Below are 144,060 nucleotides of genomic sequence, written 5' to 3' on the forward strand. Positions count from 1 at the left end.
GGTTTGTTACTGAGAATGTTTGAGAGACCAACTAATACAGCCAAATTTTATTAGTTAAAGAAAGCAGTACAAAAAAAAAAAAAAAAAGGAAAGACTTGATACATTACCAATCTTTCTTAGAAGCAGTTTTCTCACAGCATTCAGATCACCTTACGCAGAAGGTGTACTCGGAAGTATGCATTCAAACTAGCCATTTTCATAGTATGGCTGTTTACAGGCTGAAAACACTCTACACATCACTCAGGACTAAAATTCACCCATCAGCTTTTTACCTTGTTTTTCTTATTCCATGATGTATCTTTCTTATCTTTTGATTTGGATTCCACATTCCAAACCAGTTGGGCCATGGAGGTACCACCCAACCTGTACCAGGACAAAGAATGAATGCATCTGGTCTCTGACAGGTTTTATATTCAACTGTGCAAGATGCTGAATTTGCTGTTGCAAAGTACTGTGGGATATATATCTTGGCGTAAATGAACAGAACTGTAGGGAAAACATAACACAAATTCAGTTAGCATAATTTGCCACATGCTTTGCACAATATGAATGTGGTATACACTACACCTAACATATATGTACGTGCTAACAAAGCTCATAGAGAAACTAGCAAAAGGACAGCTACAAGCTCATCTAATTGAAGCTAGTGTTCTAGACCCAGCACAGTCTGGAGTCAGGCCAGGACCTGGAACCGAAACTGCATTACTGGCATTGATGGATGATTTCCTTCTGTCAGTGGATAGAGGGCAGACATCCATTCTCATCCTCCTAGACCTCTCTGCAGCATTTGACACTGTCAGTCATCAAATACTACTCTCTCATCTGAGAGAGGTGGCAGTAGTCCAGAATAATGTGCTGAAATGGTTTGAATCATTCCTGGAGAGTTGCACCCTCCGAGTAGTGATGGGAAACTGCACCTCAGGAGTGCAAGTAGGGCACTACCCTCCAGTACGCAGTATCAGCAAGAGATTTTTAGTGGGTACGGGGTACCAGAAAGACTTGGGGCTAGCCCCCACTCTGGCGGGGGCTGTGCTCTGCTCCTTAAAGGAGCAGAACACAGCTAGGGAGGGCATTCATTCTTTAAATGGCTTTAACAGCATAATACTTTTGCTAGCAAACTTAAACAAAGGCTTTGTTTAAGTTTGTTAGCATATGTATTCTGCTGTTAGGTTGGTCAGGAGTCCTCAAGAGGGGAAAGGTGGTGGGGGACGAAAGGTGTTTAAACAGTGTTTTAGATTCTGTTTCTCTCCATTGGTCTGAATTATCCATGACATTCATACAGCATCACATCAAGTCCAAATCATTAGAGGAATGTCTCTGCTTGCACTGACCAGAGGATGTTTGGATTTGGATGTCAGCCCAGTTCTGCAGCCTTACAGGAATCAGGTGTTGTCCTCAGTGTACACAGAATTCTTCTTTGCAGCCAAATTAGTCTAACATGCATTTTGTTAACTGGAACTGGAGCAGCAAAACAAAGAAAACAAATGCCTCATTTTCCAGCTTTGTGGGTGAGAGAACTATAAGTGAAGATTATAATGCTGGACACTGACGGCCTTAAACCAGCTGCCTCAGGAATCTGCCAAGAACTTTGCTGAAAATATGTTCCTCATCTTAGCAACGGTACTAAGACTTATCACACATCTGCCCACCTTTATTCGAATGAAGCTCCTTCTGATCTGACAGCTCAGGCATTGTCAGTTTCATCCAGAACAATTTACAAACTTGGAACCTAATCCTGTAAATCCTTAATCATTTGATCAATCCCACTGAAGACAATTGGACTATTTGCATGATTATGGACCACTTTTGTGGACTGGTAAGAGTTTCAGGAGTCTGTTCCTATAAAGGAAGTTGAATCCCCCATTGAAATGCAATGTTTAGGTACAATACCATAAAGCAGTTTAGGATACAGTTCTATTTAAAATTTGACTTTTAATAAGTCATATATATGCTGAAATGGCTCCTCACCCAACTTCTATATTCCATATAAACAGACCAAATACTAAATATTTGGGGGGGAAATTGAGTAGTTAAGCATGTTGATGTTTGTATTGTGGCAAGACATATTCTCGGTCTCACCAGCCTCAGCTGTTTTTAGCCTTGGCGAGACGGGCTTGGGTAAAACAGTCCCTCTTGGCTGCACAGGGGCAGTCCGTTCCTTCTGTTAGCCAGTCTTTTGGGCTTGTTTTTCTCCCTTATGGGAGGGAATGCAGCCTCCCCTCCTGGTGAGGCTCGCTGTCTTCCTGCTCCTAACCTACTTGCAGCTTGACTCCTTCTCTCTCCCCCGCCACTTCTCCCAACAGGGGAGGGTTTAAAAAGGTCTCAGGCAGCCCTTAGTTGGAATCAGCTGATCCTAATTGACCCTCAGGTAACCCCCTCCCAGCTGATCCTAATTGATCTCAGGTGAACCTGATTGACCTGTAGTCACCCCTCCTCAGTTGATAGGGAGGAGGGCCTTTTAACCTTCTGCGACTGTTTTCTACTCCCTCCTTGCAGCTGTCTGTCCTGAGTTTATCAGAGTATATACAAAGTAACGTGTCAGAGGGGATGGCGAGAGCATAGGGGCCCTGGGCTGGCATGGAGGAGTCACATGGAGGGTCATGTGCGGTCATAGTGTCCCTCCCATGAATGCAGTACCGGCAAGAAATGATTTCTGCTTTCACCACTGCTGCACCTCCACCACTAGACTCCCCCCACTTGCAGAGTCTCACAAGGATCAGTTCTCTCTCTGGTCCTTTCCAGCGTCTATATGCAGCCACTTGATAAACTGGTCAGACAACAGACTCAAGTGCCAGCAATAAACAACGGACACAGCGCTCTACCTATCCTTCACCACATACAATTACCACCAAGACAGGCTAGTGTTTGGATAAGATCGGCTCATGGATAAAGAACAATTGGCTGAAGTTGAATCTGAGGAAGACAGAGGTGATGTTGGTGGGCAGAGGACAGCATTTGAAGAGTTCTCAGGTATGGTGCAGTCTCCTTTGATCAAAGAAACACACTGTGATCGATCAGTTCAGTCCATAGTTTAGGCATGCTCCTGGATGCCTCATCAGTGCTAAACTTGCACATACTAGCATCCATGAGTAACGGTTTCGACCATCTCCAGTTGCTAAGAATCTCCATCTCATCCTGGTGGATGATGACCTGGCCTCAGTTATTCACATCTTCGTCACCTCTCAGATGGACTATGGCAATATGATATACCTGGGCATGAAGCCTTCAGCCCTTAGGAAATTCCAACTAGAATAAAACACCGCAACACGTTTCCTCAGCAACAATGGCTACTGTGAATGCATGGAAAATGTCCTCCACTCTTTATGCTGACTTCCTATACAATATCAAATGGAGTTCAAGGTCTTTCCTCAAGGTGTTCTAGGGCCTGAGCCCAGCTTTACCTAAAATATTCTCTAAAGCTCTGGGATGAAGACTGTGGTCAACAAACTTCGCTTCTCTGGCTCAATGGAACTCCCTATAATAAGATTAAAGCTTGTGCAGGAGACAGTATTTTCTCAGGGGGCAATCTGAGAATGTGGAATGAACTCCCCCCAGGAACTAAGGACCATCACAAACCTCAGCACTTACTGCTCCAAGTGCAAGGCACATTTCTTTGACCTTGCTTTCTCTACCATAAATACATAGCAACATGTATATTAAAAAACCCACTGCCAAAACAAGACACCCTACCACATATACTCCTTCCCCCAGGGAGAGGATGAGAGAACAAACTTGTGACAGATATTAGTCACGTTGTTTAAGGCGCTACTGGAAGGAGCTGATATACCATGGTGATGAGCATGGTGTAAGAACCTGTGCAGAATAGAACAGAACAACTGATTACATTAAAGCACTGTCAAAACACTGCAATGATTATATGTGTCTTCTATTAAAATAGAAAAGTAGCAAAGAAAATTTGTTTTTTGAATGAAGTTAGTATTAGCAGTGTTGAAAATAAGAGGAAATGAGTAAAAGAACAGCCCCCACTTCTCTGATAAAAAAAAGAGGAAGAGCTTTTCTCTCTCTCTCTGGGTTGGGACAACTCACCTCCCCAGCGCTCCCCCTCTTTACTGGCTAATGAAATGAGCTTGCACCATATTGGAGAATTGGAGGTGGGATCAATAGAGAAGCTGATTCCTGACTGTGCAGTTTCTTGGGCTCCCAACCTTCCCACCAGCAGGTGGAGCAGCAGCAGAACTTCATGGGAAAAGACGTGTCCCCTTATTTGGCTCTTCCACCTTGCAGTCTGGCCTCTTACAAGATTCCCCTTCCCACCTTGGAGAGATTGGAAGAAGGAGACCCTTCACCACCAGGTAAGAGGAGAGGCAGGCAGAAGCAGAGACAATCCTCTCTCCTACCAGATCTCCTTCAATTCAAGATGGAGAAAGAGCCCATGGCAGAAAAATGGTCTTGTTAGCCCTCTGTCCTCTGAATAAAGGTGAGGTTAATGCAGTAGTTCTCAAACTTTTGGACTGGTGATCCCTTTCACACAGAAAGCCTCTGAGTGTGACCCCCCCCCCTTTACAAATTAAAAACACATTTTTAAATATTTAACACTATTATAAATCCTGGAGTTGATGTGGTGTTTGGGGTGACAGCTCATGACCCCCATGTAATAACCTCCCTGTTTGAGAATCCCTGGATTAATAGAAGGCAACGGAGTCATACAGCATGAATGGGGAAGGACATTAAGGAGAGAAAAAGAAAGGAAGTGGAGGGAGGCCAATGGAGAGCATGTGGTCTCCCATCTATATCCATCCATCACAGTACAGCTGAAATATGTTGATGAAGTCCAAGTATAGGAGTACAGTGCAGTTAAATGGGGTATAGCAAATGCTCTCTATACTCCTATGATAGGGGGATGACGCTTACTGTCCACCTTTGGTGCAGGAAGTAGTACAACTGCTGTCTTTGATTTTGGGAGCTGTGATAGAATACAAATTAGGCTGTGCAGAAAGGTGAGAGGGACAAGAGGATGGCATCCATTTCAGAGAAACATATTAAAACATCCGTTTTAGTAACGTACAGGACATGCCTCCCATCCTCTCAAAAAGTTCAATCAGAAGCAATACATCAGAATCTTTTCATTTTCACTAATGAATTAGGAGACCTGCTGTGGATTTCCAAATCATGCATATAAGCGAATATGCAAATAAGTATGATCATAACATTCAAGGCAACTCCACCACCAAATGGGTTCATTTATTTGGACTAGTGGAATTTAGTTTGGTTTATAATAAAATATAATTGTATTTTTATTAAATAAATTGCAGAACACTTACTAAAATAATACTTTAAAAAAATATACTGCAATTTTTAAAATATTCATTGGTTTAGTTCTTCTGACAACTCTACAACAACAAACCACTGTCTGGTGTCTGAAAAACCCCACACAAACTAGCATGCACAAATGTCTGGCAGCAGCCATGAGGCTGGGGTGTGTGTGTGTGTGTAAAGTATGGGAGAGTCCCCACCATCTAAAGTTAGTGAAAAATGGGGAGGTGAGAGGGTGCTGTGGAAAATTTCAATTTTTGAAAGAAATTTTAAAAGAAATATTTTGGCTAAACAACAACATATTTTAATTTGAAAGTGATGCTGCAGTGCCTCTTGGGAGTTGTAGTCCTATGGCTCAAGCTCCCATTCTCTTCTATAGGCCAGGCTTCCTGGTCAGATTAGGATGCTCCTTGGTCTTTCCTCTTTGATAGTGGGGGTGATGCATCATGGGAGTCCACAGCCATGGTTCATGGGAGATTTAGTCTAGCCAGCTAGCCCAGTCCAGAGAGGAGAAGAGGGCCTTGAGGCAACCGAACTACAACTCCCATATGGCACCAAATTAAAATATTTCAGAGTTCTGATGACAGTTTTGGGCTGAAATATTTCAGTGAGTCTGTGTTCGGTTTTTCAATGAAAAAAAATCAAAATTCTGTGGGAAGATAATTTTTCACCACAAAAATTAATGTAGTTGAGACCCCAATTTTCCATCAAACAATTTGATGGAAAATTGTCTAACAGTCCAACCATCCTCAAAGCATCCAAGAGGCTCTGGGATGGGAGAGGTGAGAGAAAGGATGTTCCTTCTCCATTCCAGCAGTCAGGTGGGAGAATTCAAAAACTTATCAGTCACCTACTAGCTGATGCTGACGTGAAAAGTGGCAGCACATAGGACAGCCTCTGGTAGGAATTCTGTTCCTTTCCCTGTAGCCGTCTTGGAGTGGTGGGGTTGACTGGTCTCACTTGGGCATTCCCTCTGAAAAGGGGCTCCCCCTCATCATTCATCTCTATTTGGATCTCATGGGTTTAGTCCTCTGGCTCATAGGTATTTGGTAAAATTTCCAGACCCATGGATGTTGGTGTGGGTAGGTGGGAGAGATAAAAGAAAGACTGGGGTAAGTTAGAAAAGAGATATGTGGTATGGAGAGAACGTCTGGAGTTCACTGGGAGAGGAAAGCTATGACATAAAATATGTGGGAGTAGTTAGAAAAATCAAGAGTGCTAACATCTTACACATTTTTGTCGAGGAGGTGGAGGGAAAGGAAACGGGATATTTTCAGGGCTTTCAGGGAGAAAGAATAAGGTAGGTCACACGTAAAAAAAAAAAAAAAAGGCAGTTGTTTCCCCACCCCCACCCTTACAAAAGCTGAATGTACACAAGCACTTTCCTTTTGCTGGGAGCTCAGTTTTATAGCGGTGAACGAGCTGGTTGTTTCATTTCAGCTATTGGCACCTCTAATTTATGCAAAGTTGTTGGGATTTTTTTCCCCCCAGAGAGAACATGAGGAGTCAGAGGAAGATAAGGATGTTTTTAACCAAGCAGGAACAAGCATCAAACGAGGAATAATATTTTTGCCTCTGCTGCGTGCTGCACAAAGGTAGCAGCACCATATGGAGGTCTTGCTTTTTAATAAAAAAAAAAATACATGAGAGTATATTAATTTTTTTTAAAAGGAAATGCAGTTTGATATGGTTACCCCAGCTGTTCTATAGGGCAATGCAGAATCTACCAGTTTTGGTCTGCATGGTTTCAGAAACCCAGGGTTTGAGGTCTGCAAGAACCCACAAACTTAAAATGAAATTCACTTGAAACTGGGCAACCTGGAAATATTGATCGACAAAGGACATCTGGGGTGAAATCCTGGCCCTGTTGAAGTCAAAGGAAGTTTTGGTACTGACTTCCATGAGGCCAGAATGTCACCACTGGAGTTCTGTTAGTGACTGAAATTTATGGTGGTGGGTTATCTGATGGTTTTATTTTGAGTCATTGTATTTTGAACTTGTGGCAAAGATACCTAGAATTTGGGTCTATTAAAATAGAAATGCAAATAAAAAGAAAGAATACAAATGGCTGTATTTGCCAGAGAGATTATATGTGATCATGAAGGGGAGTGGAGAAGTGGTGTGGCTAAGGAAAAGAGATGCATTCACACGTGTAACTCCTCAATCCTGCCTGTCACTCAGGCCCATAACCTGGAGGTCATCTTAGACTTATACCTTTCTCTTGGGCCTCATACCCAGGCTATGTCTAAGTCTTGCCGATTCTGCATAATATCTCTAAGATACAACCTGTCCTATCCATCCACACAGTTATGCTCATCCAGGCTCTAAACATCTTGTACCCCGGTCAGGAGTCTGATTTGTCTTGTGTACCCCAAGTTTCACCTCTCTTAAAAACTTCTTGTTTACACAATCAGACATAAAATACAAAAGTGTCACAGTACATTATTACTGAAAAATTGCTTACTTTCTCATTTTTACCATAAATTAAATCAATTGGAATATAAATATTGTAATACATTTCAGTGTATAGTATTTAGAGCAGTATAAACAAGTCATCATCGATATGAAATTTTACTTTGTACTGACTGCTAGTGTTTTTAGGTAACCTGTTATAAAACTAGGCAAATATCTAACTGCGTTGATGTACCCCCTAGAAGATCTTTGAGTGCCTGCAGGGTACACGTACCCCGGTTGAGAACCACTGTCCTAGCCCATTGCTCTGATCAGGTCACTCCTCTCTTTGTATCTTTCCACTGGCTTCCTCTCTATTGTATCAAACATAAGTTACTTGTCTTCTCTTTGCAGCCCTTCATAGCCTATCCCCATCCTACATATCATCTTTCATTCAGTGTCAAAAAGGTCAGCTCCTCCCTCTGATTAGCCCATGATGCCATTGCCACCATCGCTTACTTGTTACATTGTCAAACAAGCTGCTTTGTAGCTTCTCCTATGCTGCCCCTCTCACTTGGAAGGAGCACCCCATAAACATCCCCAAAACCAGTGCATGATCCTCCTTCAAACTCTCCTTTGCTGTGATACCTCCAAAAACTTGACAATGGTTAAGCTGCTGGTGTGCAGACACCACTGCTTGTCATGCTGACCAACACAGACCATCAGGCTGCCTATAATCCATCTGTTATTTCTTGTTTTATATTTAGCTTATAAACTCTTTGGGGCAGGGGCTGTCTTTTTGTTCTGTGTTGTACATCACCTAGCGCAATGGGGTCCTGGTCCACGACTGAGGCTCCCAGGCACTGTGATAAAACAAATTATTAATAATAGAGCAACAGCAACTGAATATGCCAGTGTTTTTTGTTTTATGGGGGGTTTTGCATGACTTTTCACGGTTTGATTTTTTTTAATGTAACAGGGTTGTTTGATAAATAAACACTTTTCAGTTGCTAAGCGGGACTGTCATACTAGGGAAGCTTCAAAGTGATGTTCAAAGTACAAACAGGCCTCAACAACAGGAGAGTTGAGTGATTTTTTTTGCATTATTTTATGCACTATTTTGGAATATTTGAATGTTTGGGTTTTTTTAATAGTTCATTAGTTTAGGAGGCACCTTTATGGTGTGGGCAACTCTTTTCTTTGTTTTTGTGGCAAGATTTTTTATTAAAGATTTAAATATTGTCTTGCTCCTCCACCTATCTTCTCTTTCTACAGGAGCCTATAAGCCAGCAGTAAGAATAGAATACTGAATGTGTACAAAGGTGTTGATCTTGCGCACTCTGAAGTCAGTGGGAGTTTTACCCCATAGATCTGAATCCTTGTCCCATTCTTCTCTGACCTATATCTAGCCTTTTTTGGGAGGCACGATCAGGTGATTGGATGATAGAATAGAGACTGTTTCTCAGAGGCAGCATACTTACAAAGGACCAGATTTTTGTCATTTAGCCAGAATGTTTGGTAATTCCTCCACAGCCTTATTATTTGTTTACATTGTGCACTAAGTGTGCATAGCTTCTCCTCATGAGCACTCTTGCTGACATTCTCAGTGCCTGCCTCTCAGCTACCTCGTGTCGTTAGCTGACAAGACCATCAGATTCAGAAAGCTGCCTCATCCATGCTTAATATGGATACAAAAATCCGTGAGAGGGACAAAGAGTAAGCAGGGTCACAGCTGACATACTGGTTGAGAAAGATGCTGGTGAATTATGCTAATCCTCAATATGGGGGTGAGGAACTCAGCTGGCTAGTAGCCTAAAACCAAGAGCTGGTTCTCTGTATGTGAGCTTGTAGCCCAGTTTATAAAGCTGTGGGTGGAAAAGCTGGTCTATTGGCTAGATGTTGGTAGATTTTGTGAAAAAAAAAAAAATTGGTTTTAACAATATGTCTAATATCTCTCTCACAAAAGAGCCAGGGCACCAGGTCCCTGTATTTTACTAAAGGATCAAAATAAATCAAATTAATCTTAATTTATATGAACTGATTTTATTATTAATGAGTACATGTACAAACAACAATGCCCTGACATTCAAGGCATCTTTCTTTATCCATTAGGAAACATTTCATTTTAATATGCATCAGTCATCTAGCAAATGCCACTTAATTTCATTGAATATTATTGTTTTATATTAAACAGACAGATAGCTGTACTTTGAAGCAATATTAAATGCTAAATCCCTCACTTACACTCTCCATTTAAGACTTTGCACTTGCACAGATGTCATTTAGGGCAGAATTTGGCCCTAAGAGACTAATTTTTGCCCTCAATGATAATATAGTTGAGTTCTTTTGAAGCTACTTATTTTGTATACGTGATCCTCCATTAGGGATTCCACAGTCCTGGTTAATATTACATATTCCATGTTGGTTAAGTGATAATATTGTTATTCTTTTTTGACCTAGGTTACTCAGTTTTCAGGGTCTAGCAAGTTGTTTCCATTTGGAGGAGAAATTGATGGAGTCAGGTATTTCTGAGATGCAATAACTTTATTTACAAAAAATGTACAAAGTGTTGTTTCCCTGAACACAGGTCAAATCAACACCACAAGATAGTTTGTTTGCTCACAGTTCCAAGCCTCTTTCTGCCAGTATGCAGCCCAAATGCTCTCTCTCCTCTAGCTTTTTTGCTCAGGGTCATGCTACCAGGGCTTCTCTAGCTGTGTCTGGAGCCTCTTTAGTCCTTCTATATTTTTGCTTCTTCTCACACAAACTCACAGATTCACCAGTCAAAGCCACAGCCGCGTGTATTTGTTATATTAGTCTCCAAAGAAACCTGTTAGGCCACATGATTAGGTTTCTACTCAAACCTGCCCTGTTTTGAGTGGTGGCTCCTTTTGTTTCAGCTACCTAATACCATAAAGGAGCTTGATTATTTTTTTACATTTGTCCTAAATGAAGGGTGTCACTTATGCCCATCAGCTTCAAGGTGGTTTCACCCAGCATATTGGGAGAGTAAAAATGCGCAAATCCAGCTTATGCTGATGAAATATATATATATATAGTAGCATTATAGCATTATTTGGAGTGGATTGATCAGCCAAAAGAGAACCCCACATCCATAATGCATAGTCACAGGGACAGTTGAAGGTGTTGTGACACATTTGCTAATATATTCTTGTTTGGGTTCATGTTCATGGTGAAAAGTAAAACAGATTTTTAATTGTTTTTCTCTTTTAATGATGACGTCTGTTATTAGTAACATAGGTAACGAGGGTATATTTAGTTATTGGTTTAGTGCATTGATTTTAGTGTGACAATATCTTGTTACACTTATTTTTAAGATATTGAATGGCCCTATAGGCGTAGCTTTTTTCACATGAGTGGTCTCCTGAAGCCTATGAAATACTTATGTGAATAAAGTTACTCACATGCATAAGTGTTGGCAGGATCAGGCCTTTAACTTGCATTCATATGGTTTAATTTTGTTTGGACAGGAAATTCACTATTAAGCTTCTAAAGGATTACAGCAAACAGTGGGTCAAATTAATTTATTCAGTGAAGTTACACCAAAGATGAATTTGGCACAATCAACTATTTAAAAAAATAACACTGTAAAACATACCCTGAAAGTATCCTATTAAAACCCAAGCCTAGTGTTTTGTTAGAGGTGTGAAAAAGCATCTCAAGCTGGCAAAAAACGTCTGTCTCTCACTATAACTGGCCAACAAAATGTAAAGCAGATTTTGAAAAGAACCAAAAAAACCCTGCCAATTTTCATCCTGACTCATATTAGATCCCATCAGAAAGAGGGAATATAATTGTTCTTAACTACAGAGGTTCAGACAGGTACCTTATAACAGACAATGAGTGCAATGAATAGGCAATCTGATGACTGTAAAATGTTGCAATATGGTAAGTGTCTACCAGGACACATCTTGTCAGGCATTGGCTGATTAAATGGACAGGCTCAGGGGCAGTGCCCGAATTAGGTGTGGAGGCAGCCACTCCTCTTTGTCCTGAATCACAGAAGTAATTCAGGAAGAAAAACAGATGATTACAAAAAGAGTTCAGACACAGACAGCAGCTATTTACAGAGATGAGCACAACCAACTCCCCAACCACCCCTGAACTGTGGGAAAGAACAGATTCAAATGACAATCTGAATTTTGGGTCTCAGGCACAATCGTAAGTATTTGTTTTGCCAACATAAAACATTGTGCAACAAAAACATTCTGCTCTCTTAAATACCAGTGTTTTCCCTTAGATTAAGTACTAGTACAGTGAAGTGCAGATAGAATAGTCTATGTGTCCAGCTATTTTATGACGGACAGTAATGGAATAATTGGGAGCATAATCTAGTACACATCTTTACTGGAGAGAGAGTTTTAAATGCTGCACTGTCAAATTAAAAATTACAGGACAAATTATGCTTTCATTTATACTAGTGCTACAGATTCTGTAGCACTTGGGGCATTTCACCCATCATGGACAGTGACCCGATACTGTTTTGTGTTTCTGGTCACTTTCACTTTCTTGTTCTCCTGGACTAGCACCATGTGCAGTGTCTCAAAGAAGCATCTACATTAAAATATCTCTTTAGATGTATTGAATTTAGATCTCTGTAAAGGCTAATGCAGTTATAACCCTGCTAATGCAACATTGTCAGAGCAGCTGCTTCTGCAAGATAGCTCTAAGTGGTTTTGAGAGCAGTCTGTTACAAATTAACATGGTCAGAACAGCCTCTAATTCAACATATATTTTTTAAATCCAGCCAATAAGAAAAAGGTCAAAAGAAGCCCAACATTACTGTGACATGCAAATAAAATGCAGCTTGTATCTGTATGATAGCACATTTCAAAGTCCTAATGATGTGAAGAACAGAAAAACAAGCCAAAAAAAAATAAAATCTACAATATTTCCCCCACATTTAGAGGTGATTTTATGAAGTAATTTGTCTATTCAGATAAAACAATGAGCATCTGAGAGCTCCAAATCTTACTGTTTCAGTGGGAATTCAACAAGTTCACCTCGCAGAGTTCTGTCAGATCTTCACCTCCCAGAGGAAGATTGGTCTGACGTCATCATTAACGCCAAAGCAACATTAATTTAGTCATGTTAGCCACTGTCTTTGGGAGGGGAGAGTGACATGAGGACTGGCTTCTCTTCTCCAGCTCCCAACTTTACAAACAAACATTCTCTCCTCCCAGGCATTCCAGCTGGAAGAGCTATCACTGGGTAACTGGGAATGGGCACAATAAAGAAGAAGAGGTGGCACTTTTGCTCACTAATCCACATCTCCAGGTGAGAACCACTCAAGATGGGTTCTCTTAATTCCAAAAGAGAGGGGACAGTCCAGGCTCAGATCATTAAAAAGTCAGTCACCTACAAACTAGACCTCTTCTGTAAGCATTTTCATGAAAGCGATTGCAAACTATTCTGTAAAGAACAGCATCATGTATCTAGAACATTCTCCTGACACATCATCAGGCAGGCAGAGGCCCAGCTAACCATTTCATTGCCAGTATTGTTCTGGCCCAGATCTGTGCCAACCTTGAAGTGCTTAGAGTAACTTGAAATGTTTCCTTCAAACAGTTCCAAACTGCACCATGTCTCCTGCCCATTTCTATATAAATTTCTCACTGCTAGCTTGCCAGCTTTGATTTGGCAACAGTAACAGTCCACACTTGCTCTCTGGTCACATCCATTCTTCACACAAGCGTGCATAAACTGACAAATGGTCAGTTTCAATTTTAAGTGAGTTTCTCCTCTGAAAAGCAGCTCGGTAGTATCAGGAGGTTCCATGTCTGACACAAGATCAAATTCATTCAATGCACAGGTAAAGACTCCCACTGAGATTTTTGAAAAATCGGACCCAAAAGTACAGAAAATGAACTAGATGTAGAAAACAAACTGCTCATTTGCATTCACAAGTGACCCCTCCAGTATCGAGCAGAGCCACATAGGGCATTATAATGATTAAGAATTGAGGGGAAAGATGCTACAATTATGGGCACATTGAAAATGAAGATAGATGCACACTGGCAATTGCCAGTGTGTAAGTAATACCTGTTCTACGGATAATCAGGAGACCCCATTCTCCAAAGCTGGCCATTTTATATCTTTCGCCACAACTAAAGTCACCCACAAAGCCTTTGTCTCCTCTTCTTTTCCTCACTTGTTTTTCTATTCACCCCATTCCAGTAGGGGACAGCATTATTCCATAAACTGTCAAAACTGATTTTCCAATGAGTTTCTCAATCCTATTCTCTGCTTTCCTGAAGACAGCTCTGGCATGAGAAGCTTCTGATGGGTAGTACTCAATTGGAGTCTCACACAGACAATTAATTATCCTTAAAAAAGTGACTTAACAGAATGACACCGGCCAAAACCAGACAATTTTCCACTATCCAGCATGTTGCATATTTCCACTTGGACTCACCTTGAAAGAAAATCATTTTTGCATATTCTTTTGGTCTTCCTAATGTGCAGTTCTATTGTGAAAAAATGCTGCAACTGAGTTTTTGAAAACTATAGCTTCCAGCATATGGATCAAGTGCTGTAAACAAAATGTTCTTATTATTGTATAGAACAATTGACACTCACATCAGTGAGTATGCAGTTCTTACAAGACTTGACCGAATGAACGCCCATTCGCATGTCCAGTAGAAAGAGGACTGGAAAGTTATTTTTCCCTTTCAACCTCAGAGGATACTTCTGAAATTCCCATATGAGGAGGGTTTCCCTTTCCCAAATCTTATTGGAATAGTGTCCTCAGTTTAAATAGGATGTCCTGTAATGGGAATCATTTAAACTGAAGCATCAGTAGCTAATGTTCCACTTAGCTATATTTTTAATATTCGAGAAGTACATTCTTGAACTGTATATTTTTACAAAATAATATGCATATAGAGCCTGCTCGAAAGCCTATTGAAGTCACGGGGAATATTTCCATTGACTTTTGGATCAGGCCCATGGAGTGTTTCAAGGTTCTCCTTGTACATAAGAGTCCCTGGATTGGAGTTCAGGAGCAGAACAGCAAAACTCAGGTTTAGGTCTTCTAGCCCTAGGCCTAAGTACTCATAGACTCCTATTAATACAAACAGCAAAAGTATCAAAAGATTTTTTTAAATTTTAAAGCAATTAATGTAACTAATGGGAGATAGGTTACTTAGAGGATAAGCCCCTTGGAGCAGGGACCTTCTGTCTTGTTCTGTGTTTGTACAGCACCTAGCACAGTGGGGTCCTGGTCCATGATTGGGCCTCCTAGGCATCACTGCATTACACATAATAAATATGATTATTAATAATACCAGTTATTAACCATTCTAAAATTAGCAGACTTCTCATTTGTCCCCTTTCTGCCTAGTCTTCAACTTATTTGATAAGTGACTTTGTCTTTAAAACACTTATTCAGAAATTTTGAAAAAAGATTCTGACAGCAGTGATCAGTGTAACTATTGCTCTCTTTTACTCAGAGCAGTATTTGTTCTCTTGTCAGCATACTGGTTAGGCTCTAGGGTCTTGTAGCTTATCTGTTGGCCATGCGCTATCAGTATGTCTTGTAAAGAGCAGTACTTTTCTTAAATAAAATGAGTTACGTACAGGAACAGCGCTAGCCATTCTCCCAGCCAGGGCAGAAAACATTTTTGCCAGCGCCTCCCTCGCAAGCAACCAACAAACCCACAGCCAATCAGTGGAACAAAACATCCAGCCCATCCAGCAGTGTGGCACTGTAATGGGGTTTGGGTGGCTGAGCAGCCTAGGGGTTAGATTGCCAGGTACTCAGCCCCTCTCCAACAGGCCTCAGCCCGGGCCCTGTGTATGGCAACCCCTGAACAGGGGGGTTGGTGTCCCTCCCGGCAGGGAGTCAGAATCCACTGCCCTGGGCTACTTCCTACCAGTCCATTCAGTTTAGGGCATGTTCCCTCTAGTCCAATCTACCAGGTAGCTTGCTTTCCACAAGACTCCCTTTGGGGTCCAGACAGCACCTTGCTGCAGTCCCAGTCTCCCTCGGGTGAGGCAGCCACAAGCTGGTGAGGGCAAGCCCCATAATGTCTCTGGGGCTTGCTCAGTCAGGTACCTCCCATGCTGAGGGGTCCTTCATAGACTCCCTTGGCTAGGAAACCAGTGCTTACTTCCAGGTGGCTGCCCTGGCTGGCAGGCCAGTCCTCTGTCCCTTCAGGCAAGGAGACAGCTAGCTCCTGCCTCTCCACCAATCAGCCCTGAAGTGAGCCAGGCTCTCTTCTTTTATCCCCCCTCCAGACCTGGGATTGGCTGCAGGTATAGAGGGGTGGGGCTCGCCGGCCCAAAGGCTTTGTTTCACCCCTGCTGTGCTGGCTGGCAGTTTCTCTGCTTCACAACAGGCACCCTCTGGACGCTGGCACCCAGGTTGGCCGCCCTGCTTGCCCGCACCTAAAACTGGCCCTGGTTACATAGATGTGCATGGAACATTGATTTAATCACTAAGAATGCTAAGATTTAATCACGTAGAATAGATCTTACTATTATTTGCAACAGAAATTCAAAGTCCATTTCTCAGGGAAGGAGCTGTGATTGCCTAGCAAAAATATCTGAAACTTGTGCCTTTTCTTGTCTGATTCTTATGGGAAGTTAGCCCTGAAAATGAAATAAATCAGTTGTGTGATTCTTTAAATTACAGATAAACCAGCTAAAATCTATGCAAGTTTAACAAGGAAGCATTATTTCTTTATTTCTTTTCTACTCCATGATGCCACCTGCTGGCCATCATGTACTTTGATTCTGGGAAAATATCGTACCTTGAAAGAAAGAGAAAGTACCTTGAAAGAAAAGAGGCCTTCAGCTTCCTTTACTATGGGATGCTGGTTCCAGGAAGAAGATCTGCTGGAAAGAGATGGGGTCCACCTGACCCAGAAGGGGAAGAGAATCTTTGCATCTATTGAATCGCCAATCTAGTGAGGCGGGCTTTAGAGTAGGTTCAAAGGGAGCAGGTGACAAAAGCCCAATGTTAGGCAAGCATAAAAGAGATGTCCTTAACACAGGGCTAGATGTTGAGGGGGATGTGGAAAATTACAATAGGGTCATAGGAGCAGGGCAGGTGCTACCATTAAGGCGAACTAGGCGGTTGCCTAGGGCGCCAAGATTTGGGGGCACCAAAAAGCGGTGCCCCCAATTTTATTTTTACAGCATTCCTCCCCGAGCGCGCGGTCACTGCTCCATTTCTCCCGCCTCCCAGGCTTGCAGCGCCAATCAGCTGTTTGGTGCCACAAGCCTGGGAGGGGAATTAGAGCAGGGGCGGCGTGCTCGGGGAGGAGGCGGAGCAGAGGTGAGCTGGGATGGGGAGGTGCCGCACGGCTCCCCAGGCTGGGGAGGTGGGGAGCTGCCATGGGGATGCCTCAGGGCGGAGGGGGGAGCTGCAGCAGGGCTTCCCACCCCAGCTCACCTCTGCTCCACCCCCTCCCTGAGCACGCCGTCGCTGCTCCACTTCTCTCTCCTCCCAGGATTGTGGCACCAATTAGCTGTTTGGCGCCGCAAGCCTGGGAGGAGAATTAGAGCGGGGGCGGCGTGCTCGGGGAGGAGGGGGAGCAGAGGTGAGCTGGGGTGGGGAGCTGCCGCACGGCTCCCCAGGGGGGAGGGAGCTACCGCGGGGGGGCGCCTCAGGGCAGGGGGGAGGAGCTGCCGCGGGGGGGCGCCTCAGGGCAGGGGGGAGGAGCTGCCGCGGGGGAGCGCCTCAGGGCGGGGAGCTGCCGCAGGGCTGGGGGGGGGGCGCAAGGTGGAAGTTTCACCTAGGGCGCAAAACTTCCTTGCACCGGCCCTGCATAGGAGCAACGAGGGAAATCAGTGGAGGAATATGCAAGGAGTATGGGGAATAAATATGAAGAACTGGCACAGAGACCTGGTGGGATAAGTCTCATGGTTGGAATATTAGTGCAGCAGTGTATAGCTTGTTTGGGAAGGAGAGGCAGGATAAAAAGGGCGGAGGTGTTGCATTATACATGAGGAATATATACACTTGTTCAGAGATCCAGATGGAGGTGAGAGGCAGGCCAGATGAAAGTCTCTGGGTAAAGATAAAAGGGATTAAAAAAATAGAGGTGATGTCATGATAGGGATCTACTGTACCCCACCAGATCAGGAAGAGGAAGCATTTCTAGAACAACTAACAGAAATATCCAAAACACAAGAAGAGGTAGTAATGGGGGACTTAAACTACCCAGACATCTGTTGGAAAAGTCACATGGCAAAACACAACATTTTCAATAAGTTCTTGGAATATATTGGGGACAACTCTTTGTTTCAGAAAGTGGAGGAAGTAAGCAGGGGGACAGCCATTTTGGACTTGAATCAGACCAAAAGTGAAGAATTGGTAGCGAATGTGAAGGTGGCAGGCAATATGGGTGACAGTGATCATGAAATGATAGATTTCATGATCCTTAGGAAAGGAAGGCCTGAGAGTAGCAGAATAAGGGCATTGAACTTCAAAAAAGCAGACTTTAGCAAAGTAGGTAAGGTCCCCGGGAAGAAAATCTCAGGGGATAAAGGAGTGGAGGAGAGCTGGTGCTTTCTCAAGCAGACACTATTAAAGGCACAACTGCAAACTATCCCGATGTGAAGGAAAGATAGGAAGAATAGTAAGAGGCCAATATGGCTCCATCAGGAGCTCTTTAATGACCTGAAAATCAAAAAGGAATCCTACAAACAGTGGAAACATGAACACATTGCAAAGGAGGAGTACAAAAGAATAGCAAAACCATGTAGGGACAAAATCAGAGAGGCTAAGGTGCAAAATGAGTTATACCTAACAAGGTATCTAAAAGGAGAAAAGAGGAGTCTCTTTAAAGTATATTTAGATAAGATAGAGGTATTCAGGTCAACAGGGCCTGATGAAAATCATCCTAGGGTACTTCAGGACCTAGCTGAAGCAATCTCAGAACCATTAGCAATTATGTTTGAGAACTCCTGGAGGACAGGTGAGGTCCCAGAGGACTGGAGAAGGGCAAACATCATGTCTATCTTTAAAAAGGGGAACAAAGAGGACCCAGGGAATTATAGACCAGTCAGCCTCACTTAGATACTCAGAAAGATACTAGAACAAATTATTAAACAATCAATTTGTAAGTACTTAGGGTATAATAGGATTATAAGGAATAGCCAGCATGGATTTGTCAAGAACAAATCATGCCAAACCAACCTAATTACCTTTTTTGATAGGGTTACTGGCCTAGAGGATTGGGGTTGTGCTAGGGTGTCCACCCCACACAATGTCTGAACAGGTAAAATTGGCCAATTGGAGCAAAGCCAGGGACTGATAAGGCCTAATGGTTGATGAAACCTGCTTGGGGGAGGAGCTGGGATAGGCCTATAAAGAGAGGAAGTTGGTGGTTGGGGAAAAGGGTAGCTGGGAGCTCCACAATCACCCCCTAGGGTGGAGAGGATTTAGCCTGGTACAAGGAGGAGTTTTAGAGGGAGAGTAGGTTCTGGGATCCTGCCTTGGATTACAGACTGTGGTAAGAAGCCAAGAGGGGTGAACTAGCCCCAAGGAGCCAAGGAAGCTCCAGTGGTAAACCCAGAGGAGGGCTAGAAAATAAAGAAGAAGAGAGGTAAGGAAGAGCCCAGGGCAACAGCAACATGGTAGGAGCTTGAACAAATCATTGTTGCTGGGCATAGGGTCTCTGGGTTAAAACCTAGAGTAGTGGGCAGGCCCAGGTTCTCCTACCAGCTACTGAGAAAGTGGTACAGGACCTGGCCTTGGACTGGAAGACTGTCTGGCATGGCATGTGGAGAGCAGATCCATTCGCCATTTGAATACCTGGAAAGGGAGGTGACCTCAGAGGAGGGCTGAGTTATTTAGAGGGAATACTGTGAGCCCTGGAAAGCTAAGGGGGCTATGGCATGAGTAACTGTCAGAATATGTGTGTGGGGAATCTGGCCTGAAAGGAGCTAATCCCCAGGCATGGCCACAAGGAGGTGTCCCAACAATGAGTGAACCACATTACAAGAGGGAAGCAGTAGACGTGATATATCTTGATTTTTAATAAGGCTTTTGACAACATTCCAGACAATGTTCTCATAAGATAACTAGGGAAATGTGGTCTAGATGAAATTACCAGAAGGTGGGTGCACAACTGGTTGAAAGACCATACTCAAAGAGTAGTTATTAATAGTTTTCAATCAAACTGGGAGGGACATCTAGTGGGGTCCAACAGGAGCCGTTCTTGGGTCTGGTACTAGTCAATAATTTCATTAATGATTTGGATAATGGAGTGGAGAGAGTATGCCTATAAAATTTGCAGCTGACACCAAGCTGGGAGGGATTGCAAGCACTTTGGAGGACAGGATTAGAATTCAAAATAACTTTAACAAATTGGAAAACTGTTCTGAAATCAAGATAAAGAGAAGTGCAGAGTACTTCACTTACAAAGGAAAAATCTAATGCACAACTACAAAATGGGAAATAACTGGCTAGGCAGTAGTACTGCTAAAAAGGACGGGGAGTTATAGTGCATCACAAATTGAATATGAGACAACAATGTGATCGAGTTGTGGAAAAAGGCCAATATAATTCTGGGGTATTAACAGGATTGTCATATCTAAGACACAGGAGGTAACTGTCCCAGTCTACCTGCTCCGCAGCTGGAGCGCCGGAGTGGGGCAAACCCCAACCCCACTCCCCGGCGGAGCTGAGGGTCGGATTAAATGGTCTGACGGGCTGGATGTGACCCGTGGGCCGTAGTTTGTCTGCCCCTTGCACTAGAGGATGGCCCTGGCTCATGTGATGAGATGGAGACCTCCTGGAGTACAGTCAGAGGGCCTGGGTGGACCCTGTGGCATTCAGCCAGTGCATGGGGTTGCTGACCATGCATGCCCCTTGTTTGTTCTCCAGGAGGTGAGGGCAGCCTTGACCCCCTACGTCTCTTGAGCGTGTCCTGCAGGAGGATGCTTCGTGCCCTTGGCCCTCCAGAGCCTGTCATCAGAAGTCCCTGCCCCACAAACTTCCCTGCCTGCCCTTAACATGCCACCTGAGTGGGCTAAATACCATCCAGCTGGTCCATTTCCAAACCGCAAGTGTGCTTCTTACTATCCACTTCCACCCCCTCATGGCCCACCACACACCAAGTGGCAGGAGCTGCTGCCACCTGTGGATGGTGGGGAGTCCCAGTGGGCCAGCCTGTACTCCACTCTGGTTCCATGGACTGCTGGAGGCTCCTTCATGGAGGCATGAGCATGGGTGTGAATGTGGCACAGTCATGGAATCCCCCAATGCCTGTCCCTTCTGCGGCAAGAGCATAGCCCTGGCTCATGTCACCGGACTCTAAGACCTGGGTGGACCTTGTGGCACTCAGCCATCACGTCTGCATAGTGTGTGTCAGGTTACAGCCCTGCTTCCAACTCCTCCAGAACTTCTTACTGAGCTTCTGGCTGCACTTTCCCCCCTCCCTTGTTTATCCTTGCACACCCTATCCATGGCCCCATGAAGTCATGAGACCGCTTCATCAATGTCCTTCTAGCAATGGCCAAGAAGGCCATCCCCCAGACCTGGAGGAGGAAGCTCCAGGGTGAGGAGGGGTGAGGGAGCTCTGTCTGTGGAGGCTTATTGCCGATCATTTCTCCAGTCACACCTTGGGTAGAGTTCCTCTGGATGGTGTCCACTGACTCCTTACACACCTTTGAAGAGCAGTGGGCACGGTGAGGGGTCCTCTGCTCGATGTCCCCTTTTGGATCCCTGATTTTTAACCTTTGACCTTAACTCCTATTCCTTGTTGGTGGGTTCCGCCCCCTCCCCCCCATTCGTTGTCCCAAGTAGTCATTTGTGGCCTGGTGCTTCCTCCTCTGTAGTTGAACGTGCAGGCCTTTAGCTTTGGTTGGGCCTCGGCCTGCTGTTTCCAAGGCACCACAGTAGGTATAAACCTTCCAACTTCCTCAACAAACAAGGCAGGGGTCCTACACAATCCTGATTTGTCCCCACAGCAGATCTGCCCAGTGCACTGAATAAACCTGGGATCCTGCAGAAAAAATAGTATGTGGTCATGTAATTAAAGACTGTTTTATAAGGCATGTGCACATGGGAGACCAAGAGACTCTCTTGCCTTCAGGCAGCCGAGAGAGAGGGGAAGAGGAAAGGAAGAGAAAAATACCCTCCCTAGCTAGCACAGAGCATGGTGGTGGAGGGAGGAAATTGTATTAGATGGATTCAGCCAGCCACAAAATAACGAGATTACAATGGTCTGGCATTGGTGATTAATTTGTCTTTTCTGATGCCATTCACTGACTGAGCATCTCTTTAGCTCTTCAATCTTGTCCTATGGAAGGGGGAGTGGAAATCCAGCATTTAGTCTTGTCACCATCATCCACAGAACCGTAGTGGTCAATTTAGCAGCATGGAACAATCTCACTGGGTTTCTTTGGGTTTCTAATTTTCAGCCTAAAGACACTATCATCTTGTATTAACCCTGATTTTTCTTCTTTTACCAGTAGAGGATTTCTACTTCCCTCCCCCGCACACACACACCTTTTCCTCCTCCCTCCCCCACAAACCATTTGCTGAAGAAATTAATAGCAGGTTTCTGAGTCAAGCCAATCAAGATTTTCTGAGGACATGTTTTCTGATGTGGGAGAATACAGCAGCAGTTGATGCAGAGGAGGCTGGGTTGGTATAGATTCCAATCCTTTTCCATTGTACTGTGTATGAGAGTGGATGACAAACAAATGACTAATACAGCGTGAGACTGGGTGCTCAAAAAATGGTCCAGCTTTTTCACCAAAATAAATGGGAGACTTTGAAATTGTTCTTAGAACATGATCTCAAGGTGCTTTTTGTCCTCTGAAAGGTCAGACCAGTACTCTTCTGCACCCACTCATGGAGTTTTCAACAACGGTAGTGTATTGATGTGACAACTAAGCAGGAGGTCTGATCTGTGAAGTTCAAGTCCAAACATTGCTCACATTTAGGTGTGCTAGGAGCCAGGGTTCTTGTTCAGGCACCCCTCTAAAGGTAACACTCTTAATATTTACCACTGAGTGTCTAGAATGATGCAGTTCATCACTTTACCCAGCCTACCTCTCCTCTCCTACATAGAAACATGTGCCTATAGGCAGAACTGCCCTGCGCAACGTAAGCAAACCCACGTTAACCACCCAGACTTTGTGCATAGGCAACTGTCTCTCCTGCACTATGTTCTCCCCTGCGGGGCCAGGTAACTGAAACAAATAGTCATTCAGCGTGACACTTTGCTCCACACATGCAGGCCTGGATACAGAGTTAGAGAGAGGAAATAATCACTGCAGCCTTAGCATCCCTCAGCATTTCATGAGTCCAACCAGAGTGTTCATGAAGAGCAGCTATGGCCTGGAGCACAAGAGCAACCCAAGCTGGCTGAGTTGCTGGCTTGTCGATGAAGAAGAGCAGCACGGAGGGAGACTCAGCGGGGTTCAGTCCTTTACAACCGGTGGGTCCATGTTTCCATATTCAGTGTCCTAGCTGCTCCCCTGCAGCATCACCTATCTGCACTGAGGACGTGGTGCTGCTACTCAGTCCTGGCTGTTGCGCAAGCTTTCAAGTAAGTGTTCTCATCCCACTCACCTTTATATGCAAGGGAACTATACGGACCGCAGAAGTTAGAGATGGAGAACGCTAATAAGACCATCTTGTCCATTCTCCTGGCATGTAGCTGCAAAGGCCTGAGAAGCATCTCTAGTGACATTGCTCACAAATGAGTGAAGCGACTGAGCTTCCACTGTGGGAGGATGGCCTGGGAGAATCCTCCATACTTAGGGGAGGTGGGAAGGTGGGTTTGGCCCCCATCTCTCCTCCACTTCCCACTGCTTTCACCTGGGCACACAGATGACAACTCTTTTTCATATACCCGTTGAAGTCAGCTAACATACTCCTCAATTGGAGATGGTTATATTAGAGATAGGCCCAGGAAGAGGGGTTTTGCCTCCTCCACAAGCAAAGGCTGGGAAAATGTTGTCCACAGCAAACTTTCAATACAATAACATTTTAAAGTTTGGTATGACTCATGTTCTTCTTTCCTCCTTGCTTTGAACACAAAGGCTTTCCTACACTTCCAAAAATGTGCATATCTTTTTAAAAACAGAATTGGATAAAGAGGTGTGTATAATTTCCTTAGCACATGACGTTTCAGCCCAATGACAATCACTCTTAGTTATGTGCGTCCCTGGGCATCATTAGCTACTGAGCATACTGGGCCAGACTGGTGATCTCATTTACTCAGTGGAGTAATTCTGGTCAAGCCAGGTAGGGAATCATTCTGGACTTTCACCACTGTAACCAGCGTAATTACTGCTTTAACTGCAGTCAAGCAGTAAGTTTGAATTAAGTAGTGTACAAGTCTTGCATGGAGATTCACAGCACTGGAAGGAAAGATGACTGTACAGAATGTCCTCCTCCCCTTCATGAGCAAAAAGAAACGTTTCGCTTTGCAAAATGTGAAATACTTTACACTGTCTCTATGGGGGTTTCTTCTTTCACACACAACTGTGTGCACTACAGAGTGAATTAAGCAGCCACTAGATGGCAATATAATAAAACACACATAGGAGAAACTTGTCAGAAAAATGATTAACTGGAGCTATAAACATTCTCTCCTGTATATTTTCTGCTTGTTTTCAGTTACAAGGCAAGATGAATAAGAGTGTAGGTTCAAGGTTCACCTAAGTGACCCGTCAGTAGATGCATAGGGTCCATTATGAGCCCTCAAGGGGTAATTTTGTTTAGCCATGTTTATCTATAATTGCACTAAACTCCCATACTTGTGTTACTATGTGAGAAAAGGAAAAAATAGCTCAGTTTTTGTCCAAACAAATGCATTTGTTAGATTACATTAAAAAAAACCTTATAATGTCTTATTATAGAATAATTATAATAGACTTTCAAATGAAAAGAGAAATGCCAAAAAGGCAAAGCAAACCTACTCTAGGTTACAGCTATCATGCCACCAGCATCTTTGACCTCCTTGGTGCCTAAGGAATACTGCATGTATTGTACATATGACGCCAAGTTTGGCTCTCAAATACACACACGTAACCTCTTTGACTTGAGTGGAGTAGCACATGTGAACTGAAAACAGTATTTGTAAATTGGCCTTCTCTTAAAAGGACCCACAGGAATACAGGAACCTGCCTGAGGGGGAGAGGTCTTATTTGATTGTAATAGTCAAGAAAGAGATGCATAAAGAGGTATTTATCCACCTTCTTCTCTTGTATTGTTTACATCAGGGGACTGGGAATCAAGACACGTGGGCTCTATTCCCAACTGCAACCATTGAACCCCTGTGACCTTAGCAAGTTGCTTAAACAAAAATATGAAGCTTTTCCCCGCAGAAATACTGCTTCTGTTCTAGCCAGAGACACAACTGGATGGGCAAGGGGGTGAAAAACTGAGCAGTGGTGGTTGGAACCGTAGTGCCTACGTAAGGCAAAAGCACGAAAAAATGTTTCCAAGGTGCTGTAGGGGTATATTCAGAATAGGTACTACACCTTTTAAAAAAGATACAGCCTATACTCCCCATAGCATTGGTCTCCACAGTTTACCAAAGGAGCAGCAGTGGATCCATGGCCACTCCTCACCTCATTTGGCCATGTCCTTTAGGCATGATTAAGGACAGTGAACCGTAGAATGTTGGCGGTACGCTAGGTGAGAGTGGGTTCCCTGTGTCACCTGGGATGGCCACCATTTGGCCCTGAGTGCTCTATAAAGGAATTTCTAATTTGAACTTCATCTGTGGGCTAAACATGGCAGCCATATGATAATCTCTCAAAAGGAGGAATGAAGAATAACTTTTCTCTTGAAAAATCCTGTACAGTGAAGGGTAGTTTTTGTGGTCAGAACATAAAGATCACTAGCACCATTCGAGACTAAAACATGGACATATGTTGGAGTAGTCACCTCCGCTTGATTCTGGACTTTTCTCCATCTGTGACTCAGAGAAAAGAATGTTTCTATTTCTCAGTGTCCATCCTCACTTCATCACATTTCTTACTGAATCAGCCAGTTGGGCAAGAGGCCAAGTTCTTCAGCTCTGCATCACTGAAATCAAAACGTATTGATCTGAGTCAAGCCTTTAGGGAGGTGACTAATTATGAGTGGGGTTTAAGGACTAAAGAATTGCAGAATATATTACCCAGTTGCTGCAAACAAGCCCATTTTGATAATCCTACAGCTATGTGTGCTGAGTCTCATATTACATCTAAGGGAAAATATGTGGTGATTTCATTGCAGGGAGCATATGATTACAGCCAAAATTCTTAAACTGCAGTCCATGGACCACTGCTATCTCATGGAGCACTCCCAGGTGCTTCTCTAACTTGGGGAAAGCACACGTTGGTCTTCACCTAGTGCTGCTTCCTGCTGGATGTAGACTTGTTCAGGACTCTTTAAAAGGTTTCTGGAAAATATTTTGAGCAACTGAGGTAAATCAAACAAATCCAAGCAGCTCTCTGCATCCAGTACAGCTGATTTTGGGTCTTTTGGTGTAAATTCATCCCTGACCAAATGGGTGGATGGTGCAAAACTTGGAAAGGTGGCAAACACAGTGGAGGCTAGGACCAAGCAGCAAAATGACCTGGAGAGATTGGAGTAGTGGGAGCAGAAGGCAATGACAGATTTGGTAAAACCCTGCACCCAGGTAAAGGAAATTAAAAGCAGAAGATACGAAATAAGAGGATGTAACCAAACATCCTCACCCACTGTAATAAAGCCAGGTAGGGTTTTGTTTTGTTTCTTTAAATCTTATTTCCTTAATTCTGCCATCTAGTGACGTTCTCTATATAACCAAGCAGTATAGTTACCACAGAAGAAGTACAGGATTCAAGATTGGGTGTCCATGAGAGGATATATTAAGAAGTGATCCACAGCCACTGGATTAGATTATACTCTGGTAGTGTTATATATAATACAGGACCTCTGTCATTTTCAAGGTTAAGGGAGATGTGTAAGCTGTGAAAGTAAAATTCTAAAGGCTCTTCTCTTCCATTTAAATAATACCATCAGTGCTCAAGCAGCAAAGGGAAATGGAATGGAATACGTTGATTGTCCCTTGGAAATTGTTGGTTCCAAAAGCTAAGCAGAGATACTGTGCAAGTATGGAAGCACACAGGTATTTAAATATAACTTCAACAATAAACATTTTATTCACAAAAATAAATACAAAATTACTCTGCTATTGTTATAAAGCACTGTTTAAAGTTACATTCTGAGAAGCGAGAAATAATTACTTAAATAACTGAAAATATTCCAAAAGTGAAAGCCACATAAAAAATTTAATTCACAGCTTTGGCAAGGAAACCCCCCCTCCCAACATTCTATTGCATACATTCAAAGTCAAGGATAATTAGACAAAACAATGACTCAAACTGAACAGACTAATAAGCCACAAATATACAGAATACATGAAAAAGCAATTTCCTGTTACTTTAAACAATTATTGTTACTTATAACATCAATTGCAAGAAAAAAATAAAATGCACACCTAATCTTTAAGTGCAAATGACCCGTAACAGTAATAACACCACATTTGATTAATTAATATCTTTTTAACATAACTGGTCTATACTCTTGAATGCTATTCAAAATTAATTTGCAAGCCTTTAGTTCTAGAATTTATAGTTATTTACTTCAGAAGTCATATATGTTCCTCCTAGTTGTTTGCTAGGCAGTTTAAACTGATATGTTTTCCTGATGGATAAATAACCATACCACAAAAATCACTCTACAGAATTTGCAATCTTACTGGCAGTCTCAGCATTGGCAAATGAAGGGACTTAAAAGTGAATTATTCTTAGCAAAAGTTGAGGTATATTGATAGGAAAGTATTTTACTGCCAGTACCCATGCTGTACTTTTTCTGGGCCAAGTCATAGCCTATGGTACATCTATGGTATAGTGCCCTCAGGATCTCTGCAGCACACCTGTGCTCCACGGCCATGATTTTTCCACTCATCCTGAGGGGACTCTTTTTTACCTCCGAATATAGATGGCTGCCTAAGTGCTAAGCCATCTCTTTACTGGGGTGGAGTTCAGGAGTCCACTTACCCAAGATCCATATATGGTGACTGAGGGATACTATCATCCAGCGAATGAAGATGGAGGTTATCAAGTTGAAGAAGGCAGAAAAGAAGAACTCTTTCCCTCAGCCACCCTCCTTCCCGGTCCCATTCACCCAGTTCCCCACAGGATGATGGCTGGCTCCCTCTTCCTGACCACCTCTTTCTCCCCATCTTCCTATTATCCTTGGCCTGCAGTAACTTCCCTAGGCTAGAGGGGTCAGACTCCATGAAGTTCTGCTCAGGAGGAGAAATATGGAGCAGGAAACACATTTGCTATAGCATTTTGTCTCTTTTCCATGTCAGTCAGTTTTATGGCCCCTCACATCTGGGTGTGGACATATCCTCCCACTGATGGGTGATGTGATGAGTCTTCAAATATGTTAAGGGCTGTTATAAAGAGGATGGTGATCAATTGTTCTCCATGTCCACTGAAGTTAGGACAAGCAGTAATGGGGCTTAATCTGCAGCAAGGGAGATTTAGGTTAGATAGTAGGAAAAACTTCCTAATTATAAGGGTAGTTAAGAACTGGAATAGGCTTCCAAGGGAGGCTGTGGAATCCCTGTCATTGGAGGTTTATAGGAATAGGTTGGACAAACACCAGTCAGGGATGGTCTAAGTTTACTACGTCCTGCCTGAGTGCAGGGGGCTGGACTTGACTTCTTGAGGTCCCTTCCTGCCTTATATTTCTGTGATTCTGATTCTCTCCACCTCTCCTCATGGACTAGGCCACGGTTGGCTCAATACAGAGCCGTTTTATACTAGTCTGTGTGGCGTTACTTCAGCTACTCCTTAAACTTAAACATGGCGGGAGATTTGGCCCAATGCAACCAATACAGGATTTCAGTTTCCTATATGTCCCTATCCCAGCTGCTGAACCCATGTTAAGATATATGTATATTTGTAGGGTATTTAAGTTCCATTGTTGCACATGCAAATGAGATCCAGAAACACCCTCCCCCCTCAAAACAACCATGGTTGCAAATATGATTTCAACACAGCATTTAGAGTATGGGCCAACAGATGTGCACTTAGAAGATCAAGGTCCAAATTCACTACTGGCATAAGCAGGTGCAACTCCACTGTTCAGTGGAGTTGTGCTCACTTACAGAGGTGAATCTGGCCCCAAATCTCTGATGACCAAACGTCCACCCTGAGATCAAGAACAAATAGCTATTTGAAATTTACAATTGACCTCTAGATGGATTTACCAGTTGCCGATTCACAGTATGTGTGATCATGTGTGCTAAGTATGTGTGATCATTCAGCTGACTGGGCCAGAATTCCTGTACAGAGTGTAACACAGACAATCAAGCAAAAACAAACAAACAAACCATCAAAGAAAACAATAGCAGTAGGCTCTCCATTGAATTTCTATGCCATTCCCTTTACAGCTCTCTGAATTCTGAGCTAATGTGGTGAATCATCCTTCCAAAATTACTTTGTAACTGTATCTGCTTATGCATAAAATCTGCTTGTCCATCCTTATAATTAATAGACACTAATGATTTTGGTCACTCTTAAAATGAATACATTGCCAACTGCAGGCATGTTAAATGTTGTGAGGCTGTTGGTTAATGTAGAAAGGGTGAATTTAAAAACAATTATCTGAGGTGACATGCCAGATATCCAATTTCTGTTAAAGTACAACAGAATGAGGAAAGATTGAAGGAGACTCATTCAGAGTAATTTTAAGAAAAGAATTACATAACTGCTGCCAGCTCTTAATCCTCACTGTCAAAGAAAGAAATGGCACACCCCACTCGCCTTAGCAGCAATAATTACAGGGGATTAAAGGAGCACAGAGACAGAGGGGAGCAGATGGTGGATCCAGGATATGCAGGTGTTGCCTTTTTACAGAAGAGTGTAGAGATAAAGAGTGGGATTTAATGTTTTATACAGATGATGCTAAAGATGCCATGTAGTAAAATGGGATGGTAGAGATTTCTTCTGCCTTACTCCACAAGGTCAGGGAAAGAGTCACTTTTGAGCTACCAAAAATATAGGAATTTAGAGGTGGTTTGGAGGTTGTTTTAGCAAAAGAAGGGATTAAACATTCAACACACAAAATAAGGGATTAAAAATTGTATAAGTTGTACAGCGACTGCCCATACCAGCTCGCCTTTCCTCCCTTAATTAAACAGAGGCACCCTCAGAATTTGCAGTATTCCTTTCACTAGTCGTACAGAATTCTTGCAAATACTGAAGCAATTAGTTTTTAAAGGATGACCAGTTGTTATGCATGGTTGGGTAGGGGGAAGATGGCTGGGACCATAAAAAGGCACACCAGACTAAGGGCTGGATTTTCAGAGGCGCTAAGTATTTGAAACACCTAATGACTTCAACTGGAGCTGTGGGCGCTCTCCGCTTCTGAAAAATCAAGCCCCCCCAAATGCTTCCAAGCCTGCACTTCAATTTGAGCACACTGGCCATTGGATGGCAGGATTAGCCAAACAACGTATAAATGGTAAGGCACAGTGTTTCTGAGTTTAGAGGCATTGCAGGGAGGGAAATTAAGGAGGCTGTAGAGAGAAGGGCAAGATGGCACATGTGATGCTTCCACACTGGAACTTTTCATTGCAGTGACACTTAGACATGTTATTTCGTAGTGATCCAAACAAGATCAGTGGTAGACATCTCAGCCTCTTTGAAGTCAATGGGATTACTCACATGCGTAAAGCTACACCTGCGCTTAAGCGTTTTGCTGGATCAAGGCCTCATAGCAGTGATCAACATCAGGATTTGCAAAACTGCAGTGATCTCTTCATTTACTTCAAATGCTACCCACTAGTTTTGGTAATATGAAAATTTTGCACAATACCCAGAGTTTAAAACAAAATGAAACTCAATGAGATACCCCATCTTTTCAAATGTCTGTTATTTCAGTCTTCGTAATGAACTGAATCCCTTCTGCCTCCAGCACCAAGTCAGAGCAGCCCGGCTTGTGGCAGGGAATTCTTTTGGGGTGGGAAAGGATCCTTCCTCCATGCCATGGAGTGGGTGATACAGTTGCTCTGTAGCAGTTAATCCACTGCTGAGGGTGCAGCAGCTCAGAACATTTCGGCATCTCGATTAACAGGAAACAAAGGCTTGTGGCTCTGCCAGTCCTGCGACTGCTCCTCCCTTCCCTCATCCTCAAATCCTGCTGCACAGGTACACATAGGGAGTCCCCACAGAGCTGGGCTCCACCGTACTCTGGGATGCATGTAGAACCGATGCAGGGCTCCCTCTGCATAGCAATGCTCCCTCTCCATACCAATTTCACTGCCTGGGGCCTTCAGAAGTGATGAAGGAAGATCCAGGATTTCCAGGAATAGCAGTCAGAAGGGCTGCATTACAATACCAAGGTTTGCTTGCCACTCAAGTGATGGAATGCCATCCCTCTTGGAAAATTCTCCACACAAATTCCATGTGGTGAGATATTTGTGCAGGAAGGGATGAATTTCATTCTTCATGTGTTGTCTAACTGGGCAGCTGGCGATTGATATATTTACATGGATGTTAGTAACAGCTTTTAATTTATTTTACTAATGTTATCTTTAAATTCCAGTGTCTAACACCACATAGAAGATTCAATCCTTATGGCATGTCAATGAGCCAGACCAAAAGCCCACTGCAATCAATAGCAGTCTTTCCATTGACTTCAGTGGTCTTTGCAACAGGCCTTTGATTGCCTAAATTCTCAAGTGACTAGTGATTTTGGGTGCTCAATCTGAGATACTTGATTTTCAGAAAGCACAAAGCACCCCAACCTGTGAACATCAGAACCCTTTAAAGTGTCATGTCAGGCATCTAGAAATAGAAACCCCCAAAATCAGTAGTTACCTTTGAAAACGTAAAAAATTTGCTCAGAGCCCTTTTACTCTATAGCATTTCCTATTGTTCCTGGTTAAATAAAGTTCTACTACACAGCTCAAAGTTTTTGTTGTTGTTGTTTTTAAATCACTTATGTTGCTTTTGGGTAGATTAAATTTTGGAATACTATCTAAACTCAATACCCTTACATATCTGAATACTGCTCAGAAGTTCTTCAAAATAATTAATTGAAAAATTCTCAATATAAAAATAGTCATTATAGAATAGAAAATACATATTTGATTTAAGAATAGGTTTGGATTTTTATTTTGTTTTGTAATTTATCATAGAAAATTTAGGTGAGACGCAACATCCGGTTTCCTCAGAGACCCTACTTCTTACCCAGTTTTTCAGCTGGGTTCATTGAGACATAAAGAGGTGAAGTGACTTGCCTGAGCTCATACAGAGAATCTTAATCCCAATAGGATTAAAAATATAGGAAAGATCCTTTGGCTCCCAATCATTACCAGTTTGCCATTTGACCACACTAGCTTAACATTTTCTATAATGTGCTCTCATGAAATGGGACTGAAAAAATGGTACTTTATTGTGGTACCTTCACTACTAAAGCCTCATTTTCAAAAGGGGCCTCCAAAAATGTGCCCATTTTATTTCCGGGTGCACTATTTTGCCTAGGCAAAAACCCACAAAAATGGGGAGGCTATAAAGCCTTCCACAAGAAGTCTGACTCCTGTTATCTTACTGCACTAAATGTATATCTCTAGCTACTGATACATTCTCTTATTTTTGGCGATGCTTTACTACTTAACACACTTTCCCTTGATTGACAGATATAATTTCCCTGTAACTATCCACTCCCAGTAGTAGATGCCTTCATTTTTATTTAAAAGAGACAGTGTAAGGAGAGCTAGGCCTAACCCTCCCCCTATATTGATAAACATCTCACTTTCAAGGATTTACTTGAAGGATGCCAAGTACTTTTTTTTAAAGTAATCATTGTTACAAGCTCGGTCTTCTTTTTTACGTATTTAATTTAATGTAGATCCCACCTGAACGAACAGTGTATACTCACTGTTACCCATCATAATATGTTGGGGCTTTGTGTATGACACTACCTGGCACAAATGAGTTTAGCTAATGGATGCATTGGTTTCTATAGGAGCATTGTTTTATACATAAAGGTATTTAAACTGGAGAGGGAGCTCTCATCACATCAGCCTGAGATGAAGATAATCTCTCCTTATACTATATGCACATATATAAATGGGATGGGTGCTGCACTCCTAAGTGGTGAACGCTGTACAAACAGGTGTGCGTACACACAGGGCCAGTTCTAGAGGCGAGCAAACAGGGCAGTTGCACAAGCTGCTAACTGCCTGGGGGCATTGTACAGCTGGTGCTCCACCTTTTGTTTGTTTTAGGTGACTGATTCTCCGCTCCCCTCCCGCCCCCCCTTTTTTTTTTGCTTGGCTGCTCTGGGGGTCTGCGTATGTGCCGAAAACATTTTCCAGCAAGACGCCTCAGGCCATTACAGCGCACGCATGTGCACTCCTCCCCACTGTGAAATCCTGGCCATACCAGTTAGCTGAACAAGTGGCTTCTACTTTGGACAGACCATTGCTGTGCAGAACTGTCCTCAAGAGGACTTTTTCCACCTTTGCATTTAGGCACTACAGAGCTGCTCGTGCAATGGGGAGAGATCAGGCAGGCCATGCTCCCTATGTGCAGCCTGTTTTCATCTTCCCCCTCCAGCTGGGGAAGCATGGGCTACTCCAGCCCTAGGCCTGCAATAACCCTGAACCCTTCGCTGCTGCAGCAGGTGGAAGTTGGGGAAGAGAAAACACTGCCTCCTCAAAGAGCTTTTTTAGAGGTGTTTGGCCTCTGCCTGCATCCTTACCTCTACTGAGAGTTGTGGTTCCATTGCCAGATGGGTCCTTTGGCACTGTGTGCTGGGACTGCTGTCTGCTGCGGTGTGGTGTTGGGCAGGCACTTCTTCTTCAGTGCCATCACCCCGTTCCTCAGTTGCAATGGGCTCTCCTCTCCCAGAAAGGGAGGGGCTTGGTAGCCATGCACATTTGATGGAATCACCAGTGGTCCAGGACTGCTATAAAGCTGCCAAAAGCCTGTGCCAAGAAAGGCCTTAGACTAGGATCTGGCCTAACAATGATAAGTTTAAATAAAATGCCACCTTTGCAATCCTTGTCATAAGACCTTTCAAGACCAATTTTCTCATTTGAGTGTCTGCAACAGGACACGGTCAGAGAAACATGTAGAGTAGGCACCACAAATAGCTAATTAAGTACCAAATACTTGAAACAACGAAATGAGGAACTGAAAGCCCTAATCTGAGGTTTTTAAATTAGGCCAATACGTGGAATTCTGTGGAGCCAAAGTGCTGATTTATGTCAGTCAAATGTAGGAGCGGCATCCAACTTCAAAATGTGGGTATTACATGTTCACTATTCTTGAGAGTTTCCTGTGGGGTGGATGGGGAAGATATTGGCCCTTCTAAAAAAAATACTAACAGTATCAATCAGGTAGAAATATGGGACTATGCTGTGATGACTTAAGTTTTGGTCTCTGTTGTCTCTTGTAGTTTAATGGTGGTGGCCTGAAATTGTGGCATGTATGGTACAAAGGTTTTAACAGAGTTTTCATATTTAAGGCTATTTTTGATAAAGGGATTTAAATCGGAAGAAGTATCCTGAAGAAACCCCATGTCTTTGAATAAACCATTTGTGTGAAGATGACACATCACTCTAGAATTTTCTGTTAAAAAAATATCATTTTCATTTTTTTTAATTGATGTTAGCCCTAAGTAATAAAGGCTCCTCTCAGGACTGTCTCCATCACTGAAAGTGTCATCATGGTCTGAAGGTTCTGAAAAGCCCTCAGAAGAAACAACAGAAAGGGATATAGTTTTGCTAGCTTGGCTCGGATGTTGATCAGGTAATATTAGAAATGCCTGATTTCCCACCTCCCATGATCTAGAGAAAGGATCTGTAACTAAGGAATCTTCACCTAGGAAGCATCCATTAAATGAACCACTTAGATTCTTTTGCTCTTCATAAAGCCCACTTGATTTGCAGTTACTGATAATTGTAGCGTACTTAATATTGGACTGTCTCGTAATTCCTTCACTGACTTTGTCATCATGGGAACTCTCAAAAAGGCTGTTACTGAAATGGCTGCTAGAACAAGCCGAGTCATGCTCAGAGTCTTGAATCGTTGTGAACATTGAATCAACTGCTAATAAATCTTGCTTGTCTTCACTTTTCAATGCTTTAGCAACATTGATGTCTTCCAAAACTATTTCTGGCTCCAGAAGAAGAGGCCCAAATGATATTGCTTCAGGATGCTTGATAAAAAGATGCTCAAAAGTTTCAGGCTAGAAGAAAAGACATATTTTAATGCTCATCTATCATTGAATAGCTTTATTTCAATATGAAGTTACTGTACTTAAGAGCCACAGATGAAAACTAGCATATTTTAATATAAAAAGTACATTGATGAAAAACAAACAAAACCTAAGTCTGCTATGTGGCAGGGTATCGAAGGGGGGAATTGGGGATAAAGAAAGCAAGCACATGCCTGAGTCTTATGTGTGCAGGGAAGGGTTGATCCTGGAAGGTGCTGAGCATTCTGGCTTAATTCAGCAAACTCCATTAATTTCAATGGCACTATTCATGTCCTTAAAATTAAGCTAGTACTTTAGTGCTTTGCAGGATAAAGCCTTATATGCTACAGGATTTTTTGGCATTTTATTTCAATTGCATGAACAATTTGGCATATTAGAAATGAATCAAAATAATTTACAAAACTGAAATGACTATGCCTGTTATGATTATACTGTACTATCTAGAGTCAAATCCTACCATCCAATAATTTTTGTAGGCTCTTCACCTGTAAGTAAGGACTGCATGTTTGAAATTTACACACACACACTTATTTTAGGGAAATGCCTCCTATCCTACATCATAAAGGATGGGAAATATATATAAACATTTCAAATATACCGCAGTATAAATTGATAATAGGAAACTGGCTTTCCTATTTACTGCTAAGAAAAGTTCACTTTAAAGTGTATACCCACTGATGAGTTTAATTAAGACAAATAAAAAACAGTTAGTTAAAAACAACAGATTGTATTTATGTTAATAAACCATACAGATATTATATCACAGCAGGAAACCTTCCAAAGTAACGAGGAATATTTCATAATGCTTAGACCGGTGTACATTATAAGAAGGTATGGTACAATTTTATCTATCTTAGGCTAGTGGGTGTTTGTTTAACCTAGAATAGCCATCACCATAGCATTTAAGGCCCTGATTTAGCAAGGTATTTAAGCATGTTTTTAAACTACTCACATATTTAAATGTCAACACTTGCTTTGGTACCTTGCTGAATTGTAGCCTAAATGCTGATTTGGGATAGCTTCTGCATTGCTTGCATGCTCAGAACTCCCATGGACTTCAAAAGTACTGTGAATATGACATTTAAAATTAGCAAACTGATTACTGAAATGAGCTGCAGACAGTTGCTACAATGCATATACCAAGAAATGTCTTTAATTCATATTGAATGTCCCTTGCTGAAATTTATCCTTCCCTAAGGCAGATCACCTATGAATCCAGGTAGGAATGTAGGAACTGTTGTAATGAATCAGACCAATGGTCCATCTAGTCCAGTATTCTCTCATCAACAGTGGCCAGTATAAGATACTTCAGAGCAGAAACCCCACAGTAGGCAGCTGTGGACCTCTCGGCAAACACGTTTCTTACTGACCACCAATAACTAGAGGTTGACTTAGGCCCTGAAGCATGAGCATAACTCTGGATCTGAGTTCTACAAGATCACATTAAGAATACTGCCTATCACTTTTTATCAAATATCAAAAATTAAATGATCAAATACCACTTTTTAAAATAGATATTTCAATTAGTAAATGTCACTTTCTGCTGAATCAAACATGTCACTAAGTAAAATATATTAGATGAATATACAAATACAATGAATATACAATCTCCTGAGAAAGATGCAATACCATAATATAATGTAAATAATGACAGAGTAACATGTGTAAATATCACTGTAAAATATGTTCTCAACATGTGTGTCATATGATTTGTGCAAAAATATCTTATAGCAGTTAACATAATTCTATGAAACCAAAAGGGAATACTCATGGCCTCAAGTGGCACAGAGTAAAATTTAATTCACACTCATTTGCCAGACACAAGGAGACTACAAAATATGCTCCCCTCACAATCCTGCAGTCCTTAGGTCCTGCTTAACTTTACTCACTGGGAATAATAATTGAGGTCAATGGGACTACTCACACTATGTAAAGTTAAACATGTGCATACATCTTTTCAGGGATAGTGCCGTAGTCATTACTCAGCCATATCTCCCTTGGAAATCATTTGGAGCTTTAGATAAGTAAGGTCTGCAGGATTAGACCCTATGACCCAATCCTGCAAACACTTATTCACATCCTTATCCTTAAGTACAAGAGTCATTTCACTGGAAACTCAGTGGGATCACCCATGATCTTAACATTAAGCACATGTGTACATTTTGCAAGATTGCAGTACAGACGCAGGATTTACCCATCCTATGCCGTACTGCATTAATGGTTAAAAATGATAATATTTTGTTAAACTAATACTCCATAAATACAGCCTTGCAGTATCAATCACAGAACATACTATATTAAATACACACATTAGTAACCAATTATTGAATCTAGTTAATCTTGTATTCTGACAGACGTATCAAAAGAAAATAAGAGTTACACATGGCTTCAGACATAAGGACGTTAGAGGTTTCTAGTGCTGATATGTGGAAGTTTTATTCAGGCAGTGGGTATCAAAGCTAATGAGAGTTATAGTACAAGTTCTGCACTTCGTTTTTCCCACTGGAAATTGCATTCACATAAATGAGGAAAGAATCTAGCCCCAGCTGCATAAATTCCTTCTATTTTCAAAGGAGTATAGACCCTGGCCTTGGATGCACATGGAATCAGAGACGCACAACGGTGCTCATCAGTATGGTTACGTCTACACTGCAATAAAAATAACGAGTTTCAGAGTCTGGTGAATTGACTGGTTCACAGGGCATGGTCTGCAGGGCTAAAAGTTGCAGTGTAGACAGTCAGGCTCAGGCTGCATCCTGGGCTCTGAGACGCCCCTGCATTGCAAGGTTTCAGAGCCCGGGCTCCAGCCTTTGCCCAAATGCCTAAACTGCAATTTTTAGCCCCACAGCCCAAGCCCTGCAAGCCCAAGTGAGCTGACCCGGGCCAGCTGCAGCCATGCCATGGTCTTTTATTGCATTGTAGACATACCCAAGTGACCCATTTTTCACTGAGATTAATAAAGTGTACGAAGGAAGCATGCATTAAATATATAGACTGTATTGCAGTACAAGCTGTCAAAGGTCACATGACCCTTCAATTTCCCATTCAGCACAATACACTTTATATTCACATGCATAACTTCTTTCTCCTTAGCTAGGAACCCAACGGGACATAAGAATATGGAATAATGTCATAGGAGTATAAATCCTTTACTCTCCTTTGGCTGTTTGTAAATTAGTCTAACTTCACTGATCTTAATGGACTTACTCCTGATTTACACCAGCGTGAGAGGAGAATCAGGCCCACAGTCCCTGATCCAACATGCAAGTTATTGGGCCGGTGGTGATAAGTTTCCCTTTCTATATATAGCTAAGTTAATTAAGTAAATAAAAAGGTCTCTGTGCAACTCACACACTTCCTCCAGCAATGCACAAATCTTTGTTCAAAGCCCTACAGCCATATTTGATACTTTTCAAAACTGTAAAGCATTTTCTCCATTGCTGTCAGTATAGCAGCACTGTGGTGCTGGTCCACCACTCCATGTATCTAATGGAAAGAGTCCCACTGACTTCAGGGAGCTTTGGACCAGACCCTATATTATATATTTCAATGAACTTTGTTTAATATTAAATGATATTCTTTGCATTCTAACAATACAGCAACACTTTAAACAAAAAAGAAAGAAAAGACTTTAATATAATAAGTAATAGGTTAGCTACAAACAGGAAATGATGCTAAATGGAGATTACACTAAGCAGAAGTTGCCATACTAAGGGTAACAACAGATTTGTGTACACACACACACACACACACACACACACACACACACCCCTAATGTCAGACACTATTATTAAAGTGGCTGTGGGAATAGCTATGTATTTAAATGATAGTGAGTGAAGTACCTGTCTACACAACATAACATGGACAATGGTCCTTGTCAGAGAAAACTAAGGCATAATGAACACTCTAAATTATTTCTGCAAATTCTTTGGACTAAATTCTGCACTCAGATGCATGTGATCAGCTCCCATTGACCTTAATGGGGGTGCTGTGCACATCCAGAGGCTGGGTTTGGCCTCCTCAACATGCCTGAAGTCAGTGGAAATTCCCAAAGCTGTTCAGCATCAGAATCAGGCTAGTTCTTGGGTAAACAACCAATAACTCTGTTAAAAAACTATTTTAAGTTGATAACTGGGCAAGTCTTGCACTTAACTAGCTGAATCTCAGACCATTCTGATATTTCTGCTTCTATGGCTCCATCCTCATAGGTGCTGGGCATTCTCAACTCTTATTGAAGTCTAGGAGATGAAAGTGTTCAGCCCTTTGCAAGTCAGAGCCTTAATAAACAGGTCACTAAACAAAGGTTAAAAATGTGATTTAAAGCAAGATTTTTGCCTACATGTGTAGCAAACCCTGCTCTAGGTTGCAATATGGCAATTGTCCCTGATTTTGCATGGGCATCTTAAGTTTTGAACAAAACTATTTCCAGGACTATCTTTAAATCAATCATCATGTATTGTATCTGTGTTTCCTGTCTTCTGAATGTAAACAGAAAAATCTTGTAACAATTCTGTATATGAAGTCTGGGAGCTGGCACAATGGTTCAGCAGGAAGTGATCATGATTAGACTTCAAAGAATGTCCATTCTCTGTTTAAATGAAATGAAATAAAATAAAAGATGAGAAAAGAAAACTTCACTGGGAATGAAAATTAAATATTTGAAAAAAATCTAAACAGTCGTGGGTCCATTAGATGCATTTTCTTTTTGAAATAATAATCCTGAATTTTTAAGTTACTGTCTCAATGATTACAGAATAAGTGTCAAATTCTGGAACTGAGGGACAAATTCTCAGCTAGTCTGAACTGGTGCATGTCCATTTAAGTCTGTAAATTGGCACAGCACAACTGTAGCTGAGCCGGTTTGCACCAGCAAAGAATTTGGCCCTGGGTATGCACATGTGCCCTCCCCGCCCCCCAACATCAAAGGGTGTCATACAACTAATCATCTGGTGGCAGGATTTAGCTCTACTTCACACTAAGCCTGGACTTTGACTCAACTTTGAGTCCTAGCCCCCACTTCCATCCACACAAAAATCAGTTTGACTCAGGTCAGCAAACATACAGGACCTGTGTCCTGGCACGCTGCTGGAGGAGTGGGTCAGCGCCCAAGTCCTGCTCTGACTCGAGTCCAAGCCCTATCTTTTTGCAGTGTGGACGCAGCTCATGCCGCAGACCAGAGACAGAAGGTCCGCATAAAGCAGTGTGAATGCATTAACATGGCTGTGAGACCTGGGTCCAGCAACTGTAAGCCCAAGTTTACAATGCCGTGTGGATGCTCAAGTACAGGCTTGGAAACACTGGGTTACACAGAGTGTAAACATACCCTAAGATTGCCCATGAATTTCAAAATAGGTCTTGATCCGAGGTTCTAGCCCACATCCAACTGTCAGCTTTCTACAGCTGAAGAAAACTGCATTTTGCCACTCTCAGTGGCTTCAAGATCTTGTGTTTGATTATTTGGATAATTCTTAACAGTTTAACACTTTAAACTGAATGTAAGAGTGTGAAACACATAAACCATATTAAAAAAACGTATCACTATGGAAACCCCATACCTTTTGAAAATTAACTCCTTGTGCCCAGGAGCAGTTCTTGGGGTTTGGAACATCCTCCCAGAACAGTTTCTTCATTCTGAAATGTTTAGACAAAGTATTGATTTAGTGCTGAATATACACATTGTATATGGCAGTGCTCAAGACAGAAATATACAACTGCTCACTATCAGGGTAGCACAAGAACATAAGCAGAGACAGGGTAATGGCCTGATTTTCAAAGGTACTGAACATGGGCATCAGGGCCGGCTCCAGGCACCAGCTTAACAAGCAGGTGCTTGGGGCGGCCAAGGGAGAGGGGCAGCACCTGCGGCAATTCGGGGGCGGCAGGTCCCTCACTCCCTCTAGGAGCGAAGGACCTGCCGCTGAACTGCCGCCGCCGATCGTGGCTTTTTTTTTTTCCCCAATTGCCGCCGATCGCGATCGCAGCTTTTTCTTTTTTTTTTGCTTGGGGCGGCAGAAATGCTGGAGCCGGTCCTGATGGGCATTCAGAAATTTCTAGTTCCCAGTGTTGTGTTCAATCCACTAAACCAGAGGTTCTCAAATTGGGGGTTGTATTGGGGGGGGGAGGCATGAGGAGCTTTGGGGTGAGGGGGAAGCTTGCTGCGCTCATTTTACCCACAGCAGTGAATAACTAACAAAGCTGATTCCTCCAGACATATCAGTCCGCAGACGGGGCTGTGCATTTGACTCTTGATGGCGCTCTGCATTGTGACGGATTTCTGCTAAGCTTGCCTAGCAAATGTATACAAAGTCGTTGCCATCTGTACGTTAATCCGTTTGCTACGATGCGGCATGCACATTTAATTGTAAGCATCGACCACGATCGCAGTTTTGCTTTTGCTTTTATTACAATGGGTTACTGGCTCATTCGTGCAATTCATGGAATTGCTCTGCTTCAAAAAACAGGCACACCCATCACACTAGTAACAACGGTGTGATGCCAGTAAGCAGGATCTCACTTAAAGGTGACATTACTCTATACTTAAATGGCTCTGTTTGAATCAATGCCTTATAGTTTTTAATATGTAGTGAGAGTTGCATGTTGATTATTTTTTATCGGTATATCTACTTGTCTAGTGCGGGGGGATAAACTACTGCAGACACAAAGAAGGGGGGCGCAATCAAATACATTTGAGAACCATCACACTAGACTATGCTGTCTTTCAGATAATGTACATCTCAAATATATAAATGGTGCCAAAAGCTAACTAGGTATGAGTGTTTCTATAGGCACACACTTTTTAAGCTGCAGTATCTTCTTATAAGCACATTTAGGGAATCATATGTGAAAATAAACAACATGCCTTTGTTGCGAGATCAGCAAAGTTCCAAGCAACAAAACGAAGGATGAAATAACTATTGGTAGAATCACATAGAGGCCTGCATCATTCCGTTTTTCACTCCTATCTGAAAACGAAAGGAATCTGTTTCACACTATTTGCAATATTTTTCCAGTCATCGGTCCTAACTTTATTGCAATTAAAAATATCTATAAATAGAACCGTTTAGATAATGATCAGTATGCATACAAATCGGAAACAAATTACTCGACTGTACATTAGTAGGTTATACATGCCCTTAAGTAAGTTGTACTGTGTCATTCCTGACGTGTGGACAAATACATAGGAGGTGAAATTACTCTAAAAACTCAGGTTTCAGAGTAGCCGCCGTGTTAGTCTGTATCCGCAAAAAGAACAGGAGTACTTGTGGCACCTTAGAGACTAATAAATTTGTTAGTCTCTAAGGTGCCACAAGTACTCCTGTTCTTTTTTCTAAAAACTCAGTGGCTCCCATGTCTCTGTGGGATTGTCCATTGTTCCCCTGTTACTCAGAATCATCACCACGGCAAACAAAGCAAAGGGAGTAGCCCATACACAGAAGAACCATGGGAATATAGGACCTCAGAAACCCCTTGGGACTGTCCCAACATATGCCCCTTCCCTGCAGAACACTGTCCCTTTTGAAAACGTGGGTGAAATCTTGAAATGCATTATGGTATTAAATTAAATGTACAGACAGTGCCAGGAGAAGTTGGTGGGGGTACTCCACTGACTTCAACTAAGCTATGCCAATTTATACCAACTTGACTAGGGTCAGTTATACTTCAATCACTGTGTTTTCACCACTGTTTTCTTGATGTTTCTCATAAAAAACATGAGCAAGAGTCCATATCATATCCAAATGGAACTTTTACTAACCAGCTGCTGCTTAATAAAAAATAATTAAGATCATATTGGTCACCTTTGATGAATTCATCAGTCGTTTTGGGGTTGCCTACTCCTTCAGGGGATATTGGGTACAGGCTAAACTGGTACTTCTCAATAAGAATAAAATGATCTGGAAAGAAGAAATCAGGCTTTTGATTTAAATTCCAATTTAGTAAGACTATAAAATACTAGCCTCTAGAGAGGCTTTGATCTCATGCAACAGAGGCTCAAGGCAAGCCCACAGGAAAAAAACAACTATTTCCTCTAGTTTAAACCTTTTAATTTTGGATTCAAATGTAGACCCAACAATCTATTTTGGATAGATTAGCAATTTCTTCTTATGGAATTATTAGCTTTTGATGAAAAGGTTATAAATATTAAAGCCACAAAGCACATATAGTAAAGTCTGGATAAATAGTAAATATATGTAATATTTATATTTAACATACATTCAGCATATATTGGTGTTAGCATAACATATATAACTGAGCTTTCCTCTTTATCACTTCCTCACTAGCCAAATACAAACCCACACATATACAGGATGTAACAAAGATGAAGCATACTTTTTCCCAAGTTCAATATGGTAATGATGATCCTTAAATGGATGTAAATCAGGAGCAACTCCATTCAGATCAAGGCAGTTATATCAGCATAAAGCAGGTGCAAATGAAAGGAGGGTCAGGCCCAGAGTATACTATATGGAGATTTGCGCAGATCTGAACCGACTAGGCTGTAGTGCCTTTGTGTGCAGTGACTAAGGTGTGCATGGCCTTGCGGACCAATGCCTATGTGAAACAAGGTGATGCAGGACCAGGGCCTGGGTTTTTAACAGCAATAAGGACCAGTCAGCAATTCTGTATCAGCCCCGCTCATTAGCTCTATAGTTGACCCTCAACTGACAAGTAAGATCCAGTACAGCCAAGAACAATCTTTAACACTCAAACTATTCTTTCATTAAAAAAGAGAAGGATACAACAAAGAGGCTGGATTCATGTACCCAGAAAGTACAACCTTTCACCACACTGTAACACAGGTAAAAAATACCATGTGTGTTTATTTTAAAGTACAAACTCACCATAAATATAGTATTTGCTAATATTTGGAGCAACTTGTATCCATTTCATTTGTTCTTCCTCATTAAGGTTTTTCCATTCGATGACAAAAGACGTTATCACATACATTTGAGGTGAAAGTGTCCAGGTCAGAATTACACAACTGCTGTTTACTGGATAAGCACTGAGTGACTGCACGATATTCACTGATAAAACAGTAAAAAGCATGATTAAAATGAGATCAGCTATACCAAATCAGAGTTGGGTTACACGTGCTGCATCTCAGATCCCAAGAAAAAGACTATAATGGTTTAGGTTCTTTGTTGTTTATTTTTGCATCTCCACTTAAGTCAATGAAGTGACATTGTTTTACACCAGCACAGGACTTGTCTTCATGGTGGGGTAATGCGCTCTACAGAGGTGTGATTTCTAAAGCACACCAACATGTTGCACATTAATTGGTCCATTCAGATTCTGCCAGTGCACACTGAAGGTACCCTAGTGTGTTTTAACGTAGTTCTGTTTGAAACAGCACTACATTAAAGCACACCAGCAGCGTCTACATGGACCGATTAATGTGAAAATTGTTAGTGCACTTGAGAAATCACACCCCTGTAGAGCACATTAGCCCACCGTGTAGACAAGCCCTGAGTATCTGGCTCCAGGTGTTAAATGGATCAAATCTGTGGGTTGTGTTCCCACCACATTTCGCATCGAGTTCTCTCCTTAAGCAATATTCCTGTTTTGAGCAATATTCCTGGTTCTTACCTCGATCTTTCAAACCTTCACCCCTTAGTTGAGACATACCATAATAGCTAAAAACCATCAAAATGTAGCTAGCAAAACAGAGCATAAATCTATGGCTCAAGTGCTGTTACACTCTTCTATGGAACAGGGATAAGAACCTAGGTGGCCAATTTCCATCTCGAGCTCCCGCTGCTAGTTGCAGCCTTTCTGAGGTATGTTCATGCACACCATCAACCAGACTTTGACCCATAAAAAGCACATGCTTTTAACTACTATTTTACAAAATTTCAGCTCTGCCTATAGGTTGCAGTAATGCTTCCCACAACATTTAAATACAGACTACCGCCTAACAAGGCAGAGTCTGGGTGAATCAACAAAGAGGGTGCTCCTATGAAGTGTAAAGTCAATAATGAGTAAGTGAGCTGTCAGAAAATGCTGAGTCAATGGAAATCAAAATGTTCCACAGGAATACATTGATTTCATCAAAAGTCTTGACAGAAGAAGCAGGCCGGCCGGCGAGCCTGGTTTCCTGCCTGGTTTCCTGCCAGCCCACCTAGCTCCCTAGTTCTCCCACTGCTCATCTGCCGCGGGTTCTCAGAAAGCTGGGGCACGTCAAGCTGCTCAATTTCCTGGGATCTCCAGTTCCCCTGCAGTCCACAGGGTAGGCTGCCAGGCTATCCAGTTCTCTGGGTCCCCCACACTCACACAGCAGGCTGCCAGGGAAATGAATCCCCAGCTGGCGAGGTAGTTGGCAGCCAAGGGAGCCAAGCAGTCCCCGAGGTGAGCAGCCAGGGGTCCTGGGATGCATATTTCATTTCAGAACCACCAAAACGTTCCCGCAGTGGGAATGTTTTGGCATTGCTGAAACAAAATATTGGGAAATTTCAGTTCTGTTAAAAATGTGGCATTTCAAGCTTTTCATTCCTATAATAGCAGAGAAAGTCATCATAAGATGTACATTTTCCTTGTCAATAAAGATTTCTTTGTTAAAAGAAAACTGCCAAAAGGCACAGTAGGCATTCCGAATGTTAAACATCTTCTGAATGCATCAGTGTTATTACTAACCTGTTATTCTTACCTGTGCTCATTTGCTGTGACAGAGTTAAATTAAAATTCATTGAGGAAGCTCCAACTGAGTTAACAGCTAGAATTGTAATGGTGTCTGCATCCTCCGTCCATGGATATGTATAGGTAGTGCCATTGGTGACATATTCAGTCCAAGTGATGTTTTCTGAAGTGTGATGCTTTACAATATATCCGCACACACTGCATAATGAGTAATTCTTCATCAATGGCTGCAGGAAACATCAGTATATTTTAGCTGGCTGGGTTTGATTTTCACTGGGCAGTAGAGAACAGCCTTCTAGTTCTGAGAGAGCAGGACCCTAAATGATACCCATCAGTGAGACTACTTTCCTTATACCTAAAATATTGCTGTCCATTTAAACAGGCTAAAGTTTTTCCATAATCACTGACGCCTGACATCTCTACTTACCATAGCTCCTAAGACAAGTGTGACCGAGGAAATGCAAACCTTTAATTTGCTCTGGTAACTCATTGTTTTATCTTATTATTTTTAAAGGATGCAGAGCCAGAAGGAATTGCCATGATCCTAAATTGGGGACGTATTTTCTGTAAAGGAGGCTCAAGACCAGATGCAATAATGCATGCGAGGCTGCAGGCACAGTTACCATGACTACATGTGCAAATAAGGGTAGTCAGTCAATCACCTAACTAATCATTTGCATGTGCAATTACACAATTTGCATGTAGAGTCATAGCAATTGTACAGGGGATGGTTTACAGGTGCTAGAACAATTCTGCACACAGACCTTGGGCCTCCTTTTCTGAGAATCTGGCAAATGGAGACTAACATCTTTCAATATAACTTGCATTCATTGTTTTTAAAGACTCCAAGTCATAGAGTTTAAGGCCAGAAGGGCCTCACAACCAAAATAAGCCCAAAGGAGACTAGATTCTGTGCCACAGGCAAAGAATAGGAGGGACTGAGGTGCAACAATGCCCGAGGGTCCTGCAATGGCAGGGAAATGAATACGTGAGGTATACCCAGATAATCCTGGAAAGCGAACCACATGCTGCAGAGTAAGGTGAAAATCCCCAAGGTTACTGCCAATCTGACCTGGGGGAAATTCCTTCCTGATGCCACACATGGTGATCAGTTAGACTCTGAGCATATGAGCAAGAACCAGCCAGCCAAGCCTTGGAAAGAGAAAATTCTCAGTGTCATCTCAGAGCTCTGGCCTACCCTGTCCATGGTCCCATCTCCAACTGTGGCCATCTAGATGCTTCAGAGGAAGGAGACAAAATACATCACACCAGAATACATGGGGGTGGGGGGGAAATGAGGGGACTGGGGATCCCTTCCTGACCCCTGCAGGTAGCCAGCTGAAGCCTTTGTTTTTTTGGCACATGTAGCCAAGCATCAGACTCAAGTGCAATATTTACCAAAAAAAAAAAAAAAACTTTTTAAAATAAATGAACAGTACATCTTTGCAATTATATTTTATAGTGTATTGCCTGGTCAAGTCTTAAGACATCATGATTGGATTTATACATATGATATTGGAGCTTCTATTCCTCCAAACTGCTGCAATTCAGTGCAGCCCAGGTGGCAAGATTTGTCCCAACAGGAAGGCGGGTGAGTGCTTTACTCTCTGGATAAAATACTGTCCTTCCTATCCTGGGTGCTGAGAGGCTGGGAAGAGGAGCTGGCCATGCAGTGATTCTTTAGCAGAGCAAAAGGACTTGTTTGCTTTGAGAGGTGGGGATTATGTGCATATGGGCTGTGTGGGTGATGAACGAATACGAGCAGCACATACCCCATCCAGCCTGTGCTACTGATTGCCCCAGGTAACTGCGCTTAGGGTAGGGTCAGATCCTATTCACCCAAGATGGGCCTCTGGTGTGACAACCAGGGCAGTTAGCTGGGACACCACCAAGTGTTCTGTTGAACTGTAAATCTGGAATCCTGCCCTGCTGCTGAATGAAAACGGCTGCTGACTGACTGAGTGAACAGAGAGTCACTGTGACCTCATAACCATCCAGAGCAACCACACAGCAGAGGGAAGGATTCTGTCCTATTAATAGAATACTATGTCTTGTTGGTGAGTAGGGAAGAAAAACAGCTCTGCCAGCTCATGGTAGAAAAGATTTCAGTGTATAAGGAAAAGGGAGAGAGAACTGCAGACAGAAGTAAGGAGAAGAGAGAAAGATATGGGAGGAAAAGAGATAAGAACTGTAGTCTGATTATATTGCAGTATGGCCACCAATGTTTTTTAGGAACCCCTACTACCTGACAGCGCTGCTGAGTGAGAGGTGGTAAAATTAATGAAGCTGTGTCCTAACTATTCTGTCTATAAAAGGACCATGAATAATGAATGTTTGAGTCTGTCATTCAGGACCGCACGTGCTTGCTTGATGCCCACCTCCAATAACTCCACCAACACTTTTGAATCATGCATCCCACAAAGCCATCAAACTGTGGCATCATCCATATCATCCAAACAGAGACAGTGAGAGACAGAAGCTGAAATACAATTCTTCATACCTTCCAAACTAAAGTAACATTTTTCTGCTTCCTTATGGGATCTTCATTAATAACTCTCCAAAATTCAGGACCTCTCAGGGGAGCTGCAAAATTACATCCATTTTAAGAAGGAGAACAATGTCACACATGCATAAAACTATAATCTTCAGAGTGTATTTATAAACTACACGCACCTTGAATATCCTGTACAATGGTATACGCTGGTTTACTCCAATCACTCCAGTAACCTAATCCATCTAGTCCACTGCAGCGCACCTGAACAATATATACAACACAAAGGTCCAGTACCTTTATCATGACTGATCTTGTTGGTGCATTTGAAACCTCAAATATCTGCAAAAGAATTAAAAATACTTAGAATCGGAACACCACACAGTTTTCTAGGCATCTGATTGAGATCTTAACTTCTCGAACTGGTAAATTCAGACCTCCTGCCACTGAGTCCAATGAAAGACAGCTCACTAATATAATTTTGCCACAGAAAATAAATTCTAATGCAAACTAAAATACTTTATCATATAGAATGAATTCAACATACATTGGTTGATTGACATGGACTTTGCATGCACAAACACTGCAAGGATGAAAACATTATTTTGTATTAAGTATAATAGTACCTCCCATAATATTTCTTCCCTGTTCACAGAGTACCGAATCTGAAACTTAAGATCACTGTTCGGAAATGCTGGGTTTGTCCAGTTCACATTCAGCAGCCCAACATTCTTGGTGATTTCTGCCTTAACGTTAGAGGGAGGAAACGGCTTCACTAGAAAATTGAAGAGAAAAAGCCACTGAAATGTAGAGTCTGAAATTTCTAATTGAAGCCAATGGTGCTTAATATTCTATTTTTCCCCTCTACATTGGACCGCATCACGATCTTAGCTACAGCAATGCAAATTCTTCTCTGATATCAGGGGTTATTCCAGATTTTCTCTGGCTTATCAAATCAAAATCTTCTCAGTTTAACATCTAGTACACCATACAGGTTCGCTTACTCATTCACTACAGATGTAACTAAATTGTAATTGACAAATTGAATATCTGTCCCTGGGATATTGCCCCAAATCAGGACAAAAAGTTGAAATATCAAAACTTTCCACAGAATGAAAAATTCAGAAAAGTTTCAATTCAGAAATGTCAAAACATTTCATTTTGGTTTATCATTGTCTCATGTGGGGACAAGTCAACATTGGTGTCTGCATCCATTTCAGGTGCCATGCTACCTCCTGGAGACTCTACTACAGGGAGCTTGCAGTGGGGCATCATGGAAGATGAAGTAGGGCTAGGGACTGGGGGCCCAAAGGGGAAAATGGGGGCATGAGTAACCCAGAATTACAACTCCCATGATGCACTGCAGTGGCTCAGGCAGTAGCAGAAACTAATATGGAGTCAACTTGAAATTCAATGTTTTGATTTTCCAAATGGAAACCTCTGCCAAAATTGCTCTTTTCCTATGGAAAATTTCGATTTCAACAAAGCCCCATTTTGCAACAAGAGAATGTTTTGTTCAAAGTTCTTTGAGCAACCCTACTAAAAAGCAAGAAAAAAAGCTGAAGAAAACAACAGGGTAAGGAGAACTAGAATGACCACTTTGTTAGTAGTACGGTGCAGAGCGTGCTTCACTCACTGTAGCTCAACAGCTTTATCTTATCTCCACTGTGTTTAGAGTGATCAGTGTGTAACTCAGACTTTTAAAAACTCTTCAGGCCAAGTATATCTGAAAGCCTTCATTTGCCAGCACGCCTCAATGTACAATGTGTATACTAGAAGTACTCTCCTCTGCCTGAAAACTAATGGATATTTGATCTATTAGATCCCACTAAGAACTTACATTACTTTAGTAACTTGCAGCTGCTGCATTGGCAAGTGCAAGATTCTTTTGGCAGGCTGTATAGGCAATACAAGTACAGGACCAACACAGATGTGCAATGGTACATGCATATCTGAGAAAGAGCACCGAAGGCCAGGATTACAATATGTCAGTGTTGCTAACGTCAGCTTCAACAGAATCTGCAAACACATTTGTCAAAACAGGATGAAAAGAGTGAATCGTGTTTTTGAACCACAAAGGACCACCTCCTTGAACTGCACTCATTTAAATATGTTTGAATGCTCAAAACTATTTGTGAACTCCAAAAATGGCCACATTGTTAGCCCACACTGTCACTGTACTATCATTCGTTAACTCATTGCTCTCTGCAGTGCTTGGGAAAACTAAGTACAAAAAGCAAAATGTAAAACACATTTTTACGTCCCAAAACCCCTTAGGGAAGAGGTATGGCCATAATGCATTGGGGTTTTTCCTTGGGCAATTCCTTTGGTCATTGTTCCCTCCATTTAAATTTTAGCTCGCAATGGAAGATTTGGTTTAATTTATGCTGAAGTCTTACTATCTGTGTGGATTTGGTCTTCTGCTCCCGTAACATAATATTTTACTCTGTTCTATTCTTGCTGTGCGTTAGCAGTCTAGTTGGAAAAAAGAGAGAAGTGCTTGTTCCAAATATTGACTAGAGATGGGTGGGAAAATGCTAGTTCTGCTTTCATATACTGTGTGAAAAATATTTGGGCAGAAATTTTGTGAAGCACAAATTTGCCCCTGCAAAACTCTTTTTCTTTTGTCCTTTGGAAAACCTACATGGGGCTTAAGACTTAGATGAGTCCAAACTGTAAACCTCTTTGGACTTTGCAAGGCACCATTCCTGAAAACTCCTAGCAGACATTGGTTTGGCCTGTAGCCTCAAGACAAGTTTAAGCAAAGTATTCTGTTAGTGTTACAGAAGAAAGTTTGTTGAACCTAGGGTGACCAGACAGCAAATGTGCAAAATCAGGACGGGAGGTAATAGGAGCTTATATAAGAAAAAGACCCAAAAATTGGGACTGTCCCTATAAAATCAGGACATCTGGTCACCCTAGCTAAACCTGCAGTCTACACCTGTATCAAAAAAATCCACTTAAGAGATACCGCTTGCTGCAAAGCCGCTATGGGGAAACCTTAGGAAGGCCCTGAAATAGCAAAAGCACTTTAGTACATGAAGAATCCCATTGGTTTTAATGGGAACACACACATGCTTAAAGTTACATGTGTTTAAATGTTTTGCTGGATCAACAATCTAATTTACCAGGGAGTCTAGGACCTCAACTATACAATGAAATGTTCAAGGTAATAATATGGGCCACAAGGCCTTCACAGAAATGTTTATTCATTGGTGGGGGTTAATTTGCTGTTTTGGTGGTTTTTTTAATTCAAGGCTAGGAGAAATTTAAGGCACAGACTCTTTATGGTTCTTATGTCAGTCTGGCCGGGCAATCAGAAAGAAGTCAATCACAAAACATCGGTTTTCACTGCCAGTTTCTTCTCACATGCCAAAACTGGAGCCCCCAAAGCAGAACTGTCGAAAAGCTCAGTTCCCCAGTATCACTTTTGAGTGCAAACTTTTTTGGAGCATCTGAATTATTAACCTTCATAGCAAAGAATTAAGAGAAGATCTGAAAATATACAGATGCACAGCATAGATATTAAAACAGGAATAAAACCCTATTCAACAGGTAGTTTCAACAGGTATTTAGGGATAAATCAGTTGTTAAAGGAGTAGGTAGCACATAATTAGGGATGGGGGAAAAGGTTTGAGGTTTTATAAGCCTCTTGAGGCATTGTTTAGGGGCCTAATATAACTCCCAGTGACTTCAGAGGGATCTGGATCAGGCTCTGGCTTAGCAAAACTAGTTCTTGTGTGTGAAACTTTTATCCTTAAATTTAAACCCAAGTGTTTTGTAAGGGAAATTCACAATAAAAACAAGTTATTCTAGTGAATGGAACTCTGTGCTATGCAGGGATACATTCGTACTCTCCCCCAAAAGCTATACTGAGGTGAATGAGTGCCTCTGTGTATAGTATTTATAGTTTATTTTTCCAGTAGTCTCTCTCCTCTTTTCTATTTCTGCTCCTTTTTTAAAGCCTCTTCTAAGCAAACGTGAACCCTGTAACATTTGAGTGAAAGTCAAACTTTCAAATCCATGGGGCCCAGCTCACCCATGGTCCCTGAAGTCACTCCAACATGAGTTTACCACACCATTTCTAAGTGGATTTGTAATTATTCCCTCTCCTTAGTACTAATCCTGAAATATTAGTTGGGGTCTGTTTAGAAATATACATCAGAAGAAACACTGTGCAATGAACATCTTCAGCCTGTGAGTGAAACTAGGTGATCAATTCTCTTTCAGGTTAGCATTATTATTTTCGTTTGTACGGCGCCTAGAGGCCCCAGTCAGGATTTTAGTCCCACTGTGCTCGTCCTTCTACAAGCACAATAAGAGACAATCTCTGACTCCAAAAGCTTTCAGTGTAATTTGAGACAAGGTGCAACAAGTGAGTCTGACAAACAAAAGGAGGGAAGGAGAAATAAGAATTATAGTTACAGAAGTAATAGCCAACTGCTCGGTGATTCCTAGTGGCTCCAGCTAAACTTCATTTTCTTTGTATTTTTTTATTTTTATCTTTTTATTTATTTAAAGGACATCAGCTACCCCGGGCAGCCACAAAATGTAGACATCCGTGCCTGGGTAATTTCTTGTAAACATCACAGCAGAGGGGTGTCTGGAGGAGGGTTTGAAGTAGTCAATAACCTTTATGGACCAATTTAGGCAGGCAGTTCCATGCTTAAAGGCAGCATGGAAGAAAGTGCAGAGACATTTGTAGCAGAAGGTAACAGACAAACAAGACTGACATCACTGGCACAGCAGAGGATAGGGACAACACAATCAGATAAGAGCAAGCACACAGGGAGAGGCAGAGCTATGGAGGGACTTCAAGGTAAGGTCGGAGATGATTCCTTCCTTCCCGTACCACTAATAATTGAAAATGCACTTTTTTGTGTGCCATGAATTAAAACCCCCCCCACAAAAACAAAAACTAACAACCTTTTTTTAAATCCAACCTTTCTTGTAAATTTCTCTGCAATAGCCACAAATTGATAAACAAGTAAACACTGGTTCTTTCAGCTGAAAACGTATTGTGCGAAGATAAGGCCTAATCCAAAGCCCACTGAAGTCAATGGAAAGGGTCTCGTTGACTTCAGTGGTCTTACAATCAGGACCTTGCAGCTCCTTCCAGAATCTGAGCTATCCAAAAGGTCACGAAGAACACCGCCACCTACAGCATATAGACATTGCTGTCCAAGACCACTACTGGAAGAAAAAGATATTAAAGACATCTTTTGACATACCCACATCTGCTGGAATGACACAGGTTGGTGGGGATTCAAGTGTTCCTAGTTGGTGCTTTATCTCTATCCACAGGGTATATCCAGATAAAAGAAAAATAGGCTGAAATGTACACTCGTAATAATGATTCCTCTGTAAATGGCATTCTTTTGCCTCTGACTTCGGAGGAATACTTGGAAAGTCAGAACAATAGATACTATTCCTTAAAAAAGATGAAAACATTCAATTAATAATTTTCAACAAAGAGCTGTTTCTGTTATGAATAAAACTCCAAAGAAAAGTTAAGAAAACGCTGTCATGCTGAGGCTTAGAAATAATATTGATTGGAAATCTTGAACTTCTCATGCCATGTTTTAACCCAAAGTCATAACAACATTTCTTTATAAACTGCGCACTTCCCTTCCCCTCTCCAAAATTACAACAGAGGATCACCCTTTTCAAAGTAACATTGAAACATAAAAAGGAAATGATACTTTCAATTAAACACAGGAAAAAATATTTTATCCTCTTGGTGTTCTAGCCATGCTTACAAAATTAGAACTATTATAATCATTCTTAGCGTTTGAGGGTTTGCTTGGTTTAATTAAAATTGCACTGCATGGCTCAAGGCAATATGGTAATGAGATACCAAAGATTTTTCCTCTAGTTTACCACTTCCAACCCAGCCCACGCCTGACTGAAAGCAGTTATCCGATGGCTGATGTTGTGGCCTATGTAAAATAAGTTGCTGACCTAGAAGACAGGATTTTCACAGCACTTGATCACCTACACATTTGCCACTCATTAACTGGCAACTTTTTGGGTAGTGTGGGCAGAGAGGTAAAGGAGTTTGGGCCTGATCCAAGGCTCACTAAAGTCAATAGGAGTCCTTCCATTGAAGTCAGTGGGATTTGGATCAGGCCCTGAAAGGCCCCGTGGATAATGAATTACCTTCTGAGCTCCAGAAGTATTTCCTCCAGAGCACAGTTGAGAATGCTGGCAGTGTAGTGTTAGGAGTTTACACTTTTTTTTTTTTTAAACTTGATGTAGGGATTTATAGGACTCCCTCCTCCCATTTCTGTAGACTCTGACCACTTCCCATGTATTTAAAAACTGAAGCAGCATGAACAATCTCTTTCCTCCTTCCTTCCCAGCCTCCAGAAGAAATGGCATAGAGAGTTCCTGGGGGGGTGAGTGTGTGCGCACACGTGTGCTGGGAGGGGGCGGGAGAAGTGATGGAATTACTGAGATAAAGTTGAGTCAAAATAGGATTTGCACATTTAGTTCCGAGTGTGCATGGGCTCTCTCTCCTCCCGTGACAATGAACTTCATTGTCTAGTTCCAGCGCCTGTGGCAGTTCTGTTGCCTGCACTCAAGAGCCTCTCCCTAGTGAATGACAGTTTCATTGGGCCAGTGGAATGTAGCTGTGGTGGGAGGTCATGATCATAAAAAAAGAGCCAACCTCCTTAATAGCTAGGGCCAATCGCACAGAGAGCTTTGACTATCAATAGAGCCATACCAAATTCATGACCATGAAAAACACATCATGGACCGTGAAATCTGGTCTTCTCCCGTGAAATCTGGTCTTTTGTGTACTTTTATCATATAGTATACAGATTTCATGGGGGAGACCAGTGTTTCTCAAATTAGAGTTCTTGACCTAAAAGAGAGTTGCCGGGGGGGTCACAAGGTTATTTTAGGGGGGGGTGTCACAGTATTGCCACTATTACTTCTACACTGCCTTCAGAGCTGGGAGGCCAGAGAGCAGTGTCTGCTTGTTGTCACCCAGCTCTGAAGGCAGTGCCCTGCCAGCAGCAGCACAGAAGCAAGGGTGGCAATACTATACCATGCCTTCCTTACTTCTGCGCTGCTGCCTTCAGAGATAGGTGGCCAGAGAATGGCGGCTGCTGACTGAGGGCCCAGTTCTGCAGGCAGCAGTGCAGAAGTAAGGGTCGCAGTACCACATCCCTGCCACAATTCCTTTTTGGATCAGGACCCCTACAATTACAACACTGTGAAATTTCAGGTTTAAATAGCTGAAATCATGAAATTTACAATTTTTAAAATCCTATGACCATGAAATTGACCAAAATGGACTGTGAATTTGGTAGGGCCCTAGCTATCAGGACAAAACATCTTGACCTGGACTCTCTGTTGAATGGGGAAACAGTACAGAGAGCAACGACCTGTTCACAGAAACTAGTATTGCTAAGCATATAGGCAGCTGCATTTGATCCCACTGAGATCTTTTCTCAGGAGTGTGGCTTTTCTCCTAGATACGAGTTGGAATAATAAAGCCCAGAGATCACAAATGCATGGATCACCCTAGCCAAGTCTCTTTGGATACATGGAGGACTTCCGTTTCCAGAGCTATCAATTGAGCACTTTATAAGAACTTAACATTTGTTAAAATAAAGAAATAAAATAAGGGAGAGAGAGCTTCTCCAGCCAGTGTGGTGGTCAGTGCTTACTCAGTTATCGTTTTTCAGAATACAACCCCGTGATTCTGTGCCCCATTAGAGCCCTTCTACAGCCAACTGTCTTGTTGATTTCGGACACCAAGTATGTAAGACACGCTTATACAGAAGATTTCCTTCTATGTCCCAACTACCTGTTCAACTGTAGGAAGGGAAGTAAGTTCTTCTCCTACTCTAGTAAAGACAATCGAGAATATGGAGGTGAATTTAGGACATAGCAAAAGCACTAACTGGAATGGCCATTGGGACAATACAGAATATCAAAATATGGCTCTTCATTGCCATGTATAAGGTGCATTAGACCACACTATTCAACCTTTTGATGCTGCACGGTGGCTTAAAGACCCACAAAAAGTAGAATACTAACACCTGAAATGTCTGACAGAATTTTTCCCTCGTTGGTTCCCTCTTCCACACCCCTTGTGCCTTTACCCCTCCCTTCCTTCTTAGTTATGTCCTTTTCCTTTCCTTCTCCATCCATTTCCCCTTCCTCTAGACCCCTCCTAACTTTCCCATTCTCTTTCACTTCCTTACATCTCTGTATTTCCCTCATTCACTCCTTTTTAGATCTCTTGTCCTATACCTTCCCTTTCCCTCCTCTTCTGTACTTCCCATCTCTTTTCTCTTCCTGTCCCTTCTGCCCCTCCTGCCTGTGGTGCAAAAGTGTTGATCATGTAACTCCAATCCACCAGGTCCACTCCACTTCTTCTATTGGAGCCCTGTTCCCTCGGCCTGCAATACATAAAAGGAGTGGGGAATGGAGCAGAGGGGCTGTTGGGAGGGGGGAACCAAACAACCACCTCTCCCCACTGGAAGACCTCCTGGGGACATAGTGCAACAAGAGAAAACAGCTAAGGGCTTGTCTACATGGGGACACACAGAAAAGTTTATCCAAATTAACTACAGGTGTGAATTTAAAGTGGATTTGTTAAACTCCATTAAACCCATGTATGGACCTTCTCAGTCAGAATTAATGTAGCCTTAATTCGGTTGAGCTTAAAAGTTAAACAAGCCGTAAGAAAAGAGCCAGGAAGTGGACACGCTGATGGCAGAAAACTTGAGGAGTATGTGTTAGAGGTAAACATCCTGGTTCAGATCCTCAGCTGGTGCAAATGAATATAGTTCCATTGACTTCAATGAGCGTATGCTGATTTGTACCTGCTGAGGGTCTGGCTCCCAAAGGGCAGATTGATGTGTGATGGGCGATTCTGCCTAACTGGACACACATGGCTGGAGCTCCATGAGAATGAAATCCCCTTTAGAAACCTACCCGATAAGGTAGTGTTAAAATAAATCCTGACAGGCTGCCAGCATCCATACCTAGCAATCAGATTCAGATGAATCACAGAGTGGGAACTGGGTGTGGGGGTGGTGAAAAATGCTAATGTGGCTAATGAAAAAGAGGAATGTTTTCAAATTTTCCCTAAGATACTAGAATTTGGATCCAGGCCTGTGCAGCTCAGGCTTTTTGAACTACCCACCAGAGATGTAACTGGTTATTTAATTGGACTCTAAGAGGTACATTTAGTTATTTCTCCTGTTAATGTCAATAAAACGAATGCATATTAAATCGCTACATTCTGTTCTGAAGATTTACCCCATCATTCTGGATTTTTATTAGATGGTGTGTGCTGTTTTTGTTGGCGGTGCTGATTTGTAGAGGAAGGTGGAATAACAGCCCCATCAAACAGTGAAAGAGCAAAATATTGCATCATACTAGAGTGTAGAATGGGATTTTATTTGCCACATTTTAATTGCATCAGTGATTGTGAGGAAAATAGAAACTAGCACAACAGATTCATGCTTCTAGCAAAAAAACAGGAATGATGCAAATACAGCATGTTTAACTCTAACCTTTAGACTCCAATTTTCAGGATGGCCTCGTATACCCCCAAAAGGACACTGATAAGCACCACCTAGCCATTTCTATATATTAAATTATCTTCACAGTCTTTCTAATATCACCACCTTAGATTATTAAAACAGAAGGAATTTTTCAAATCAAAGTTTATTCTTAAATATTTATGGTGGCTGCTTAAACCTCGCATTTCATTCAGTTTGGGCAGTGAAAACAAAGTGGTCAATTTCACTTAGGTTTCTAGCTTATTGCTGGCCAGGTACATTGTGTGTTCTTGTTCACAATGTTGCAGGCAAATGTTGAAAATAACAAAGTTGTCTGTTGTTTTAAAGAACCTGGAAATATTGCCATTAGTCAGATTTTTTTAAAATTTATTTTCTATTTTAGTTATTCTCATACAAAATGTTTTCTTCTCATTTAGATTTATATTTTTTTAATAAAACCTCAACAGAATCAAAACAAAAACAAACAAACAAACAAACAAACAAACAAGAAAGCCGGCATGCACTTACACACCGTGTTAGTGTCAATGCCTGACCTACGCATCAACCTATAACGAGATTATAGATATTAGGAAACACCATTTCTCTCAGGCAAATTTATCAGACATGTTTGAGACCAACATGGAAAGATGAGAGAAAGAAAGGGGAAGAGCATGAAAAGGTATTTATTCCAACATAAGTGACTCTAGCAGGTAGTCAAGGCAACATTTAGCCCAGGAGTCAACTAGTCACAATATAGTCCCAGAAAAGGTTTCCATATGAAATCCTAAGGGTTTTGTTTATTGTTCCATCCATCAAAGGCTTCACTATAGTGCCCATCACTTAGTATTTATGGTCCAATCCTACAAATACTGTTGAGTTCAGTGGAACCACTCACACTTCACACTGTGGGGCCCAATTCAGGAAAGCTCTTCACTTAAATCCATCCCTATTCAAGAAAGCATTTAAGCTTTCCTGAATCGCGGCTTAAGTGTGTGCAGGACCGTAAGTGCTGATTTAAGCTTCTTTGCCAAAAGGATTCTCACATATCCCATCTAGTCCAGTAGGGAATAAATCCAATGATTTCTGCTCAGGGAGGTTTTGTTTTTCCATTTTATTTATCCAAGTACTAGCGCAGTTATAGGAATCTTTTGTGTTTAAAATTATTAGACGATGTGAGAGAGACCTTTTCATAGGGCACTCCTGGCACATAGGTATGAATGGTGCATCAACTATACCACACATTTTTCCCCTAGTAGTATTGCTACTCTGTCCAAAGGACAGACAAAAATGAAAGCTTTGGGGACCTAAGGAAGAGACAAAAACATGTGACGTTCTCTGAAATTATTTGGTACCAGGGGATGACAGGAAAAAGTAACCATGACTGCAGAGAAGAACCAATGGCTGGAGAAGCTGATGTAGGGGAAACGGTTTAGGATATACGAAGCATTGTTCTAACTTCTATGGTGAAATAGTCTCCACTTCTGCAAGTAGGAAACCCACCTTTTAGGCCCTACCTAGTGTGGATGGTCAGAATTGTTTTGAATTAGGAAATAAGGGGGAAACCGCAGGAACAAGAGGAAAACTGGGTCTGAACAGAACCTTGCTTCCCCAGCTCTGCAGCAGGGATTTGAATTCTATTGACCAAACATCTCTATGCAAGAGACCAAAGTTGTTACACCAAAGAACATCTATGAAGATTCCAGTATCTGGCTTCTTCACTGGCATAGCGGAGATCAGAATTTGGTCCTAAGCTTGCATGTACCTTCCAGTTCAAATATAAGCCTCAAGGGCCAGGCCAAACCTTCTGAAAATTAGACCATGAATATTAGTAGCAAACTGAAAACTGCTCCAGCCATTAAAGCTGTTAAAACTGTAAAGTAACAACCTCCTTCTGAACAAGATCTTTTTCTTTTGGAGTGAGCCAAATTCTGCCGTCATATATTTAATCACCATGTATGTGTAAAGTTGGGTGTAATTTAATATACATGAACAACTAGACTCAGTCATACAAATTATGATTCAAGTAAATTTTCCCATTGTGAAAAGCCATACAAATCAAAATCCATTGTGGCAAAGCAAGGTGGGCATTTGTATTGCAAAACCGGAACAGAGTTTGAAAGAAAACAGAAGGCTTAAAAGGTATATTCGTTTGCTCTGCCAGGACTCAGCCCTGCTGCCTGTGGAATCAAACCAAACTCTCATAGCACAGTTATTTAGTAATATTTTCTGCTTTAGTTTTGAACATGTTTTGTCCACATTTTCAAAGTTGGCCTCCAAAATTGTGTCCACAAGTTTTGCAGGTGCTGAATAATGTGCAAATACAACCCACACTGGGTACTTTGAGCTCTTATCACCTAATTTGTGCACACGTGTGAGATTTGCTGGAACCTGTGGGTTCCATTTTGGAAGCCAGCTGGAAGACTAGGTGAAAGTTTGATCCACAATGGCTCAGATTTTATATTCACTTCTGTGGAGCATCTATTACTGCATTAAAATTTCCAAAGTAACAGTTTCCAAACAAATATAATACATTAAAAACTATACACACCTGTAGTATTTTAACTGTAAAGAACTCCCCACAAGCAATGTATTTGTGTTTGCGGACCATCTGCAAGTCATTTTAGTTAAGTACCCATCAGTTTCACATGTGATATTGATATTGACATCTATTTAAAACACATTAAAAATATTAATACAAATAAAGATACAACTGTTAAGGAGACAAAACTACGCATTATAAATCACTGTTGTCTGCAAAAACCTTCTTGGAATCATAAACTGAAATGTTCTGACTTGAAAATATCAAGTATACTGAAGTTTATAAAAAAAGTGAAGTCATCCGGAATCTTACCTACTACATATAATTCAGCATATCGATGATGACATTCCCTGTTTTGATTACAACAGTACAATGCATTATAGAAGAATTTTCCTCTAGGTTTTGTTGCACTCAAGTTGAAAAGAGTAACTCTGCTAACACGATCATTCACAAGTGTATACTGTCTCTCTGGGATTTCTTCTGCTAAATTCAGCCACCAAACAATCTTCTTCGACAAAATCATCTTGTTTTTATCATTATAGAGGCAATGAAAGGAAACATTAGAACCAACACTCGTCAGTATCTTAGGAGGGAAGTACATGACATCTGTTATAGGGAAAGGGGGGAAAAAACAGAAAAAGAATCTTTAAGCGATATGAAACTTCACACAAAAAGGTAGCTTTACAAAATTATAGGACAATCAAAAATGCTTATTTCTATCAAAATCTTGCTCCTAAACACAGGAGTCCAACTCTTACAATTTAATGAGTGTTACATGGGTACAGGGACAGCAGCAGAAGAGACCCCCATGACTTATTTTATCATTATTTATATCTATTTGAACATTTATATCTGCATGGACTTTCACCTTTAATATCCTTACTCATGATGTAATAAATGAGATGGAACAAACGCAAGGTCACATAACATACTATATAATCTTACACATGGAGTACATTTTCAGGAGAGTGCACCTGTGTTGCATACACAAACATGCAGTTGTACAACTGGATGGGCAACTGTGTTGGCAAGTGAAAAGGAAACGCTGGGAAACCGCAAGCGGCATGAAGAGTTAGACATTATACTTCAGTGTGTTGATTTGAACATAAAAAGCCTCTGTCAATAGGCGTTCTTTCAAACTTTAGAAAAAACAGTAATAATTTCAGTGTTGTGACAAGAGTTTGCAATATAGAACAGGCCCATCTATAGAGCGCTTGTCACGCAAAAACACATACAAAATATATTGTACAATCACACACCACAAAAGGTGCATGTGCCCTCAGTTAACAATGCATACATCATGGTGAGAAGATTCATATTTTAAAGTTTATTTTGAAAAATCCATCCATTATTTGGACCAACGCAAAGAGCATATAATAAGCTGAAGACATGCATCAACTGAACAATTCTCCTTAGTATCTCAAGGAATAATTACACTCATAATGGACCAAGATGCTTCCAAAATACAGTCTCTAGAACAGTGGTGCAAAGCACTCTCTCTTTGTCGTCAGCATAGACTTTCCGATTAAATACAGATCAGAGCATAATGCTAATCAGTTGTATAAAAATATAACTGCCTGGTTTCAGCATTTTGTACTCCCAGTGTTAATGTGCTTGCATGAATGCAAAGCAGCCTCTTTGTTGCTACCAACTATCCTGCTGGTTTTACTGTTCTTCCATTGGTTAATGCTAACATTAGCCATTGGGAGAGTAGGCAAATTTGAGCTCCCTGCAGAGAAGAAATTACTTTCTTTAAGGTTGTCATCATGCTTATCGCAACATGATTTTTGGCCATTGAAATGTGTTTAATACAATTAATATCCTACAATAGAATATTAAATAGAGAGAATATCTACTGAATCTCAGTGTTTTCCATGAACAGTACATATTTGTATTTTTATCTGTGCATACAATCTCTCTGAAGGCATGTACATATGTACACACACACACACACACACACACCCCATGTATAGAGGTACAGTGTAAGTTTCCAAATGTGAGTGCCTAAAGTTAGCTACCTAATTCCATATTTACACACCTAAGTAACTGACCTAATAATCAGAAGATGCCAACTCTTTTTGAAGACCACTCCCTCTGAAAAAATCAGGTTAGCTATTTGGGTGCTTAATTTGAGGCACCCAGTTTAGAACATTTTGACCAGTGTTAGTGGAAAGCACACTAATGGGCCCACTCCACTGTCTCCTCTTTGGCCTGGGCTGCCTGGATCGCCTTCATTCATCTCTGGTGGGCCTGCTCCTCTGCCTCTTTGATGGCTTTCTTCTCTGGCATTCTGAGCTCTGCCATCTGCACCTGGTGCTCATACGCCTCCTTGTCTCTGCAGATCGGTAATTGGTCAGCTCTACCAGAGTGGCCCTCTCCTGTAGGGAAGTAAAGTCTGGCTGGTTTCCCAGCCCTGCGTCCTCTCTCTCCTTCTGCTCAAATTACGTCATGAGTGAGTTTTTCAGATCCTCCGCTGATTTCCCCTTGTGGGGTAAACCATATTTCTAACATAAGCTCCCAAGATGCTTTTTATCCATTGTGTCCAAGGATTCTAACTGGCTCATTTTCCCCTTTATTTGTTCTATTTCTCTTAACCCAAAATAAACAGAAGAAAATAATAAACTTGTACTTTGCTCCCTTGCTTTTGAGTCCGTTACAATCTGTTATTGCAAGTGGTTGGAGCGTGAACCTCCGTTCACAGATATTCGGACACCAGTAGCCAGCCAACAAAGATTAGGTCCCACCCTGGCTTCCACCAGCCTACTTAATTCTTGTAGGGTAACCTCAACAATCCCTTCTGGTCCCGAGTCCTCGCAGATCCGTCTCCCTGAGTTCTTAACTACCAGACACACAGACTTTCCCCCTCTGGTTCGTCACCCCTGAAGGGGTGAAACTTGCCCCCAATTATCAGTTCACTTTGGCACATACACTCCACACTGTGGCACAACAGAGACCTGCTTGAGGTAAAAATAAACAAAAACTTTATTTAATAGAAAAATCATAGATTCAAAGATAAAATAGTGAGGAAAAACAAACACATACAAGTTACACAGAAAACAAAGACGCAATCTCTGGCTTTACCCTTTTACATTAGCTCAATTCCCTTTTCTAACACAAGTTACCTATTGCCCCAGAACATTTTCCAAGTGTACCCTCTGTCCTAGAAGGGATCCAGTGCTTCACAGACAGCACCCTGCTTAGACTCTAGTCCTCTATTTCTGGATAGCCTGTACTCCAAATACCTTCCCTTTTAACTGCATTTGCAGGTTTGTTATTTCCCCCCCCTTGTTCTCAGACTATGGAAATTCCTGGTTATACAAAGCACGGTTTTCCCAGCCGTGGGTTTTCTTTTCAGTTTCAATATTTCCCGTTAACTTTAATGGTCTGCCATTGGCTCTTCCGGGCTGAACAATGCTAGGTGTTTGGAGCCGGTGTCCTGTAAATACCTGGCCTGGCCCTGCCAGTTTGCCTCACCACACTACAGGGAGGTGATGCTGTAGTTACTATCGTTACAATTACAATTTGCGACACATATATACATGCATGCATTCAGAACCAGAACCTGTATACAAATCTCCTAATGACTATCAAGTTCAAGACATTACAAGATTTCATAAAAGATCTTACTTGACATGTTTTGTATACACAAGAACATTGGCTACAACCATTTGATTCAAGTGCTTATTTTCTGGGTTTCAGACCCCTGTCTCCCCTTGGGGTGTCTGGACCTTGATTTTCTCTGTCTCTCTCTTTCCACACACATACACTTATATAATTCCTAGGAGGATAACTTTAGCAAAACAGGTTGAAATATCTCCTTTTAAAATAAGGGAAGAACGGGAAACACACTGCAAGAAAATTGTCAGCATCCCCAGACTGACCACACAGGACAATTTACAATACAGTGTTGCTAATTTCTGCCTTCATTCTTAAACAGTAAGTAAAGTTTCTGACCCTTCTGGCTGCAGAAAAAGCTTCAAAATGTAACCCCAATGCATCCTAAAGGCTCAAAAAGAAGAGGCAAATAAAAAGAACACCAAATCTATTATTTTTACATAATCTCAAGATTTTAAAGCTGATCTCATGATTTTTGGTGAGGCTGACTCATGATTTTTGAACATTTGAGTTTGGAAACACTGGCAACATAAATGAGCGATCAAGATGAATGGATAATGACTTGCCAAATAAATTCTCTCTCTCACTGTAGACTTTAACAACAGAATACAAGAGGCATTAAGGTATTTTCTTTCAGTGGAACCCCCTTTGATTCAACCCATCTGATTGGCCTCAGAGGAGCCACTACCATGCAACATGTCAGGAATCTGTGCTTTCATAACTCAAGTTACTCGCTTAATTGATGTGTGTAATAAACTTCTGTAATTTTGAATTTTACATGCAAGTTTGTGCCAGTTCTGAAACAGATTTACTTATACCGTCTGCTAAAAAATTGAGTTTAAATTGCATTACTTAAACTTAGTAAAGGCTCCTCACTGAAGACTGGGAGGCTCCTCTGAATACTCTGTTTTGGGTTGGCATAATGACAATGGAACCTTTAAGTGTAGCCAAATTTTGTTGCACTATTTATAGCATTTACTATGCACTTTTGTTGCCTACATGTGCTGTAGGATTTTGTAGTAGAATGCATATAGACACTTTATCCATGTGTAATACATATCAAATAATATATGCACACATTTATTTCCAGTCCTAACAATGGCTATTTAAATTATTGTAGAGGACATACCTTCTGTGTTTAAATTATAAGGTGTGCTCCAATCACTCCAGAATCCTGGACCATGAAGACTCTTGCACCGTACTTGAACTAAATATGAAGAACCAACCAGCATATTGCCTATGATGAGGGAGGTTTCTATGACAATCTCAACCACCTGTTAAATTAGATCAGAAGCCATTAACATTATTATTTTGCACCACTTCAGAAAAATGAGAGAAATCAAAGGAAAGAAGCTGTTTATTTTGAGGGTTAGTAAGACTGCTCAAAAGCATTCAACTTTATCACATCTAAATCAAGTAGGTTAGAAGTTACATACGCCAGCAGAAAACAGCTACAGTATTTTGTTGTGTGCTGTTAAATAGATGCTGCTTTTCACCCCCGAGATAGCTGCATTGTGACAGTGGGAAAAGTGATTCGTTAATAGAACTATATACCACACACACATAGAAATCCTAGCTCCACTGAAGCCAATGGGAGCTTTGTGATTGACTTCAATGGGACCAGGATTTACCTGTTGACAGGGTTTAGTGGTCTGTAGGTGAAACCCATACTATGAGGGGGGCGGGTCTTTGTCCCTTTCTCGTGGCTGCTCCATATATGGGTTTATGAGTCTGCTACTGCTTCCAGCTAAGCAACTTAGTCCTTTTGCTCATTCAGCAAAGGCTAATAATTTCAGTGCTGTAGATCCTGAATTCAAAGTCTGCTGTTGACCCAAGCAGGTTTGGCGAAATGAGCACTAATAGCTGCCCTGAGATTGATTCTTCCCTCAAGTTTTGAGTAGACCACGGCCACTGTGGAATCTAGACAGACAGTTGCAGCAGAGTCTCCTTAAATACAACATTAGAATGATTTCATCTTCAATAAAAATAAATAAATAAATAAAATAATACCAATAGAACAAGTACACTCACCTGCCAGGCGTTTTGAGTAGCGTTCCCAGAAAACTTCACTTCATATTGAAGCGGATATGGTGTTAGTACTGGGTTGGACCAACAGATCTTTAACTGTCCTTTGTCTGTCATTTCTAGTCGCAGGTTCAATGGAGGTTCAGGCTTTACTGTAAAAATATTAAAACCAAGCTTCTATTTTATGTTCCAGTTACCGTCAAGGATTGCTGGCTGAGATGTTTGTATTCACCACCATTCAATCAGTGACCTCTCTCTCTTTTAAGTCTTGTCCTTAAGCTTTATGTTTTTAGAAGTTACTCTACTCTGATTTAAATATACTTACAGAAAATAATAGAAGCCTAAATTACTCTTAAAACGGAATAGCCAGCAGTATTTTAGCAAACATGGTTAACTATTGGGTCATGTTGTTGCGGAGATGACTGGTGCCTGCTGGGGGGGGAGGCACAATTTAAAGGTTCAGCCCCCACCAGTTTGAGTCACACACACCCTTACCCTCAGTGGCCCCTCTCTGCAGCTCCAAGGTATTAGCTCCAGTGGACAGGCAGCTGCAAACAACTGCTTTAACTCTGTGGGGAGAGGCAGTAGCAAAAGCAGTGGCTGTTCCTGCAGCTCCCAGCTATTTGCCGCTGCCTCTCCTCACGACCGCAGCTTCCAACTTGCCGGCTCCAGCAGCTGCCATGCAGGGAGGGGACCTGGCAGCATCATGTGACCGAGTAGAGCCAGCAAACCCTGGCAAAAATCTGGGGGAAAGATGATCTGGGGGTCTCAGGGCTTGCCTGCTGGGGATCAGGGCTGAAGGCACAAGCCCCAGCAGACGTGCCCCAGCTCTCGAATTTCTGAAGATTGTCATATGCAGCTCAGAGGGTCAGTAAGTTCTGCCACTCCTGGTCTAGTAGTTGCCTTAAACCAGAATCAGCTTCTTGCTATCTAGGGTCCCAATTCTACAAAGCACTCAATCACACGCATAAATGTTTTGCTGAATGGGAGCCGGCTTGTAAAGTAGTCCCATCCATTCTATTATTACTAGGATTTTGGCTATGAAAGGTGGCCTTATAGGAGAGCTGAAATGAAGTGAAGGAAAATGAGGGCTTTGCAGGACTCTAACAGAGATAAAGAGGACATTCCAGAGGGAGGAAATGGACAACTACTTATGAATAATAATCATGCTGGGTAAAAAATCAAGAAGCTTGGATTCTACTTTTACCAGGTACTGAGTAAATTTATTTATCGCTGTTCAGTGATGACTGTGGTTGGCCTGTCTTTTTGGGTACATTTGTTAAGAAAACACTGAGGTTCTCTCACTCAGGATAAACACCTTTAATAAATGGTGTGGCATTATGCCCCATATTCTTTGTGGTAATATTATCATCATATGAGTATGGAATAATTATGATGTATTTGCGCAAGATAAGGCATGCGAGATATCATTGGAAAGGTTATGATTTACTGAATCTGATTATCCTACTTGTATGCATGTATCATTTTGGTATCTGAAGTTAGGAGTATTGTCTATGCATCTATTACAAATGTGTTTACCCCTGGGGAACAGCCCCTAGACAGAATGCAATCAGTCTAGATGGCTGGCTGGGAAGGGCCATTAGAGAAAACAATAGGTCATTGAAGATGCTAATCTCCCACCTGAAAGCCTTCCAAAGGATGCTACTAACAGCCTCCGAGTCATGGCTGCTATGGCCCTACAGAGACATATGACCAAGTCACTGAATACTGGACTTCATTTTGGAATACCAGTGTTTTCCCACTGACCGGGCATGGGAACAAACTGGGAGACAAAGGGTTCCCGCCACATGTAAAAGCTATTTAAGGCAGGGGAGTGACATAATCATTGTTTGTTCTTCACTGACTCCCCGCCCAAGAAAGAAGCCTGCTGGAAACACCTGAGAAACAAAAGACTGAACTAGGGGAGATGGGCTGAACTCAGGGTAGAGGGTTTTCTAGCCTGTAAAAGGAATATCTAGAGTTTTAAACTGCAAGTAAGAGCAGCTTGCTTTCAAGAATCTCTGCAATCTGCCTAAAACAAAATTTAGGGTGAGAATTTGTTATTTATATCCAATTTCTTTAGTACATTGATCTTAGATTGCGTGTTTGTTTTATTTGCTAGGTAATCTGCTTTGCTATCCCTTATAAGAACTTACAATCTATCTTTTGTAGTTAATAAACTTATTTTTGTTTTGTCTAAAACCAGTGTATGGAAATCATACTTGGGGCTGAAAGCTATGTATATTCCTCTTCACATTGAGGGAGGGGGGCAAATTTCATGAGCTTACGCTGTACAGATCTCTGTGCAGTGCAAGACAGTATAATTTTGGGCTTACCCTCTAGAGAGGGGGTGTGCACAGGGCAGTTCCTTAGCTGAGCCTTCCCATGCAGAGCTGATTTCAGCGTCTGGGTGTTTCTGCACCTGGGTGTGTCCCTACCTGTATGTGTGCTGGTAAAGTGCAGGCTGAAGCCTGGGGGAGGGCTTGGCAGGCTGCACAGCAGTACAGTATAAAGGGAACCCAGGCTGGTGGGTCAGGCGGGCTCAGTGGTACCTCAGTTTCAGGCGGCACATCGGAGGGAACCCATCACAAATGGTATTTTTCAGTTTAGAGTAAACAGCCAAGCCTGTGTCTGTAACCTGGAAATGAGGAACTTCTGAGTTTTGTAGTCAGTGCTTCAGAAGGCCATATTAAAGGCAATACTGCATCCTGCAATTCGATCTGCATGCGCAGACCCCCTGAGCCCACATGCAGCCTCTTTGATTTGAATGGAGCTCTGGTCAAAAACAGGAGTCCACCTGCATGCATCAGATTACAGACTTGGGTCCTTAAATACAAGGGGGTCATTTTCTGATCTGCTTATGCTACAAGTGGTCTCACTGAAATCAATAGGAGTATTCAAGGAGTAAGGAACTACTTAGCTTTGATGACATTATCAGTACCTAGCCCAAATGTATCAATATTTGAGTCAGTGTAAACTAAATAGTTAGGGCCAAATTTCGCGATCTGTGTGTGGCAGCTTTAATTCAATCCACACTTTGACTAGCTTCAGTGGAGACGGGCAAGAGTGAAGGATTCAGGATGTGGTCCATTGCTTTTAAAAACTTTATTCTGCCATTTTGATGACAATTTCTTTATGGTAGTACAGAAGCACTCTTTTTAAAAGACTGAACATTACCATATTGTAATCTAAGTGGCTGCATGGGTAGACAATGTTTTCTCATTTTGTTGCCATGTATTCTGTTGCTATGGCTTGTGTGTGCAAAGCAAACAACTCACTTAGCTAATATTCATCTTTTTATTTTAAAACTCATTATTCCTTTTATCAAGCTCACTAATGGCAGAACATATTATTATTAAAAATTATACATTTCAAAAATGACCTTCTGACCTTACTTATTGCTTAGAACAGATTTCATGAGTTATATCTGCGGTCACCTTTAATATTGGCAGATGCAGCTGTGAAACGTAAATTGATCCTACTGACATAATTCAAATGAAATCAGTATGTAATCATCAATAAATCACCTCATCTCCAAAAATATTAATTTCATTTGCAACTAAGATGAAGTGTTCATCCAAAAGGTTTTTAATTCTGCTTTCCAAAAAGTAACATTAATAAGAAAAAAACAAACAGTTTTTCATTATAGCTAAAAACGTCCCAACTAGTCAGAAAATATTTATCAACCATTAATTATGCAGACTGGATGGCAACAAAGTAACATCAAATGTATCTGTCATCTGATTTCACTGAGCTGATAGGCTGGTGAAATAGCAGAAATAAATCTTCCACTTTTAAAAATGCAGAAGTTGTACCTTTAATGAAGGAAGTGTCAAAATGAGAGTGAGAGAGTATATGCAAATACTGCTGATGAGAATTTGCAGGTTTATTTTTACAGCAAATAGCAAAAAGTTTATTTTCTGTTACAAATTAGATAATAATTATGAACCAGACCATTGTTCTCCACATATTGATCTACCTTCCTGCATTCAAAGTGAATGCTCAGGTGCCCCAAGACATTGTTCCTCCTTCTACATAGATTTGCACTGAAGAAGGGCAGAGACTAGGAAGGCTGGGGGTGGGGGGGAAGGGGGAGGGAGATACACATCAGCCTGCAGAAGTTACCCTGAAGAATTAACATAGCTACAGCTGAAGTCCTTGCAAAAACTGACTAGTCACAAAATAAGGACTTCCTGTTATTGCTTTCTATAAAAAAGGCGTACAATAAATTGAAAACTTACCAATATTTATGGGTCTGACTGACATTAAAGGTGACTGAAGAAGTGTTACCCCATTTATGATGTTTAACCATGTAATATAAGTGTAGTTGAGTTTCAGTGAAGGTATGTGACATTCGTACTTGTCAGACCCATTGCAGTTGCAGGGAGTAACCATGAAATTGCCTTTTAGAGAACCTGTAGACATGTCTTCCAATGACAACTCTGATCTATATTGGAAAAAAAATAGATCAATATTTAAAAAGCATCATGTCCTGGACAATCTTCTGCATATTCCATTAGATTCACCACTTTGGATTAAACAGTAGAAATAGTACTGAAAACAGCAAAGCACAAGAGACAGATCAGTCTGTGTACCTTTGGGGGCGGAGAAGGAGCCTAATGAAAGATATTTCTGAGGCCTGATCCAAGAACATCAGAATTGCCAGACTGGGTCAGACCATCTACTCCAGTATCCTGTCTCTGACAATGGCCAGAACCAGCTACATCAGAGGAAGGTTTAAGAAACCCTCCATTTGGCAGCTGTGGGATAATCTGTCACTCATGAAGGTCTCATCCCAATCCCTAATAGTCAGATGCTGATTAAACATGAATTTTTATATCTCTTCCAAAATTTATCGTTAAGTGTTATAATAATAAAAAAATCCTGAAGTTATTCAGGCAAAACCAGAATTTTGTGTGCGCAACAAGCTGCAGAATTTGGTCCATGCTTAGGATATGTTTCTAAATTACTTATCAACTACACTCGATTATAACTGATAAATATTGTATATACAAATCACAAAGAATGTACTCTAAAAATCTAACTTTACGTGATTACTTCCAAGATGATGAAGCATTGTTTACTTTGAAGGCATACCATGTTTATTTCGTAGATAATTTGACTTTTTCTTAGCAAAGCAAATCTCATTTAATCCCAGGCATTAATAGTACTATTGCTTTGGACTGGCTCGTGGAAAGTATTTAGTAACTAACTCTTTAGTATTCTGTTTTGTTTCTTTCTAAACTGAAGTGCAGCCCAAGAGACTACTTCTGGCTGAACTCTCCAGATTTGTTTTCATGAATTTTTCACATGTTGGAATACTTTCCTTTAGAGATTAGCATACAAATGAAGATAGTCTTATTACAAAAATATATGGTTTAATAAAACCTTCCAAAATTTTCAACAGAAAGCACTTGAACTGCTAACAAGAAATAAAGATGTTTATTTAACAAAAATAGTTGGATCAATTTTTCCAGTGTTGGAAGAATACATTTATGCTTTCAGAATTTTTTTTAAAGGAAACATATGCAATATTTAGGGCATATAGAAATATATCAGCTGTACAATATATTACTGTTGATATGAAGTCTTATGGTGCATACAAATGGAGATGTGTGCTGTCACACTGCAATTTAGGTCAAAACTCATTCAATTCTTACTAGTACCTGATTCAGACAGGCATTATATCACACTTCTAAAGCATATGTAACAATGTTCCTTGAGTCACTTTCAAGAAATGGCATCAAGACAACCCATTTTACAAACTTGAGAGGGCAGTCAATATATCTAATGTACACATCACTACACAGGCCCTCGATACATACATTTACATACACACACACACACACAAGTTGCACTTAAAACACCTAATTCTCCACTCCCTTGCATGTTACATTCATGTAACCCTAATAACTGCAATTTACACTAGTGTTACACAGGGGAAATCAGCCCAAAGGTTTCTTCCATTTTGAGCAATATCAGCAGTATTCCTATTTTAAGTGTAGGAAATCTCTCTGAAACAGAGTATCTTTTAAAATGGAAGAAACTTTACAAGTGAACCACTGCATACATTCAGTGGTAGACAGAATGCATGACTGTCTAGTACAATTATTTTAATGGCATGACGAGTAACAAAGCCACAGGTGAGTTATACAATTCACCACAAATGAGTGCCTTTCTATGACCTTGAGCATATCAGCAGTGAACACAGGGCCCTGAGAGAAAGGGTGAAGAAGTGATGTCTCTACACAAATGCGGTAAGTATGGGAATAAACAGGAAGAACTGGCAGTATTAGCCATAAACTAAATTCTGACTTATTTGACATCACTGCATGACCAGGATATTTGTATAGAGGAATATAACTTGTTCCGGAAAGACAGGGTAGGAAAAAAGGATGTGCTGTTGCCTTATACATCAAGAATATATACACTTGTTCTGAAGTCCAGAAAGAGGTGAGAGGCAGACCAGTTGAAAGTCCCTGGGTGAAAATAAAGGGGGAAAAAACAGGGGTGATGTCATGCTAAAGGTCTACTATAGAACACCAAATCAGGAGAGGAAGGTGGATGAGGCATTATTAGAACAGAAATATCCAAAACACAAGACATGGTTGTAATGGGGACACTTTTATTACTCAGATATCTGTTGGAAATTTCCTCCACCTTCTGAAACAAGACATTGTTCCCCAGTACATTCCAAGAACTAATTGAACATATTGAGTTTGCTATTTTACTTTTCCAAGGGGGCAGCTATTTTAGACCTGATTCTGAACAAGAGGGAGGAATTGGTTGTGAATCTGAAGGTTAATGGCAATGTGGGTGAAAGTGACCTTGAAATGATGATTTCTAAGGAAAAGGAAAGAGTCAGAGCAGTAGAAGAAGAACAACGAACTTCAAAAAAGCAGACCCTCAGAAACAGAGAACTAGTAGGTAAGATCCCATTGGAAGAAAATCCAAGGGAAAAGGGAGTTCAGGAGAGCTGGCAGTGTCTTGAGGAGACAACATTAAAGGCATAATAGCAAACTATCCTGATGTGAAGAAAAGATAGGAAGAATAGTAAGAGGCCATATGGCTCTATCGGAGTGCTTTAATTACCTGAAAATCAAAAATTAATTTTACAAAGAGTGGAAAAATCGACAAATTCATAAGGACAAGTACAAAAAGATAGCACAAGCATGTAGAGACAAAAACAGAAAGGGTAAGATACAAAATGAGTTCCACCTAGCAGGGGAAAGGCAATAAGAAGAGGTTCTATAAATATGTTAGGAGCAAGAGAAAGTACAGACCCACTACTCAGCAGGGAAGGAGAGCCAACCAGAGATGGCATCAAGAAGGCAGAGGCATTTAATGCCTATTTTGCTATAATCTCCACTAAAAAAGGTTAATTGTGACCAGATAGTTAACACAATAATATTAACATCAAGGAGGAAGAAACACAAGCCAGAATAGGGAAAAGAACAGATTAAAAAAATATTTAGAGAAATTAGATGTATTCAAGTCAGCAGAGCCTGAAGAAATTGATCCTAGGGTATTAAAGGAACTAGGCTGGTGCAATCTCAGAACCAGAAGCTGGGAATGGGCAACAGAGGATGGATCACTTGATGGTTACCTGTTCTGTTCATTCCCTCTGAAGCACCTGGCATTGGCCACTGTTGGAAGACAGGATACTAGGCTAGATGGACCTTTGGTCTGACCCAGTATGGCCGTTCTTATGTTCAGAGTGTTCAAAGAACAGCTATGGCCTGGAGCCAACAGCAGAGTAGAAACCCAAGTGCTGTGTTGCCGACTTGCTGATGAAGAGCAGCATGGAGGGAGACTAAGCAAGGTTCAGCCCTTTACAATCTGGATGACTTGGATAATGGTGCAGGAGAGAGTAAAATGCTTTACAAAATTTGTGGAGGACACCACCCTGGGAGAGATTGCAAAACAACCTTGACAAATTGGAGAATTGATCTGAATTCAACAAGATTAAATTTGATAAAGACAAGTGCAAAATACTTCACTTAGGAAATAAATATAAATAAATATATGGAGATATACCTATCTCATAGAACTGGAAGGGACCCTGTAAGGTCATCGAGTCCAGCCCCCTGCCTTCACTAGCAAGACCAAATACTGACTTTTTGCCCCAGATCCCTAAGTGGCCCCCTCAAGGATTTAACTCACAACCCTGGGTTTAGTAGGCTAATGCTCAAACCACTGAGCTATCCCTCCCTTTGAAAAGTCAAATGCACAACTACAAAATGGAGAATAACTGGCGAGGCGGAAGAGGATCTGGGAGTTATAGTGGATCATAAATCGAATGAGTCAACAATGCGATACATATGACACTCCTTTCATTATGTCCCAGAATATTAGTCTTTTTCGCAACTGTAAGACATGGGAGATAACTGTCCCGTTCTACTTGGCTCTGATGAGGCCTCACCTGGAGTACCTTGCCCAGTTCTGGGTTCCATTCTTTAGGAAAGATGTGGACAACTGGAGAAAGTTCAAAGGAGAACAACAAAATGATAAAAGATTTAGAAAAGTTGATCTCTGAGGAAAAATTTAAAAAACTGGGCATGTTTAGTCTTGGGAAAAGATGACTAAGGGGGAACCTGATTACATATTTGAAGACTGTTAAGAGGACGGTGATAATTTATTTTCCATATCCACAAAAAGTAATTGGCTCAATCCATAGCAAGGGAGATTTAGGTTAGATATTAAGGAAAAACTAACTATACGAAGAGTTAAAATCTGGAATAGGCTTCCAAGGGAGGTTGTGGAATCCCTATGATTGGATGTTTTCAAGAACAAGTTAGACAAACACCTGTCTGGGATAGTCTAGGTTTTCCTGGTCCTGCCTCAGCACAGGGGAGCTGGACTAGAGGACCGCTCAAGGTCACTTCCAGCCCTCCATTTTTAAGATTTTATGAAAGCTACAGGATTAAATAGGTCTCTCCTTCCAAGGAAGTTGTACCATAAAAGGCAGAGGCAGCTCTCTGACAATGATTTCATCTCCATCTTGGCAGCCCTCTTGTTACTAGCATCTTTTCTGAAGTATATTTTCAGAGTCCTATTTGACTGACGTCTATTCTTCAGACCTGCTCTGTAATGGACAGCATGACGCACTTTTTGTTAATGATGTCAGACCAAGCCTGTAATACTTGGGGGTGGGTGAATCAAAAATCCTTTTTTTAATGCTGAAACACTTGAGCTGTCAAAGGCCATATGTGAACCATTGAGGAGCCTATAACAAAACAAGGCCATTATTTTCATTGCTTGTATGGCCTAAATATGAGAATATTGGCACTTGTTTCTGAATTGAGGCCTCCCAGAGAGAAACAAATGCCATGAAAACATACTTTTAAAACTGGGACTGTTTTCAAACTATTCTGGCCTGCGTGCGAAAGGCAGTGAGCCAACAGGGGAAGCTACCCCTTTACCAAAACATGAAATAAACAAGTCAGTTATTCCTTCGGAACATCAGGCTTTGCTAAAGAAAACTATAATTGACCTTCACTCCTGGGAGAAAAAAAAATACTACCACCACATGAGGAATGTTAAATAAGTTTGCTCTATAATGGCAAAAACAATAGCAAAAATACTACTGATAGTCTTTGGAGAGGAGAATGAACGCATTAGCAGTAAGTAAGTCGATAATTTGGAGAAGATGTGTAAATCAACTTACTCAGGGAATCTGGAGTAGAAAGCTGACAAATTTCTTTCAGGGTAGGAATTACAGTAATTTTTTGACGTGCCAGAGAAAATGATACTGAAGAGAGCAGAGCATACAGAGACCTCGAACTTGGGTAATGGTGCAGCTCAAGGCAGTTGTTAACACACTGCTAAATTTCCCAGACAGGGAAGAGCTTCGTCTAGAAACTGGAATAAAACTTTAGATCCTTGCAAAATATCAGAAAATCCATGTTTTCCTGCACTGCAGGATGAATCTGCAAAAGGATGCAAAATGCTTTTGTACTTTGCAAAACTAAGAGGGGGAAAAAACAAAACACAGAAGTCTCATCTTTCTAGCCTCTCTCAAAGCTCCACAGGATACTCCATAGGCTGTCAGGTCTTCTTGGCCCCTTTGAGAGTTTCTTCTGCAGATTCCTCTGGCCTCCCCCCGCCCCAAAAAATCAGTTCATCAAGCACTTGAAGCCTTCTGAATTGCTCTTGGTTTTTCTGGGGTGCTCCAGTATGTGTCTCCTTGCTCCCACTGTGTCTTGATGTCTTTGCAGCTCTTCTCACCTCATTTTCTACCTCTTATATGACTCATCACTTTCACTAACAAGGTGTAAGAGAGTTGTTTATTTTTCTCCTCTTTCAGATGTGGAAGCACACCCCTATCACAAAGCAGTGCTGTGCCTGTGCACCCATTTCACGGATGATTTTTTTCAGAGAGGCACGGCTAGCAGAGAATTCTCGATTACTGGCAGAAATAGGACATTTCTTCTCAAAGATATAAGATGGTCTATCTGTAGACTACTACTACTGGCTGATCCCAGAATACTTCACAAGCTATTAGAATACACCACCACTGACATGCACCCATCTGTGGGTGGTAAGAGAGAGCCTAACAGCACACAGTATGCAACATGGCAGCAGCAGGAGACCAAATTTTAGCCATGAGCACCAGGGAAAACCTTCTATTCTTAAAAAGGGGACGGGAGTGTCATGAGGCCTTTTGTCATCCAGGGCCTCTGTTTTTAAGCTCTTATTTGAAAAATGCACAGAGTGAATTTATAGTTCTGAACATATCTGCCTTGGTGAGCCTTTTCAGCTCAGCTGGGATTTGAATCTGTGTTTCCAGGGGGGCTAGGCATGCCTAGTCTACTCAACTATCCCCATCAGCTAAGATTTTTCTATTTAGTGATGAACCCTGGTTGGAAAAGAACAAAAGTGGGAACTATTTTTAGATATAATGGTACTTGAGACACAGAAAGCATAGAGTCAAGTGTCAGAGGGGTAGCTGTGTTAGTCTGGATCTGTAAAAAGCGACAAAGAGTCCTGTGGCACCTTATAGACTAACAGACGTTTTGGAGCATAAGCTTTTGTGGGTCTATTTGATCTATTTATAATATAGTATCCATATGAGACCCAATTAAGAGTCAGATCCCGCTAGGATGTAATAAGAGACAGTCTCTACACCAAAGAGCTTACAATCGAAACAGATACAACAAGGGCTGGGAGGGAAGTGCTATTATCCCCATTTTACAGATGGGGAACTGAGGCACAGAGAGATTAAAGGATTTGCCCAACATCACATAGGAAGTCTGTGGTAGAGAAAGGAACTGAACCCAGAACTTCTGAGTCCAAGTCTATTAGCCACAAGACCATCCTTCCTCTCCATTGTTAGTGGAGACTCCCCTACCTCAAGGTAACATGGAGAGCAGAAGCAGGTGGACTTCCAGATGAGAACATGGTTCCTTACATGAGTACTAACTGTCTGAAAATATTAAATGAAAAGGGAACGGAGAAACTCAAAAGTGCATAAGAGATGTATGCCATTCAATCCAGCAGTAGCCTATAGAGATCAGTGTGCTCTTGAAGTGTAGCCTAACATTCACATTTAAATCACTGATTTATTCATTTAGTTTAAATATATTAAAAAGAGACACCAAAGCTCTAGGTGATGAACATATTTTACCCTCCAAAAGCATGTTTGGAACAGTGGTGACTTCTTTTGTGTCTGTAAGAGGGCTACAGAGTGGTTAACATCAAAAATTCTAGTTTTTATATTAGGTGTGGTATTAAAAATGACAAAGAAGAATAAATGTCTTAAGGAAAGAATATGATAAGAGGCAAAAACACAAGCAGGTAGAGCTAAAAATCAAGCATTCAACCTTAAAAAATTATGGGTCGCATATTGATTGAGGACGCCTTTGACTTAGTTAAAATAAAATAAGCAGTTTAATAAATATGAGAAAAGGACAGAAAGGACAGGAAATACCCTGTGTTAACCATTCAAGCCCTGAACATATACCTGACTGATATTTTTAGACCACATTTTGATAGGACTGTATGGAATTAAGAACAAATGGGCATGTAGTATATTATCCACTTGTACTGACTAATGCTATAACTGTGTTTCAGATCACAAATACTACTGTAAGACAACAAACCCATAGGACCTTTACTGGTGTTTTAGGATATCCTTATAAATGGGAAGCTTCCGATATATTTTACTTACAGAACATATAAAAGATTAATCTTAAATTCTCCATTCAAGTACGACTTCTTGTTAGACAATTTCAGGATACAAACGAACAGTTCTAGGTCTCCTTTAGTCCAACATTGAATGTTCCAGCTTAAATCTAAATTTAAAAAGGTAAACATTTTCTGAACCACATTGAAACCAAAGACATTTAAAGAAATAAAATAAAATTTACCAGTAAGTCTTAGAATCATAGAATATCAGGGTTGGAAGGGACCTCAGGAGGTCATCTAGTCCAACCCCCTGCTCAAAGCAGGACCAATCCCCAGACAGATTTTACCCCAGTTCCCTAAATGGTCCCCTCAAGGATTGAACTCACAACCCTGGGTTTAGCAGGCCAATGCTCAAACCACTGAGCTATCCCTAGTATGGAAAAAGATTTAGGCTCCTAAATCCAACGCCTAATGCAGATTTAAAACCCAGATTTTTAAAGGCATTTTGTGATCTGGTAGTCTCTTACTATAGAGAATGTGCAGCGCTGGACATAAAATTCATGTAAATTATAATCACACAGATTTGTTTAAATAATAAAATTTCTTACTCGTAATTAGTGACAATTTTTAGTGGAGGGAGTAGGGGGCAAATGGGGTGTGTTAAGTTTCTGATATTCTTTAATCTTTTTGCGACAGTTCATGACTACAACCTCTATGCAGCATTAGAAAGCAATACAATTATTCGGATTACTTCTTGAAAAGACCACCTGACATATGAGGCAGTGCTAGAAATACAGGGTAAAATCCTGACCATACTTAAGACAATGGGACTTTTGGCATGGCCTTCAGTAGGATCAGGATTTCACACAAAGATATTGACTTTTTTCCCCCACCAGGTACATTGTGCGCCGGGGGCGGGAGGAATAACCAACCACATTTCAAATGTCAGGATGCAAGATAAAGTCACTGTGGATGATGGAGGTGGGGACAAGCGTTGCTCTCTCAAGCTAAAAATCCATTAAAAATGTCTACATCCTTATCTACAATTTATATATTTTTTTCAACATTCCTCTGACGACCTAATTCTACCATGATGCTCACAAGGAGTTAGCTGACTAATAAGTGGTAAAGGTAAGGGGGAGGGGGCAACTGAGGATAGTTACCTATATGGCTAACAAAATGGATTTATATTATTATGATGTGGCCATTCACCACTTCTACCTCCTTATTTGCATGTTGTTCCCCTTTCCCTTACCTTTTGTCTGCCTTTCTACATGGCAAGCTCTCCAGGGCAGGAATTTTGCCTTCATTTATGTTTGTACAGTACCCCGCACAATCCAGGCACAAATGGAAACAAATAATAGTATTAGGAAAATATTTGAAAAACAAAGAAAACGTGATGTCCATTACTAAGTCACTTTAAATAACTACACTACAAACCTACCTGTTTGCTGAGGAGCTAAGCTACTTATTTCTGAGGACGTAAATTTTTTTGTTTCCATGCCTGCTGTGTACAAAGAACAATTTGCATGTGTTTCACCCCAAAGGCAACAGAGGAAACTCTCTTCAGCCACCAGCACCAGAGAGTTGGTTTCAGCAGTTCCATGCTCTCCGTGCAACCCAGGACCGCTCGCTACAACACCAGCAGTCAAAGGAATGACAGAAGTCTCATTCGGTGACATGCAAGGCAGCATAAAGCTCGATGCTGGAATCTGATGTACCATACAGTGAGCAACTGCCATTCGAATAAAATCTGGAAATACAAAGAAAGAATGAAGGAAATGAGTTACACTACTTGGAACAATGAAAACAGAGCAGATGCTGTTCTAAAGAAACAAGTGTGATCAGAAATATTGGACAAGTGCCAATCACAACCCCCTACCCCAACCCAGAGGCCCCCCCACACCCTGAACTCCTCATTTCTGGCCCCACCCCAGAGCCTGCACCCCAGCTGGAGCCCTCACCCTTCCCACACCCCAACCCCCTACCCCAGCCCAGAGGCCCCCCCACACCCTGAACCCCTCATTTCTGGCCCCACCCCAGAGCCTGCACCTCCAGCCAGAGCCCTCACCCCCTCCCGCACCCCAACTCTCTGCTCCAGCCTGGTGAAAGAGAGTGAGGGTGGGGAAAAGCGAGCGACGGGGGGGGGGTGGAGTGAGCAGGGCACAGGGCCTCAGGGAAGGGGCCTCAGGGCAGGGCTGTTCAGTTTTGTTCGATTAGAAAGTTGGCAACCCTACTAATTAATGTGTTTTACAATAATACATGGCCAGTTAGGTAAATAGGCCCAAAAGAAGCATTTTCTACAAAATGAGATCTAGTAAAAGGTGATATTTTCTATCAAACTTAGATGCCTTGAAAATAAAACCCTATACAATGTAGGAGCACACTTATTACACTACATGGCTACTGTTCATAGATCAGAGCTTGAAGTGGGCTAATAATACTTCTGATAATGATAAATAGGCCTCTTTGAATTAAAATAGCTTTAGTTATTGAAATGCACGTAACTGATTTGTATGTGTCCTTGTTTTTAGTGTAATGCCTAGAAAATGTATGAATATTTTAAACAGTTTATTACATACAAATTCATTCTTACTGAATGTCTTTCAAATGGACCCCACAATAACAAAAACAAGAGAGAGAATTTGTGTCTTTTGCCTTCACAGGCACAATCTGATTTCAATTTATGTAAATATTTTAGCATACTAAACCAATGCAAAGTGAAAAATAGGTTTCTAAGATGATTAAAAGTAAACTCATGTTATTACTTCTGTGTCTGAGATGTTCAATTTCTTTGGATATACACATTTTCTGATCAGCAGAACCCTCAATGGTATTTTCTCTTGTTTAACAAGGCAGAGTCTGTGCCTTGTTAAACATCAGTTTCATTAGGTTTCCTGGCTCCATGTAGAGGATTCAGTTGACTGAACAGAATATTAGTGCATAATCCATGATGAGAAAACAAAATGAGGGACATGACTCCTATGGGGCAGGACATATAGCTAATATGCTACCCATTTTACAGCTGGCACTGAAAGGGGATTTCAGTTTGTTTTATACATGCATAGCTTAATTTTGAAGGACAAATCACACTGCAGATTCTCACATGACAAACTAACCAAATCCCATAAGATCAGTGTGCCTGCCATTACTATAATATTTTTTTCATTAAAATGTAAATGAAATGAATAAGCTACAATAAAATTGCAATAATATTATTTAGCATAAGATTATATATTTTATATCCCTTAATAAACACATAATATTTTTTTATAAATCAGTAGGCTGCATTAAAAATATTCACTTGACATTGATATAGGAATTTATTTACAGAACAGGTACAACACAAATAGCAACAGTGAAAGCTGTTGTACACACAAACCTACTTAACAGTGACTAAAGACCAGGGTGGATAAAAATCAGTGATTTAAAAAATAATTGGATTTTTGTTTATTTAAATCAGGGGTTTTTTTTGATAAAATGCTTTTTGAGGAAAACACCTATCTAAAGATCGTTTTAATTAAGATATATTATATCTCATCAAGGAATAGGGATTATAAATTCTAATTCTATAGTGTGAGACAATATATTCATGTAATGTTTAAGAAAAGTTTTGTAAATGAGTTCCAATAGTTCATGGATTAGTGACCCAATTTTATGGGGTTCCACAGGCTTCTGTATAGATTATTTAGGATAATATTTCTATCTACCCAGTGGGGTTCAGTGCTCAGTCTAGAAGATACCATCAGAGATGCTTAGTTTTGCAGTTCTCAAACTGTGGATTTGTGTCTCCAGAGGTAACATGCTTGTTAACAGCAAAAATGTTTTTAAATAAATAAATAAATAAATAAATATATAGAGATGAGAAATAACAGACCTCAACTCTATTGTCCCTTTACAAATTTGTGTACACAGAGTCAATCCCTTACCTCTCTCTAAAAGTGCAAAGTTTCAAAAAGTTGAATGAATAGAAGATTGTTGGGGGCGGAATAGATCTGGACAAGGAGAAGAAGTCTGGAGATAAATGTGAGATGCGAGGGACATATGCTTGTTTTGTTAAAATATCATATGTTTGCTGTTGAAGAAAAAAATCCAGAATACATAACGTTGTTGCTTTAGTTAAATAAAACAATTTAAATATCTGTCTGGTGATTTTCTCCTCCTAAAACAGCATGGCAAGAAAATCCTCCAAATATTAATAATTAACCTGTTGAATAGGAGCTATTTATGAAGCCATTGGGAGGTGAACTATCTGCTTCAATTACCTTTGGTAAGTGAAATAACCAAACAATCATTCATTTTCTGATATAGCTGTAAAACTAATCTGAAAAGTTTTCAAAATAAATCACTTTAAAAATGTATAGTGTGTAGGTTTCATTTTTAGAAGGTACATCTATCTCTGAGTTGTGAAGAATATGTATTAAGGTTATAACAACCAACAAGAATGAACTTTTATGTAGAAAACCATGATGAAATTGAGTCTTCCTGACTAGTGATTTAAATTAATTTGATTTAAATCAAATCCACCCTGCTAAAGACAAACAGCTCTGTCTCCCAATGCAAGTCCCCTGAGCACTCCAGTTGCCCTGTTAAAAGATACTTCTGTAAATGCAGACAATTTTTAGGTTATATTAATTAAGTCTCAATAATGTAGTGACCCATTTGATATTGAATGAATAAAGACATGAAGAAATCCTAAGAAAATCTACAATTGCTGCAAAGATCTGAAAGATACAACCTTTGAAACTTAGATTAAAATATCTGGTTTATCTTTCATCAACATCTTTGGAAATTTAGAGGGACTTTTGCCAAATAAACAAAAATTACATAGAAAATACCAACATTAATGGGTCTGACAAAATTTATGCACGTCTGATTTAATCTACTCTGTTTATTTCTTCTATTTTAGAAAGGAAAACTGAAGTCCTCATATTTGAACTATTATATTTACCATGAATCGAGCACTCATTACAACAATGTTGTATATGAAGCAGGGGGATTGGTTTAGTGCAAAAACATACCTAATAAAATAAACACTTTGTGTAAAATCCTGGCTCCACTGAAGTGAATATGAGTTTTGTTATGACTTCAGTGTAGTCGGGATTTTACCCTCAGTTGTTGGTATTGTCCAGATTGCCCATAAAATTCTAACCTGTATGAATACTAGTTATACTGACTGCTCTAGCCTGCCTTGATTAACTACATTAACTAACTGTATTACAGTTGCAAGTTTACTATCAAACATTTTTTTAAAAAATGGCTGTGAACTAGATATTGATCAGCTATCACTTGCATCGGTTTTATCATCGGAAAGTTATTGTCCAGTCTGTAAGGTACGGTGCAGCCCACATTTTCATGAGAAATGAGGGCACTGAGCATCTTGCAGGATCAAGCTTTTACTTCGTCAAATCAATGGCTACAGAATTTTTTATTTTTTTTTTAAACAGTTTCAATATCATTGTCTCAGGCAACTTACCCAAGTGCAGAAACACAGTCAAAAGTTTATGCGAATACATCTTGTTCTGAACAGTGAATCTAAAAAACAACCAAAATTTAACAAATTAAGAACTGACTGAAGAGATCATTTCCATGTCAGAGGTACATGTCTATTATTCTACTTGGATCTTGGCATCTTCTAAAAGAGTATTCTTTAAAACTTCTGAACTTATGAAAATACATTGCCTGAAAACATCAGGAGTCTGTGTAATTCTTAAATTTAAAAAATAGTGCGCTTAATTTAAATAAATGTTTGCTCCTTTACAGGAAGGAAGACAGATCAGATAGCATCATAACAAAAAAGTAACACTGCTTAGAGTACTGATTAAATATCAAACAGCCAATCTCTAACCATTACAATTAGGAAGCGTTCTTCAGTCCTCATGTATTTTCTGACTCACATGGGGCTTATTTCCTGTTCTTCCTCTTCAAGGTATTGTGAATCCACACAGTTAAAATGACTGTGAGATAATAATTTCCAAAATACAGCCCACATTTGAGCACCATGATTTCTGCAATCCATTTTCACCCACGAAGTAGTAATTTGAACTTAGCTAAATACTACAATTAAAACATAATGGATTAGTATCTATGTAAGATAGCTGTAGTCTGGGATTTTTACCAAGCAGTCTCACAAATTCTACTAAAACCCAATTACAAAACACATTTATAATTATGATTGAGGTATCTACTATATTTGCATAGATATGGATTGTTCAACAGAGGTCTTGGGTTTTCAGTTTAAGACTCATACAACTTGATTGCATAGGCGCCAACTCTGTGGGTACTCCGGGGCTGGTGCACCCAAGGGGAAAAATTAGTGGGTGCTCAACACCCACCAGCAGCCAAGCTCCCCTCAGCCCCCGCCGCACTTCCTCCTCCCGGCCTGAGCGCGCCGCGTCCCCGCTCCTCCGCCTACCTCCCAGCGCTTCCCACCCGGCTGCTGCCAAACAGCTGTTTGGCAGCGTTAGCACGCTCCGTTAGAGAGGGGGAGGTTTTAATGTTTAACTAAATTCAAAATTCAAATGCTTGTTTTGTTAAAATATTATATGTTTCCTGTTGAAGAAAAAAAACCCAGAATACATAATGTTGTTGTTTTAGTTAAATAAAACAATTTAAATGTCTGTCTGGTGATTTTCTCCTCCTAATACAGCATGGCAAGAAAATCCTCCAAATATTAATGATTAACCTGTTGAATTGGATATATTTATGAAGTCATTAGGAGGTGAACTATCTGCTTCAATTACCTTTGGTAAGTAAAATAACCAAACAATCATTCATTTTCTGATATAGCCCTAAAACTAATCTGAAAAGTTTTCAAAATAAATCACTTTAAAAATGTATAGTGTGTACCTTCTAAAAATGAAACCTACATCTATCTCTGAGTTGTGAAGAATATGTATTAAGGTTATAACAACCAACAAGAATGCACTTTTATGTAGAAATCCATGATTAAATCGAGTCTTCCTGACTAGTAATTTAAATCAATTTGATTTAAATCAAATCCACCCTGGAACAAAGAACTTTATTATAATAAAGAAAACAGTATCATTGCTAACGCTAGCATCGGTCTTCTTTGGCCTCACTGTGGAAAGGTAAAGCTTTCTGCAGCCCCCACTGTTGCCTGGCTTCCTGCTACAGACTTAAGAGACAACAGACTCACACTTATCCTGTATAATCAACAATCAATCTTCAACAAGAGTTCAGTTCTATATCCTAAATTATAAATACAAATGAGTCACTGGCTTTATCAGCCATCCAGATCTGATCGTCTACTGACCTTGAGAAAAGTTTAGTTCAATTGATTCACTTGAAATATCAAATTCCCAAAAGAAGTAGACTCCGTAGGTTCAGAACACTTCAACAGGATTATCTCCCTTCATTAAGTCTGTGGTGCCAGTACTCTTCCCACTAGGGCCATTTCTTCTATACTGAGTACCTTGACTACATAGGATTTTGGTTTGCAGCTACATCTGTGACAAGAGCTGAAGATGTACAATTTAAAACTGGATGAAAGAAAAATCAGGGTACATTTTGGGCTGTATCCTAATGATCAAAGAAGAGAGCCCAAGATCTCTTAGATTGAGGCCTGGTCTACACTAACCCCCCAAGTTGAACTAAGGTACGCAACTTCAGCTACGTGAATAACGTAGCTGAAGTCGACATACCTTACTTCGAACTTACCGCGGTTCAGACGTGGTCCACACGCGGCAGGCAGGCTCCCCGTCGACTCCGCGGTACTCCTCTCGCCGAGCTGGAGTACCGCAGTCGACAGCGAGCACTTCCGGGATCGATTTATCGCATCCAGACCAGACGCGATAAATCGAACCTGGAAGTTCGATTTCCAGCCGTCGAACTAACCGTTAAGTATAAACCAGCCCTTAGTGTTTCACTGCCTCTACTTAGGATAAAGATTTACCATGCTTGTTGATAGCGTTGTTCTAATCTGTCAAACCATAAGCAGCTGAGCTGGGCTTTCTCTGGGGACTGATGTGGGATTTCGCCTATAGCTCTGCAGAGTTAATGTAGGGTCATATTAACATAGAATACTTATCTATCAGTACTTTTCCCTCCACTAGTCCATCCTCTAATAGGTGAACATGAATACTGGAAGTAATATACTAGCTACAGCTCTTTCTCCAAACGTGTCCAGAATTACCATAGACCTATAATGAAAATAATCATTCTTTTCTTTATTTCTAACAGATAGAAATAGGGGGGTGTTATGTTTTATATGATATAATCACTAACTACTAATATTTCTGTGTAAACTGGATCACAAAAGGGAAAGGGGGGGTTCCTCTTTCACAGATGCACCAGGAATTTGTGGTTAGTAGGCCAGCTTTTTCTCAGCGTGAGAAAACAGCCCCTGAAGCACAGAAAATATATTATGTTTGTTGTACAGTATCAGGAAATCAGACTTATATTGCACTGAAGTACATAATTATTGTTACTATCCATATTTTATAGGTATTATCACAATTGTGCTATAAAAGTATCTCATCTTGACGCTGGCACATCTTGATCTCCTGGTAGGAAATTCCACGGCCAAGAGAACAGGTCCTGACCCAAGTCCCTAGAGTTTCCTCATGAGGACTGTCAGTCACAGAGTTCCCATCAATAATAGCTGCCACAGAGAAGAGGCTGACACACAGATATCTGGGCCCTATGCCATTAAAGGGCTTAAAGATCAGTGCCACCTACTCTGGGTTGCATTCGATTCTCATGGTGCTACTTCAAAGTAGATCATGGAGCATCATTGAGATATGTGCTCTCATTTGTCCCTCTTAGTACATAGACCACAGCTTGATGAACTAGGTGCAGCTTCCATGTTGCTTTCACAGTAAAACCTAAGGAGGACACTAAGCAGGTTGACGGTGATCCCCACAACTAGATCCGTAACAAAGAAGAAAAGTCATACTTGTCTGGTTAGAGGAAGATGACAAAGGAATTTCTGGTCACTGTTTCCATTCTGGGTAACCAGTGATTAATCAAACAGGACTTTGAGACCAGGCACTAACATGACCACCAATGGACAGACGCCCTGGACAGAAAATGAAGTCACAGCTCCAGTCAGTTCCTTAAAATGTTTGCCTTTTCCAACTACCATCACATCCATCTAACTTGGATTTAGTTTGGGCAGCTGCTTTTTATCTTAGTTCCAATAACATTTAGAAACTGGGAAACAGCACTGTGCACATTTGTAAAGCAAACAGAGCTAGGGGTCATCTGCAGATTCACTGAACTCCTCCAGAGCTCTGATATAAGGGTTGGGTAAAAAAGGATGACAGGACTGAGCCCTGTGGGATTCCATAGAGGGGCGCACTTAGGGTAAGGTAGCAGCTGCTGCTCCTGTTGTGTTAGATTGGGCCCCGAGTTTAGTGCCTTTTCCCCCCTAGTGTGAACAATTACTTTTTTTTTTAAATGAAGAGGACTAAAAAGAGTTAAGGGGGGAAATGCAAATCTTCTAATAACAGTTACAGAAGATAGGGAGCAAAATATAAGCACTCTGAGATAAGCAGGTTTGTTACTTCCTTACTTGGAAATGAAGAGTAATTTTTAATGCCACAGACCTGAAGTTGGATCTTTTATTGTCTCTTACATAATTCTAACCACAATTAGTTAGCGGAGAGGAGCAGGGGGAAATCAAACAACTACGGCAACAACAAATGCTACAAGTCATGATCTCCAAGAGACAAAGCAGCACCAGATACTGCAGGAATACTACTGACTACTATCACAAAGGTGCTTTAAGTATTTCTAGTCTAGCCACCTGCTTTTCAGTCACTTTTCAAGCTGAAATTTTCCAGCCTTGGCCTCTGTCCAAATAAATTAGTTGGCACTCGGGCTTTATAAAGTGCAATGTTCTGTGGCTTGCCAGAGTAGAGAAACAGGCAGAATAATCAACTTTTCTAAGACCAGGTTCTTCAGGATCCGGGCTTTATTTTGCTAGTGATTTATTTAAACTGGCTAAAGATTGACCAAGCTGGGCTCAGAAGACCCAAGAATCTCTAAGGGCGGATCCCTGCAGAAACATAATTACCTGAATATCAAGTTTCAAGTTTCTCAGTTTTCTTGCATTTGCTTACAAAAAAAAATCTAACAGCTGCTAGTTAATGAGAAATGGGAACATAATACTGTGAGCACACAAGCAGCCCCTGCCTTCAAAAATAAAACTCTACCACAGCTGCTTTTAAATATTAAATAGACTTTAAAAAAAAAACCCAAAAAACATAGAACATCCTAGAAATAATGCTTATGCAAAGAGGCAGCAGGCTTGATTTTCAAAGGTGCTCAGTATGTGCAGCTCCCGTTGAGGACCCCCAGGTCTTGCTGAAGTCAGTCAGCACCTCTGAAAATCAAACCACTGGATTTTTATTAGATTTAGTCATTTTTGTATATGTTCTGAGTAAATGAAATACTTTGGAAAATAGTGGTGAAACTGATTTTTAGTGAAAGTTTTTCTTATGGATTATGCCAAAATTTTAATCATAAAGACCAAGGTCCTTCATTTCTCCATACACTAGGTACTATACAGTCAGCAACAGAGCAAGTACCCCATATCACTTCACCAAAGTGCCTCAGTTCTGAACCTCAAGAAACTAAAGGGCTACCCAGCCTACATGTTCATTCAATACTTAGCCTCTCTTCTAAGACTGCCAACAAGAGCTCCAACTAGTCCCAAACATGGTAGTGGGTTCTCTGAGGCCACCTATTTATTAGGCCACCGGCTCATTTCCTAAACATCTAAAGTGCTGTAACATAACTCTCATTTAACATTCCACTCCTTGGAATCCAGGCCAAAATTTGATAAAAGAATTTTTGCACTTTCTACTCTGCCTTAAATAAATATTCTCTATAATCGATAGTTTACATCGGCTTATGATGCAAATTCACTGAAGTGACTGCGGTTTCACAAATATTGGTTATTTTAAAGAACTACTAGAGAAAATTGTAACTATTGTTCTTTGCAGGCACAAAATGTTTCCTTCGGCACTTTATTCTGCACTATTGAATGCGTTCACTTTATTCCCTCTATGCAGAGCTGCTGTAACTATTTGACATTTGAAGCTTTCCTGTATAGCTGCACGTGGTAGTTAAGGATTTCTCAGTGTTTTCATTATAAGCGCTATTTATAACTTGTTTGTCAGTAATGAGTGGATTAAATTTCATGTTAAGTACTGTTTTGTCATTATGGACCCTAATGGCTCCTATAGTGTCAGTGATTCACAGATTAATGAACTGTCTACTGCATGTTCATTGAGACTTGTTTTCTGGTGACTTGGACATTAAACCTAACAGGAACCAGGGGGCGGGGGGAAGAGTCTGTGGCCTTCTGGACCGTGCTAGCCATAGACGCTAACTGTCTTCGTGGAAGACTGACATACTATCTAATGCAGAAACAGGTTTAAAAAAAAATCCACACGTATAAGTTGTAGTTCTCACTGGAATACTTACAGATATTTTTAATTTTATATCTCTAAACTGCATATGGGTCCTTTCCTACTTTCCCCAATACTTTTCCCATCAGTACTAAGGGAGAAAGAGGTCAATGGATCACATAAAGGGCTCTCTCTGGCCAATTCCTGTAATTGATTTGACAGGTCACTTTTAGATTACAATTTTGTTAAGAAATTTCTTCAGTGGCTAACTAACGAGCAAACAGCACTGAATGTGTACATCTTAAAAGAGCGGCACTACCTCCATTCCTCTTCCCTATAACCCAGACTAACTGTCAGTTACCTCTAAAAAGCAGGTGAGGAGCAGCGCAGCTCTATAATCAAGAACCAACATTTTCTAATTTGGGTGCCTACAATTAAGGGTCTAAATATGAATTTAGGCACCACAGTCAAGGTGGCCTGATTGTTCTAAGATGCTGAGGAGGCATAACTCCCATTGACTTTCTGGGAGATGTGGATGTTCACTACTGAAAAAAATCAAGTCACCTTTACGGATATGCCTAAATTAATAATTTAGCTGTATAACTTTAGGCAGCCAAGTTCAGACATTTTTGACAAATGTAAAAAGCCAGGGCACACTTATAGTGACTCCCAGCAGAGTAACTTCTGACCAAGCTATTTCTGAAGAAATATTTTTATATTTTTGTTTATAAATAATCACAGTCTATTTTCATAGAAGAAAGGTCTTTCTGTACAGATACCCATCCCCCCCCCCCCCCTTTTTTTTTTGTAGTGTGCAAGCCCCACATGATGCAAGAAGAGTTAGCCATAATACACTAGGGAACCAAAAAAACAAAAAACATCATGGAACAGGCCACCTGAATACCCTGAGAAAAATACAGAAAAAGAACACCCCACCAACCACAGTCCCCTACTTGTCACCTACCACCCCACAGTGGAACTCATACAGGGTCTCATCAAACAATTGCAATCCATATTTGATGGGGGCCTTATCCTGAAATTTTTTCCAAACCTCCTCTTCTGGCCTGCAAACAACCTCCCCCCAATCTCGTCATCAGAAGCATGCTCCCCACAGACCAGGACACAGAAACTCATAGAGGCACCAGACCTTGCCAGAACAACAGATGCAAAACCTGCGGACACATCTCTTATGCTACAGTGATCAATACCACCCCCCACACACACTCACACCTTTCAAAATCCATGGGTCCTACACATGCCTAGCACATGTGTACCACCTAATCCAGTGCATCAAATATTGCAACAAGTATATAGGAGAAACCAGACAAACCCCTACGCTCTTGAATGAGCTCACACAGAAACATGATAAAAGTCAAAGACACCCTATCACCCATGAGTGGATGCTTTTCACAGTGCAAATCACTCCATATCTGACCTATTAGTCCTCGTCCTCAAAGGAAATCAGCACAACGCCTTCAAAAGACCAACATAGGAATTTAAATTCATAACTCTGATAGATACTAAAAATCAAGGTCTCAGTAGAGGCACTGGTTCTATGGCTCATTACAACAATTTGTAACATACTAATGCTCTTTTTTCCTATGACTGCAGAGGTGTTAATTGCCCACTTAAAATTAAGTGGTTTCCTGCAACATGTGTTATTCCCTTATGTTTAACAATCTGTCCCACCTTGTAGTTAGCTGGTGACACTCTGGTTATTTTTTAAAACCTGAAGAAGAGCTCTGTTAAGCTCGAAAAATTTGTATCTTTATCTTCCACCAACAGAAGCTGGTTCAATAAGAGATATTAATTACCTCACCCACCTTGTCTCTCTCATATCTTGGGACCAACACAGCTACAACACTGCAAACAAAAAAGTAAATATGCAGATCTATTCACTTTCATTTCAAAAGTCCTACTTATACCCTTTTGAAATTATTTCAAAACTGTCATTTTATTGGCTGTGGTTTTTACAATATTAGCAACACATTACTTTTGCCTTAGATTGTTACTCAGAAAAAAAAAAATCAAAAACATAGCCTAATAGATTATAAATAGAAAATAAGATCATGGGCTCTATACATATATTTGTATTTTTAAGCCATATAAAAAGAAAGAGAGAGAGAGAGCCAACTTCAGACTTCAAATGTATCTCTTTGGTTAACGTCTGTTGCTGGGACTAATTCCAGGAGAACTCAACACATGTTGGCAAACATCTGGCTCCTTGTGGAATTAAACTCAATAGCAAAGTGGACCCTGACTGTTTTGTTAACATTTTACACACTCCAACGTTTAAGAAAGTATGAAAGAAAGTCTATAGCAAACTGGTCAAGAAGGTGCAATGCAGAATGTCTTTGTTCCACAAACACCAAGCTGCACTTTTCATTGCTATGAAGCTAAAACGAGGCAAGCTGAATTCACATTTGGTGAAACAAATAAAAATACAGTTCAGTTTTCCTCCTCCATCATTTCATTAATTGGCTGCTAAGAGAACTGGGGCTGAAGGCAGTTTGGAGGAGAACCATCACATACTACTGATAATATACCATTATAGTTTTTAAGACTATACACCAGGGTGCTGGAACAGTTTTTATAGTGGGGATGCTGAGAGCAATTAAACCAAACTGTAAACACTGTATATAACGGAAATCTCTTCAAGCCAGTGGGTGTTGCAGCATCCCTAGCTCCAACTCCTGTGATATACACATATTCCAGTAGTGCCAAAAAACAGACATAGAAGCTACTCTGTCTATAAACAAGAGCCACCCTTACCTGTGGTGCCCATAAATTATACTTTATCTATTGTAAACTCAGGGTTTGAACCTGGCTATATTTGCAGGGTATTTTCAGGTTAAGAAGTACAATATTACTTTCCATCAACTCTTTTGTAATCATAGTTCTTAGAATTTTTAAACAAGCCCAATCCTGACTTCAGTCTCAGGCTGGGCACGCTACCGCATGGCTGAAAGGACTGTGTCAAACTCCCTGACTACCTTTTCCCACACAGATAGTGGTGCAGACTTCTCTGAGAGAGGTAGAGAGTTTGCTAGAAGGCAGATCCTTAGTTGCACTTCTCACGAGTCCCATCTGTCATGAAGTATTCAATCACCTGGAGCTCCTGCCTGACAACGGTCCTACAGCTGGACAAAAGTTGCCCATCTCAGAAAGTGGGACTTGCAGGGGGGGTTGTTTTGCTAGAATATGGAGAAGTTAAGTAGGTCCTAAATCCTAGCTTCATTGACCAGGCGGATCCTCATTTGAGGAAGCAGCAGCACGCTTCTTTTAATGAATGGCTTCCCCCCACCTCGCTCTCGTCCGGCGAAGGGGCAGGGTCCCAGGTTGGGAAGCATCATGCAGACACCACGTTAAATGCACGGACTCCCCCTGACACGGCTGCTGCCCGCAGAACCGCTGCCGTGTGGGGCTCGCCCTCCCCAGCCCCACGTTCCCGCCAGGGCGCACAGCAAGCGGGGGCCAGCACGTACCTTTCCCAGGGCACTCAGCCGGGCTGGTGCCAAGTCAAGACTGCTTTGGGTCGGGCGCCTCAGCCCGGTGTTGCGGCCCCTTCCTCCGCCCGGACTCTCCACGCGTGTCACCCCGCGGGGACCATCTCTCCTGGGACGCCTCCTCCAGCCACCCGCCTGCTGCCGGGCGGAGCGAGCTGGCAAAGCCCCTTCAGTCCACGCTCTGCAGCAGGGCGTGGGTCCAGCCGCCGGGAGGAGGAGCAGGGAGGCGGCCCGCGGGGCCAGGCGGCGGCTGTTCTCCCCACCTGGGCAGCGGGAGCAGCTGCGGCTGCAGCTCCCACTGCCGCGGCGGGAGGAAGCGGCCGCTGGCCAAGCGCTGGAGGGAGCATCACGTGGCGCCCGGAGCGTGAACCCCCCGAGCCCGGGCCTGCTTCGGGGGGCCAGCGCGCACGCTGCCCCTTGCCGGTGGCGTCTGGGCTGGCTGCTGCCTCTGTGCGCCCCCGGCTTCAGGCTCAGACCCAGCAGCCGTGTCCCAGGGCTGCCCCGCTCGGACCACACCCGGCCCAGCCCCTGGACCAGCCAGAGTCACACCCAGCCCGGCTCTCTCCCCCGCAGCGTGCAGACTGCCCGCCCGGCTGGGCACGGCCCGGCTGGCACGCTGAGGTGGCTGAAGACAAGCACCTCATTTAACCCTGGGCCACCCCACTTCAGAGCGCTCCCTGGGCAGCTGTCAGGGCCTTTCCCACTCTGTTAAAGCGGGAACGAGGGAGCTTTTGTTTTAAACGGGAGATGTTAAATGTCTCCTTTCAGTACAGCAAAATCCCGCTCCCTGTGACTGGCATAGAACCTCCCAACTCAAACTCCATCTTCACCAGACCTCAGCCAGTGAGCTAACAGACTGGTGTTATTGATTGGTATTGGGGGAGCGGCTAGAGGCCCTTGCTAGAGCTGTGCAAATAACTGATCTTTCAGCTTGCTGGCAATTCTGGGGGAGAAATAGAAAAAAAATTGTTGGGGGTCAAATGAAACATTTAGTTTGAACCCCAATTAAGCTTTTCATTTTGAGCTTTTGGGTTTTTTTAATTTCAAACTAATGTTCAATTTCAATAAAACGATTAAAAGTTGCTTCAAATTGACAAATCGAAACGTTTCATGTCAAAACTGCAATAGCAAAAGGCTTTGATTTTTTTTTTGCTGACTTCATCTATCCAAGCCAATATCTATGAGCCACTGACTTGTGGTTTTTTAGTTTATCTAGCTGAGGCAGAGGCGTAGCGAGCGCCCTCCGACCGGAGGGGGCCCCGCAAGGAAGGGGGCCCCTAAAAGTGACAAAATAAACACCGCATTCCAGTTTCTGCATTGTAAGGGGCCCCGCCCGGACATATGTTCGGAGGCGGCCACGTTCGGAGGGGGCCACGTTCTTTGTTGCTACGGCCCTGAGCTGAGGTTAGAATTCACTTAATGTCTGTGAGGAAACCACACTTAAATTCAAATAAATGAAGTCAAGGTAATATTTTTGGGTTTTGAGGTTTCTGTTTTTATATTTATTTCCTTAAGGATTGATCACAAACAGTTGACTGCCAATAATAGATACTTTCAGAGTTGTTGAGGTGTAGTATGGTCTTAAGACATTAGGGATACAAGATAGGTGAGGTAATATCTTTTATTTGACCAACTTCTGTTGATGAAAGAGAGAAGCTTTTGAGCTACACGGAGCTCTTCTTCAGGTCTGGGAAAGGTACTCAGAATGATCAACACTAATATTTAAAATGTAAGCATTTGCTTAAGAGTGTCTGGTCAGTTAAGACACATGCTATTGATGCTGTTCCTCAGTCAGATGAGCACAGAAATGCTTGCACAGGGAAGCGTCCACAAATGTTTGTGTATTCATCTTTGAAATTCTCTTTCTTCAAACATTCATGACATTAATGCCGGACGGGGTGACTGGGCAGGGAGTAAGAGAGTAGAAGGAAGAGGGACAAAAAACCCACACAATGTGAGTTTGGCCAAAGCAAATTCATTTAAAAAAAGGGGAAAAAAAGAGTAAATATTCATAGATTATTTTTTTGCAGTATTTCCCTGTGTTAACCATGAATAAGGAAGCAAATGTATTGACAGTACTTATCTTTTTCCTAATGCAGAGTGGGTCTGTTTTACCTAAATTGAGAATCTGCTGGAAAGAATCAATGCTGTCTGAATCCATAGTAACATTTATAAAGAATTAAACTAATGATCTGTTTAAGTATTTTGGTTAATGATTTTAACCAGGCAGCATACACAAATATCCAATTACTAATGTAAAAAGAGATATGGACTAAAATCTGGGGCCTAGAACAGGTTTGATGTTCTTTAGAACGCCCTTGTAGCAGATTTCCAATTAGAACTAATCTCTGGACCACAGAAAATGTTTTAAAAATAAGAATAATGTTTAGCCTGTAACTCAGCCAATGAGCCATTAGGTTGAAAAATGTAGATAACTTTTTCCCATTAATTTCTAGAACACTCATTTCTATGAACTGTCTGGATGCTGAGTGACTTTTTTCATCTCTCCTTTTACGGCCTCTTAACTAATAACATTTGCTATAATATTGCAGACATTTGTGGAAACAATTCATACATTTCTTTTTCTTTTTACTTACAACTCTGCTTCAAATTGGTGAAACCCCACTGGTAGCAAAGAGAAAATTCAGTACCCAGAACTGAATTTAACTATGAATTTAACTTGAATGGTTATAGTAGGTTTTATAAATGCTCTAATTTGTAATGCCCACACCTTTTGCTGAAATTTAAAAGGGGGAGAAAACCTATAGATTATACAATATATAGTTCCTGGTTCTAAAATGAATGATGATACACTGTACTTTATCAAAATGACATGCCATATAGCTATATTTAGAAGTCACCTTCAATTAGTAACCCCAGCTCCGATATGTAAATGAAGATACCAAACAAAACAAAACAAAAAAAACCCAAACATAACTCTATTTTATTTTCTACCCATAAGATGTAGTCTTTACGTATAGTATCCTTTATAAATAGGTATTTATTCTATTAACCCATATATCATCAGAACATACATATGAATTGCCATACTGGATCAGGCCCAAGGGCCATCTAGTCCAATCATTCATCTAGTCCAGTATTCATTCATCTGGTCAGCACCAGATGTCTCAGAGGAAGGAGCAAGAAACCCCATAGAAGGCAAATAATAATAAAAAAATCAACAGTAGGCAGATATCACACAACGCAATTTTCATTGAGACAAATACTAAAGCCACTGTCTTGTATGGAAATTGTACTTGAGGGCTTTATGCTTATACATGTATTTTTTCCATTACATTAAACCTTTTCCACAACTTCCATGGAAAAATATCTGGAATCTGTTCAACTACTGCTAAAGTTCCTTCCTTGCCAATCACTCTTTCCATCTCACCTCTCTCTCTGAATCCAGTCACTACCCCTCCTTTTTCACCACATCATATTTATGCTTCTTGTCCTCACCTTACGTTTTTCACAACTTTGCCACCTCTATCCACTCTTGTCTGTTATCATGTCACCTCCTGCCAATGATACCAGCCTTTACTTCCCAGTTGTCCACTTTTCACATCTGTCTTCAATCCTTCTTCCTGTCACCAATATCATATTAAAAAACCCTCTCTGAACTAGACCACCCTTTCCTTCAAATTCCTCCTCAAGAGCCACTTCTCGCATAATGCATATCGCCATTCTTAGCGGGCTAATTTCTTGGGTAAGAGGTATGGTTGGGGATAGTGGGTTATATATTAGCCCTTTAAATTGTATATTTATTCATCTCCCCTACTTATTGCTTGTCTTCTTGGATTGTGAACTCTTTGGACCAGGAACTGTGTCTATGTGTATGCAAAGCAGCTACTAAGCATATTGTAAGTAGTACTACCTTAATACCAATCAAAAGTAATGGATACAATAATATCAAAGCACCAGAATTAAATAAAAGATTCAACACTGTTAGAAAAGCAACCTGTATTATTCCTGGGACATCAAAGTAATATGAACTTTAATGTTTGATGTTGCTTGTTCTTGTACTTTTTCTCTGCATAAACATAATGTAACAACTGTTAAGAGAAGCAGTAAATAGAGAGAAGCAAATCCGAGAGGTGAGCTGTGGAAAAATGTTTTGCTAAATTATTTTTGCTTTTATTTTTTAAAGTAATCTTGTTGAAAAGAAAAAGCAGTGTGCCAGGGGAAAGCACATTTTGTCCACCTACTGCAAGCTATTTTACAGCCTCCTCTTTGTGTATCTTTTCTTAGTAAGTGGGCTTGAACATAATATCACAGTGTCTCCGGACTGTACAAACAAGCCCACTTCAGTCATATAAACAAACAAACCTACTGGCTGATTTTAATTTGTTTATTGACTTTCCATAGTTCATGATCCATGTACACAGAGTAGTGTTATCTGACTCTGTACTCATTAAAATAGTCACCAACCGTCACTTAATAAAAATTCTATTTTAAAAGTATTCTTGAATTCTAGTATTTAATATGTTTTATTGTTATAGTTCCCCTTACATTATTGTTTTAACTAAAATAACTTTAATAGTATTTTCTATAAACATATTTATATCCCATTACCCTTTCTTTGAAACCTTTATCTTGCCATCCAGCATACACTGTACTGCCATGCCCTTAAATATTTTTATCTTCATCTTATGTGAAAACTAAGGGGAATTTTTAAGACTTATTCCCCTCCCTTAACAGAATATTTAACTTGTTGGGGCAAAGTCCCCCTAGCTCCCAGTCTCCACGTCTAACTAACAGATCATCAGTTGCACAGCAAAGAATTTATGGTTGTTGTAAAAATACAATCCAGAGCTTTTCACAAAAAGACAGGGCAGGGGGAATAAAGCAATGTAATAATATTTCCAAAAAAGAGTTGAAGCAAATTATAAAGAAAGAAGGCCTGAAACTTCTATATGAAAAGCTATGGCATCATTCCGCACGTAACACTGAGATAAAACAAGTTTTCTGAAAATATTTTTACCAGTTCTTCCTCAGCCTCCATGTTCAGTCTTGAACTCTCTCTCTTGAAAGATTAGATAAAATAGAACAAGCCTCAAGCAGCCTTTCAAATAGTTACACATCAAAGAATTCACTATGAAATACCAGATTCCAAGTGTTATTGCAAGGCAATTGAGAAGACTTCAATGGCTTACGCTTACACTTTACAAGGGATTGAGAACAAGAAATATCTGGCTCTAAGCAAAGGTTCACTAACAGAGCAAAGTCTCAGAGCACTTTATTCTATTTAACCTTGATGATATTTTTAATGATGTGACATACAAACAATCTCATACTTTACACCAATTCCTTTGGAAATCGGAGAGCATGGCTGTCTATCGTTGTATCTAAGCACTGCACAAAATTAAGCAGCAGAAGTTAAAGGCATGTTGTTCTCTCTGACCTTCTCAGGAAGAGCAGTATGAATATAGTTCTATATTCAGCGAAATATTATGTTAATGAAAACAACAAGGAGTCCGGTGGCACCTTAAAGACTAACAGATTAATTTGGGCATAAGCTTTCGTGGGTTTACCACAAAAGCTTATGCCCAAATAAATCTGTTAGTCTTTAAGGTGCCACCGGACTCCTTGTTGTTTTTGTGGATACAGACTAACACGGCTACCTCCTGATTAGGCTGAAGAGATAGCAAGTGTGAAAAATCGGGACGGGGGTGGGAGGTAATAGGCACCTATATAAGCAAAAGCCCCAAATATCGGGACTGTCCCTATAAAATCGGGACATCTGGTCACCCTACTCCTGATACTTGATATTATGTTAATGGTATGCTGTAGTAATATTTGCTGTGGAAATGTAGTGTCAGATTGTGCCATTCTTACTTATGTTGAATAGTATTTTTCACCATGAATAATTCCATTGAAGTAATTGTCCACTGCCACAAAACTGATTGCAAATAGCCTTGAGTGCAATTTCAGCACCCAGCAAGCCTAACTCCATGGCACACAAGAATACTTGAGGAAATATGCCCAACTAACATTCTGAGGTGCATAGCGAACAAGGGCCTTGAGAGGTTAAGACTAAGGGGGAATTCTAGCCTCCCAAATCAGTGCAGATTTATGTTGCCCCCGGCAGCAGGTGCAAACAGGCAGCATGACCAGACAGAAATTGGCACCTGCTGAAAGGAGCAATGAAGAGAACCCCTGACCTGAAATGCTCTGCTAATGTAAATCCTGCCTTGTGCTGTTACTATTCCTTGTGCAACAAATACACCAGACATGATCTCTACTCCCCCTCACTGCACAAGTAGTTGGGTACATAGGCAAGCCAGGTAATGCAATTCCACATGAAGAGGCCTGTGCTTCATCTCAAATCATTATGTTGTGCATCTGATACTGGATACCATCAATACTAGTGGATTTCAGTCAACTTATTGCAGTGGCAGTTGTAATTCCAAATCTCATTAGTTCTGTTTTACAACTGCAGTTAATTTACTGTATCAGTTAATAACTGCATATTTCTTTTGCACAAGTGTGCAGTGAAAAACAGTGGGTACTGCTTTGAAGATTTTTTTTTTTTTAAGTTTACCTGTATTGCATGAGTGGCTTCCAAACTGGGGATGAAACATTCTATTTAGAAAAAAAATCTGTTTAGTTCTGAAATGTTCATCTACATGATTTTGCTTCATGTTGGGTGGGATTTTCAAACCATCTAATGGATCCCCCTGAAACATCCATTTTCATTATATGATAAATGCAAAGAAGGGCACTTCCTACTATGGGCTATTTTAATTCAGTAGATAATTTTGATGCTATAAAAGTTTTTTGTACTCAGTGTGTGGCACCCAATTCTGCAGGGCTGGCCTTACCATGAGGCCAACTGAGGCGGCCGCCTCAGGTGCCAGACTCTGGGGGGGGGGGCGGCTCCACTAGGATCCAGAGTGTAGAAAATTGTGTCTGCTGCTGGTGCATATGTATTCTCTCTGCTCTAGATGCACAGAGATGGTGGAGTGCTGTGCTGGAGGAAGGAGGGCACAAGAGACATAACAGGCAGGCAGGAGAAAAGGTGAGAGGGAATAACAGAAAGCAGCAGGAGCTGCAGGGGGAGAGAGGAGGAGGAGCCTCTTATGTACCTTTCTAGCACCTCCAGGAGCCTGGACTGATTAACACCAGCTTCTCAGGGAGCTTCCTGTTTCCTGCTGCTTCCCTGAACCCACTTGAGGAGAACAGGCAGTCAGCTGAAGTAGTAGGAGCCAGTTAGGCCCTTAAGATGCTGATATCTTCCCTCATTCAGGCCCTGCTACCAGCCTGCTTATTTGTCCCCTTCAATTGAGTGTTGAGAGCCACTATAGCGGGCACAGAACAGCAGTCATGAGTGAAAGAAGAAAACGCCCCTCTGGGGCAGCATTCAGAAACAGAAAGAAAGCAAAGGAAGCTTTTTATCTAAGCAGGAAGGCGCTCTCTTGAGATACATAGACACAAAATGTTCACCGTGAGCCTTCCAGCCCCAGTGAGGATGTGAGTGGTGAGGAGATGCTTGATCTTCCAGTTAGTCAGAGTGCAGGTGACCTGGCAGCTACTGCAGCATCTGTATCTCCATCTCAAATGGATATAACCATGCACATTCCTGAAGAAAAGTGTAGATCAGAGAAGAGTGTTGTGGAGGCGCAAGAAACAGCTGCTGCTGAGTTTATTTCCTTAAGTCTAGATGATCCAGGACTGTGAACCCACTTGAGAAGTAGCCTGAGGGACTTCCTTGTACTGCATGGGCCACAGCAAGTGAAAAATTTCATTTTCCCCAAAGACAATGAAAATAGACGTTTCCATCCAACACATTATTGGCGTGAAATCCTCAATGGTGACAAAGTGGAGAGGCCATGGCTTATGTACTCAAAAACCCAGAATGCTTTATACTGTTTTTGTTGCAAACTCTTCCAGTCTAATGTTCCAGCCACATTAGGTTCTACAGGAACAGAGGACTGGAAAAATCTGGCTAGCCATGAGAAGGCTGCAAATCACCAGAGAGCATTCCATAGGTGGAAAGAGCTTTAGATGAGACTAAGGTTAAAGGCCACCATAGATGATCAGCATCAAGAGAAGATTGCATCAGAGTCTCTTTACTGGCAAAATGTTCTGAAAAGGCTCATTGCCATTGTGAGAATGCTTGCTACCCAAAACCTAGCACCGTGTGGCACTTCAGATCAGCTGTATGTGCCAAACAATGGAAACTTCCTTAAAATTGTGGAGCTGATGGCTGAGTTTGATGGAGCATCTAAGAAGAGTCACTACCCAAGAAATGTACACACACCACTACCTTGGAGAAACAATTCAAAATGAGATCATACAGGTACTGGCAACAAAAGTCAAACAGAAGATTGTGGCAGATCTGAAGTCAGCAAGATATTGCTCTGTTATTCTGGACTGCACACCTGACAACAGCCATATGGAACAAATGACTTTAATGGTGCAGTACCATGAGAGGAGTAGAACAGGAAGAAGGCAGAATTGAGACCTTTCAAAGTTTTGGCCCAAGCGAGGGGGCATGGGGGCGTCATTTGAGCTCCCCGCCTCAGGTGCCAAAATGTTGTGGGCCGGCCCTGCAATTCTGTACAGCTAATCAAGGTTTCACATTAACAATGGGAGCACGATCAGAAACCCAGTTTGTGATAGATAATTTTTGGAGTTGAAGGCAATGACAAATAATTGGGTTGGACTCATTTATTTAAATGTTCATGAACCCTCAGAGTTGCTGTCAGCAATCCCCAGTGCAGATTAGAAATAGCGCAGGAGGAGTTTAGGCATGTTCTGCCCAAAAATGCATGCCCTTTCTTGAGGGATTCATCTTCCATTATTCCTCGAGGCTGTACATACATTACAGTCCTGTGTCTTTATTTGGTATTACAAACTGGCCCCAAGTTGCAACTGTGGGAAAATGCAAACACAGACTAAGATTGTTTTGGAGCAAAGTCAAACTAAATACACCTATTTTAACCAGAAGAAAGTAGAACTGAGCAAGATTTATTTTTTTTAAATGTACTGGATAAGAACATATTGTATCAGACCAATGGTCCATTTAGCCCAGTTTCCAGTCTTCTGACAGTGGTCAGTGTCAGATGTTTCAGAAGGAATGAACAGAACAGGACAATTTTGAGTAAGCCATTCTCTGTCGTCTAGTCCAGAAGGCCCTTGGAGACTTAGATACACCCAGATCATGGGGTTTCATCCCTGATCATCTGGCTAATAGTCATTGGTGGACCTATTCCCCGTGAACTTATCTAATTCTTTTTTGAACCCAGTTGTATGTTTGGCCTTCACAATATCCCCTGGCAATGAGTTCCACAGGTTCACTGTAAGCGGTTTGAAGTACTTCCTTTTGTTTGTTTAAAACCAGCTGCCTATTAATTTCATCAAGTGACTCCTAGTTTTTGTGTTATGTGAAGGGGGTAAATAACCACTTCCATATTCACTTTCTCCATACTATTCATGATTTTAAAGACCTCTATCATAACCCCCCCTTAGTTGTCTCTTTTCTTAGCTGACCAATCCCAGTTTTTTTACTCTCTCCTCATATGGAAGCTGTGCTATCTCCTTAATCATTTTTGTTATCCTTCCCTGTACCTTTTCTAATTCTAGTATATCTTTTTTGAGATAGAGCAACCTGAATTGCACACAATATTCAAGATATGGGTGAACCATGGATTTATATAGTGGCATTATGATATTTTTCAGTCTTCTTCTCTATGCCTTTCTTAATGGTTCCTAACATTCTATTAGCTTTTTTGACTGCTGCTGAACATTGAGCAGATGTTTTCAGAGAACTATCCACGATGACTCCAAGATCTCTTTCTTGAGCGGTAACAGCTAATTTAGACCCCAACATTTTGTATGCATAGTTAGGATTATGTTTTCCAGATGTGGATTACTTTGCACTAAACAACATTGAATTTCATCTGCCCTTTTGTAGCCCAGCCACCCAGTTTTGTGAGATCCCTTTGCAACTTTTTGCAGTCAGCTTTAGACTTAACCATCTTGAGTAATTTTGTATCATCTGCAAATTGGCAGTGGATCTAGCACTATCAAATATATCTGTGAAATTAAATGCACAGTGGTGGCTTTTGACTAGGAATTTTATTCTGTTTAGTGTGTAGATTGTACAAGTAAATCTTGATGGGACCTACAGAGTTAAGATAACTTAAAGTAACTAAAAAGCATCAACAAAACGGAATTTCTGTTTTTTCTTCCGTATAAGAAATCCATTATTTTCTATAATTCATATATTTGATATTCATCTCAACAGGCTTAAAGCTCCTTGTCACCTTGCTCCAAAAATCCATCAAATTCTGGCCAAAGACAGCCACACATATGGACAAGCTAATCACTTGGTTTATGTAGGAAAGGTTAGAAGGATCTAATGAAAAATGGAAACCTGATTGTCAAAGGTTATCTGCGCTGTAGCATCCGATCTGCTATGTTAGCAAAGTCGTATTCTTAAAGAGTTTTTGACACCTCATGGAAAGTGTTGAGAAATATATTTAGAGGCTATTCTACAAACATGTATTAACCAGAAAACTTGTTTGCCCTAATTTTCAACCCACTTAGACACTGGAGGTTGGAAACTGGGAGCAGCTCTTGAGCCTGCTGAACAGAGAGGTGCTGAGGCGGTGGTATTCAGATCCAGGTACGGGTGTAGGCTAGGCCTCCCGTTAGAAACAGGAGTAGAGTTTAGGCTTGGATATACTTCTAGCTCAGGTAGGGGATTCTTTTATCCCTATTCACATAGGAGCTAGGGGAGAAGAGGAGGATCCCCTTTAGCGGGAGAAGAAACCTAGCTTCCTCCCAGGCATCCACAGAAACAGGAAGGAAAGGAACAGAAGAATCAACCATGGTTTCTTCCACAGCTCCTCTTAAGATCTTTTCCAATTTTCCTCCTCTCGTTATCTTGGGGAAAAGAGAGACTAAAATATTGGATACAAGAATCCTCATCTTCCTTACTGACAGTTGCCGGGGAGGGGGGCATAGGCTGAGAGTCTCCCTAAGAAATTCTTTTTTTTTGCTGAAAACTTCTTTAGTTTCATGCATGAGACAGCCTGGAATTACACAAACCAGAAAAGAACCAAAAATAGTTTTAGTCTGAGATTTTTCAGAGCACCTAGAAGATCTGGACCCCCAATTCCCATGGATGCAAATCTTTTAGGCAACTTTGAGAAAACATCTCAGCCTTGAGTATTAATGTGTCCCATTAGTACAGAGCAAATGGAAGCTCCAATTGGGCAAAATAGGTAAGAACGTGGCAATAAACAAATGTCAACTCAACTTTAAACCAAAACACCCAAAGTTCTGTGTTGCTTCCCTGGAAAGTTTTCCAAGCTCACGTGGGCCCTGATCCTGCAAACTTTTATGCAGACGAGTAGTCCCACTGAAGTTACTGTTTGACTGATCAGAGTCATGCAGTGGAGCTGATTCTCCTCTTGCTTACACCAATGAGAGTGATTCCTTTGGAGTCAGTGAAAACTGTGGTCACTCAGCATCTCTGGTTTCAAGTCAGGCACTTGCTTCAATGCTTAAATATGGGTTTTGAGTGGGGCTTTTCCAAGGAGCCAAGAGAGTTAAGTGCTCAACTGTCACTGACTGTCAATGGAACTTGGGCACCTAACACTCTTGGACTTCTTGGGAAATACTGGCCCTAGTTGCCAAGCTTTAGATCGTTAGTTATAGGTACCATTTTGGTCTTTTGTGCCTCAGTTTTACCAACTGTAAAATGATGGTAATTAGTTACCTACACAGGTGTTGTGTGGCTTTACTTTCTAATATTTTAAAGCATTTTGAAATCCTCAGATGGAAAATTTGTGTACTATATACAATGATTACACTATAACATTTGCAGCCTAAAACTATTGTTGCTACTCAGACAACACTCCCATTGGATTCAATGGAAGTATTGCCTAAATAAGGAACGAGTAAAGACTGCAAGATTGAACCCATGAAGAGTAGAAAACTATATGGAAAATCCAATCATGTTATTTGGTTTGTTAGCAGAACATCTCATTCTAACTGGCTCACTGTACCATGCCAGGTTCCTAAAGCCAATATGTCATATGTCTTACACACAATGTTTTTGTTTGCAGCCAATGTTTAATAGCTTAATGCTATTGCCCTCGCTTACTCCAGAATGACACCAGTGTAACTCCATTGACTTCAACTTAGTTAATCCAGATTTACAGCCTCATAACTGAGAGCAGGATTCTCCCCCGCACCTATACTGAAGGATATCTAACCGAGTCATTTTGTTAAAGAAGAATGAAAAATATCACTTTCAACTTAAGAAACAATTGCTGGTATCCAAGTGCACATTTGTTTACCTTCTAGGACAGAATCATTCATCGTTAGCTGTCTACCCCTCATTGACAGTGATTCACCCTGGAGGCATACAGGAATGAATCACAGTTTACTAATGACAGAGATGCTAGCAGCAAAGTAGGGACCTTCAAACCCTGACTCACTCTCAAACTTATTACGCCACTATCAAGAGAAACAACTTTTCAACAACACAAGCTTGAAATAAGATCTCCAAATTCTACAAGGAGCTGATCCAGTCCTGTTCCTGTTGAAGTCAATGGAAGTTTTACTTTGGTGATAGCAGGATTGGGCCTGCTAGTGATTGATTACTTCATTTTTACTGCTCAAGGATTCAAAACTCTTAAAATAAATTTTAAGAAAGTTGCCCTGCCCTATAGTTCACATAGACACCATGATCAAAATCAGGTCTGGATAACTAAAAATATTACCTATGAAATAATAAAAATCGAGGGCCTCATTTTCAAAGGTGCTGAGCACCCGCAGCTCCCATTCACTCCAGCTAGAGTTGTGGGTACTGAATGAGTGCTTCTAGAAAGAAGATCCCATTGTGTAGCTTTAGTAAACTCTAGCCCCTCTGTCCACCACTAAATTAATCCATATATTCTCAGCCTTTGAGCCAGATAGGTAGGTGTCTTTTTCCCCTCTTATACAGGTATGTCTACTAAGGCAATATGCAATATTGGTGTAGCCGTATTGGTCCCAGGGTATTAGAGAGACGAGGTGAGTGAGGTAATATCTTTTATTGGACCCACTTCTGTTGGTGAGAGAGAAAAGCCCCAGGAGCTGAGACTTCAAGGAAACAAAAATACAAAACAAAACCACAAAAGAGTTGGCAATACTGTGATAGCAGCTCTTTCTCTCATATCCATACCTCACCGCATTTGCTATCCATGTGTCTTGTGACTCTTAGACTGGATTACGGTTTAGCACTCATAAGCTACACCAGGTGCAGAAAGCTTTGCCTGATGATGCTATTCCTGCTATGTGGGTTGGAGTGTGGGGAAGTAGAGAGCTCGCACAAAAAAACTAAGTACCCTTCTACACAGCATGGCACAGAGCTCCAGAACAATTTAGTGCTGCTCAGTGTGGAGGTGGGAAATCTAAGCCGGCCATGGTTGTGAAAGGGACATGACCAGTAGATTCATGGTCCCAAATCCCATATGTGCATGCACGCACATCCGGTGCGGAGAAGCAGGGAGATAGGGACCCAGTAGGCCACATCTCGTGCACTTCCTCATATCCAATTGTTATGACCATCATAGTTATATAAACACCTTTGTATTACAATAGCATCTATGGGTCTCAATGAGGATCAGGACCCTGTTGTTCTATTTCTTGGACTGACTGAGATTTCTGTTAATCTTATTTTGGAGTCTGAAATTTACATACATGTCCTTGCCCCATTTTTCAACACTGAAAAAGAATAGGCTGCATGTAGGCAACAGCTTCTGGCTCATTAGGAGTGTCAGCATAACGTATTTATACTAGGATAGGACTACTACCCATTTTCCAGGAAAAAAATCCAGGCAGTTCCTATGCTGTCTGCTGATGACTTCTGCCCTTGTCACGGTTATGGGGGCTATTTGCGCCTCTGTCTCTATTCTGATCTCTCTGAGTACATCTGATCAGATGCTAGGCCTCCTGCCCGACCTGCTTTGGGATGGAATTTCACAATTCTCCCACTCAGACTGGGATCTGGATACAACACCCCCCTCTATGCTAACTGGTTATTACTGTGGAGATCCAGTGGAACATGAGCAACTCTTCCCTGTGGGAGCTTGTGACCAGAGCTATACAAAGGTGTTAAAGAACCTTCTTAAAGCAACTAGGCTTATTTAGCAAATGGAACAAAGCATCTGAAAAAAAATTAAATTTAAAATGAACCACCACCAACGTACACACATGTTTAGGCTCATCTAACCTTGTACTTCACTACAAACTAAGGCTACAGCTACACTGGGAGCTAGGGCTGTGATTCCCACCTGGCGCAGACCTACTTGCGCTAGCTTTCATTGAGTCAGCATGCTAAAAATAGTAGTGCATCCCTGGTTGCATGGGCAGTGGCATAGGTGCTGGAACTAGAGGTGCTGGGAGCTGCCGCACCCCCTGGCTTGAAGTGGTTTCCATCCTATACAGGGTTTACAGTTTGGTTCAATGTCTCTCAGCACCCCCACTATAAAAATTGTTCTAGCACCCCTGGGCCGTGGTGAATGGCAGCACAGACTAGCCACCCCCTGAGTACAAACCTGCCTGGACTCCATGGGTATGTCCACGGGGCAGGTAGCTACTCACCACTGCCCATGCTATCGCAGCGAGGCTACCCTTGTTTGAGCTAGCGCACTATGGGAACTAGCACAAGTATGTCTGTTCGAGCTGGGAATCACACACCCTGCTCTAAGTGTAGATGTAGCCTGAGTTAAATGGGTTTCCCGCAAGTTAAAGGAACAGAACAGGGCCCACCTCCATTCTTTTCGCAAGCGCTGGAGTTCTTGGGACCTAGCCTGGTCTCAGTTTGCCTTCCAGAGAGTATGCACCCCTCTCTGCTCCCCCCCACACACAGGAAAATTCCCTTTTCTCCAAGCCTCCTTCCCCTGCCCAGTGTGCCTGAATCCAATCACCATATCACTCAATGCTTTTTTGTTACAGGGCCTACGTGTGAAGCCTTCTTTCAGCTCTGTTTTTTCTCAGTTGGGCAGCCTGGTCACCTAAGATAATGCCCCTGTGATGGTTGGTCCATTGTTTGGCAGTTAGACCAATCACAGGGTCTTGTGACATATGGTGGGTGTTAGGAATCAGGGCTTGCAGTAGATCCATACTCCAGGTCACCTACCGAGCACAGCTGGTCTACAAGGCTACCTAATTAACTATACCACCTGGATGGTTGGAAATGCAAACAGGCTCTTAAGCCCAGCAGCTGCAGCTCAAAATGTTTGCTCATAGCTGAGATAGCTCCTGTTCCTGGCCAGCTTATTCCCATCCCTGTTCCTTTGCCTTATGCCAGGCTCTGACCCTCCACTCCCATTCCTGACCGCTGACTCCTGCTCTGACCTCTAGGCCTGATCGCCCACGTCCCAGTCATATGACAGTGAGGAAACATAAAACTGTTTTCTTCCCATGATATTCCAACCTTCCATCTCAGGTATCCTACCAAAAAAAAAAAACACATTTTGGGGTCCAGATCAAGATTTATTACTAAGCATCACCACATTTATCACAGCCTCTTTGGCAGAATGCTGGGTAAAGCTACACATGCTGTTCCTTGTATAACTCAGGGGTAAAAAGGAACTGCATATACCCCATTGCAACCTGCAGGTTCAATACACAGTCATCCTATCCTTACCCTGCAGGCTACTGCTGTAGCTAGCATTTAAAAAATAAGTACATTCACTGTCATGTCAAGAGTAAAGAATTACTGAAAGTCACTTTCTTCTAGCACTGAGCAAGGAATTTTCTTAGAATGAGGTAAACCTACTCGATCTCCACTCTGCCTTTTTATACAAATAAGTAATAATAATTGTAGTGCCAGGAGTCCCAGGCATGAACCAGGATCCCATTGTTCCAGGCACCGTACAAACACAGTTCCTGCTCCAAACACATGAAATACAATACAAGAGACAACAGGTGGATACAGACAGTCAGGGGGAGCATAAGGAAACAGTGAGGAAATGTTGGACAGAGCTTTTGCTAGAACCTTTTCCTTCCCCAACCTTCATCTTATCTGACTTTTCGCTAGTTTTAAGAAACTGCATATATATCCTCACACACGGCTGCATGATACCAGTCTCCCAAGGTTGACTTATTATTCCACATTGAATACAGTCACTAACAGAGGGCGCGGTTAGAAAGAGGTATCTGGCAGAGTGTTAATAAAAGCCTGATAAAAAAAAACCCACCACCCCTCGGGGAAAAAAACCAAAACTAACCGCCACTGTAATATAAGAAATATTCTCCCCGAGACATTTACATACAGCTATATTTTTGGGATGTTCACTGGGCAGAACTGTGTGCAGCCAAACATGATATTTTTAGCGTGCAGAGAAAAAAATTAATAGGACAGAGCCCTAAATACATACACAAATGCATATTGTAATAGAAGCTATTGTTGCCATATCACCTTAAGTTTTCTGAGGCAAGAAAATATGTATAAAGGATGAAGTAATGGAGTGATGATTCAAGACGCATAAGGAATCTCAGAGGATAACATAGAATTAGATAACTATTCATGACACAAGTGTAATATGTTTGACTCATGTACTACTGTAATTTCCCAGTTTTGCATCATGCTTTCTTCCCAAATTAATAACTGAAGTCAATAGCCAGCATCAAGCCTCTAGGTTGTTTAGCTTTCTAATCCACCACGCTTCAGTTGTACCCATGTAAACTAGTTTCAAGTTTAGTAAATAAGTATATTTTGGATTATATGTTTAAAGAAACAAAAAAGGCAGAAATGAAACGGAAAAGGCAGAAACCGGACAGCCTCCTGGGATTTCTTATTTAAGCATTTATCCTCTTGTGGATGCATGCATCCCACTCCTGCTAGTGGATGTTACATCTTATCATCATTAGAAGAAAAATGTATTACCTGCAGGTCAATGTCGCAATTTAGTCAACATATTACATTTTTAAATGTCTGGAAAAGTTATTGTAAACAAGGTAACTCGGAATATACATCTTTTGCTTCTTTATAAATGTATATGTAACATATACAATTTTGTGGGTTATTGCATGTATAGTGTACTATATTATGCTGAGGAAAGATGCTCTTTTGGGTAAAGCACTAGATTGAGACTGGATGCCTGAGTTCCTAGCTCTGTCACAGACTTCCTGCTGTGACTTTGGGGGAAGTCACAATTAGTTTCTGCACCTCAGTTATTTGCCTGTAATATAGGCATAATATTCCCTCCCTCAGTCTTGTCTGTTTAGATTGCAATCTCTTCAGGGCAGGAATTTTCTCTTGCAGTGCATGTGTACAGTGCCTATCACAATGGGGGCACTGATCTCAGACTGTAGGCATTCTCATAGTATGATTCTACTCAGCTTGAGGGAAGTGAACAGTACTAGGTGTTTTGTCCTTACAATCTTTAATACACATCCTGGTCATGACAGTCAATCCACCCTTTATCTTTCAGTTATACTTCTATGGAGTCAAACTTATTTTTCTTTGCACTAGATCAGAACACAAGCATTACATGCAGTCCTGTGTACAACTCATCTGTTTACTTCTCATAGTCTCCTTCAAGAACATAGCATCCTGTTGCCTTTTGTTCTCCCTCCCAGTGGATGCAGATCCTCAGATTCTCTCTGCCCCATAACAAACTCTTGCCATTGCTGATCCAAGAGCTTTTTCCTTTGTAGCTCCTGCCACCAGGGCCAGCCTTGCTATATGTAATATCTTCAGTTATCTTCTAGCCGATTTCACATCTTGGAGAAAAATCTCTTTTTTATTTCTTGCCTCTAACTCTTAAATTTTCCTTCTTTTTCTAATATTTATAGCTCTCTACAACTAACCTGTACAGGGAGTGTCCTTACCCAGTATGGTTTCAGACTCTACCACGGCCTCAGTTTCTCCTTCCTGAGTTAAGAGACTTCACACTACAGGTGTTCTCAATACCATTCCCTTTTGGGGCATGATTTATGACCATACAATACTGAAAGCCTTCCAGCCCTCTTCCCTGGGGCTCAGTCTGCCTTTTCAGTTTATAAATGGGCTTCAGTATCCAGATAGTTCTCCCTCTTGGCTCAAAAGCATTCCAGTCCTTTATCAGGGCGTCCTCTTCCATAGAGCCCGCCCTCCAGGTTCATAGTCCTCTGAAGTCCTCCTAGCTGGAGTTTCTTACCCAGCAGCCCTTTCTCTCAGACTCCAGCATTCCTAGCTGGCTCCTGCTTCTGGCAGGATCCATTCCCCAACCCCTCCACCTGGGTGCTAAAGAGAATCTCTTTTGATCTCTCACTCAGGAACTCGGGCTACTTTTTCTGTTTCCCAGCAGGCCTGGTTCTTAGTCACATACTCCCACCATCTGACTCTAGTGTCATTCCCATCCCTTGGGGAGGTAGGCTAAGCCTGACACAAGGGAGGCTGAGCTCCGCCCCCATACCCCTTAAAAGCCCAGCTCACCCTGTGACACTTCCCGTCACTTACAGGAAATATGCTACACAAAACCTGGTTGTATTTTATTGTTTGCCTCCCACGTCTCTTTCCATCTCAGCCAAAACTCCCTGGCCACATGCTAACAGCTCACTGATTTTCTAATCAGAGAAGCAGCACCTTCCAACACAGAAGTAACAATGGTATACAAGAGTGAAGCAACAAGGAAAGTAAAAATTTAGCACTTACCTGTTCTTCTCAGTCTATTAGGCAAACACTCGACACTCACAAATCCTTGGAAAAGTTTTCTACATAGAAGAGCCTGAGCACAAATTTATTATTTAACTCATGATGGAGGTTCTCATTAAAACATGTGCAGAGTTGCGTAAGTTATGACAGAAAACGAAGCATGCAATGCACACATGATGCCAGAATAGAACCTCCCCCCCCGGAAATCTGAGAGGGTAGAAAGTTCCAGTGCAGAGATGCGTACAAATGGAGGGCTAGATTGTGCTGTTTAAGGCACTGTACTGAGTAAGGGGTGGTATGATATTGCACTACCACAGGAGGCTGAGATGCATAAGGAAGGCTTGGTGCTTCAAGAAATGCAATGCCTGCCAGTTCTCCCCTGCTGTGCTGGGTCAATAGAAGGCAAGGGAGGAATTTATGACATTAATTTATGGGGTGCAATATATTCCCTCCTGCTCCATATGGTGAACATCTCTAGTACAGCACCTACACTCCCTCCTCCCTGTTCCTCCCCATGCCACGTGCCCAGAGCAGTGATCTGGGGAACCCTGACACAAGCTGTGGGAGGAACCCTTGCTCCTTTCTGTGCCCCCACATGGGTGCATAGGACCAGGGCACAACCTGGCCCCAGGTGACTGTCACCATGAACTTAAGACTGGCCATTTCACCATTTTGCAGAAACATAGGTGCTGGAACTGGCAGTGCTGGGGGTGCTGCTGCACCCCCCAGCTTGAAGTGATTTCCATCGTATACAGGGTTTACAGTTTGGTTCAATGGCTTTCCACTATAAAAATTGTTCAAGCACCGCTGATTAGAAATGTACAACTCAAAAAAATAGATAACAGGGGTGGAAGAAAGGACCGGATACTCCAATATGGATAATACATGCATGCGAGGAAGCTACAGCGTGACCACAATGTAGAGCAAAAAAGTACATTTGGCTGATGGGCTTTGCAGTTTGATTTACACATCAACAAGTTATATGGGTTTCATATGTCTTTTTACTGGGCCTTTTAAATAAAAACAACAGTTACTATAGTAACATTTACATCACAGATTGTATTTACGTTGCCTCCGAGATACAGAAAACCAATCTGCCATGTGAACCTTTGTATTTCACTGTTTTAAAGGCAAACCTATTATCCAAAAAACTGACATTTTTGTCCCTAAGGTTTTTACCACTCACATTACAATTTAAGATACATTTGGGCTACTTTTCTTCTAAATGACTAACCCTTAGAGCAATGGTCTCAACCAGGGGTACACACATACCCTTGGGAATACACAGAGGTCTTCCAGGGGGTACATTAACTCATCTAGATATTTGCCTCATTTTACAATAGGTTACATAAGAACGGCCATACTGGGTCAGGCCAAAGGTCCATCTAACCCAGTATCCTGTCTTCCAACAGTGGCCAATGCCAGGTGCCCCAGAGGGAATGAACAGAACAGGTAATCATCAAGTGATCCATCCCCTGTCACTCATCCCAGCTTCTGGCATACAGAGGCTAGGGACACCATCCCTGCCCATCCTGGCTAATAGTCATTGATGGACCTATCCTCCATTAACTTATCTAGTTCTTTCTTGAACCCTATTATAGTCTTGGCCTTCACAATATCCTCTGGCAAGAAGTTCCACACACTGACTGTGCATTGTGTGAAGAAATATTTCCTTTTGTTTGTTTTAAACCTGCTGCCTATTAATCTCATTTGGTGACCCCTAGTTCTAGAGGTGGCAGGTTTCTATAATTTTTGGAGGTGCCCAGAATGGGTCCAAGTCCCCTCCCCCCACCACACACACACACACACACACACACACACACACACACACACACCTGCCTAAGACTCTGGGAGAGAGTTTGGGTGCAGGCTCTGGGCTGGGGGTTGGGGTGAGGGGTGTAGGCTCTGGGAGGGAGTTTGGGTGCAGGAGGGGTGCGGGCTCTAGGAGGGAGTTTGGGTATGGGAGGGGTGAGGGGTGTGGGCTCTGGGAGGGAGTTTGGGTGCGGGATCTCGGCGGGGGTTGGGGTGCGGGGGTCAGGCTCTGGGAGGGAGTTTGGGTGTGGTCTATAGGCTAGGTTGGGGTGCGGGAGATGGTGAGGGCTGTGGCGCATACCTCAGGCAGCTCCTGAAAGCGACCCGTACACCCCTCTGGCAGTGGCTGCTAGGCAGGGAGGCCAGGGGTCTCCGTGTGCTGCTGCCCGCAGGCACCGCCCCCACAGCTCCCATTGGCCGCAGTTCCTGACCAACGGGAGCTGCGGAGTCAGCGCTTGGGGCGGGGGCAGCACACGGAGACACACCCCCTCCGAGGGCCGCAGGGACGTGCCGGCTGCTTCCGGAAGTGGCGCGGAGTGAGGCCGGGCAGGAAACCACCTTAGCCTTGCTGCGCTGCTGGTGCTGGCGGCGGTGGTCGGGGCCCCCCGTGCCCTTTTAAATTGCCCGGGGCAGCAGGCAGGACCAGGAGAAGCTTTGGGGGAAGCTCGCGGGGGCGGCAGGTGGGGCCAGGCGAGAGACTCGGCCCCAAACGTTAATGGAGCCGGGCCCTGAATATTCCTGGAGCACGAGCCCATATAACTCACTGACCCCGCCTAGTTCCTGTGTTATGAGAACGAGTAAATAATACTTCCTCCACACCAGTCATGATTTTATAGACCTCTATCATATCCCCCCTTAGTCGTCTCATTTCCAAGCTGAAAAGTCCCAGTCTTATTAATCTCTCCTCATACTGAAGCCGTTCCCTATCCCTAATAATTTTTATTGCACTTTTCTGAATCTTTTCCAATTCCAATATATTGGAATAAAAAGCACTAGCGAAGACAGTACAAACTAATATTTCGTACAATTAATTGTTTATACTGCTCTATATAGTGTACAATATGTATATTCTAATTTATTTTATAATTATATGGTCAAAATGAGAAAGTCAGCAATTTTTCAGTAATAGTGTGCTGTGACACTTTTGTATTTTTATGTCTGATTTTGTAAGCAAGCTGTTTTTAAGCGAGGCACAACTTGGGGTACACAAGACAAATCAGACTCCTAAAAGGAGTACAGTAGTCTGGAAAGATTGAGAGCCACTGTCTTAGAGGGGTTTGGGGGGGTAGGTGTGACCAGGTTCAGGGGGAGTTGGGAATATTATGGCTTTTTAGTTCTAGCTTTGGTTTTCTCTTGTGGGAAGCATGTTAAAATGATGATTACTAATATTTCTTTGGGAGAATAGACTCTCTCTATGCCTGTTCCATTGCAGTAGCAACATGGGATGACTTGTAATGCGATCTCCGCACTTTCTGGTCCACACTGTCCCTTTTGCTACCTCTATTTTCCTTTGCCCTTACTCTTATGGATACTTTTCCATTGTTAGTTACCTGCATCAGTCCATTATATTCACACTGCCAAACACCTGTCAGTCTGCATCATCACTGTTTGCTCAATACTACGAAGAGCAGCATGTCCTGTCACCCTTGCTTAACTGTTGTTTAGTGTTGCTCTTGCAGATCCTTGTCCATCTGTCTATTTGCCTCCTATCCTCTGGCATCCCTATTTAGGGCTGGAAAAATATAGCCTGCTTTGCTTAAGTCATGATGTCAGCGCAAGTTAGGATGATACCATGGTCAGATTCGTCCTTGTTCTAACTCCATGGAAACCAATGGAGTTAGATGGCAGAAGATGTCACCAACTATTCAGCTCCACACCCAGATCTGGATCCAAACAGAAAAGGAAGCTAAAATTCCAATTCCCACTGCTTGTTTCTAACGATGCACATGGCCAGTTTCTTCAGGGTTTTCCCCTGATGCTTCCCTTTCTGCTTCGAGGCCAATTTATGAGTCACATGCCACTTATAGATTTCCAAGCTACAGCAACAGAATAAGATAATTCAAGACTTTCCTGTTTTGTACAAATGTGCTCAACGCTTAATAGAGCATGTGTGCTCCCTATAGTGGTCCATTCTGAACAGAAGAAGAGATCTTGAGAAAAAAAGAAACAGGAGAGGAATATTGGGGGAGAGGGGAAGAAGAGGAATATAGAACAAATATGATGTAGTTTTATATAATGTAAAAAAAATTACTGGTGTTTTAGCCAGGCTTCCTGATTCCAGTAAAAACGCCTGTAGATCATGCACTTACCTGCCTGGAATTAGCTACTGGACAATATAAGAGAGCAGAGGCAGATAATTGAATGAGTGAGGATAAGCAGCATTAGTAACTCCAGACAGAACAGTCTCCAATGGACTAGTTGTTTTTCCCTCCCATTTTCCTTCTTGATGTATGCTTTATTCAGACTATAGTGAAAATGCGCATGAATGGTTCAGTGGCACAGAAGGAACATTGCTGGTCACATAAAGTTCCTTTTAGCTGTAACTAAGTCAAAAGTACAATTTGCTCATGAGTTTAAAAGGAAAAAGTATTGTTGAATCTATTAACCATATAATCCTCTACTGGAATAAGATCCAGCCTCAACAATATGCACCAAAATAAGGTAAATGCTATTTCCTATGCCAAAAAAAACAAAAACCCAGTCTCCAGAAAGAGCTTTATAAAAGTTGCCCAGGAACTCAGTTTCACAAGCATCTTGTATAGCATCTAGTAGGTGAGTGAAAATGACAGAATATTTTATAAAATGTCACGCAGAACTAGTCACAGTTTTATTCCTGGCCTTTCTGGAGCTCTGAAGCTTTGCATCTTGTGAAATTTTCCAAACCTGCTGGGTTTCTCATCAGTGAATTCAATATTTCAGTAGTGAAATTCTGGTCCCATTGAAGTCAATTGGAGTTCTGCCATTGACTTCAGTGAGGACAGGATTTCACCCCAGATGTGAAAGCTGGTCTTCATCCAAACAAAATACTAAACATTTTTTTGTTTTGTGGGAGCCTGAAACTGTACCATTTCTGAATGAAAATGGACCCATTTTAGAACAAGATTTCACAGGCTGTTCAAAAAGTGACTATTTTGTAAATCAGACAAACAAGAAAACCTCTTCTCACTTTGAGAACAACTTGTACAGCCCTATTCAGATGAGTTACCCTTCTGTACACTCATGAATAAATGACAAGGAAGGGAAAACTAAAGCACACAGTAGTAACTAGAGGAGCAAGTGTTCCAATACCCTAGAAAATAATTCCAGGCTAATACAAGGCTATTGAAGACAGCGTAGTAAAGAGAGGAGCAGCTGAGTGCTTATCTTATTTTCTTGTTTAAAAAATGTCGTGCTGTTTCATTACAACATAAACAAGGAGAGACTTTGATCTAGAAAATAAAATATGATGTTTCAATCAGTACTAAGTAGCAGTCCTTAATGATTTTAAAAATAAAAATAGAAAAAGGAAGATTTAATCTATTCCATTAGGTCATAACGTCAGTAGTAATAGTAGTACATCAATGGGATTATTCAGGAGTACCAGAACTTCTAAGATGGTTGAAGACACTCAGTTAAACATGTCTGAAGCATGAAAGGATCACATTATCATTTCATTTCTGAGCCTTAGGTACAGTGTTAAAAGAACATTGACTGAGGTTAGTCTTTCAATTGATGCTTCATAGATTTTAAGGCCAGAAGAGACCATTATGATCATCTAGTCTGATTGCCTTCATAATGTAGACCACAGAATTTTCCCAGTGATTCCTGCATCAAGCCTAACAACCTGTGGCTGAATTAGATTCTAAACTGATAAATTAACATTTGTGCAGTGCATCACTTCTAGACCTCATATTCATGGCCTTGCACAACTCTGGCTGAGCATCTCTTTCAGCTCATGTCTCTTACGTCCCTGCATCATTCCCTCTGATCTGCCAATAAGGCCAGTTTTAACATTCTCTCTTCTCCCACTCCTATTTTTGGAAGAAGGCACAGAGTGTACCTGTGCATAAGATACCCTCCCCATTCTCTTATTCAAATCCATTCTGATGACTCATTTCTTCCACATTACCCATATCAAACATCATCTCTCATGTAATGCTGGGGTGGAGAGGAAGGAGGATTAGCTCAGAATTAATACTTAACTTGGATTTTTTTTTTTTAAACTCCATCCCTCCAAATGTCCTGGAGCATCTTCTTATCCCTGTATCTTTAAGGCTAAACTCTTCAGATAAAGTCGCTTTATTTTTGTGGCTCATACAGTACTGAGCCCATTGTCAGTGTTCAAATAAGTACACTGATTAGACTGTAAGCTCTTTGGGGAATCTTGTGAGTTTATCAACATGACTGGAATATGTTAGGCAATGTAAACTCTTATTGGCATGGGGCTGGGATGAATGCGTTACTGATGAGAGGTTTGCACAGATCATATATTATATAACGTGCATATACATGCTGAATATGTTTATGCTTATCTGAACTATGACTGGAGCCACTAAAGTTACATAGAGCATTTGCTTTTTTATCACCAGCTAAAAAATATGGTTCATATTATTTGGAATGAATACAAAGTTTAATACTGCTAATAATGTGTCCCTTTTTGTAATTCACTTTTGATATGGCGCCCAGAAGTACATGCTACTTAAAGTTACACAGAACGTGTGCCAGGTCATACGTCTGTCCAGTTACTTACATGGCTTCCATCACTGTAGTATCCAAGCACATTGAAGTATTATCCTATGGCTTGCAGTTCTGGTTAAACAACCATTGTAGTTTTCAAGTGATTCAAGTGACCGTTATCTGTTTTAATGCAACTTTCTAGCCTCCTATTTACTTGAGGTCTATCAGACCTTCATTCTGTTTTGCTCCACTTTATAATAGATTGTCTGCTAACTGTACAGAGAGCAAACTTTGTTCTAGCTGTGTTTCATAATTGTGTAACTCGCTCCAGAGTCAATGCAATGATGAAAACAGATCTTTATTTAAAATTAGGTCAAATGTTTTTGAGCAAGATCATGGCATTTTATGTACAGATTTGGAGTTTTCCCCCACAAATTTAAAGCACTTAGTAACAAAATGCTGAAGAGATTTCCTACAATTAAATTATAAAAGGTTCAGTGACCAACATTTTAAAAAATTGGGTGCCTAAGATTAGGCACCTTGTAATGGGGTGTTCAACCCACACCAGAAAGGAAGGGTTAAAAGCAGCCTAGGGAGGCTGTACAGGGAGCAGCCAATCTGAGTCCAGAGGACTCATATAAAAGGGAGTTGCAGGGCAGAGCAGGGTCAGTTGCTGCAGGGAGCTCAAGGAAAGCGAACCGTGTTCCTAGCAAGCTGTAGGAAGATAGCATCTTGGACAGAGGAGTTGCTGGCAGGGATCTGGGGAGCAAGAGGTAGCTCCTGGCTGGCTACTGGGACTTGTGGGCTGGAGGGTCTGAGAAGAGGGTGAAGAAGGTGCTGGGGCCACAGGGAAGTGGCCCAGGGAACTGAAGCAGCACTGGTGGAGAAGTTAAGGAGAGGCAGCAGGATGCTGCTATCCAGAGGGTCGCTGGGCCAGAACCCAGAGTCGTGGATGGGCCCAGGTCCCCCTGTCCACTAGGGAAGTGACAGGACTGGCCTGAGGTATCTATCTCCACCACCCTGGAAGGGGAGCAAATGTGGATGGTGACACCAGAGGCTGAGTCATGAAGCAGATGCTGAGGTTCCTGGACTGAGGCGGGTCTGCAGGCAGAGAAGGTGGTAGGAGAGGGTGTTCCGGCTGAGAGAGCTAATCCCTGAGACAGCCAGCAGAAGGTGCTGCTCTGGTGAGTGAACCCTGTGACACAACGAAATCCGTATTGAGTCACCTAAATAGCTTGGTTTTTAAGAGGCTATCAGGTAACTAGTAATACGTAGCTCTTATATTGCACTTTTCATCTGTAGATCTCACCGTTCTTTACAGAGGGAGTCAGTATCATTATCTCCATTTTATAGAGCGGAAAAGAGAGGTACAGGGACATGAAGTAACAATTTAAGTGTCTAACCTTAGGCACTGAAGTTTGAAAATTTTGGCCAATATGTTTACGTCACAGTACAATTGGAGTGCTGAAGACAAATGGTAGGCAATATGCCACTAGGTACTGTATCAACTGTATTCTGTTTTAATAATCATGGGCTTGATGCTCCTCTCAACCTAAATTGTGACAGGAGAGAGGAAAAAGTAGGTAGAAAAAAGCTGGAAGCATATTTAGAAAGAAGGTGCACGGAACGTGCTTCCAGCCACGCGGAAGCTCATCTGAAGCGCACTCGTCACTGCATGGTTGAAGCTCCACAGGTATATGGTAGTGCATTGATACGCTGAGGCAGACTGTACTGGGGAACAGCGGTTCTAGGTGGTATTCTTCCATTTCAACAGGAAACCCACATGGGAGTTAATGCTGCTTCAAGCAATATTAACTCCCTTCTTTGAGCCTCTCACACACATGGAGGTCAATAGTTCCCAAAAGGCATCTTGATGCTAGAGGAAAATGGGAGTTCAGAGAGCACCACAGAGACTTAAGCTCTTTTGTACTCCTGCCCTGCCGTTAATGATGGAGTCAGTTGGGATAACCCCATTAACCCCAAGAATCCACAGGACGGTCTCTCTCTCTCTCACACACACACACACACACACACACACACACACCCCTCTGGCTGAGGTCAAACACCATGAGGTAAAATTTAAATTTCAAACAACTTCCCCCTCCTCCCGTGGGCTTTCCTGCAAAGGTAGACACTGCATTCAAATCCATCCGAGCCATCCACGTGAAATCACATTAAAGGCATGAGAAAATTCAACTACAAAACATATTGCAGTATTTCACCTGTAGCCTATGTTCTTGGATCTTGTTTAAAAGATCCTAGTCCTTGGTTCTGCCCTTTAGATGTTCTTCTCTCTGAATAACGTGATCCCCCTTTATTTATCAGATGTTGTAACCAAAAGGTCTCTGCTTGAAATGTGTCAAATGCAAGTCTGATTTGATTTAAGTGAGATGAGTCTTTTTCTAGTTAAAGGTCATCTTTAATACAGCATTACTCCAACATACATCTTATGATAGGCTTCTGGAGGATTTTGTCCTGTTGCTTCATTAGATGATGCTTTATAGCAAATTACTTCAAATACAATTTAAATAGATATATTAAAGATTGACACTCTAACAGTGTACTGGAGAACAGAACTTTAAGAGGCAACTTTAAGATTCAGCAACACTATACAGTTTGATCTCATTTATTCCATGGTGCGAGTATTAGTAGATGGCCAAGATTTTCAGAGGGGACAAGTGATTTTGGGTGCCCATCTTGAAAGGGCAGGCACTCGTCACTTTCTGAAAATCTGGCCACTTTGTGGTATCTCAGGTTGGGCACCCAAATATTGAGGCACTTAAAAAAGGTCTCTAGGAACTAGTCATTTTGGACATTTTGGCTACATATAAATAGATCCTAGAAAGAGGATACTTGTGTAGCTCCAGAAGAGTGTTCTAATCAAACAAGATATAGCAATGTATATGAAAGAGGTGACAAAAAAAGCAACTAATGTAAGTGTTCACTGAAAGTGTCCCTATTCATTGTTAATTTTAGTAGTCTTATTTTCAAGTCACTACTTTATTAATATCCTTGTGTATAATGGGATTCCCTCAGAGACCTCTTTCCACTTGGCTTCCCAAGATCTCAGCTCAACTTCAGATTTTGTCATTCAGGTATTTTAATTTTGCATACAGCAAAGCTACTCTGAGTTGATCAGACTCAAACATAGGGGGAGGATGCAAGGTATATAAATCCAAAGAGTTACACAAACCCTCTTCCTGTGTGTGTGCACGCGCGCACACACACACACACACACACACACACATTGCATTACACATTTTGTGACTAGCTTAGTTACTTTGTAGGAACCAATCCCTGTACAGCATGCTATGTCTATGCACGACTTACTCTTTACCTCATTTTACCTTTCAGGCTTATCTTGTCCATTGTAAATGGTTCCCGGGGGTCCCCCTTACCCTTATCTTGGCAAGTTCAGGCAGTGTGTCTCATAGCCGACGTGACCTATTTACCGATCTTAGTTAGCACAGATATTGTATTTCCAGCCTGCTGATCTATTTACCTCCCTAATCCTGTCTCCCAAGAAATAAGCCCACCCCCACCCCATGTTGAATTACTCGAGTCAAGCCAGGCATACCGTGTAGCACACCACAAGTGTGCTGGATGCTTCAGAGATAGCCTCATAGCTGCCCCAAAGAGCTTGCCGTTTAATGTCCTGAAACTGAATATGCATGGACATCCCTGAGCTCATATGGAGCCCCATTTACTTCAGTGAGGGTTCATCCAAACAGAGCCAATTGCAGAATCAGGGCTTAAATAGGAGAGCTCCTTCTCTCAGCCTGTTAAGCTGAAAGTAGCAGTTACATTAACACACTAAAATAAAAACCCACACCACATCACAGGTATTTCTTCTCATCACTTTCCCCTCCCCCTCTTTCTGTCATGTTATATCAATGGTGTTGAATGCTAATGAGAAAATGAAACACATTGGTACAAACCCAATCCGGGGGGCTGGAACAATTTTTACAGTGGAGTTGCTGAGTTGAACCAAACTGTAAACCCTGTATATAATGGAAACCACTTTGAGCCAGTGGGTGCAGCAGCACCCTTAGTTCCAGCACCTATGAACTCACCTTTCATTTCTGAATAATCAAGTCAGATATCACATTCCCAACCAGAGAGGAAGCATTATCTAGTGGATAAAAGCAAGGGACACAGACACAGGAATCACAGGTGCTATTGCTGGCTTGGGACGCTGGGCAAGAATGTTGAAAGGCTTAAATGCATTATTTGTAAGTTAGTTTGAGATTCTTGGATGAAAGATACTAGAGAATTGCAAATATTCCTGACCCCTGCTTTGTTCTTAAGGACTAAGAGAACCAGGCTACCAGTGGGTATTTTTGGGATACTAATTGGCACCTAAATTAATGCCAACTACATTCTGCCCACTGATAATTCTACCAACACTTACCTGTGGTTTTCTTCTGCTTTGCCACTTGTCATTCCACCTGCTCCTGTCTCACTGTGTGTGGAAGAGCCGGGGGGTGGGGGAGGGAAAAATCAACTATCAACCACAACTAATGAAAGTAACTTCAAGATGTTTATTTCTGGCAGGGAATTCTGAACCAAAGATGTTTAAATGGGAGCAAAATAGCCTAAAACCTGTTCCCATGCATCCTATTTAAGTAAAAATACAATAATAATAAATGTCTATTACTGCAATTTAAAAGTTTGCAGAAAGCCAGGGAAATGCTATTGAGTTAATTCAATTACTAGAAACGCTACAGGAAAACATGTATTGACTGATCCTCATAATGAGTTTACCTACAGACTTCCTCATTACCTTCACATTACAAAAGAGATTTAATGTTGAAAATAAAATTAGTTTCAGGAACTTATAATACCTGGCACCATAACTTAGTGGAGAGGTATACAATAAAATGTCCATTTAGGTGTCAGAAGAACAAATGGAAGAACAAACATTGGGTTTTGCCCTTTGATTTACTTACTTAAACTCTTTTACAAAGAATAAGAAAGTTCAGTACTTCCCTATGGGAAGTGATACTGAAAGTCTACTTTTTGTTGATTTGTCTATTAGTCTAATTATTCTTGGCACTGAAGAAAATGTAATATGCATAGCCATGAGTTATTATTATTAGCTACTTATTCATCCATCACTTGTCAGCAGCAGCATTATATAACAGAAGCTGAAGTTGGAACTAAGTTAAATAAACCTTCTGTCACATCAAGTCAAAAAATAAATGCATTTAAGAGAAATCCCATGCCTGAAAAGTTTCAGAAGACACCAGTATTTTCAGCTGGATCACATGCTAACACTAAAGTTAGACATAGACACACACACAGAGCCAGGCCACGTACTTTGAGATATAAAATAACAGCTCATCCAGTTTTTATATTAACTACAGAACATTTTAAAAAGTTAAAAATTCAGAGAAAACCAAATTAGAGATGACAAAAGTATTTTGAAACATTCAGACAAAGAACAAAACTGTAGTGAAAATGTTAAACATGGGAATACTTATCATAAATGTTATCCAAAATGCCTGTTTAAGTATAATGTAGAACATATTCTATACCATATAATACCATAATAAAAGGATCTAAAATTAGTCTTACAGACAACAGGCTTTTGAAAAAGTCATATACACCTGCCTCTGAAAACACAGCCATAACCCCCCCTTGGTTTGTTGATGGTAGAGTATTATATCTCCGCTGCTCTGTGGTCCTCTGTGAAACCTTAACTTGAGTAACTGCCTTTTTCCCCCTCTATATTGCAGGCAAATGATTCCATTATATCATGTATATAATCAGTGTTGGTGGGTCTAAAGCCAACTTGCCTGGAAGTCAATGGAAAGATCAGCATTGAAGTTGGACTACGCTCATGATGCATTGATGTCCTTACTAGTCACATGATCTCAAATAGTCAGTGACGAGATGGATGCAGTGTAGCTGTAGCCATGTCAGTCCCAGGAGATTAGAGAGATAAGGTGGGTGAGGTAATATCTTGTATTGGACCAATTTATATTGATGAGAGAGACAAAAGCTTTCAAGCCACATAGAGCTCTTCTGCAGGTTGGGAAAAGAACCCCCCGTGTCACAGCAAAATGAAAGGTGGAACAGGTTGTTTAGCATATGTAGTTAGCACATATTGTAAGGGGGGCTTAATCCAAAGCCCACTGACTTCAATTAAGTTGACTCAGGCCACCACAGGTCAGGTTGCCTAATTTATTCAAGAGGAGTCCTACCACCATAGCTCAGTGTATGGGTGAGGTTCTGTGCCTGCAATGTGCTACTCCTGGGGCAATTCTGTGCCACACAATTAAATTCTGCAACAAAATGAATTCTGTGCACAATATTTCAAATTCTGCATATTTTATTTGTCAAAATAACACAATATAATCACACCAGTTTTGATTATTTTTGGTCATTTATTTCAATACATGTCAGTGAGCATGTTTGTAACAATACAGACCACACAAAAAAAGATTCAGGAAATGTTTTGACAAATAGATTTCTTACCAGGCATATTAATACAGAACTCTGAATAATAATTCATTTAAACTAGAATACAGAAAATGTATTTCCCACACCCCTCAGAAGCAGTGCAAAGGCTTGGGGGAGGAGCTGAGGGAGAGGGAAGTAATTGCTGGGAAGGAGCCTGGGTGTGAACTTGGAGGATTGTTGGGTATGGGTGGGAAAAGTATGCAACAGGGTTTTTTTTGGGGGGGGGGAGAGAGAGAGACAGGTAGGGATTGTTAAGGAGCTTCATCCATGCAGACCCTGACTGACCCCTAGCCTCTCCCATTCAGTCAGGCACATCTGCCCATCCCCATGTGTCCCTGCACCCTCTGTCCACATGTCCCTCCACCCCCAGACACCCCGTCCCCTGTCCATATGTGGCCCTGCGCCTCCACTCCCATTCAGCCCCTGCCCCAGTCTGTCCTCCCCAACTAGCCCTTATGAGCCTCTGTCTGACCCCCGCAGCAGCCCCATGCTGTCTGTCTCTCCATATCCCGTCTCCTGACTCAGCCCAACAGGTGCTATGAAGAAGGCAGGCTCTGTCTCTTCCCTAGCTGGCCTGGAGCTGCTGCTCTGTTCCATTGCCATAGCACCCTCTGGTGAGCAAAAGTCAGAACTCCAGCAACTTTCCAGCAGAAGCTTTTTTCTGCAGAAAAAAAATAAAAATTTGCATGGCTCATCAATTATGTGTGCACGTAGTGGTGCAGAATTCTCCCAAGAGTAATGTGCAGGAGGTCAGACTAGATGATCATGATGGTCCCTTCTGACCTTAAAGTCGATGAGTAAGTGTCAGATTGCCAGTTTATCCTCACTGATTTCAATTCTGCCTTCAGAGATATGGTGGCATCTCAGTAACTTCTGAAGGCAGAATTAGGTCCAAACTCTCTCAATATCGCGCAACTATTGCACTGGCTTAAAGTTGATTACTTGCTGCAGAAAAAAAACAAAAGAGGCAGCATCCATATAGTTTCCAATGCTGTTGTATGTCTATGTTCTCCAGTGGTGGAATAACGATAATAGGTGACTTCTTCCTCATCCTGGAGTCATTGTACAGAATTCTTTAAGCTTGAGGATATTTTCCCCACTAGGGTTTGTTTCAGAGGGAGCACATTAAAGGAAGAAGAGAGAACAGGTTTGGCTATGCCCCTGCAAACACATCCTTGACATTATCTGTCCTGAAGGATATTTTGTTAGAGACTTCTGGGCAATTATATAAATTTTGGATGTTACATTGGTACATTAAGTACTGTCTAGTCCCAAAAGTGGAATTATATGTACAAAACTATGGCAGCAGTTTTTTATTAAGATCTGATCGAAAGCTCATTGAAGTCAACAGGTGTCTTTCCATTAGTTTCAAGGGGCTTTACTGAACAAGATAATCAATCTGTGATCTTATTCTGGACACTTTTACTATGCCAATTATATTGAAATATGATTTGTAGTGGACATTTTATATAAACAGGGATTAAAGGCCTCATTCATCAACCACTTATCTGGATTTATGTACAATTTAAGTTAAACAATATCCTGTTCACACAGTATATCAAAAAAATCATATGCATTAAAAGAGGGACATTTCCAGTTTGTTTTTTTTAATTAAAACAAGGGCCTGATCTCTGAATCTGTTCCCAGTTAGATTCTGCTTGGCCACAATACATTTTTAAAAGGGAGCACCACATGATCTACAGAAGATGACATTCCAGGGCAAGGGTTCTCAAACTGGGGGTTGGGACCCCTCAGGAGGTCACAAGGTTATTACATGGGGGGTCATGAGCTGTCAGCCTCCATCCCAAACCCTGTTTTGCATCCAGGATTTATAATGGTGTTAAACATATTAAAAAGTGTTTTTAATTTATAAGGGAGGGAGGGTGTAACACTCAGAGGCTTACTATTTGAAAGGTGTCACCAATACAAAAAAGTTTGAGAACCACTGTTCCAGGGTATTAGCCTTATCCTGCTACGTAAACCCATCAGTTAACCAAAACATTCTAGAGGAAAGCTATTGATTACAATTAGTATTCAGAAACTTCTTTACATGCCCTTTTGTGCCTCTCTCGAATCTACGGTCAAGTATCTATCTAGACAAGATGTTTATAACCTCATTCAATGTAGTTATGGCAGAATGAAAATTCAAGCCTGAGTTTTAATGAAGTGAGATTATCCTGCAAAAAACAAAGGAACACATTTACATATATAGATAGCCATAGCAAGTTACACAAAAAGCCATGGCCTGCCCCTACCTGCCTTATAGTGTCTTTGCTACTAATGAGCAAAAAATAGGGTAAGAAAAGCAAGAAAGTCCATTGAGCTTGAATGGCTGAACTGGACTTGCCAGTGCATCTATATCTCTCTCATTAGAGGTGCGGAGATAAAGGAAGAAGGAGACACGCATCAGGGCCCCAATGGTGCCCTGGGTGATCACTACTTCCCACCACCCAACACAGATGTAATGAGGTTGAGCAGGGTCCGTATAAGAGAAACTAAAACAACTGATTATTCCTCAAAAAAGGCTTTTAATGACTTTTGACTATAAAGGCAACACAGACAAAATAAGAAAAGAAGAATTAAAGACCAGCACGAAATAAGGATTAATATAAATGGCAAATTATACTGAAGGCAAGCACAAGTACATGTAATATTATGCATCAGATATTTACTACTATTTTTAACACTGCAGTATTGATATAACCTGAGGTCAAATTATCCCGACACTACTATTCTTAATACTGTAGTGTCAACACAACTTGAGATCAAATCAGCTCGAGCAACCCAGACTTCTTTACTCCATAACTTTACCCTGCATTCATCCGAAAAATACGTTACCCTTCAGTCGGCCGTTTTCCGCACTGACCAGGTACAGATGGTCGCGAAGTGCACGTCCCTTTGGTTCAGGAGGTGTGGGTCAAGTTTCCCTTATGACCAAAACACACACACAGTCCCGTGCCTTCGTTCTTTTTATCTTATCTGTCGGCCATGTTCCAAAACAGACCAACCAATCAGGGTAAGCCAAATTCTTATTGTGGTTTGTGCTGTCGCTTTTACTGTATAATTTATGTTTACTTATCTCCTTGTAGCCAATTGTTTTAAATATGGTTAATGTGGGTTAGACAAGCTGTGCCCGGAGGGTACAACTTATCTCACTTTATAGGAGTCAGCATAATGTGTTATCTGGTTGCAGCGTGTTTTGACCGCAAGTCTATTTCCTTTTGCAAAGCTTGCTTTTTAAAGCTAATTTTACAAGGCTCACTTTGTGAAGCTTCCGGAAATTTTAGGCCTAACACTGACAATACTATTGTTCATTTCAAGCTTGACAATACTCTTGTGAATAATTTGAACAAGAGGAATCCTCATTCAGGGGTTTCTCAGAGTATGCATGTGGGTAAAGTCATTCTTTTTTTCTGAGGGACAGCAAACACTCTTGTCCTTTCTCTACTAGACACAAGTTATAAATTAGAAACATGAGGCGAGTCAAATCCATAGACAGCCACAATGATTAGTACGGGATCTGTAAACGAGCTCTTTTTGAAGCTGAATTGCCATTTGTCAGCCTTTTCATTCAAACTGGAAACTTGTTGATACCATAAACCATGTGAAAGAAGTCTGAAGCCCTTGAGCACCCTGTCCAACAGCCTCTCAGATATGATGGAAGACATATGTCCTGCCTCCCAGTATGTATCTTCTAGGTGGCAATTGAGCACCTAAACATCTGTAATCTGACTGGAATACAGTTTTACCTGTAATAGCCTTAAGAACACAATTTAGGTACAGATGGGCACCTAGTGGGATTTTCAAAAACATCAGGACAAATTAGGCACTTAACTGATTTCAATGGAATTAGTTGTGCTTTTGAATATCCCACAAGTTACCTATCTGCATCTATAGGCACCTTTGAAAATCTGGGTCTCAGTTAAAAGGATAAGTGCTAGAGGATAACTAACTGCATACATTTTTCAGACCACTACTAAACAGAGTGCATTTTAGGGATTGTTTTATATCAAGATTCTTTTAACTAAACCTCTGTAGGTTAAATTAATCTCATCTGCAGACATTACCAATAGGGGCATATTTGAATGATTAATTAAGGGTTCAGCCTTTTCTTCTTTGGATGGTGAATAAGATGCCTGAGGGTACATATGTTAATACAATACTATACCATAACTGTATGCCCCAGGCCATCAATATTTTATTTTTGTACAGTTTGCTTTGATTCCAAAGTAAAATGCAGATTAAGTTACACTGTAAATGTTTTTACTACTTTAAAACCAAACTAAGGGTAAAATCCTTCTCTGACACCCACCTGTGGGATGTTACCTATGATAGTCTGATCTCCCTAAAATGTCCAGATCTCTCATTACTGCCACTGAAGATTTTTACATATGTAGGAAAAGCAGAATATCAGAGCTAAGCTTGGGGAGTGGAGAATTTTGGTCTAAAAATGTTGTTTAAAAATAAGGTGAGCAGTTAAATAACTGATTGCCTCAAAGAATAGAGCACCTAAGGCTGAAGAATCAAAGTGCGGCTCTAATCCTGAAAACTTTTGCCTCCAGCCAGAATACTTACTACCCTGAGTAATCCCATTGATTTCACTGACACTACTGAAGACACTAAACACTATGATGCCTGGATTTTCCAAGATCAGCTCTTTAGTTGTCATGAACTGGCTTATCAGTTATGGAACAGAGATGGAGTTTTTCCATGGCAGAACTTCAGAGACAAAGGGGACACATAATAAGGTGCAAAAGAACGGAATTTAATATTAGCTTAAATATTAAGATCTATTAGAGTGTACCATATCATACAGCAGGGGTAGGCAACCTATGGCACGTGTGCCAAAGGCGGGCACGCGAGCTGATTTTCAGTGGCACTCACACTGCCTGGGTCCTGGCCACTGGACCGGGGAGCTCTGCATTTTAATTTAATTTTAAATGAAGCTTCTTAAACATTTTAAAAACCTTATTTACTTTACATACAACAATAGTTTAGTTATATATTATAGATTTATAGAAAGTGACCTTCTAAAAACGTTAAAATGTATTACTGGCATGCAAAACCTTAAATTAGAGTGAATAAATGAAGACTCAGCACACCACTTGTGAAAGGTTGCTGACCCACGTCATACAGTAACTTTGATTTGCTAGCAACAAAGTCCATATAACACACAATATTTTGCAACTTCAATTTTACAAACCACCAGGCTCTCCAATTAGTTGTTGTGGTGTGTCTATCTTCTGTAGTCCAACCATTAGAAGGCAGTCATGCGGGGGCATGTTTAACACGTTCACTATAAGGCAGTAGCAGGAATACACACACACAGGGCCCAATCTGAAGGTGCACAGCACAATACGGGATCAGGCCCATACAGCTCAATCCTGCCTTCATTTAAATCAATGGCCAAATTCTCACTGAGGATTTGACCATTACAGCTACCACCACTTCTGTTTTTATGTTGTGCAAGACCTTTTCAAAAAAGTTATTTTAAATGGAGGACTGGGAATAAAGTTTCCTACTGTGTTGTGAAATACCAAGCTTAGGCAGGAATTCAATGAATAAGGAAACTTCAGTACTAGTTTAAAAAGTCAAAACAAAGGGTAACTGAAACATATCAATGTCACAATCAATCCTCTAACTCCAAGCATAAGCTTTTGTGTAGCATGATAAATACCCTTTAACTTCTCCCCAATTCCTCAAATAGAAAAACAAAACCCCAAGCACAGTAATTCATTTATATGGACCAAAAAAATAACACTAACCTTATTCAGTTGGTGGTAAGTGAAATCCAAGCCAGAGAACACAAAATAAAGTTCATAGTCCTAGGTTTTAAGGCCAGAAAGGACCCTACCCTTATGATTTAATCTGTCCTTCTGCATATTAGGTCACAGAACCTCACCCAGTAATTTCTGCATTAAGCCCGTAACTTCTGTTTGAGCTAGAGCATCTCTCTCAGAACAATGTCCAGTCCTGATTTAATGACTTCATGTGATGGAGAATCCACCATTTATGCTTGGCATTTTTTACTTCACATCTGAATCAGTTCATCTAATTGTAACCATTCCCCAGGAAAACATGTTGTTGAGTAGTTGCAATAAATACAATAAAACCTTAGTAATTTATACTAATGACCAGAAGAGCCATTGCAAATGAGTGAGTTAGTAAATGAACAGCCAACAAAATGAAGGCTTCTGCATCACAAAATGGACTTGGATCACTGTAGTTTCATTTAACTTATTTGTGAAAATACCACACAGAACCTTAGTGTACAAAACAATTAATTCTTACTTTTCAGACTTCACTCTACTTATTCTTGGTGTGAAGATTATGGGGAAAGAGTGCAGATTAGCAAGATTGTATTGTACATAAAATAACACTACCAGCCACACCTAGCATCAAAAATAACAGAGACTGTATAAAGGGGCAATGAACCCTAGTCCTCACCTCTCTCATGTTCTCCTCAGAAATGTTCTGTTGGAACCAATAATCCCTTCCTCTTTCCTAATTGTTTAACCCTCCTAGGTTCACAAATGGCCTAACAAGCATTTGAAGACTGAAGGCAAGCAAGCGGGAGAGACATCTACGACCACGAAGACGAGGCCTGATGGCCCTTATAGAATGAAGTAGCAGGGAATGGTCAGTCGGTCTATGTGAAACTAACCATTGGGCTCAGAGAGATTTCAAGAGCTTTATCTGGTGTCCAGAACATTCATGGAAATCTAGAACTGGTCTGTGAGGATTCCAAAATAGCAGTAATAGCTCCAGAAGAAGTTTTAACTGTGAGAAATAAGGAGCTACAGGTGATTCTGGGATGGAGCCAGGACAGGAGTAGAAGCACAATCAAGAAAATCTATGCATAATCAAGAGAACTGCTGCATATACAATTTCAGGTAGAGGTCAGCTACTAGAATGGGACCAAGGATAGCAGAATAAGCACCATGATTGTGTCCTAAAAGTCTAGGGCCCAGATTTTTAAAGGTGTTGAGGCATTTGCTGTGCTCAGCATTGCAAACTCTAAGGGTCATTTTCAAAAGGGATCTAGGCATTTAGGTGCCAAAAGCCCATTGACTTTCACCTAGGTCCCTTTATAGCTGCATTGAGCTCTCCAAGGGAGTAGATTGAGATTAATTTGGGCATTTACCAGTCCAGAACAAAATAGAACTCCACTGCTATTGCAGTGAATCTACAAAGAAGTATTGAAATTTCAGTAGAGGAATCAGGCTGGACTCTATGGTACCTGAAAGCCAACTATAAGTAGGACGAGGGGCTACAGACTGCACGATATATGGTGAAGTAGCTTGAACCCTAAGCAGAATGAAGCCAAAAAGAAGAGAGATGCATTTTCAACTTGCCAGATCAGACTCAGTAGGGGGCAGCAAGGGATGGCCAGCCTAGAGTTCCGGAGCATTATAAACCTACCTTTGGTGGAAGGAATTCTTTGCCCCAGAGCGTGAATACCATTTAATGACACTGAGCTTCTGTAGTAAAGACACTTTCTTTCTGTAGGTCAGATGGAAAGTTAAGGGTACAGGATTGCAGCTAAAATACACCAGCCTTCCAAGCAAGCTGCTCTGCAGCCTAGGAGACTGTAACTGGCGATAGCTGTGTTATCTAAGCAAAGAGGATGTTTTCTAGGTAGTACTTTGACTGTATATATAGATTGAAAGGGTATTTTTCCATTGCTATTCTGCCCTAGTAATAAACTGCTTTTCTGTTGAAATACTGGCGTCACTATTGTTTTCTCTTCCACTCTACCTCTAATATATCCAAACGTCCTTGTGGGACTAGAACATCTGATTTCCAGCAGGCTCACATTTGCCCTCAAAATCCTTCTTTTCTGCTTTCCCAGTTACCCTGCTCTATGGCTAAAAACAAACTTCATCAGGAAGGTAAAAGCAACCAGAGACACAAACTATGGAATAAAATCATCATCAAATACTTCCTTCTATGCCTAATTGGTCCTTAAATTCCAATGTAGCCACAATTCACCAGTCAGCACTTCTTTTCATATTTTATCAAGAGGCACTGTTCCCATCACTCACCCCCATTAAGCACCTGTCATATTTTAAGAGCCATTTAAATTAATCAACAAGCTGCTAGCACCTGTGTGAACCCATCTTAATAAAATAGTCTTTTCATGCAGTATCACAGATCAAAAACAATTACGACAGAGCCAACAATGCCACATCTTAAAATCATTCTGTGTAAACAATTAAGGTCAGTTTTCTAGGAATCATTATAAAGCTTTACATCATTTTAGTTTAATATAAAAATAACAGTATGTGGCTGACTCTAGTGTGTTTGTTTTTGATTGTTTGCTTAACTTCTGTGTGTGAATTTATTGCTCATTAAATTGAGAAAGTAACAGCACTATTTAGAGGCAGGAACCAGGAACATTTTCTCAGGCCTTAGGAAAGTTGCTCCTAGTGTAATCTAAGCTGTGAATGTAAATGGATATAATTAAACTAGTGCAAACTCCTCTGTGGATGCCCTCTTATTCCAAAGTGTCTCTCTTCAGTTTAATTTAGGTCAATTGGGAACAGGTTTAAGCTAAACTGCAATAAACCACTGAAACTGAAATGAGAGTCTCACATGGATTTGCATTGGTTTAACCATCTCAACTGAGAAGATTATTTAAATTAAACTGGTTCAACTTTCCATGTAGATAGCTCTGCTACTGTGTCTAGTGCATGGCCTGCAAAACCCTTCTAATTCTAGGCCTAACTCTCTTGTGTTCAGAGGCAGTCAGTCATGTAAGATTGTTCAGTGACATGTAACATTCTGTAAAGTGGACAAATGATCACTAGGAAATAGGGTGAGATCAGAAGCCTCCTTATCCCTTGTGATCCATGCCACAATTTGAAACCTGTTCCTCAGGGTTGAAATGCTAACACATTTACACACTGCCCACCCTCTCTTTTCACTTATCTAAAAATGCATTTGACTCAGCTATACTCCATTTTGGACTTGGCCAGGAAGGGTCAAGTGCGGCGTTATTCCTCTAGTTTGGTTCCTTGTGCTGTTTGGAGACCTGCACCTAGCTGTCAAATAGGTAAGAAAGTCTGAGTTCTGAACTTTAAACAAATTTAACAAATAAAATATTTTCCTAGATCGGGACCAACCCTCAGTCAAGGGTGGCTGGGTTCAGGAAATCTCAAGCCAAACAATTCCAAATGGGAATATGGAAGTACCACTCCCAATGCAATGTTAAAATTGAACAGTCATGCTTAGGCTATGTCTACACTTAAAACATTGAGTGCTATGGTGCTGTAATGCTTCAGTGTAGACACTCACTGCTGTGATGGGAGGGATTCTCTTGTTGCTGTAGTTAATCCACCTCACTAAGAGGTAGTAGCTAGGTTGACAGAAGAAGCTCTCATGCTCCTTTTAAAGCTTCAGTGAATATCTAAGAAGCTAAAACTCTGTAATGGTTAATTCCAGGTTTCTGTGATTCATTTTCAAACTAAAGAATGAGCTTTTCTAGCCTGAACAGCAAACAGATACAGTGATATTTAGAAAAAGAAATGACTAATGAACTAAAAGTCATAGAATACTTGCTGCCTAAAAACTGCCTTCCAGCATGCCATCCATCTCTCTTCTAGATGTGAACCCTTTATTTTCCTTAACTCTAAAGTAGGCTGACCACCCGGGTTCAACAAAATATAGGTGAAAAATAAAGGGAAAGCTTATTTTTAAGCAACACCACCAAATTGTGCCATCTACACAATACAGCTGCATCACAATGTATGATTATTGCTGAAATATGGGGCAGTGTGACCTGTACTGATTTGATTCAGGACACAAGACATTTGGCACTGAATAAATTATGGATCTTAAAATAAGCAATGGATGGCCACCCTTTGCAGCAGAGCAGCATACGTGGAACTTACAACAATGGTGTTCGACACACCTAGCTACACTTATGTTAATAATGACATTCATTTTTTACAAGCCTTGTGGATTTAAAAAAAAAAAATGCAAGTGAACTTAGTGCTGCAAAAAGGTGCTGGACTGACAGCAGCTGGAGCCTAAAGCTCTCTTATTTATCACAGGGACAGCACAAGCTAAGTTATTACCCCCAAGATATATGCCTCAGCCATGACCTGCAGTAGCCTCCTATGGTGGTCAAGGGTTGTAGCATCCATGGTCCATTCAGTCCTTGGCCATTCTGCTAAGGTTGCCAACAAGGCTCCCACTGAGTGCTAACTTTCATGGGAGCTCTGTGAAGCAGACTTCTGTATGTAGGGAACTGTCAGGCCGCAGCAACTCGTTTCACACAATGGCCCCTGAACAACTGACACCTGGCAAATACTTTTAGTCCTTACCTACCAGACTCTGGATTTGAATTAAAACCTTGCAGTCCAAGGCTTGAATCCCCTTCCAAAGCCTCACCAACCTTACCCAGAGAGGAACCAGTTCCTACTAAGATGAAAGGCTCCCGAGCCTATTTCCCAATCCTGATCCATCCAGTCTTTTCTCTACTCGCCACCGTAGAACTGGGGGCAGATTGAATTGGAGATGACATTGTTCCTTTCATGTTAATCAAGGGTCATACTTGAACACTGTTCCTGTTGCTATAGAAAAGAATTAGTCAGAAATATAATGCCATTATCTCAATTTGTGGTACGCCCACACCTTGAATACTGCATGTAGGTCTGGTTGTCCAATCTCAAAAAAGAAAAAAAAATATTAGAATTGGAAAAAGTACAGAGAATGGCAACAAAAATGATTAGAGGTATAGAACAGCTTCCATCTGAGGAGAGATTAAGAAGACTGTGACTGTTCATCTTAGAAAAGAGACAACAAAAGGGGAATATGATAGAGATCTATAAAATCACGAACGGGGTGGAGAAAGTGAATAAGGAAGTGTTATCTACCCCTTCATGTAACACAAGAACCCAATGAAATTAATAGGCAGCAGATTTAAAACAAACAAAAGTTCACATAGTTCACACAACACAGAGTCAACTATGGAACTCAGAGCCAGGGGATGTTGTGAAGGCCAAAAGCATAACTGGATTTTTAAAAAATTGATACATTCACGAAGGAAAAGTCTATCAGTGGTTATTACCCAAGATGGACAAGAATGGAACCCATGCTCTAGGTGTCCCTAAAACCTCTGACTGCCAGAAGCTGGGACTGGACAATAGGGGATGGATCACTCAATAATTGCCCTTTTCTGTTCATTCCTTCTGAAGCATTTAGCACCAGCCACTGTCGGAAGACAGGATTCCAGGCTAGATGGACCACTCATCTGACTCAATATAACCATTCTTATGTTCAATATCTGTAAGGGAGGGGAGTCCTCTTGTGAAAGGTTCTCCACACAAGCTTTGAGTGGCAGTTATGAAGTTGAGCGCCAACATGGACTAACCTACCGAAAGAATATCTGGAACCAGCTTCCATTTGATGGGAAACAGATGTTCTCTCAGTATTAACATATACCCAGGCACATTGCTTACTCACTAGTGAATTAAATAATGAACTGTGTATATCCTTTGAGAGTCCCATAAAGTGTGGTGACAATTAGTCTAGGAGTACAAAGTGGTCTATAAAAAAATAATTTAGGCCTCTGTAGACCCCGGCTCCATATTGTTACCATTTTATGGATGAAGAAACCGAGGCAGAGGAAAGTTAAGTCAATGCTCAAAACAAGCTAGTTGCACAGCTGTTGAGAGCGGGGTTAGCGGATACAGTGGTAAAAACACAAGCGCTCAGTCAACATTCTTGCTACCACTCATGCAGCTGTTCCTCTGCTAGAGCAATAGGAGAAGAATGTGAGGAAACACTTCTACAGAGCACTCAATTTATATTAGTGATAAGCTCTAAAGGAAAGACTAATTTCCAGGAGGGCCCACCTCCACCGCATTTTCACCAGGTTTAATAAGCATGCTAGAACGTGGTTTAAACTCAGGTGCAGTGGAACAGCGTTCTTAAGATAATTTTGGTGGCAAGTGCCAACAGAATGCAAGCATGGCAGAACACTGTTCCAAACGCATATTCTAATCTAGGCAGGAACCTTTACTAGATAATGGGAACTGTTCCTATCTGAATTAGAATACGGTTTTTGAAACTTGTTTCACCATGCTTTGATCCCATCAGCACTGACCATCTAGGCAGCTCATTATCCTTGCTCTAAAACGTTAATTATGCTTTTGTTTCTTAGCCTCTCTCTTCATTAGGTGTAATAAAAGGCAGAGAATTTTTTAAAAAATTCAAAACACAACCAACAAAAGACAGACACAGGACAACTTGAGTGTCATCTACATTTAGGCAGTTTTATTAGACAACTTGAAAAAAGTTGAGACTGCTTTAATTTACAAATGTATTAATAATTTCAGTAACCTGGCAATTATGGAAAAGAAATATTTTACAAACGTTACAAAAGTTGTACTGTATTTTGAAATACAGAAAAGGCTATTAGTCAACAGTAAAGATATATATTATGTGATGATAGTTTTTCAATCCGATTGCAAAATAGTGTTTTTATGTCTATGCCTTCTCAAACCTACAATAAATCTTGAGGCTAAGGCACTTTGCATATATGTTCACTAGCATATAAGAAAAAACATTATAAGGAGACTGCAATAAATGGATGCTCTTATGCCTAGTAGTGGCTGTCAGTGTACCAGACTCTTGTGAATGGGCACAGCTCTTGACAAATAAACTGAAGGCTATTTCTTCCTACTGCTGATAATTTAACTAAAGATTAATTCAAGCAAATTTAGATTTAAGGAGGCCAGAAGAGAATTCTGAGATTTAAACTCTTTATTGACTTTAATTATTATTTCAACTGCTTTTAAAAAAGGAAAAACTATGATGATAATTGCATGGAAACCGACAGTGAGAATTAGGGTATGTAGCAATTTTTCAGAAAAAAATGTTTACTGTCTCCACCCAACAGCTATCTACTGATTTGTAATGAACCCACCCCGATGGCATCTAGGTGCAACACAAAAAGTCTTCAAAGCATTAGAGCAGCCTCAGTAGGAGGCTTGTTTTCTTTTTAAAAGATTGTTTCTGATGCTGATTAAGAAGGGGATATCGACAGTTAATGTCTCACAATCTCTATTTCCATAGAGCACCTGCCCATACAACAAACCCCCCTTTCTGAGTAAAAGAAAAAAATCACCACCACCTTAAAGAAAACTCTGGAGTGGTAACTTAGAAATGTGTTTAGTACATCCTTTTCATTTCTGTGTATCAAGTCCAAAGAGTGAAATATGAAACATTCATTTAAACCACGAGGGACCAATCATTTACTCACATTAGTTCCATTAAATTTAATGGGGCAACCCACAAGCTTAGTTATCTGCAGAATCCGACACCATTTGTACTTTAAACTATCCTTTTCTTATTTTTTCACTCAACTAAATGGTGGAGTTAAAGAACAGCAATCTGTAATACAAAAAATTACTTCTTCAAAATCCAGGCAAAACAGATAAACCAAAGTGAATTTTCCTCAAACAGCTCAACTCGTAATCTGAGCACGTAACTTCCCTGAGTAATAGTTTACAATTATAACATTCTACACTAAAATCAGCATGGTGCAACAAATTTTACCCATAAGGATAGTGGCCTTGATTGTGAAAGTCATGAACAAAAACACAAGAATGTTTGCTGATGTTTGACATCATATTCTTCTGCTAAATGTCCTACAGTGAAGCCTCGCAATGATCATTTTAAAGAGGCCAGGAAAACTAACAAGAAAAATTGTGTTTTAGATACACTCAATGATTTTCAGTTTCCTTCAATCTGAAAATGCAGCAAATAGCAAATGTTGCATCTAATCGTCAGTGCTGTGGAAACTTTCATCACATCAATATAGTGCAGTCTCAACTTGGAAAATAAAATAACGGTTTTGTGCCTAAAAAAATTTAAAACTATACCTATGCAAAATATATGATAAGCAACATATTCCTATCAGCAAAGTGAAATTTGAGTACATTGCATTATTTGTGTTTCAAAAATATTTTCAGTTTACATTTTTTTCACTGATAAGAAGGATAAACCAAAGTCCACAGTCTCAGAGTACTGACATAGCAGTAATTACTTTTCAAGCCTTTATTTGTGTGGAAATCCACAGGATGTCAATTGTGAAAAGTTACTTTGGACATCAATGCTTGTGCAGATATTTTTCTAGGTTAGGGGAGATAGCATCACATCAATTCTCTTCATGGCTGTTACATATTTATTCATGGTATTTTATTCTCCAGATCATCACAGCCTGGAAACATTCAGTTACGAATGAATAAGCTGAAAATATGCACGCATGAAAACTGTTTCTTCTCAAATTGCTATTCCACAAAATTAGTGGTTAAAATATCTATCCAATCTAAATATTCAGTTTCTTCTAATTGCAAATGTCATAATTTGATGCACCTATTTTTCTATGACAAAATAAATTAGAGTTACTGGTTCCTTGCTCCTTTTCAGGTGTACTGAAATGTATTACATATGCCTCTAAAGTTAAGGTCATGCCAGAATGAACCTCTACAAAATTAAATGCTTCCTTCACAATCTGAAGGATTCACTATCTCATAGTAGTAAAATGTGCTAATATAATAATAGTGTGATTATATGAATGTTTATTAGAATAATGACATTTAAAAATATATTGTACTGTTTGAATATTACCATTTTTTCTTACAAGAGTTGAAAGTAAGGGTGTGAGTAAAAGTATTTTAAAAAAACTGACAAGAACTGAGGCAATGCCGAGTCCTGTAGCATCTGCTGTATTAAAGATGTCTAACTGGAACATTTCACTTCTTTGTAATTCAGGCATTTGACTCACAACACAACAGAGGTGTTCAATGCATTCTGATTATAAACTTTGACAGCAGTTTGAAATATTTCTTTGGTGGGGAAACTATACATACCGTATACACTCTATCATAAGCCGGTTCCTTTATAAGCTGACCCCCCCAAGATGGATAAGTAAAAATGGAAAATTTTTATAACCCGTTCATAAGCCGACCCTATAATTCAGGGGTCAGTGAACTTTGGCTCCCGGGCCATCGGGATAAGCCGCTGGTGGTCCGAGATGGTTTGTTTACCTCGAGCGTCCGCAGGCACAGAGGTAAACCTAAGTAAACAGTGTCCAGGCGCGTCAGCTACTTACCCTGACGGGCTGGGACAGCAACTGGTGGGGAAATTTTTTTGGGGGGGAGAAGCTGGGAGTCAGGGGAGTAACCCGTGACCACCCCGCACATGACCCCACCCCTAACCCGGGACCCCCACACTCTCCCCATTCCATCCCTTCCCACCTTATCTGGGGAGGGCCAGGGGAGGATGTCTCTGGCCTGGCTGGAGCTGCTCCGGCAGGCTGGGCAGCACAGCCGCAGCCTGCTCCGGCGGGCCAGACCGGGCGGTGCGGCCGCAGCATGTTCCAGTGGGCTGGGCCAGGTGGCACGGCCGCAGCGTGCTCTGGCGGACCGGGCGGCACGGCCACAGCCTGCTCTGGGGGGGTGGGGCCAAGTGGCACAATTGCAGCCTGCCAGCCCCGGAGCTGCAGCTGCTTCAGAGGCTGGGGGGAGAGCAGCGTGGCCAGAAGCAGAGAGACTCTGGCCCCGCCTCTTCCCTTCTGTCTCTGCTGGCTGTGCTGCCTCTCCTTGCTCCCTCTGTTGGGGGGAGGGGCTGTACCTCTCTATACCCATTCATAAGCCGACCCCCGTCTCTGATGCTTCCCTTTTTTACTAAAAAAATTCAGCTTATGAACAAGTATATACGGTAAGAAGTAATGTCAGTTTATAACACGGTAAGACATTAAAATGGAGTTATCAGATTACCCCCAACATACACCCACGGTTACAACTAGAGTGGGATGAAAACAGAATATTTTCCTTTTTTATTTGTTGAATGCTGAATAGGAGTGTAGGGGAGGGTGTTTGTTGAATCTCCTTTCCCTTTACCTGTTGTAGTGAGATCCAAGACCAGATGTGGTTCTGGTAGTGCACTATGGGCCATTAATACAAAGGTGAGCCTGAGAATGCAGAGAAATTAGAACATAGCCTCCTAGAACATCCAATACTTCTCACTCTCCCTTTATTGTGGATTGAACAAGAGATACTTGGCAGCAGCTATTATAGGTATTCAATGGGTTTTTTTTTTTTAAACTGAGAGAACAAGCTACTGAAAATTACAATTATTTGAATACAAAGGCAAATATTTGTTCCATCCTAGTCACAAAACAGAAGTTAATCAAGTTAGCGAAACCAGGAGACTAAACTGTGCAGTCAATATATAGGCTCATTTTGATTATGCTGTTAAAAATGTCAGCTATGTTAGCTGACTCCCAACATACATTCCAATAGTATTATATCAAAATTAAAAACTAAAAATCAATAAAATAGTGCACACTGTGTAAACAAAGATTTAAGGACAGATTTAGCTATTGTGATTTCAGCTTATTCTGTACCTATTTAAAAAGCTGTCAGAAGGCTCTTTTCCCCTTAATTTGGCTGACATACAAGTGTAAAAAAGCATATTATGTTCGGATAGCATAAGGCTACATGTGCAGGCACAAACATTCCAACATACACACATACATATATACAGTATATAAACATGTATGTTGCATATCACCAACATCATAGTGAAGTCCTACCACTGCTCCCAGCTAAAGTCATCTCCTCTACCAAATACCAGAAAAAAGCCTAAAATGGTAAGAAAAATGACTGCATTGCCAGCTAGCACAAGACCACAGGCTCCCCACTTGATCTGAAATACAAGATGAGAAGAAAAAAAATCCTTATTTGGTTTACATGACGTGTACAGATCTGTTACTTTCATGCATTAGATAAGCTAAATGAAATATCACACACGGGTGCTAAAAGCATAAGAGAAAAGACCAACGAACAATTGATTCAGTTCAAGCATTCAATTAGCAAGCACTGAAGTAACTAGTATTATACTTATAAATTCTCCCTTCATTAGACAGTCTTCTGCAATACACTATCTTTCAGAACTAAATAATTATCTTAAAGCAGAATCATCTTGGCAAAAAGAACAAATAATACAGGATACAGAAAATTCTTTCAAACTCAATGCTTTCTCCTAGCTTCTATGCATTACAGATTGGAAGATATTCCATAAAATCAAGGCAAGGAATATCAATGAACAATAATTTGCAAAAATAAATAGCAATAGCTTTTTGTAGCCAAACAATCCCATGCCCCAGTCTTAAAAATATTTTGCTCTTAGGAGATGTTGCTAGGGATAAGAGTACCCTCTTGTGGGCATTTCTGGTTTTGCCTACTGTCAAAAACCTACAATTGCTAAAACAATTTGTTTTTATATAGTGTCCTTCATACAGAGCATTTCAAAATACATTAGAATGAGAATAATAAGAAAGTCAGCAGAACATACCGCTTCAACACGTGCAAGGATTATAGGCATTCCAAAGGCAGAAACAACAATTCCAGTTGTGAAGAAATAGGCCAATTCCCTGCAGGCACTGCTAGCTGCATCAGTGTCATCGCTTACTCTTTTTGCAATGAAGTGAGGAATGGGACAAAGGATGTAAAATATCAAGACAAACAGGGGCCAGTACACACTGTGGGAGAAAAAGCCCCAAAAAGAAAACAAAGTTACTTTTCACATTGAAATCAAATCAGACAGACAACTTTATAGATTTCAAAGGGATTTTCACATGCACAAAATTAAGTGTGTGTGTCTTTGTAAGATCAGGACCAATGTTTCTACTAAATAACCTACTTTTTAGCCTTTTGATGATCAGAAAACAATTGATATGTAAGCATGTTTAATGTTTTTGCCCTTCAGTCACTATTGGAAAAGTGTATATCTAATAGTTAATCTTAAAACTCAGTGAATTTTACAGTTATTTTTATATTTTTTTTTTAAAAATAAACCATCTGGTTGTTGTTTAGAATTAGGAAAATTTAAATATCATTTGTATTTTTTTTAATGCTGCTTGTGCATGTCAGATAAATTCACCTCTACTCCATTAATTCCGTATTACTATTTTAATAAAATCAGTAAAATATTGATTAAAATCAAATCAATACTAGAGAAATCTACTGCAAAAATACTTCTACAAAGTTAAAATTACTGACTTATTAAACAATACTATATTTCTACCCAACCGAGATTCAGTATACAATGATTTTAGTCCAGTTTTTACAGGAGTTAAACATCAATTATGTGTTGGTTCTGGACCTTACAATGGTGTTCTAGGATAGTAGGCTTAATATGAATAATCATAAATGCAAAGCTAAATGAGTTACAAAGCCATCCAATCAGAGTCCACAATTCTTAGTTAACAACTACTAAACTTATCTTTTAGCTAATAAAACAGTGGTTAAATGTGCATACTCCAAATTATATGGGACCGACATACAACTAGACTGCATATGCGTGTTGACATGGGCAGTTCAAGAACACAAAGTTAGAACAAAGTCAATTTTTATTTTTGAACTGAATTATTTCTTACCCATAATATTCTAGGGCACATCCCAACATAAGAAACGTTAGACCAATGGCTCCACTGAAGGATAAACCAACAAGGGCTGTACAAGAGCAAAGAAATGGATTGTTATGCTGAAAACTCAAAACAAAACAATAATTATTATAACTTTAAGAGGAAGTCACCCTGACATTGTCACAGCAAAACTTTCTCCAAGAGTCAGTAAAAACTGGCCTTGACTTGAATCAGCAGCTGCAATGCAAAGTGATTCATTATTTCAATTCATTGTGTGATTTGGTTACTAATGATCATTGTAGCAGACAAGTGCATTCCTCATTCGTTTGAATTTTATTCTTCACCTTTTCTGCTCTTGATACTATATTCTTCCTTGAATGACCATAGCAACAACTTATTGATGCTTCAAAATAGAAGTTAGGGGATTTTTACTCTTTTTAAAGTTTCATTAAAATCTAATAATAGCATTTTTATATATTGTGAAATCAAGACACACCATAACACAAATAAGACTTTTATTGGACTTTAAACTGTTCCCTACCGTGTTTGCAATCCACACACTGTAGCACCCTAAGAGTGCATGGAAAGCAAAAAATGAAGCCAACAAGTCTCTCTCATTATCCCCAAGCTAAAAAAGGCCAAAGTATCATCAGATCCTGATCTTTGAGGATACGGGCTTTTGTAACATCACCTCAAGCCTTTCAAAACTATTCACAACTTTTACAGATGTCAGCCACTTCAGGGAACACCTGCTGAAGGATGGAGGAGCTGGGAAGCTACTCTGGGGGCAAAACGAGAAACAGAGGATCCAGAGAACTGAGGGGGACCAGATTTGAGGACAGGGAGGGTGGGGAAGAATCAGAGGTGTGCGAGGGGGCCGCAAGGGAGAACTGGGGGTGTCCAGACTCGGAGGGGGAACAGCGGGGAGAAATGGACGGGTGTCCAGGACGGAAGGAACGGGAGAATCAGGGATGTCAGGGAGACTCAGGGGGCAAGGAGGAGAGTGAGGTGAGGAGGAACTGGGGGAGGGCGACCCAGTGAGGGAGAGGCGACGAGGCTCAGGGAGGAGGGAACGGGAACTCGGTGATGTTGTGGCTCCAAAGGAGGAATCGGAGTGTCCAGGCTCCAGGTGGGAGGAATCAAGAGTGACATGGCTCAGGAGAGTATCGTGACTGGGCAGGGAGGGAATCGAGGGGTGATGAGCCTCATAGTAGGGAATCGGCGTGGGCAATCGGAGTGTCCAGGCTCAGGAAGGTATTGTAGC

General features: G+C 41.1%; 2 protein-coding genes across 3 annotated transcripts in view; both read right to left on the reverse strand.

Annotated features, from left to right (window-relative positions):
- Positions 1-34,087: 34,087 nt before the first annotated feature.
- LOC112115937 (leptin receptor) lies at positions 34,088-92,846 on the reverse strand. 2 transcript variants are annotated; one of them, XM_026655933.1, is made up of 19 exons: positions 92,758-92,846; positions 83,371-83,429; positions 79,339-79,647; positions 77,938-78,061; positions 70,010-70,215; positions 65,775-65,920; positions 64,873-65,017; positions 60,441-60,734; positions 60,138-60,255; positions 53,294-53,493; positions 48,689-48,837; positions 48,245-48,404; positions 48,072-48,154; positions 45,582-45,798; positions 43,780-43,962; positions 42,736-42,831; positions 41,799-41,901; positions 40,495-40,570; positions 34,088-34,909 (listed from the first exon to the last, which is right to left on the reverse strand). In XM_026655933.1, the coding sequence occupies exons 2-19, from the start codon at positions 83,408-83,410 to the stop codon at positions 34,088-34,090; spliced, it is 3,471 nt and encodes a 1,156-aa protein (XP_026511718.1). In that variant the 5' UTR covers positions 83,411-83,429; positions 92,758-92,846. The 2 variants fall into 2 exon arrangements, with proteins under 2 accessions (XP_026511718.1, XP_024068939.2); XM_024213171.2 differs by lacking the exon at positions 34,088-34,909 and adding an exon at positions 38,227-39,527.
- Positions 92,847-140,014: 47,168 nt separating this feature from the next.
- LOC113407424 (leptin receptor gene-related protein) overlaps positions 140,015-144,060 on the reverse strand; it is a 9,268-nt gene continuing 5,222 nt past the window's right edge. Inside the window, exons 2-4 of the mRNA XM_026655926.2 lie at positions 142,809-142,884; positions 141,725-141,911; positions 140,015-141,076 (exon numbers count right to left, since the gene is read on the reverse strand). Coding sequence (XP_026511711.1) covers positions 140,960-141,076; positions 141,725-141,911; positions 142,809-142,884 — 380 coding nt within the window. The 3' untranslated portion in view covers positions 140,015-140,959. The remainder of the gene's footprint in view (positions 141,077-141,724; positions 141,912-142,808; positions 142,885-144,060) is intronic.

Source organism: Terrapene carolina, unplaced genomic scaffold (genome assembly GCF_002925995.2).
Source record: "Terrapene carolina triunguis isolate 2854851 unplaced genomic scaffold, T_m_triunguis-2.0 Scaffold211, whole genome shotgun sequence".
Taxonomy (NCBI): Eukaryota; Metazoa; Chordata; order Testudines; family Emydidae; genus Terrapene; species Terrapene triunguis.

What these genes read in the sequence shown, in the direction of transcription:
- LOC112115937 (XM_026655933.1), bottom strand. Translation starts at nt 83,410, where the DNA reads ATGTATTCGCATAAACTTTTGACTGTGTTTCTGCACTTGG. An exon ending in GGGAAGAAATATTATGGGAG is followed by an intron (nt 48,405 to 48,688) that starts GTACTATTATAC and finishes ATTCTTTTGCAG; the next exon opens with ATATTTGAGGTTTCAAATGC. An exon ending in TTGCTGATCTCGCAACAAAG is followed by an intron (nt 40,571 to 41,798) that starts GCATGTTGTTTA and finishes TAAACATTTCAG; the next exon opens with AATGAAGAAACTGTTCTGGG.